Here is a 144,179-nt window from a genome sequence, read left to right as displayed (position 1 = left end):
TCATCAACAATTCATATATAGGTAAGTAGCTAAAGGTACACTCACATAATTGAAATCATGCATTAACCATAAAAAAAATCAAGATCATATCAAGTAAACTACATCATCAATCTACAGAATTAGAGGAATGTAGATCATCCTTAACAAAACTCCCTTTCATTGATTATCCATGATTTATACACATAATTCATCAATAATAGGAATGTAAGGCAGTAAATACAAGTATCTTTAAATAAATGAAATCCTATATTCATGCATTATATAGACGAGATTATAGTGAATAACAAGATTTAGCAATCAATAGGAACTAGAGATCAATTCTTCATTACTCAATCCATATTGGACCAACAAGACATAATTAATCATCACATGATATCATAGGCATTAGCTAACTATCAATTTTACATAATTGAATCACATAACAATCAAGCTAGAATCAAGATCACAAGATACTACACTATAGACTAGCCTTATTCAAACATTGAAACCTTCATCCTCATGGATCACTCATAAAAAATTCACCATAAATACACATACTAGGAAGTATATATAAGCATAATAACATCATTGAAACACAAATCGATTTACATAAGCTCAAAATCACAAAACCCACACATAATTAAATTGTGAGTTTGAAGAGATCATGGGTTCAACATACAATTGGATTTAAATTTATGTTAAAATCATCATATTAACATCAATTCATTATGAGGAGGCCTTTAAAAATGTTTTGATAAAGAACCCATGGCTAGATTGAAGAAGGAGAATTTTGATCATATTTTCTCTTTGAAAACATTGAGATGAACTCTCTTGATGAAAGATTAACTAGAGATGAAGGATCACCATGAATCATTGTAGAATAAAATAAATGAAAATTTATGACTAACCCATGAGAATACAAGATCCAAATTATTGTTGAGCTTCACCTCCAATTGAGGTTTCTAGAGAGAATATATTGGGAGAGCGAAGTCTACTTTGAATTCATTGATTGGGAATGGTGTTGTCACGTTTTTCATAAACATAATAAACCCTAAAACAACCAAATAAACAAACTAGGGTCAGTTTATCACGTGGGTTTAATTTCCCATTAACCCCCTGAATGAAACAATGTGCATGAAAATTGTTGCAGGCAGTATCGACAAGAGCAGTCGACAGGGCATTGTCTGGTCGACGATCCATCCTACTGCTCCATCATTTGAGACTACAACTCCTTCATGGATGGATAAGATCACACTTTTAAGCGTTGAGTAACGCCTCCCATCGACGGGGCTTTCATTGAGACACGGGGCGTCGATTGAGGGCTCTTCGATTGACACAGCCAAGGCAGTGTCTCGACAGCCTTTGGGTCCTCCTTGAGGCCTCTTAGGGCCCTTGAGGAGTCTTACCCAGACGTTTATGATGTAAATATAAACCTTAACATATCAAGGATCTTCTACATCAGTTCCACTCAAAACAAACACTCGTAACACGTCCAAACTTTCTAAGCCCACTCAAGACACACATGCATGTCTCAACGGCCAACTTTCGAACATCTTGGACTTTCTTGGAAGTTTAAACTTTAAACTTAATTAAATCAAACATACTGCATATAAACATCATTATTACTCATATAAGGACTTCATAAGCAAATAACACTTACATAAGCACATAAAAATATCTAAGGCCTCTTGGTGAAAAGTCATCGAATGTCTTGGTCGTCCCGTTAATTTTCAACTTTCAAATGACTTAAAATCACTCATGCATAATTTTAAACACTTAATTAACATTTTAACAAGCTTAAAGGCACATGTGAGGCTCTATAAACCCTAACTCATTTAGGGGTCTTACGGTGAGAGGAGGGAGGTAAAGGTTGAGGAGTTTATCAATCTCAAGCATGGAAATATGAGTGTCGAGGAATACTTATTAGTATTCTCTATGTTGTATATATATGCCCCATACTTAGTGTCTAACTCTGTGGATGATATGAGTAGGTTTGTGACCGGGGTTGCTGACCTAATTAATGAAGAATGTCGTACACCCATGCTCCATGATGATATGACCCTATCTAGACTCTTTATTTATGCTCAATCAATTAAGGAATCTAAACTGGGAAGGATTGCTAGAAACTTGAAAAGAAGTAGTTCAAATGATCAAAGTCAACTTAGGTTCAAGAAGAAGGTTTCAAGTCAAGATGAACCTAGGGGTGCTAATGTAAAACTAGAGAAAGGTAGTGGTTCTCAAGTTTGAAAGCCTACATGTGCTACTTATGGAAAAAGGAACTATAGGAAATGCCTATTGGGTACGGGAAGTTTTTTTGGATGTGGTAAATATGGACACAAAGTTAGAGATTGTCCTACTAGGATAGGTAGACCTAATATGGTGCCCCTCTAAGCATTATAATACATGGAACCTTCTAACTAAAGAGAAGGTTAAGAATGATCTATCCTTATAGACCTTCAGTGGCAGCCCTCGTGGACCCATTCATTGTAGGGGTATTATGAGATGGTAGGACAAAGAGATGGTACCTTCCCATATACATTAAGATGATTAAACTTACTCTATGAGAACAAAGGCTAGCACCGAGTTAATACTTTATGATTTGTAGGTCTACTTTAGAAGGAGACTAGAGTGCAATGTATCTCTACTTGAGAAGGAGACTAGAGTGTATAAAAGACCTTGATATTCCTTAACCATGTGCCTACATAGGATGTGTCCTAGTTCTAGCCTTGGAAATTAGAACACCCTCAATCGGAGTAGGGTAGACTCTGGATTCCATACCTTCCCAGTATGGTCTATGTCGATTATTGACTATTCTTATCATGTGGGATACATGTTAATGTCGTATAAGTACTAGGAAGTTTAGGTAGAGGAATGGGACGCTATCTAGACATTGCACGACTAGGCTTTTAAGATGTTAGTATGTGAGCCCCTAGGTCTTCTCCAAGAACATTATGTGAAAGTCCTTTATTGATGAATGTATCTTGAAGGGTCAAGTAAATATAATGACTTAAGTAAAGGTATTTCAATGAAAACAGTATCTATCTAGGATAGCTTTAAGGTTTGCGTAGGTAGACTTGAAGAGGGCGTACAGGCGGTCTCTTCTTGTCTTACTTAGGTAAATCTTTGGATAACCTATGCTAGGAGGGTTATATGATATATTGTTTGAAATGATATTGATGTTATATTATGAAATGTGACTATATGTGTTAATTTGAACTTGTAAGTGATATCTTATACTTATGTTATGAAGTTTTATTCAAAAAGACCATGTTTATACAAAAGTTCTTTTGTCATGATTGTATGCATTATGCCATACTTAGTACACGTGTTTGTACTAATTCCATACATTTTTCCTATCTCTAAAGGTGTAGGTTGCATTTGAGAGGAGTCTTGAAGTGAAAGCTTGGATTAGTGTTTGTTCAAGCAAAGAGTTGGTATATCCTCACTAGATTCGAGGACATCTTGATGTTCAGATTTTCTTATTGAAATTTATAATATACTTAGCTATTTTCCTATATGTTGAAGTATGGGTTGTGTCCCAATATGTTCGAATATCTAAGATGGCGACTTTGACACTTAGTCTTTCCTTGTGTTTTTCTATAAAAGAGATATTTTGAAGTATTACTCTTTCGTGTGAAAACTTTTGTTTCCGCACTACTTTTCATACATGTATGCATGAATAATGTCAAAGGTATTGTACAAGACCTTTGAGAGGTCAAGTACATAGTGTGATGATTTGAGAATGGCCTAACTTCTAAGGGGTGCTCTCGGGTCGTAACAAACTTGGTATATAGCATAAGATTATGAGGTAGTCTAAAGGATCCACAAGTCTCAAAAAGTGACGTCTAGTAAATTCTTGACCATTGGTGTGAGTCGCGACACATCTATGATCAGAAGCTATAGGACGATAGAGTTCCCTTCTTTTCTACTCCTATGTCGTGACATAGAGCAAAAAGTTATGAGTACTCTTTTCTAATGGTTTTACTTGTGCTATAGGAGATGAATATGAGTAGGAAACTGGCTAGGAGAGTTGAGGATAATGATGGTAATGAGGAGATTCCTCCTCAAGCTTAACAAGTTGACCAAGTTCCTTAAGGTGCTAGAGATGATCAAGTCCCTATTGTGGAAGGAGGTAATGAGACTCCAGTGGTTCCCCCGATAATGGATAATGGAGACACTAGAGAGGCTCTCCTTACTCTAGCCCTAGCTATGACTAAAGAAGTAAATTGAGACATTGGGCCTAGGGTGAATTCTTTGGTAAGTACTATGGCCTCAAAATTAAGGGACTTTGTGAGGATGAATCCTCCTATCTTTCTTCGTTCTAAGGCGGTAGAGAATCCCCAAGCCTTCTAGGATGAAGTGTATAAGATATTGCATGTTTAGGGGTTGACATCTAAGGAGAGGGTGGAGTTAGCTTCGTACCAATTGAAAGACGTTGCCCAAGTTTGGTTCACTTAATGTAAGGATAGTAGAATGGTTGAATCGGGTCCCTTAGAGTGGGTAGAGTTTAAGGAAGCAATCCTAGAAAGGTACTTTCCCCATGAGAAGAATGAGGTTAAGTTGACGAGTTTATAAACCTTAGGCAAAGTAACATGAGTGTTGAGGAGTATTCCTTAAAGGTTATCCTATTGTCTAAGTATTCTCCATCCTTGGTGTCTAACCCTAGGGATGAGATCAGTAGGTTCTTGACAAGTGTTTCGGATATTGTGAAGGAAAAGTGTCGTACAGCTATGATCCATGGTTACATGACTCTATCTAGGCTTATAGTGTATGCTCAATCCATTTAAGAGTCTAAACTTGGGAGGAGAAGTAGGAATGCTAAGAGGGGAAGAACGGAGGAGCAAGTTCAACCTAAGTTAAACAAGAGGGCTCCAATTCAAGATTGTTCTAGTGCTCATAATACTAACTATGAGAGAGGTGGTGGTTCCCAAGTGTTAAGTGTACTTGTGTTCTTGTGGGAAAAATCATTTAAGGAAGTGTATAGCCAGTACTAGTGGATGCTTTGTTTGTGGTAAGGATGATCACAAGGTAAGATATTGTCCTAATATTGCGGCTAGAGTAAAAGGCACCAAACAAGTTCTTTCTAATGCTTCGGATGGTGGTGCACCAAATAGGAATCATTTCTATGCTCTCCAAGCTAAGGAAACAAATTAAGGTGATGATGCCGGTAAGTTTTAGTTTCTCTTTTGGTTGTTATGGGTTCCTTCTAAGTGGGGGAGTATGGTGATAGTTGGGTTGTTAATTGTTGTCTCTTCTCTTCTATTATAATCAAGCTTGAGAGATAGAATGTCATAGTATCATCTTTAATTGTTGCATTGTGTTTAAGAGTCTTGTTGTAATTGAATTTCATTGATTCCTTGCATTATGCATTTCTTTAAGTTATGATTATGATTCCAAATTGATTTTATATGGTTATACATCTTATATTATCATGCTTTCATCATAATTGCTGGAAAGTTGCATTTTTTAAATCTTGAAGCATGTTCTCTGTAGTACCTGACAGCTTATTGTTAAATTTTTAAAATTTCACTAAATTGTCCTTTTGTGTAAAATTGTTGTAACATGTATATAATTTATGCATATGACCATGATAATGAATGGAGAAGGAGTTCCTCCTATTTGGAATGAAGAATGTGAGTCTTACTGCATGATGAGTTGTAGATGTAGTTTCTACCCTCTTGTTGTGTTCGAGTCTCTTGATTATGTGAACCTAATTGTTCTCATATATATGTGTATTTGATCATGACATGGTATGGTTATGTGCTTATAGTCCTGAGTTTCTTATCTCTAGAAAGTGCCTAAAATAGCAAGTGTCATTTGAGGACGGATGTTTCCAAGTGGGGGAGTATTATTACACCCTAAAAATGAGCTAGGTTGAACTAGAGCCTAAAACTTGTGTCATAATTTCTTAAAGTCATAAAATTGTTAAAAGTATTTATAGGAAGTATATAAATTTTGTTGATGTTTGAAGATCAAACGTCCAAGACGTTCGAAAACTAGTCGAAGTTGAACTAGTGTGTCGTAGTGTTCTGTCGTGAGATTTTGGGGGATGGTTTGGATGTGAAATTCAGTAACGAGGGTTCCTACGCGTAGCATGATATACAAAGTGTCAAAACTTCCAAGAATGACACCCAGGGGACCATCAAAAGGGTCCCCCAGGAGACCCAAACATGGGCCAACGATGCAGTCAAGAATTGGCATGCTGCTGCGCGTCACACAGCTGTCACGCAGTAGTCAAAATATTTTCCTTGCGATGCGGGGATGAACTGAAAAATTATGTCCAACAATTTTTTGAAAAATAAGATTTGGAAGTGCCTTTGGGATGCGCAGTAAAGTCCCAGATTTCGTTGCGTCGTTTTTAAGTCAAATTTGTCCAAAAAATGTTGGGGCCTTTTGGGTAATATAGGGGTGCATTATGGACAGTTATAGGACCTATTTAAAATTCTGAACTCACCAATCAAAACAAAAACCCTCAACTCAAAACAATACCTCTCCATTCACTCTATCCAGAATTCCATTGTTGAAGGTTTGAAGCTCCAAGGAAGATGATAGATTTCTCAAGTTTTTCTCCATAAATCTTGTGGGATTTTCATCACAATTAAGGTATGGTTATTCATGAATTCTCCAATTTTGTGATCCAGCCTTCAATTCTTGCAGTAAAGGTTTTAAAACATTGTATTATGATAGAATTGATATTAATTTGATGATTTTAGCCTAAAAACCCTATTAACCCATACAAACCATGCAATCCTAGTTTTGACTATTTTATGGATGAAGTGATCATGTTTCAATGCTTATGAATTCTAGTGTAGTTTTCTTTGGCCTATTCAATGATGTAAGAATTGTATTGGATTAATGCATAGGATGTATTAGATTTATAAATATACATTGAATTGATTTAGATACATTGAGTATTATTATTTTTGTATTGAATTGATGATTATGGCGATGGGTAAAGGCCTTTTGGTATTGTATTGGAAGATTTAGCTATGGATTGAAATGGTGAGAATGGATAGGTGGTACGCTGCCCTAATTATCTTTGTTTTATGTAATATAGGTCTCAAATTATGTAGTGATTGGTATGGTTCACTTATGGTGCCGGTGCTATGTTCTTTACATTTGAATTATGTGGCCTCGTAGGCACTACTCTATGAATTGTATTGAACATGGCCTTGTCGGCATTACTTTATGAATAGTGATATTATAACATGGCCTTGTCGGCATTACTTTATGAATAGTGATATTATAACATGGCCTTGTCGGCATTACTTTATGAATAGTGATATTATCATGTTAAGTCTTGATTATGATCAATGTGAAGGACTATTTGATAAATGTGTATGGTTGATATTGAACTCTTCTAACTAACGATATGTGATTATAATAGACTAGGGTGATGTCACTAGATGTGTTACTAATGTGTCTTTATAGGTTAACTTGATTATTCCTACATGATACTTGAACACTATTATATAGGTGATATGGAGATCATGTTTCTGTCTTGATAGGTAGAATATGTCCCTTCCATGATTCATGAAGAATATGAATGTGAACATCTTGACTTAGTAGGCTTATGTACCTTTGTCTTGTACGTGTATGAGTAAATGTTGAATGGAAGTCAAGGATCGACAGACCTAAGATGGTGCCCTTGTAAGCATGACTAATACATGGAACCTTCTAACCAAAGACAAGGTGAATAATGAGCTATCCTTGTAGACCTTGAGTGGCAGCCCTTGTGAACCAATTCTTTGTAGGGGTATTATGAGATGGTAGGACAAAGATATGGTACCTTGTCATATACCTTTAGATGATTGAACATACTCTATGACAACAAAGGCTAGCACCCAGTAAATATGTTATGGTTTGTAGATCTACTTTAGAAGGAGACTAGAGTGCAATGTATTTCTACTTGAGAAGGAGACTAGATTTCATTTGAGAGGAGTCTTGAAGTTGAATCTTGGATTAGTGTTCATTCAAGCAAAGAGTTGGTATATCCTCACTAGATTCGAGGACATCTTGATGTTTAGATTTCCTTATTGAAAGTATTGTAATAGACTTAGCTATTTTCCTATATGTTGAAGTATGGGTCATGTCCCAATATATTTGTATGTCTAAGAAGGCGATTTTGTGACTTAGCCTTTCATTATGTTTTTATATTAAAGAGATATTTTGAAGTATTACTATTTCATGTTAAAAGTTGTAATCCTCATTACTTTTCATATATTTATGCAATGAATGATTTCAAAGGAGTTGTACAAGACCTCTGAGAGGTCAAGTATGTCGTGTGACTATTCGAGAATGCCCTAACCTCTAGGGGGTGCTCTCGAATCGTAACATTTTCATATGCCCTTATGTGATTGAACTTACTCTATGAGAACATGGCTAGCATCGAGAGGATATGCTTGTGGTAGTATCTCTTCTTGAGTATGATACTAGAGTGAAATTAAGTCCTTTATATTCCTTAACCATGTGCCTACATGGGATGTGTCATAGTTCTACCCTTGACAAGTAGAACACCCTCCATCAAAGTAGGGTAGACTCCGGATTCCATGCCTAGCTAGTATGGTCTATGTGGATTAATGACTATTGTCATCATGTGGGATATATTCTTGTGTTGGAGAAGTTCTACAATGTTTAGGTAGTAGAATGGGACGCTATCTAGACATGGCGAGTAGACTTTGAAGATGTTAGGATGTAGATTTCCTACGTCTTATCGAAGACCATTATGTCAAGTCCTCTAAATGCTTAATTGAATCTTATTTGACTTAATGAATGATTATTTATGCTACTGTAAGTTGAAGAAAAGGATCCATATCCAAGGTAGCTTAGAGGGTTGCTTAGGTAGGCTTGGAGAGGGTGTATGTGCGGTTTATTCATGTCTTACTTAGGTGAATCTTGGAGTAACCATAGGTGGTGAGTTAATGTTGAAAGTGAATAATCTTATCTTAGGTATTCTTAAGGGTTATTTAGGTGTGCTTGAAGAGGGTGTATGGGTGGTCTCTTCTTATCTTACTTAAGTATGTCTTGAGATAACCATTGGTAGGAGGTGTATGCTTATATAATTAAACTGTTGTTAATACTATTATGTTGATTAGATGGAATATGTCTGATATGAGAATGATGTGTTGGAAGCGGATCTTATACTTATGTTACCAAGTATTCTTACAAAGAGCATAAAAGAGCATGTTTTATATAAATGTCTATTTAGCATGGTTTTATGCATATCATCGTACTTAGAGTATTCTAATGTACTAATTCCATATGTTGTTTTATCTAAAGGTGTAGGTGGAAATTTAGAGGAGTCATTTGAAGTGAAGCTTTGATATTAGCATCCTTTCAAGTAAGTTTTGGTATGTCCTCAATTATTTTGAGTACATAGCTATGTTTAGCTTTTCATTCAAAGACAGTGTAATAGACTTTGATATTTCTATTTTGTTGATGTACGGGCTGTGACCCAACATATTCATGAGTCTAAGATGACTACGATGAGACTTTGCATTTCTTATGATTTTCTATAAAATATATTTTTAAGATGATGTTGCTAAAATTTTAAATTCCGCACTACTTATATATAATACACACACACACACACACACATATATATATATATAAGCGCATGTTTAAGACCTCCAAGAGGTCGAATACGCCCTGTAACGAATTGAGGATGCCATTTCTTCTAGGGTATACTCTCAGGTCGTTACATTACCATTAACAATTATCAATGTTTTTATAGCCCCTAGGGGATACATACAAATCGGAACCTTCTGATATCATTAACTTGGTAGTGTCCTTCGGTTCTATTAAAAATGTTAGTCCTCATCATCAATATACCAATTGGATTCAGGAGATACCAATTAGACTTAACACTTACAACAAGCAACGCTTCGCGCGAAAGGAGTTAATGAATGAAATGACTTCCTAGAATGCTTCCTAGTCAACATTTTGTTGTTGTACAGGGAGACTAGTAACCTAGGCTTTGATACCAATTTATCACGACCTAACCTATAGGGCTATGCGGTCACTCACTCCAAAACCTAAGTAGGAGAACCCTCATAACCCAACAAATAGAAAACATGCAAAATTGTAAGAAAATGAAGGCAAGTCAAAGAAATTTAAGAAAATAGACATATTGTAGGGTAAATCTTCATTACGACATCTTATTCATGTACTAGTCAAAACATTTTTAGTAACTCAAAACCCCAATGATCTAGTTTAATAATAGGGGACAGCTCCCACCATGCGGGAAAAAAATCGATGTTGCTGGAGAATTTCTTCATCTTCACCTAACAAAAATGTCACAAATATTGCATCCAGACTGTCAAAATACATATCAAGAGTAGTATTAGTACAACCACACGTATTGGTAGGTATCATTGTTCAATTCGACACCCATCTTATAAGATATGAATAGAACAATAAAAGATCATGTCTGGACTTCTCGCTTGTCCACCCTCAGCCTTTACTTAGAACACCTTCCAATTACCACCTATATCTTTCTTACGGGATTACAACCTAAATATGCTAACCGCCTTGCATACTACAAGTAAAACTATCACCTTTAAGATTTTAAAAGATCATAACTTAAACATACTAACAACATTGTATACTAGGATTAACACTACCACACTTAAGATTCCAATAGATCACAACTTAAACATACTAACCACATTTTACACTACGAGTAACACTACCGCACTAAAGATTCTAATGGATCATAACTTAAACATACTAACCATTTTGTATACTACGAGTAACACTACTACACTTAGGATTCCAACAGTTCATAACTTAAACATACTAACCACATGTATACTACACACACCTCATGAAATTAAGCATATGATATTTCACAGTACACGTTTTATCACAAGTGGTTAGCCCTCTCATGGGACCCAAAGTCAAAATGTTAGCATACCGGAATGTGGCAACCGATCCAAATTAGAGTTTTGAAAAAATGTGGTAGTCGATCCCAAACAGTATGTTGAAACGTGGCAACCCAATCGAAGTTAGAGAGCCAGAACGTGGTAGAGGATCACAATCAGACATCACAATAGCACATCAAGATCACACATTAAAGTCATTATTTCATCATTTCGATATTCACATATCCCTTTTAAACATCTAAGACCATCGTTGCAACATGCATACATATACAAGTATCACAAAGAATCACAACGCATGTATATCACACAATCACAGAATCACAAATATCACCTAGTCACATAATTAATTACATATGGGTTCCCTCAATTTCTCCTTAATAAATTGCACAAGTCCAAATTCTAGTTATTCATTACATCGTTTCGTTACTAGTTTTCTTTACCGTGAATACAACTTTTTATCACTGTAACACTCCGAAAGTTTCATGACTTAAACTAGAGCCTCACCTACTACATAAGGGTTTAAATGAAGTTTCTAGACCTATAATAATTTAATAAAGGTTTTATAGGAGTAGTAGATCTTAAAGGTCAAGGGACGATCATGATGTCTTGAAACTAGTCCAAGTTGCGCTAGTAAACGTCCTTAGATCTTGTGAAGGTTTCGGAATATCATATGAAGTCTAAAATCTGTATAAAAAAAGACATTAGATATTTAAAATTATGTATATACGGTCGAAACGTCCAGGTCGACCCCCCAAGGATCGACCTAGGGGTCCATGAAGTGACCCCACCTTTGCCCAAGAAAGCTGCCCAAGGTAGCAGCCAATTGTCCTCAAAAGAAGTAGATCTGCATCGCGTACATGGTCCCCAAGGGCTAAATTTCATGTTCCAGGTCGTGGACACGTAGAGGTCTCCTCTATCTAGAAAATTAATGTAGAAAATTTTGCGGAAACTGCTCCGCGACATGGACTTATTTCCTAACAAAATATCCAAAATTTTGTAATTCAAGTTTGACTTCATTAAAATGTCAATTTAAGTGAGGGGTCTTTTTAGTTATTTTAGGGGAGATTTATATATTGATTTTCAATCCGTTTTACCTCATATTTACCCAATAAAATCAAAATCTAAATTCTCTCACCTCTTTCTACTTTCTCTCTCTATTCATCCTCCATTGAAGAACAAGGAAGCTTGAAGAAAAAGAAGACAAAGTTTCCAAGGTTACTACTAGTTTTATTATGGTTTGGGTTCTTAACTCTTGGGATTTCTTTCTCCAAAAGGTCCTTTCAAAATTGATTTCTATGTCACCCAATTCTTAGGGTTTTTCTCTACAAATGGGTTTTCTTCTAAACTTGAAATTGATTATTGATTATGACAAATTGTTATTACCTATAGCTAATTAAGATAGATTGTTGAGTAATTGATGTTGATTTATAGTGATTTCGTTTGATTCATTTCCTTCCCAATTCCCTGAATCTTGGATCTTGCTTGTGAATTGATAGAAATTGAAGAATGTATTAATTGTTAGACTTCTCTTAACTATTCTAATTCATTAATGGACTGCCTAGGGTGTTGGAATTGGATCTTTTCGAAGAACTCATGATGAACCCTTCTCCCCTAACCCTAGTTTATGAATTGAAGTTAAGTTGGATAATAATGATCTAATTGACTTAGTTCTTGTATAGATTACTATTGTATGATGTTATTAAGCCTATTTATGAGTGAACATGGTTTTTTGATGGTAAGACCATTGAAGAAGGCTTATAAAGGTGAATTGGTAAGACCTTTTGATCTTGAATCCTTTACTTCAATTGTGATGGCTTATACTTGATGATGTAGTTCAATTTAAACCGCACTATGTATATGTAAAAGTTTTAATTTTTCCATATTTTGACCTATAATATGTAATTTCGAATGCTACGGGCTAGTCTAAGTCCTCTTCGAGGATGACGTTGCAGGTTATGTCTTGGGGGTGCTACCCATATGTGACAAACTTGGTATTAGAGCATGAGGTTAAGAAATCTTAGGATCGATGTCTCACTAAACCATGTCCATATAGAATCTTATTCATAATTGTGAAGCGCACCACACTTATGAACAAGATACTGTGATTCTTAGGAAATTCTCATCTTCTTGGTATTCCTAGTTTGTGACTCTAGAGTCTTAAATCTATGTGTTCTTGTCACCTAGCCATCTGGATGTGGTTATAGGTATGATTACTAGAAGGGAATCTACAAGAAGGGTTGAGGAAGCGATTGCTAATGCAAGAGTTCCTCCGCAAGACAATCAAGTTCCTCCACTAGATCAAGTCAATCCTCCACCTATAACGGATGGAGGGATAAGGTCATATTTTCTCCATTTATACCAAGCTATGACTTCTCAAGAGAATGTTGCAACTTCTCAAATCCAAACTATGATGTCACAAGTGAATTAGGAAGTTGGACCTTGTCTGCCCCAACATGCTAGCACCATGTCTTCACATTTGAGAGACTTCACTAGGATGAATCCTCCTATGTTCTTTGGCTCTAAGGTTTATGAATACCCCCAAAACTTCCTTGATTAAGTTTATAAGATCTTATTTACTATGGGGGTAAGTTCTATAGAGAAGGCCGAGCTAGTCCCATATCAACTCATGTAGCTCAAACTTGGTAAACACAATGGAAGGATATTATGGCTTTGCGAGGTGGTCAGGTGACTTGAGAGATCTTCAAGAGGGATTTTCTTGATAGTTTCTTTCCTAGAGAGCAAAGGTAAGCTAAGGTAAAGAGTTCATCAACCTTCGTCAAGGAGGTATGAGTGTTAAAGAATACTCCTTGAAGTTCATCAAGTTATCCAAGTATGCTTCCTCTTTGGTTTCCAATGCTAGGGATGAAATGAGTCATTTTGTAATGGGCGTATTAAAAGAGGTTGAAGAGGAATGTCGTGTGGATATGCTTCCTGACAATATATATCTTTCTAAATTTATGGTTCATGCTCAACAAGTCGAAGAGAGTCAGCTAAGAATGAAAAATCTAAATGCTAAGAAGGAAAAATATTTTGAAGGTGATTCTTCTAAGTTCAAAAATATATTTTCTAACCATGTTCCCTCTAAGTTCCCCAAGGCTTGCAGTGATAGGGTGCCTAACCCAAGTCCCTAAAAAGTAAGAGGTACTAATTCACCATGTGAGAAACCAACTTCTGGAAAGTGTAGTAAGAAGCATAGAGGTGCAAGTCTTGTGGGATCGGATAATTGCTCTATTTGTGGCAACAATGACCACAAAGTAAGAGATTGTCCTAATGTGAAGGGTCAATAGATGATTAGTCGTCAAGCTCAATCAAGAGGTTTTAGCTCCGAAGCTCCAAAATGGAGCGACTTTTATGTACTCAAGTCAAGGAGTGAACAAGAGAGCTCTCCTGATGTGATGACCGGCATATTACAAGTCTTCTCTATTAATGTATATGCTTTACTTGATCCCGGTGCTACTTTGTCATTTATTACTCCTTTGGTAGCTAGAAAGTTTGATGTATTTCCTGATATCTTAAATGAACCTTATATGGTGTATACCCCAATGGGTGATTTGGTAGTTACAAAAAGGGTATATAGGAAGTGTCCTATATTTTGTCCAATAGAGTTACTCTTTTTGATTTGGTAGAACTTGAGATGTTTGATTTTGATGCTATTTTGGGAATGGATTTGTTGCATTCTTGTTTTGCTTCCATAGATTGTAAAATAAGGGTAAGCAAGTTCAATTTTCCAAATGAGCCCTTCGTAGAGTGGAATGAGGAAAATTCTATTCCTAAAAGTCGAATCATTTTGTGTCTTAAGTCTTGTAAGATGATAGTCAAGGGTTGTTGTCTATACCATGTTATAAGGGTCAAAGATTTAGAATCCGAGCTTTCTCCTATTGAGTTGGTCCTCGTAGTGAGAGAATTTCCAAAGGTCTTTCCTAATGATCTTCCCAAGATTCCTCCCAAACGGGAAATTCACTTTCGTATTGACTTATTACCTGATACAAATCCCATTTCAATTCTTCCTTATCAGATGTCTCCGGCCAAATGGAAAGAGTAGAAGGTTCAACTCAAACATTTACTAGACAAAGGCTTTATTCAACCTAGTATTTCTCCTTGGGGTGCGTCGGTGTTATTTGTGAAAAAGGAGGATGGTTCACTTAAGATGTGCATTGATTACCGTTAACTCAACAAAGTCACCATAAATAACAAGTATCCTCTCCGTAGGATTGATGATTTGTTTGATCAACTTTAAGGTACAAGTTACTTTTCAAAAATGAATTTGAGGTCGGGGTATAACCAACTTAGGGTGATAGGTAAAGACATTCCTAAAATGGATTTCCAAATTAGGTATGGTCACTATGAGTTCCGAGTCATGTCTCTAGGGTTGACTAATGCCTCGACAGCATTTATAGACCTAATGAATAGAGTGTTTCGAGATTACCTTGATTCTAATGTAATTGTCTTCATTAATGATATCTTCGTATATTCTAAGAGGGAGGATGAACATATGGGCCATTTGAGGGTTGTATTTCAACTCCTCAAGGAACAATAACTCTATGTTAAGAATAGTAAGTGTGATTTTTTTAAATTGGTTGCATTTCTTGGCCATATTATTCTCAAGTGAGGGTATATAGGACGATTCGAAGAAGACAGAAGCGGTTAGAAATTGGTCGAGACCTCTTACTCCCACCAACATAAGAAGTTTCTTGGGTTTAGCCGGGTACTATAGAAGGTTTCTGGACAGGTTTGCATCCATTGCTTCTCCTTTGACAACTTTTACCCAAAAGAAAGTTAAGTTTGAGTGGTCAGAGGCTTGTGAGAAAGGTTTCCAAGATTTGAAATATAATCTTACCTCCACTATGGTGTTGACCTTAATGGAAGGTACTAAAGGTTTTGTAGTGTATTTTGATGCTTCTCGAGTAGGTTTAGGGTATGTCCTTATGCAACAAGGCAAGGTGATAACTTATGCTTCTAAGAAACTCAAGGTGCATGAGAAGAACTATCCAACACATGACCTTAAATTAGCGGTCGTAGTGTTTGCTTTTAAAATATGACGGCATTACCTCTATAGTGTTCATGTTAATGTCTATACCGACCACAAGAGTCTTTATTATGTATTTACTCAAAAAGAGTTGAATCTCTGACAAAGAAGATGGTTGGAATTTTTGAAAGATTACGACATGAGTGTTCTATACCACCCCATCAAGGACAATGTGGTTGTGGATGCTCTAAGTCATATGACCATGGGTAGTGTGTCTCATATGGATGAAGCCAGGAAAGACCTAGTGAAGGATGTTCATAGGTTGGCTTGATTGGGTGTTCGGTTGGACGATTTTCTGAATGGTGTCCTTATGGTCCATCATAACTCTGAATCGTCCCTAGTGGTTCAGGTGAAGTCTAAGCAACACCTCGATCATTTGTTGATGGAGTTGAGGAAATTGGTTCTTGGTAAAATGAATGATTCATTCTCCCAGGGGATGTTCTTAAGTACCAAGGTAGCTTGTGTGTGCCCAATGTTGATGATTTGAGAAATCCAATTCTTGAAACGCCCATGGATCCCGTTACTCTATTCATTCGGGTGCCACTAAGAGTATGCAACAATCTACATTAATGAGATTGTGAGTCTTCATTGGATCCCTTTGTCCATCATTTCAGATAGAGGTGCTCAACTCACTTCTATTTTTGGAGGTCTTTTCAGAAGGGTTTATGTACTCAAGTGAAGCTTCGCACCGCTTTTCATCCCCAAATGAATGGTCAAACGGAGCGTACCAACAAATCTCTTGAGGATATACTTAGAGCTTGTGTTATTGACTTCAAGGAAAGTTGGGATGAAAACTTGCGTTTGATTGAATTGTCTTATAAAAATAGTTACCATTCGAGTATTATTATGGCACCTTTCGTGTAATACCTCTAAAATGAATTAGGTAAAACTAGAGCCTAACATGTTTGTCATGAGGTTATAAGGTCCAAAAATGGTTTATAATGTGGTAATGAGGCGGTATCTAAAGATTTAGGTGAATTGGAAGTCAAACATCGAGGGACGAACAAGACATTCGGCGACTAGTCACCTATATGCCTTATGTGTGTTTATGTCTTATGTGTGTGAATCATGATCTTATGGGGTCTTAGATGATTTATAATAGTGTTTATAAGCAGTTTGTTAAGTTTCATGAAGTTTGGAGGGCAAACGTCCATGACATTCGAAAGAATTGCCTTGAAATTACCTTGTGTGTCTTAGTATGTTTCGTCGAGTTTTATGTGTTCATTTTGGATGAAATTGATGTTGGAGGTCCTAAACTCGTATATGATCATATTCAAGTTAGAAAAGTGCGGGAAAAAGTCACCAAGGACCAACCAAGGGTCCTTGAGGATGGACCCAGCATGGAGCAAAAGGTTGCTAGACCAGCCCTAACGACGGAGGCAATCGATGGCCATTAGGCTGGTCGATGCCCCGCCTATAGAGGGAGTGGTTCAATATTTATCCAAGGGATATTTAGCTCCCAAAAGCATATCTCTGAAACAAACGCCAGACAGTTAGGATTGCCCGTCAATGGTCGAACGAGTCGTCGATGGTCAAGCGTCGATTGGGTCGGTAAACCTGTGCAACTTACTATTAAATGTAAGGGTGAATTGGTGAATTCACCCCCACATACAAATAATTGTGTAGGAAGTTTCCTAGTACAAATAATTCTGTAGGAAGTTTCCTAAGGGTATTCTATGTATTTTAAGAGGGTTTATAAGTTCTTAACACCTAGATGAATTCATTATTCTAAATCAAAACCCAAATTATTTAAGAAAATCTCTAGAACTCCATTGGATCCAAAACTCAAGATAGAGCTTGGATTTGAGATTGGTTGGTGACTCTTCATCAAATTTGTGGTCTAGCATCAATCAAGTTATGGTTCTTCATTTTTGATACTCTTTTCTTCATGGAACACAACTTCAAAGTGATTTCTACAGTCTTTCAATGATGAACTTGTCCAATTTTTATATCTAACCTTGGGTTCTTGCATAAAACATTTTTAATCATTATGTATTGATTGAGATGTTAATTTAATGGTTTTAACCTAAATTCTTTATGAACCATGTTATTCATGAACCCTAGTTTTTGACTACTTTGTTGGTGACTTGATTATGTTTTAATGTTATTGAATTCTTATGTACTTTGATTAGGGCTATTTACTTGTGATAGAATCATGTTATAATTGTTAATATTATGCCCTAAATTCATAAATCTATGTTGAATTATCTTTGGTTCATTGTCTATTGTAAGTATGGATTGAATTGGTGATTATGGCTATGGGTAAGGGCCTTTGAGTATCTGTTGGGTGATTTATCTATGGATTGAAGTGGTCAGAGTGGATTGGTTGAACGCTACCAAATTCTATTTATATTTTGTAGTTTAAGTCTAGAATTATGTTGTTATTGGTATGTTCCACTTATGGTGGCGGTGTTATGTGCTTTACTTGTGAATTATGTGGCCTCGTCGGTGTTACTTTATGAATTATGATGATCATAGACTTGTTGGCATTACTTGATGTATTGTGATGATTTTTTTTATTTGATTTATGTGAAGTATGATCATATCTATCTATTTCTGAGTAATAAGAAAGTATGTATTCTTCCATTAACATTAGGTGATCATGTTAGATTATGATTGTGTCCGTATTTGTATAGTCTTAGGGTTGATGCATGATTCTTCCTACTTGGTTATGTGAGTTTTTTTAGGGTTATATTGATGATATTATAGTAGCGAATATAGTGACCTATAGATGATGTTGGTATACCTATGTGTTTCTTGAATGGTATGCTATATGTGAAATATGTATGTGTCTTGTTTTGGTTGACTTGTGTCCCTTACTCGATATATGTATATTGTTAATATGAGTACTTGACTTAGGATGCTAAAGCTTCTTATTCTTGTATGTATGATTGACATGTGACCTTGAACATTTCTAAGAAGGTCCTTTACGTGGAACCTTCATCCTAGATAAAAGGTTAAGATATACTTGAAATTGAAAGTCATAATGGTATCCATCATGCATGAATGGTGGACTTAAGGATTGATTGGCTGGAACGACATGAAATCATCCTTAGGAAAGTCATTGAGCTATCCTCTTGACCATTGTAAGGAAACCCTAACGGACCTCTTTGGTAAGGTGTAATGTGATTGGGTTGTGAACTTTATATGGAACCTCTTCATGTACTCATTTATGTGAATTACTCTATGAGAAAAAAGGCTAGCATCGAGTGACTATGGTTTGGGGAGTAGTTCTAGTTAAGGATGAGACTAGAGTACAAAGAAACCCTTGATATTCTTGAACCATATGCCTACATGGGATGTGTCCAAGTTCTAGCATTGGCAAGTGGAACATCCTCATTCGGTGTAGGTTATAACTTTTGATTCCAAGCCTAGCTACCATGGTCTATGTCGTTTATTGACTATCCTAATCATATGGTATACCCACTAGTGTTAGAGAAGTTATATGAAGTTTAGGTGGTGGTATGGGACACTATCTAGACATTGCACGGTTAGGCTTTAAAGATGTTAGTGAGTCCCTAGGTCTTCTCTAAGACCATTACTTGAATATCCTTATATGTTAACTGTCACTTAAGTGAGAAGACTATTACTTGAATGCCCTTATATGTTGAATGTCTCTTGAATGAACTAATGAAGATAATGATTTAGTAAGAAAGCATGTTAAATGAATAAGTACTTACCTAGGGTAGTTTAAGGGTTGTCTAGTTAAGGTATGAAGGGGGCATAGGAATGGTCACTTCATGTATTACCTATCTATGTCTTAAGAGTGACTCCAGATAGGGAAAGTAAATTGGTAAATTAGACATAATCTAAACTTAGGAAGTCTTAAGCATTATTTAGGTAATCTTGGAGAGGGTGTATAGGCGTTCTCTTGAAAAAGACCTTCCTCGCGCACAGACAGACCATCTTTAGCGAAGTCCCTCCTTCCCAACCTCTCCTACAGCATCCATTTTGTCAAAGAAGGACGGAGCAGGCACACTGACTACTCTGATTGGGCGTGGACTGGGAAAAAGTAGCAGCTAAAGGAAAGCTAAAAGGTATTCTTTTGATAACCTTTGGGAAGAAGAATGTAATATTATATGTATGTTATCGTATAAAGTGAGAATGATATTATCCTAGGTACTCTAGAGGATCTCTTAAGCGTGTGTGAATGGATTGTATGGGTGGTCGCTTCAAAACTCACTCAAGTGAACCTTAGAGTCACCTTTCGTAATAGGATCTCATATTTATGTGTTTGGTGTATTGTAAGTGTATTTATGTAATTATAGCTGGTCTTAAGGATCATTTAGGTGTGCCTATATAGGGTGTATGGGCGGTCTCTCTTTGTCTTACTTAAGTGAGTCTTAGGATAGCTTTTAGTGAGAGGGTTGTATGCTAAATGGGTTCACTATAATGTTGGGCTTAGTTAACTGTAATATTTCTTAATGTTTGATAAAATGCTTATGTGATATCTTATATGTTTCTAAGGTGCTATATGTTGCTCTTATGCTTGTACCATGATGTTTTTAACCAACAAGAGCATATTTCTCATAAATGTTCATTCTCATGATTTATGTATTAAGTCATACTTGTTACATGTGTTTGTACTAATTCCATACATCTTGTTATATCTTAAGGTGTAGATGCAAGGTGAGAGGTATCGTGAAGCAAGCTTGGAATATAATTATGGTTCAAGCAAAGTTGAAGTATGTCCTCACTTGACTCGAGGGCATAATCATCTTCAGATTTCTTTTATTTAAAAAGTATTGTAATAGACTAAGTATTTATATATTTGTATTGTATGGGCCGTGTCCCAAGTATTCTTGAATTTAATATTGGCATATGTTGAAACTTAGTATTTTCTATGATTTTAATATGAAAGACGTTTTAAGATGTTTCATGCGAAAAGTTTTAATTCCGCACTACTTTTCAATACATGTATGTAATGAATGATGTCAAAGGTCTTGTATAAGACCTCCGAGAGGTCAAGTACGCCGTGCCACGACCTAAGAATACCCTAACTCCTAGGGTATACATGTGGGTTGTGATATTTCGAGGAACTCTATGGTAGAAAATGTAGATATCCGGTAGGGTGGTTTGAGGTCGGTGAGTCCTCACTCCTTGGTTCCGAACTAATCTATAAATCTTTGGATAAAATTAATATGATGAGGAATAGATTGAAAATGTCCTATGGTTCGAAAAAATCTTATCTCGACAATAGGAGGAGAGACCTTGAAATAGAAGTGGGTGATAAGGTGTATTTGAAGATATCACCTATGAAAGGGGTGATGAGTATTTGCAAGAAGGGAAAACTTAGTCCCGGTATGTGAATCCCTATGAAATGTTGCAACGGGTTGTCAAGGTTGCATATGAGTTGAAATTACCTATTAAACTAGCTTCGGTTCACTTGGTATTTCACGTATCCATGCTTCAAAAGTGTACTGAAGTACTATGACACCCCTAGTCCATTCTTACTATTGAAGGACTAGGTTTGGATGAGGGTCTCTCCTATAAAGAGGTACCAGTGGAAATCATTGATCGTCAAGTTAAGAAGTTGAGGAACAAAGAGGTGGCCTCCCTAAAAGTTCTATGGAGGAACCACCTAGTTGAGGGTGCAACATGAGAGGCCGAGGCCGACATGAAGTCCCACTATCCTCATCTTTTTCCAACATAAGGTTAGTATTTCCTCTTAATAATAAAAATAAAGAATAATGTGCATTTGCCTTGTCTTCTAAATAGGTGCATGTTATGGTAAAGGTTTGTACAAAAAATGAGTTTTCATGAAACGTTTTTTGTGTTAACTTGCACTTATATGTGAAATGTGAGTATATTTTGCCTCTTGAGATTTAATTGTTTTGTTGTTGTGTTGTGAAGAATGATAGCATGGTAACTCTTTTATGTATTTTAAGCTCATGTTAATAATGAGAAGATAGTTTCTCATTGCGTGTCATGAAATGTTGGTCTCTTATATGTTGCAATTGTTAATTAAGTTGCTATATGTAACGTTATGTTTATGTTTTAAATGGAGTTGTGAAATACTCCTATGAGATGTGACTCATGATGATTATATGTTGTTAATGGTTGGTCTTCTAGTATTGAGTCTATCATTTTTTCCTCTCAAAAAGATTGTAATGTCATTTGGGGGCTAATGTCCTAAGAGGGGGATAACGTAACACTTCAGAAGTTCCATGACTTAGAATAGAGCCTCCCCTATTATATAATGGTTAAAATGACATATCCCGAAGTATACTAATGTAATAAAGGTTATTTGGGAGTATTAGAGCATAAACGTCAAGGGACAGACATGAAGTTCGGAAACTAGTGCAAGTTGAATTGGTAAACGTCCTTAGGCCTTGTGAAAGTTTAGGAGTTTTATATGAAGTCTAAAACTTGTAAAAGAATTTAAAAAGGTAAAATTATTTATATATGATCAAAACGTCCAGGTCTAACCCCTGTAGAATCGCATTAGGGGTCAGCGAAGAGACCCCACCTTTAGCCAAGCAAGCTGCCCAAGGAGCAGCCAATTGGCCATACAAGAAATAGGTCCGCCTTGCGGACATGGTCCCCCAAGGACCAAAATTCTTGGTCCGCGTCGCGGATACGTAGAAGACTCCTCTAGAAATTTGATTTATAAAATCTTGCAGGAACATCTCCGCGATGCATACTTGTTTCCCGATGAAAATTTGAAATATGAAATTCAAGTTTGACTTCTTTAAAAGGTCAATATAAGTGAGGGGCCTTATGGGTATTTTATGGGAGGATTATATATTGATTTTTAATCAGTTTTACCTAACATTTACCCACTCAAATCAAATCCCCAAATCAAAACCCAAAAGCTCTCATCTCTCTCTACTTTCTCTCTTTACTCATCCTCCTTTGAAGAACAATGATGCTTGAAGAAGAAGACAAAGTCTCCAAGTTTCATACTCAATTTTTGTGGATAAAGTTTCATTATGGTATGGGTTCTTCACTATTAGAATTCCATTCCTCAAGAAGTCCTTTCAAAGTTGATTTCTAAGTCACCAGTAGGGACTTTCTGTACAAATGGGTTTTCTTCTAAAATTGAAATTGATGATTGATTATGAAAAATTGTGATCACCTATATCTAATTAAGTATATATTGTTGATTAATTTATGTTGATTAATGGTAATTTTGTTTGATTCATGTCCTCTCCCAAATTCCACAAAATCTTGGATTTTGCATGTGAACTAATGAAAATTGAAGAATGTACTGATTGTTAGACTTTTCATAACTATTCTAATTCATTCATGGACTCCCTAGGGTCATGTATTGTTCGTATTGGATATATTTCTTGAATAATTCATGATGAACCCTTCTCCCTAACCCTAGTTATGAATTGAAGTTTATTTGAATAGTCATGATACAATTGACTTAGTTCTTGTAAAGAATTCTATTATATGATGTTATTAAGCCTATTGATGGGTCAATATGGTTTGTTGATAGTAATACCATTAAATAAGGCCTATGAAGGTGAATTTTTAATACATTGTGATCTTGAATCCTTTACTTCTATTGTGATGGCTTATACTTGATGATGAAGTTCAACTGAAATATTAGATTTGATTAGATTAAGTAGGTGATGGTATGATGAATATAATTAAAATGTCTTGACTATATGAATTGTGAGATGATAATTAAGGTATGATGATATATGATTTATCGTGAATAACTTATGTGCCTTACCATGATATGACTATTCTATGTTGATCTCACAAATGAACGGTTGTTATGAAAGGACATTCTCATGTAATCCCTAATGAGCTAATGACTATGAATATACAAGGGGTTAGTCTCCAATGGCCTATACTAAGTTATGATCTTAATGGATGACTTAAAGATATTTCAAAAGGGACTTTAGCTTAGCACCAAGTGAAGTAGTAGCAATATGTGACCCTTCCCAAGTAGGGAAGGTAAGTTCACTATGTTCTCATAAGATAGAGATTGCAATGCCAATAGCATAAAGAGGGTCTCTAATATGTATCCTAGTTGTTGAACTATATTTCCCCATAGGAATACTAGCTAGTGGATACACCTAGAAAGCTATGTTTATGTTTTGGTTCTACCTTTGCAACTAGACCACCTTCTTTTGGTGTAGGGTTTCATGACACCGGATTCCACATTTAGCTCATGTCGTCGGTTAAGGAAATTATTCCCGAAAGTAAAATGAATGACTTAGGTAAATGACGATAGACATTTATTAGGATGACTTGAGGGGTTTACTTAGGATAGTAGGGGTATGACACTCTACCTAGACATTGCACTAGTTAACTCTAAAGGGAGTCCTAGGAGATGATCTTATGCATTATGATATCATGAAATGTTATGATGTTGACTTTGTATGATGATACACTTATATGATGTTGGCTATATTGATGAACATGATGTGGGTCTAAATTGTTATATGTAGTTATGACTACCTACGATGATATATGTTATATGAAGCAAAGCATTACATATGATATCCTAGCTTGTTTACTTGATTATGTGAGGTTATAGGGCTTCACATGAGCATTGCACTTGTTGGATTGGGATGGGTTTGTTGGTAAGGGTTTTGTATGTTATGTTGATATGAATTGTTGAACATGAAATATTGATGTTTTCTTTGGGTTTGAACATGTCTTATGTTATTGTGGTCCTTATATTGTATTTGCTCTCTTGTATGTGCATTTAATGCTTTCTAATGACTTAGCATGTTTTCTAAAGTAATAGTCCATTTTATGCATGCTTTCAAATTTTTATGTGCATTTACCCATACTTATTACAAGTGGTTGTACTAACCCGTATTTCTATTTTTTTTACAAATATGTATGTTCCAACCGTTGAATTCTAGGAGGCCGATTGAAGAAGACTTGGAATGTTTTTCTTCCAAATGTTGGTAGGTCCTCATGTTCTAGGATTATGCCTTTTCTAGCGTTGTAGTTGTATTGTCTAGTGACATTGTTCTTTCCTTTATTGTTTCATACATTGTTGTAAGCCTATATGGCACATTGAAGGTGTATTGGCTAAGTCCAGATATTGTACTCCTTTAGATAGTTTTATTTGACACGATCTTATTAGACTATCTTATGTGTATTGGTTATGTTGTGTCAAAGAGAATCCTAAGTGAACTTCCTATCTGAGGAGCCTATGTAAACTTCATATAAGTAGTATGTGAGAGGTCTATGTAAACATCACTATGTATATGTAAATGTTTTAATTTTTACGCATTTTTTACCTATGACATGTGATGAATGCTAAGGGCTAGTCTAAGCTCTCTTCAAGGACGATAAAGCTGGTTACGTCTAGGAGGTTCTACTCAAATGTGACAATCACAATTATACCATAGCTTAATCAAAAACCCATTTAAGAACACGAATAAGAACCTCGACCAATAACTATCTCAACACAACACTAACCACATAAGCATTTAATTACAGCAAATTTCAGTGGAATTACACGGCGCACAAAGGTTTAAACATACCTCATACTATTAAATTCATACCTGATACTATTAAATTCATATATTACATGGTAAGTATGGATTTATATCTACACAACATCAAAACCTGACCTACTTGGGCGCCAAATAATTTGTACGTAGTATTGATGTTGTTTCCAGCTTTACGGATTTGCTATGGTGAATCTTGTCATGATTTCGCAAGTTTCTATCATACCCATGCTAGAAAGCTCCCTCTCTTTCTTTACCAAATTGAAATAACTTGCTTGGTGTTTCTACGGTAATTTACGACTTATTAGGTTATTTTAGAAATATGAAAAAAAAGAATTTCTTGTAAACTCAGATTTTGCCTCGCCAGTACCGTTTGTAACACCTCTAAAACAACTTAGGTGAAACTAGAGTCTAATGCTTCTGTCATAATGTTTTGAAGTTCTAAAATGGGTTATAATGAGTTTAGGAGGTAATGGTAAATGTTCTATGTGTTTGGAGGTCAAACGTCCTTGACGTTCAAAACATTTGCCTTGAAATGACCTTATGTGTCTTAGTATGTTTTGTCGAGTCTTGCTTGTTCATTTTTGATGATATTGATGTGAGATGTCCTAAACTCGTATACAAGCATATTCAAGTTGGAAACGTCCAGGTAAAATTCTCCAAGCACCAACCAAGGGTCCTTGAGAAAGGACCCCTCTTTGTTGCCAAAACTGCCTAAGGCAATCCACCTACGGAGACAATCGACGCCCAGTAGGTTGGTCGATACCCTGTAGGTGGAGGGCATCGATGGGGAATTAGGCATGGTAGCTTGTCCTCCCAAAGTCCAGCATCTGACCCAAACCACGGACCAGCAGGATGGTCTGTTGGTTGGGTGACGCCCTGTCAATGGGCAAGTATAGGTGAGTCTGCAATTTCACCTGCTTCACTGTAAAGAAAAAGAACCCCACGTCCAAATAAATGTTTAGGAGGTTTCCTAATGGTATTTTGGGTATTATAAATAGTTTTATATGTCTTAAACAGCTAGATGAATTCATTATTCCAAATCAAAATCAAAATTCTCTAAGAAATTCTCTAGAACACTATTGGAGTCACAACTCAAGATAGAGCTTGGATTGAAGATTGGTTAGTGATTATTCACCAATTCTTCATCAAATTCGTACTCTATCATCAATTGAGGTATGACCTACATCCTTGAATCTCTTTTCCTCGAGGAGCCAAACTTCAAAGTCTTTCAACGATGAACTTGTCCAATTTTGTTATATATCCATGGGTTCTTAAATAAAATGTTTTCAATCATGTATTTTGATTGAATTGTTGTTAATTAGATTATTTTAACCTAAAATTCTATGAACCCATGTAATTCATGAAACACTAGAATTGACTACTTTGTGAGTGAATTGATTATGTCTTAATGCTATTGAATTCTTATGTAGTTTGATTAGGCCTATTGTATTATGATAGAATCATGCTAGAATTTTTAGTTTGATGACCTAATTTCATAAATTCAGGTTGTATTATCCTTGATTAATTACGTATTTTGATTATTGGGTGGAGTTGTCAACTATGGCCACTGATAAGGGCCTTGGTATATTGTGTTGGATGAATTGGCTATGGATTGAAGTTGTGATGTTGGATTTATGGTATCTTTATATAACTATATCTAAATTAGGTTGTATAGGCTTTAGATAGTGATGATGGTTTGTATAGTCCACTTATGGTGGCGGTGCTTATGTAATATACTTGTGACTAATGTGACCTCGACAACATTACTTCAAGTATTATAAACTTATCATGTTATGACTTGATTATGTGGATATTATTAATGTCATGATAACTTATGTGTTTATGTGGAGTCAATGCATGATTTCTTATAGTTGATGATGTATGTATCTAGTAGATTATGGTATAGTCATTATGTGGATTGCTTAATGCTGAAGTATGATGTTTCTTGATAGACTATATGATAATTGTAATAATTAAATTGATAATATTATAGTAGTGAATAGTAGGGTGGCCTATAGATGATGTTGGTTATGCTTATGTGCTCGTAGAATGATATGTTATATGTGAAATATGTGTGTGTCTTGTTTTGGTAGACTTGTGTCCCTTACTTGATATATGTACGATGTAAATATGAGTTATTGACTTGGTATGCTAAAGCTCCTTATTCTTATATGTGTGATTGACATGTGACCTTGAACATTGTTAACATGGTCCTTATGTGGAACCTTCAACCTAGTTAGAAGGTTATGATATCCTTGAAGTTGAAAGTCGTAATGGTATCTTACTTGTGTGAATGGCAGACTTAGGGTTGATTGGTTGGAACGGTATGAAATCATCCTTTAAAGTCATTGAGCTATCCTCTAGACCATTTTAGGCAACCTTAGTTTACCCTCTTTTGTAAGATATAATGTGGTTGGGTTGTGAACAAGATATGGAACCTCTTCATGTTCTCCTTTATTGAAATATTCTATGACAAAAAAGGCTAGCACCCAGTGAATATGGTTTGGAAGTATCTCTTGTTAAGGATGAGGCTAAAGTACAAAGAAACCCTTCATGTTCTGTAACATTGGAAGTAGCTCTTGTTAGGTAGTGAACTAGATATAGAACGCCATTTCGCACTCCGGTAGTGCCATATCTTTTAAGGTGTGATCTCGGGGTGTGAAAAAGTTGGTATTAGAGAATATGTTAGAAAGTAGTCCTAGGAATCAAAAAGTATCATAAAGCCACGTTTAGTAGAGTGTTCATCATCAATGTGTGTCGCAACACATCTATGAGCGAAAGGCTATAGGACGATAGAGTTTCACTTTCTTCATCAATCTTGTGTTGTTCCTATAGAGTTGAGGTTGTAAGTGTCTCTTCTCTTGTGTTTTTAAGAAGATAAATACCAGAAGGATAGCCTCTAAAAGGTTGGAAGATTGACGGGTGAATGAGGAAATTCCTTCTCATGTTTACCAAGTTCTTCAAGGTGCTCAAGGGGCTCAAGGTTCTAATGGTGTTCAAGTCCCTATTGGAGGTCAATGTAATTAGGTTCCGGTGGTTCCTCCGAAAATGACTAATGGGGAGGTCAGAGAGGCTTTACTTGCTTTAGCCCAAGCCATGACTACTCATGTGAATAGGGGTATTGAACCTAGAGTGAATGTTGTAGAGAGTACTATGACATCTATATTGAGAGATTTTGTAAGGATGAATCCTCCTATTTTTCTTGGCTCTAATGTTGGAGAGGATCCCAAATAATTTCTAGATGGTGTGTATAAGGTGTTGAGTGTCATGGGGGTGACTTCCTGGGAGAAGGAAGAGTTAGCTTCATATCGATTGGGGAGGTTGCTGAAATGTGGTACACTCAATCAAAAGATAATAGGTCAGTTGAGTCGGGTCCTATAGACTGAAAAGAGTTTGAGGAGTCTTTATTAGGAAATTACTTTTCCCATGAGAGGAGGGAGGTGAAGGTTAAAGAGTTCATTAATCTCAAGCAAGGTAATATGAGTGTTGGTAAGTATTCCTTGAAGTTCACTATATTGTCTAGGTATGCTTCATCATTGGTGTCTAACCCTTGGGATGAGATGAGTAGATTTGTGACCGGTGTTGCCGACCTTGTGAAAGAAGAGTGTCGTACGACCTATCCATGGTGACATGAACTTGGCTAGACTCATGGTGTATGCTCAACCCATGGAGGAGTCTACACTTAGCAGGATTGTTATAAACTTGAAGAGAAGTGAACCAAGTGAGCAAAAAAAAACTAGGTTCAAGAAGAGGGATGAAATTCAATATTAACCTATAGATCCTAAGGCCAAACTTGAGAAGGGTAGTGGTTCTCAAAATGGTAAGCCTACTTGTGCTACTTGTGGGAAGAAGCACTATGATAAATGTCTAGTTGGTACCAGGAATTGCTTTGGTTGTGGTGAGGATGTACATATGGTGAGAGATTGTCCTATGATTGTGTCTAGTGGAAAAAAAGGCAAACAAGTTCTTCCAACTGTTCCGCATGATGATGTCCCAAAGAAGATCACTTTTATGCACTCCGGGCTAGAGGATCAAAGTCGGACGATGAAGATGATGTTGGTAAGTTATAGCATCTTTATTTTAGTATTTATGAGTTTCTTTTAAGTAGGTGAGTATGGTGAGTAGTGGAGTATTGATTGATTTTCTCATTTCTTCTATTCAACTCAAGCTTGAAAGATAAAAAGTCATAGTAGCATGTTACATTGTTGCATTGTGTTTAGGAGTCTTATTGGAATTGAATTTCATTGATTTCTTGCATTGTGAATTTCATGAAGTTATTATAATGTGGTAAAATGACTTTATATGGTTATATCCCTTATATTATCATACTTTCATCATTAATTGTTTAAGAGTTGCATTTTAAAAATTTTGAAGGATGTTCACCCTAATGCTTGACTGCTTACTGTAAGATTTTTGAAAATTTGACTAAATTGTTCTTTTGTTGAAAATTGTTGTAGTATGTATATAATTGATGTATATGAGCATTATAATGAATGAATAAGGATTTCTTGCTATTTGAAATGAAGAACGTGAGTCTTATTGCATAATGAGTCATAGATTTGTTTCTATCCTCATAATGTGTTTTGAGTCTCTCAAAGTATGTGAAATTGGTGTTCTTCATTATTTTGTGTTGTGTAGGGTGCAGTATGGTTATATCGTGTTAGTCTTCAGTTTTTTATCTCTTGAAAGTGTTAAAAAGAAGCAAATGGCATTTGAGGACGAATGGTGTCCTAGTGGGGGAGATTGTAACACCTATGAAAAAACTTAGGTGAAACTAGATCCTAAAACTTGCGTATTAATGTTTTGAAGTCCTAAAATGGGTTATAATGAGGTTAGGAGGCAGTGGGTAAAGTTTTATGAAGTTTGGAAGTCAAACGTCCAAGAACGTCCATGACGTTCGAAAGGTTTGCTTTGGGACGACCTTGTGTGTCTTAGTATGTTTCATTGAGTCTTACGTGTTTGTTTTGGATGAAATTGATTTGAGAGGTCCTAAACTCACATACGATCATATTCAATTTGGAAACTTCCGGACAAAATTCCCCAAGGACCAACCATGGGTCCTTGAGAAAGGACCCATCTTGGTGGCCAAAACTACCTAAGGCAATCCCACCTACAAAGGCAATCGATGACCCGTAGTTGAAGGGAGTCGATGGGGACTTAGGTGTAGGATCTTGGCCTTCCAAAGTGTAACGACCCGTTTAGTCGTTTTGAGCAACAGACTTCAATTCTGGAAAAACTGGCAGAAGCGACGGACCCCACGACGGAACGTCATGGGCACGATGAACCGTCGAGGGGGTCTCGTCCCAAAATACTTAGAAAATCTGAAATTGGGTACTGAAAATCAACTCTCTGAACTTTGTGACGGAATGGCAGGACGGACCGTCATAGGTGTGACGGACCGTCAAAGACCCTTGGTGGAAAATTGGGTCTCTGAACTCTACGACGACCTGCAGGACGGACCGTCGCAGGCACGACGGCCCGTCACAGGTTGCGCAAATCCCAGGCAGAGTCGGATTTCTGGTGAAGTTTTAAGGGACGTTTTTGGACTATTCTTTCCTTAATTATAGACTTCGTGGGTTTATATTAATAACTCAAATTCTTGAGGGTTAAAAGAGGTAACCCTAAGTTAATTAGTGGGGTATTATTGCCATCTTTTATTCTTAATTATATACTAATTAGGGTAAAAGAAAGAGGGTTTGAATAACAAAATAGAAAGAACAAGAAGGGAGAGAGAGAAACGATCGAGAAGAGGAGGAAAACACCAAGCTTTGAGGATTAACTTGCTTGATTTCAATTCTTCGGTGGAGGTAGGTTATGGTTTTCATGCTTTCATAGTAAACTCTTAATAGAGAATGATATGTATTGGTAGCATTGTAAACCCTACTATATGCTTAATTGTATGTTTGCATGAATATGATTATGTGATTGTGATAAGATAAGCATGATCAAAAATATTGAATCCCAAATCTTGAAAAGAAGCTTTAATATACATTATTAATGATGATGCCTTGGTATAGAAGAAGGCTTGATGAATTAAAGTAATGGGATTGAGGATGCCTTGGTATAGAGAAGGCTTGATGATTTACAGAATGATATTAGTGGATCGGAGTGTCACGTTCCGACACATAGATTTAGTGGATCGGAGTGTCACGTTCCGACACATAGATTTAGTGGATCGGAGTGTCACGTTCCGACACATAGATTTAGTGGATCGGAGTGTCACGTTCCGACACATGTAGGGGATCGGAGTGTCACGTTCTGACACATGTAGGGGATCAGAGTGTCACGTTCCGACACATGTAGGGGATCGGAGTGTCACGTTCCGACACATGTAGGGGATCGGAGTGTCACGTTCCGACACATAGAATTAGGGGATCGGAGTGTCACGAACCGACACAAGAGGAAGAAAGATAATGAATCTTGAAAGATGTTAATATACTCAATCTAATGAACATGATTCCCAAATGAGTATGGTATTGGGGCTTGAGTCCTCATGTGTGAATTTGATGGTACTTATTGATGATTATAGTACTTGTTGTTGTTACATGTTGAGTTTTATAGTTGATTTATGATAATACTTGATATATACTGTTCCCTATTTTGAGTTGGTCGATGATATCTACTCAGTACCCGTGTTTGTACTGACCCCTACTTTTATTGTTTTCTTCTTGTTTAATTGTGGAATGCAGCAAACGTGCCGTCATCTTCGACTCAACAGTAATTCAAGCCAGTCTTCGTCACACCGGATCTTCAGGGTGAGCTAATACTTCTAGCATGGACTGGATCTCCTCCGTCACGTCTTGATGCCTTGAACCTCCGGCACGGACTAGCTTCTTATGTATTTTTAGCTTTTAGAATACTCTTAGTTTAGACATTTTCTTTTAGATGTTCTTGTGGTGATGACTTCCAGATTCTGGGGATAATGATAAGTTTTTGAGTTATAGAAGTTGATTATTGATTTTTAATGAGTTTAAGTCTTCCGCATTACTTTTTGTTGTTATTACATTGAAATGTTAAGGTTCGATTGGTTGGTTCGCTCACATAGGAGGGTAAGTGTGGGTGCCAGTCGCGGCTCAGATTTGGGTCGTGACACAAAGTCCAGCCTCTGACCGAAACCACGGACCAGCAAGACGGTCCGTTGGTTGGGTGACACCCCGTCGATAGGCAAGCGTAGGTGACTCTACAATTTTGCCAGCTTCACTGTAAAGTGTACTAATTCACTCAACATCCAAATAGATGTTAGGAGGTTTCCTAGGGGTATATTAGGTATTATAAATAGTTTTATATCTCTTAAATAACTAGATGAATTCATTATTTTAGATCAAAACCCAAATTCTATAAGAAATTCTCTAGAACTCCAATGGAGTCAAACTCAAGATAAAGCTTGGATTGAAGATTCATTGGGGATTCTTCATCAATTCTTCATCAAATTTGTGCTCTAGGATCAATTGAGGTATGACCTTCATCCTAGAATCTCTTTTTTTCAAGGAGCCATACTTCAAATATATTTCTAAAGTCTTTCAAAAATGAACTTGTCCAATTTTGTAATCTATCCATGGGTTCTTGAATAAAATGTGTTGAATCATTGCATATTGATTGAATTGATTTTGTTAGATTATTTTAACCTAAAAACTCTTTGAACCTATGTAATTCATGTAACCCTAGATTTGACTACTTTGTGGATGAATTGATTATGTCTTAATGCTATTGAATTCTTATGTAATTTTATTAGGTCTATTGAATTATGATAGATCATGCTAGAATTGTTAGTTGGCTGCCCTGATTTCACATATTCGTGTTTTATTTCCTTGATTCATTGTGTATTGTGATTAATGGGTTTAATTGTCAACAATGGCCATTGGCAATGGCCTTGGTATATTGTGTTGGATGAATTGGGTATGGATTGAAGTTGTGAGGTTGGATTCATGGTATGTTCATCTAAATTTCTATAAATTGTATAGTATAGGCTTTAGATAGTAATGATGTTTCGTAAGGTCCACTTATGGTGGCTATGCTTATATGTTATCACTAATGTGGCCTCGTAGGCATTACTTCATATAATATGATTTTATCATGTTATAAATTTATTATGTGGATATTATGAATATCATGATGACTTATGTGTATATCTGGAGTTAATGCATGAGTTCTTCTAGTTGATGATGTGTATCTCTAGTAGACTATGGTGTAGTTATAATATGGATTGCTTAATGTTGAAGTATGATGTTTCTTGATAGACTATATGATACTTGTAATACTTAAATTGATAATACTGTAGTAGTGAATGCGGTGACCTGTAGATGATGTTCGGTTATGCCTATGTGCTCGTAGAATGATATGCTATATGTGAAGTATTTGTGTGTCTTGTTTTGGTGAAATTGTGTCCCTTACTTGATACATGTACAATATGAATATGAGTTCTGGACATTTATCATGTAAGGGACACAAGTCTACTGTAATGTATATATAAATTAAGTATAATTTGTTATGTATCCTAAATGTTGTGGTTGGTGCTTAAATATGATGCTTATGCTTTAAATATGATGTTTTAATCAAAGAGAGTATATTTCTCATAAATGTTCGTTTTCATGATTTTATGCATTAAGTCATACTTAGTACATAAGTTTGTACTGATTTAATACATTTTGTTATATCTAAAGGTGTAGGTGAAATGTGAGAAGCGCTTGAAGCAAAGCTTGAAAACTAGGATTCTGTCCTCACTAGACTCAAGGGCATAACTATATTTAGATTTCTTTTAATTCAAAGTATTGTAATAGACTAAGTATTTCTATATTCGTATTGTATGGGTCGTGTCCCAAGTATTCTTTGAGTCTAAGATAGGCGTATGTTGAGACTTAGTATTTTCCTATGATTTTATTATGAAAGATGTTTTAAGATATTACGTGTGAAAAGTTTTAATTCCTCACTACTTTTCATACATGTATGCAATGAATAATGTCAAAAGAGCTTGTACAAGACCTCCAAGAGGTCAAGTACGTCATGTCGCACTCAGAAAGTGCCATATCTTCTAAGGTGTGCTCTCAGGGTGTGACACCATTGCAGCGGGGTAAGTTGCAACTGTAGTGGCACCTATCTTGCTATAGAGAGATAATTGCAAATTTTTCTCTTCTCCAATAACGACGGTTCGGGTCGTTACACTATGGACCGTCCTGGTCAGCCGTATAACCAAAATCCAAAAATTCAATCAATTCTCACAAGACAATTCTAGATTAGTTGATTTTTATATGTCCCATAGACCCCCTCCACAAAGCAAAAGTTTAACTCCAAAATTGCACGAAGTCTAGTTAATTTCGACGAGACTACCCTGCGATCTACAGAACCAACTACGAACCGTAAAAGTCTTCCCTAGGACTGATGTCTTAAATCAAATCTCTGAATACACCTAGAGTGCCATTAAGGGCTTGTCAAAAATCCTGTTCATTTGTTGCTCATACTTCAGAAAATTAATTTTTTAAAACTCAATTCATATTCTACGATTCCGTTCCTACTGTCCGTATGTGTGTCTGGTAGACCTCTATTTTAGAGTTAATGTGTGTTTTTTCTAAGTTTTATTATTTTCATAGTTTAAAGAGATTACTTAGTAGTATTGACTTGGGGATAAAACTTTATTCGTGTCTAGTAACCCTCGTAAGTAAATAATTTTAATTCTCGATAAAGTTTAACTCGTAAAAATTACACAACTTTTAAATTATTGTTGTGGTTGTATCAATTTATGGATATAATTTTGTATTTATTACTTAATAATTGAAATTTAAAATATTAATTTATCACAAGAAATTATAATTTACTTTTAAAAAAACAGTTAATTCCTTTTGAACTTCCTATAAAGTCAAAGAGAATGACATACGTGGGTCTTTTTTTATCGAAGGTGAAAGTGAATATTAGGGCATCTACCCTACACTCTATATTACTTTAGATTTCTCTATTTTTTCACACAATCAACTCCAACCCAATTTTCTATTTTACTCTTCAAAAAAGAATCTGTTTTTCTTTTCTCAATATTAATTATTATTTCTATATCATTCTTATTTTCTTATTTCAAAATATAAATTCTTTATTTCTTTTTCCCCAAAATTATTTTATTAATTTTCATGTAATATAATGTTTTATTTGTTTGTTTTTTTCATTTCATGTAAAATTACAATTTATTCTAAATTTTAAATAACATAAATTGCAAGAAAATACTATCAGATTAAACATCACTTCTTCAAAAATTTGTACTATCGCAATTTAGAAGAAGAATCTATTTCCCATATTTTTCTTTGTTGCCCTGTTGCTACTTATTTCTGGACTTCTCTCAATAGAAGTAATCATTTTGATCACCCCCAATGAATTCTTCATTTCTTGAAATCAAACCAAACTCTTGAAAACCATCAACTTAATTGGGAATGTTTTCTACCATTTGCCCTTAGGCATATTTGATTAAATCGAAATAAAAATGTTATCAATAACCGATCTTGACCCGTACCCATACCTAACCTTATGTATAGAGTCTTAGAATTTCTTCTCTCTACTAATCCTCGAAAGAAAGAAACTTCTAAGATTAATCTAAACGTTAAATGGTTTTCCCCCTCTGGTACTGGCCTGAAATTAAATATTGATGGCGCCTACAATTCTATTTCTCAAATCCATGGGATTGGTGGAGTCTTCAGAGACTCTTCTGAAAATTGGATTGTAGGGTTCTTTAAAAAAAAGCCAAAGGTATCAATCATTGTCATATGGAATAACAAGCCCTCTATGAAGATCTTGTGTGTGCTTTATCTAAAATCTCCATGTTTCAGAAATTGAAACAGATGCTACTAATATTATTAAAATGATAGATTACCCTTCTCCCATATACACTAATCTGATATTCCTTTTCAGATCTACTTTGAGGAATCTGGGGAAACCATGGATCCGACATAATTTTAGAGAAGGTAACAAAGTGGCTCACATGCTAGCAACTGAAGGATCTAAAAGAGCCACAATAAATGATATGGGTTTTTTGATGGACCCTCCATGGATTCTCAATATTCTACAGTATGACTCAATGAGAGGAACTAGTATTAAAAAATGTACTATCCTAACATGTAATAGTTTAGCTAAACTAGGCAATCTAAATATTTTGTTTACTAATGTTCTAGCCCAGCATAGGGCCTTAGCTGAGAATGCTCTCTCTAATACCCAGCATAGGGCCTTAGCTGAGAATGCTCTCTCTAATACCCAGCATGTTGTTGCTACTAGCTATGAGTTCGTTTTTCAAGAAGTAGCATCCAATGTTAATGTAATAGCTTAGGGTGTTTATAAATAAAATCTTGACTAACCAAAAAAAATGGACAAATTCAAATAAAAGTTTTACAATTGCGTAAACACTCAATTTTAAAAATTAAGTTGCTCCTATAAATTCTCTATTAATGCATCACAGAGTTTAAAATGAGCATTTTTTTCCATGTCTATCTAGAAGTTGTTTAAATTGGAGATTTTCATCTATCACCATTTCTGTCGTTAAAGTTGAAGCCTCTACGATATCTTGAATCAGTGCGTTAAGATCACGTTGATCCTTAATTATAAAGTTGTGAAGTATAATGTATGTATTCATTATATCATGTATCATTTTTTTTCTCAAAAAATGTGACGGTCCTGAAAAATTTTCAAAACGTGATTGCAAAACTCCGAATGCACGGTCAACATCTTTTCAGCATGATTCTTGTTTCATCGCGAATTAATTATTATGTTATATATTGTATTGCATTTTATCTTGCATTTAAATTATTATGTAATGGATTGTGTTTTTATCTTTTATTAAATTATCATACTATGTGTTGTACTTTTAAATTAAAATTTTCATCTTATTATTTTAATTTTGTGTATTCTTTATAGTGAAAATTAATAATAAAGTAAAATTATATCATCAATGAAAAATTAAAAAAAAATACTATTAATTCGAGATAAGGTAGTACATATTAAATAATATATTTTCAAAATTATTATATTACAATTTATGAAAAGTATAAATATTAGATATTTAATTAATTATATTATGTATAAAATATATAATAATTAGAAAGTAATATAAATAAGAATAAAATATTTCAAAAGTGAAATGTAGAATGTGAACTTAGAAATATAGATATAATGAACGGTAAAACAGAGGTTGACATAAGTCTTTAGTATTGGGTGTAGGTGACAATTATATGATTAATGATTAAGGATTGTAGAGTTACCCTCAAGTTTATAAGTTGACAGTTTGGTCCACTGAATTATATGAAGGGTAAAACGGTAATTTCACAATACCTAGTTTAACCAACTTTTGGTGGGAATTAAATGAGGGGTAAAATGGTAAATTGACTATACCAAACCTAATTTAACCAATTTTGGTGGGAAAATGTCGAGCCAAAAGAGGAAATAAAAGCTTTTTTACCGGCCTCCAGCCATCGTATTCGTCCTCTTCTTCTTCTTCTGCTCTCGTCTTTGCTTGCTTGCTTTCCTTTCTTCCTGCTCTCTTCATCTTCCTCTTCTTCTTCTTATTATTTTCCTATATTGGGGGTCTTCGTTGGTAGTGCTTGTGCTTTCTTCTTCTTGAATCAGTTTTTTACCTTATCTATAATTGGTGGACCATATTTCATTTTGTTCAATTGGAATTACTGCATAAGCATTATACACCATTGTTTCTGGTAGGTACAATTAATAGTTATTTAAAATCAACTCATTATCATCTGATCTTGGTACCTGCAATTTTTTCAATAATTTGCATTCGCTTTTTCAACATATTGTTATATATATTGCAACAGTTGACTATTATAACATATTATAGTCATATGTAGCAACATGTGATTTATTTTCACAACAAAATGTTATATGTAGCAACATATGACTTACATCTTGCAACAGTATAGTCATTTGTAGCAACATGTGATTTATTTTCACAACAGAACAGTCATATGTAGCAACATATGACTTACTTAATTTCGCAACAGAATAGTCATATGTTGCTACATATGATATAAATAAAAATTGTATCAACATGTGATTAATTGTTCACAACATAACAGTCATATATAGCAACATATGACTTACATCTCGCAAGAGAATGGTCATATGTTTCTACATATGATATAACTAAAAAAATGTAGCAACATGTGATTTATTTTTCACAACAGAACAATCATATGTAGCAACATATGATTCAAATATCACCACAAATAGTCATATGTTGCTACATATGCTTACTCTTCATAATTAGTAATTGTTTTTTCAATTATTTTCTTTAGGTACAATGTCATTATTTGTAGGGATTGATTGTCGTGTTAAATGGATCAAGAAGAAAAATTGATTCATATGGCGTTGTGAGGATAGTAAAAAATGAGGAGCCGGTTCAATAGGGATGTATGTCGAAAGAAACATTTTGTATGATGAGTTCTTCAATTTAGTCGTGCAAAAGTCTGGATACAATTGTAAATCGCAAGATCTTGTCATGAGTTACATTCCCCATTTTTTTCATAATGAGAAGGTTTTACCTTTTAGAATAATTGATCAATCTAGTTTGAGTGTTTATTTGGGAGGAATAGAGAAACCGTCAATATTAAGAGTCTACGTGGAAGAAAATCCTATCGAGGAGGATCATAACGTAGACCAAGGCCAACAAGATATGTTTAATGATGAATTTCATCCTGTGGACATGAATAATCCTGATGATGTGAAGGTGAAGGTGAAGCTAAGGCTGAAAGGTCGAACCTTGAGAGCAAGCTTCCTCCCACATCTATAGTTGGCAACAACAATCCATGTGCTTCTAAAACTTCACGTGCGAATAATGTTAGAGATGATGAAATGAAGGACATAAAAGAGACGGCGTGGAAATTCACCCGGTTCCAACTGAAGATTCTTGGATTGTCCCTTTGGATATCATACAGAGAGAAATACCTCCTCTATATGTTGATCCAAGTAAACCCGGAAGAAGGACATAAAAGAGACGGTGTAGAGTTGGTGAATCATTTCCGACAAGAAAAAATAAGTGTTCAGTATGTAGGAACTTTGGCCACAAAAACACTACATGACCAAATCGAAATGCCCATAAGAAGTGTTAAGTGTTATGTTGTTGAATTTTAATGAATGTTCTTTCTTATTTGAGGATTATCTCTGTTATATAATCTTATTTAGAAATGTCCCAATGCCTGATTTGTTGCTCTTCTTTGTTTCTGTGTCAACACATGTCAAATGTTGCTACAGGATATACTAGATGTGGTAACATATGCAACAAATGTTGCTACATGCGAATCATCTGTAGCATTATATACCATATGTTGTGATGGGCCTGTAGCAACATTTGATGCATATGTTTCCACATATAATATATCTAAAAGCACACTCCAACATAATCATTATTTAAAAGTATATGTTGCCACAAATTATTATATGTAGAAGCATATGACTCAAATTTTGCTACATATAATCATCTGTTTAGCAACATGACTCAAATGTTGTGACGGACAAATGTTGCGATATGCACATCAGCTGTAGCAATATTTGACTCAAATGTTGCAACATATTATCATTTGTAGCAACATATACTTTTAAATAATGATTAAGTGAGAGAATGCTTTTAGATATATTAGATGTGGCAACATATGCAACAAATGTTGCTACATATTATCATTTGTAGCAACATATACTTTTAAATAATGATTATGTGGGAGTGTGATTTTAGATATATTAGATGTGGCAACATATTCAATAAATGTTGCTATAGACGAATCACTTGTAGCAACATATGCCACATGTTGTAACGGATGAATGTTGCTGCGTATAATCATCTGTAGCAACATATGAATCAAATGTTGCTATATATAATCATCTGTAGCAATGTATACTTTAAAATAATGATTACGTGGGAGAGTGCTTTTAGATATATTAGATGTGGCAACATATGCAACAAATGTTGCTACATGCGAATCAGCTATAGCAACATATGACTCAAATGTAGCATATAATCACCTCTCGCAATATACTTTTAACTTAATAATTACGTGGGAGTGTGCTATTAGATAATACCTTTTGTTTAATAATTACGAATCTTCAGTTTACTCTGTTGAAACGTCATGTCTTGCAACATTTCAAAATTGTTGGCCTTTATAAGAACACAAGAAGGGAGAGATAAGTCAAAAGTTGTCTTCTCTTCTTCTCTTCTTCTTCATTCTCAAAAATTGCTTCAACTAGTTTAAACCTCTTGGAATCCCTCTGACTGAACTAGTAATTCTTATCGTTGAAAGGGTTGCTTCCTACTCTCTAGAAGATTTAGTTAGTGTTAATTATGTTCTAGGTTCCTCAATGAAGTTGGTAATTAGAGTTCTGTGTATCAGAAGATTACATTGGCCAGCTTTTCCACTGAACCTACATGGACGACGAATCAACATGCCGTGTCTTTTATGAATATTTACATAGCATCGGACAAGTTAGAAGCCTTATACAGAAAAGGCGTGGTAATTTTACTGTTTTTAGTTTTTTTTATCTTTGCATCAATTTATTTTGTGATCTTAATGTGTTGTTTCTTTTTATAGTTTGATTTTTTCAATCGTAATGATCCAACTACACTGAGAATGGTTTAAAAAGTAGCAAAAGGTGGCCACCGTGGTGCAATGTATGTGTTTGCCGTAATTTCAATCTTTGAATACGGTATTTCTATGAGATAAGGCTTGATGTACATTGCCAACATGAAAAAAACATGTCAGTAATAGTGAGAAGATGTCGACACCATTTGTGGTGCATTTTAAATCGCATGTGGGTGCAAGAACCTAATATTTTGGGTGTAAGACCCATTTGTTGCACTGTGCATCAACCCCAACAAAATGCCCGCAGGATTTCTTGGCCTAGAAGAAGTGATGATGAAGACGATATTCGTTGCGAATTGTGTATTGGTGATTTAGAACTAGATTACCTAGTTAGATTTCTTTTGCATACTACTGTGTGGGAATAATTTAATTTAATTTGTGTTGAAGACGATGTTGATTTTATTGTTTTTTATATTTATTTTGAAATTTTATATGTGGCAACATATTATATTACATATGGTGAAAAGATTTCCTTCACTTGTTTTATACTTATTTTAGAATTATGATATAACAAATTATGGTCGTACACCACACTCTCCATTGTTATACCTTATTATTATTGATTATTTATGTTCTAAATCACTAATATTTGGTTCAAATTTCCATTTTTTCTTTCCTAAATCGATCAAATCGTCTATTAGTGTCTCCTTGATTTTTCATCTGTAGCAACATATGCAATTTCTATTGTTAAATTCACAACATATAACCAAACTGCTGCAACATATAATTATAACAATTGACTCTTTTGGGGCTTAATTCAATTAAATTGTCACATAATTCGATATGTAACACCAATATATAGTCCTATAACATGTCTAAGTAACAAACTATGGTCGTTAACAACACTCTCCATTGGATTATAAAAATTACATTTATAAAGACAATCATCTCACTAGTTCATCATATATTGTCCTAGTAAATCCATATGATAGTTATATAATACCCTTCTTAATCGTTGTTCCTAATGTTATACCTTATTATTATTGATTATTTATGTTCTAAATCACTAAAATTTGGCTCAAACTTCCATTTTTCCTTTCCTAAATCTATCAAATCGTCTATTAGTGTCTCCTTGATTTTTTATCTATAGCAACATATGCAGTTTCAGTTGTTAAATTCGCAACATATAACCAAATTGTTGCAACATATAATTATAACAAAAGACTCTTTTGGGGATTAATTCAATTAAATTGTCACGTAATTCGATATGTAACACCAATATATAGTCCTACAATTTGTCTAAGTAACAAATTATGGTCGTTAACTACACTTTCCATTGGATTATAGCAATTATATTTATAAAGACAATCATCTCACTAGTTCATCATACATTGTCCTAGTAAATTCATATGATAGTTATAGAATACCTTTCTAAATCATTTGTCCAAATGTTATACTTTATTATTATTGATTATTTATGTTCTAAATCACTAAAATTTGGTTCAAATTTCTATTTTTCCTTTTCTAAATCGATTAAATCGTCTATTAGTGTCTCCTTGATTTTTCATCTTGTAGCAACATATGCAGTTTCTGTAGTTAAATTTGCAACATATAACCAAACAGTTGCAACATAATTATAACAAACGAATATTTTTTAAAAGTGGCCCAATGATAGGCAAAGCCCATTCTTTTTAACAAAAAGTAAAATAGGCCCAACCCATTCTAGAATACGTTTTCATTTTCATTTCAAGAATAGGGTTTTCAAAATTTTCATCTTTGCCGCTTCACTTTTGACACCTTTTTTCACTCTCTCCCTCTCTCTCCTGGGATGTCCTGATAGGACCTGTCATTTCACATTAAATGTAATGATCTTATTTGATTTTCTGTCAGTCACACTGTTCTATATTTGATTCACCTTTGGTTAAATCAAATTTAAGTACTCTCATGGTATGATGTCAAATGCTATACTAAGTCGAATTTGTGATGATGAAAATGATACTATGTTGAATGATAAAATGTATTGTAAACATGGATATCTACTTTCAATGCAAACTTCATGGGCAAAAGACAATCCCAGCCGCAGATTTTGGTCTTGTCCACGATATCATGTATGTATGTTTATTTCTAAAATATCTGGAGATTTCAAACCTATTTATTTATTTTTAATCAAAATTTATTTGTTTGTGGTATTTTAGAAGAATTCATGTAACTTCTTTAGATATAGGGATCATGAAGATGTTGATATTATCCATGTTCGTTATTGTCCGATTGGAGAACAAAATTAATGAGTTGGACACTGTGATGAGAGTCATATCAAAAGAAGTACCGAATGGGGGATGATGGAGAAGAAAAACACCAAATGTTGTAGCATTTGAAAGCTAATGTTGGTGTTCTTTGTTTTTTTTTCTTGTATTTTTAAGCATTACCAAGAAGAATTTTGTAGAGGATACAAAATTATTATGTAGTTTGTAAACCAATACAATTATCATAATTGTGGATTAAATAGACGTAATTTTGCACTCCTGATGAAATAACAAATTATTATGTAGTCGTGACAGACGAATGTTGTGATATACGTTTCAGCTGTAGCAACATATGACTCAAATGTTGCTACATATGATCATTCATAGCAACATATGATTCAAATGTTGCTACATATAATCAGCTATAGCAACATATGACTCAAATGTTGCTACATAAAATCATCTATAAAAACATATGACTCAAATGTTGCTACATAAAATCATCTGTAGAAACATATGAGTCAAATGTTGCTACATATAATCATATGTAGCAACATGTGTCATATGTTGTGACGGACGAATGTTCCTACATATAATCAGTTGTAGCAACATATGACTCAAATATTGGTACATAAAATCATCTGTAGAAACATATGACACAAATGTTGCTACATAAAATCATATGTAGAAATATATGACACAAATGTTGCTACATATAATCATCTGTAGGAACATATGACTCAAATGTTGCTACATAAAATTATCTGTAGAAACATATGAGTCAAATGTTGGTACAAATAATCATATGTAGCAACATATGCCACATGTTTTGATAGATGAATGTTGCTACATATAATCAGTTGTAGAAACATGTGACTCATATGTTACTACATATAATCAGTTGTAGCAACATATAACCAGTTGTAGCAACATATAACTCAAATGTTGCTACAGAAAATCATCTGTAGAAACATATGAGTCAAATGTTGCTACATATAATCATATGTAGCAACATATGCCACATGTTGTAACGGATGAATGTTGCGATATACGCATCAACTATACCAATATATGTAACCAATGTTGCTACAGGTGAATCATCTGTAGTGACATATGCCAAATGTTGTGACAGACAAATTGATAAAATAAACATTGTCTTTAATTACATTATCTTTAAGATAAAATAAAATAAGATAATTGATAAATTAAATATTGTCTTTAATTACTAGCATAATGCCAAGGCTTTAAGCTCTGAGATATTATCGCATAAGCCCAAATATATTGCATCCGTTCAATTAGATTGTCACATAACAGTGAACTGGGTGGATGCAATTCTGTTCGACTAATCAAATGCTCAATGAATGCAATGGAATATGACCCGCACGCCGATCCACTTGCATTTTGTACCATTGGTTCTATTCTACCATTAAATTCCCATGGTTGAGTGAGAAACTTCTTTGGCAAATGATTCATTATTCATCTTTACTTCAGCAATTTAGGCAGCAATTCGAAGACAGCTTGTATGAGTGTGAAAAACTTGTCATGTTCTGTAACCACCAGGTTGCAGTCATAAACATTGATCAATCCCTCGTGCAAGAGAATCTCGAGAGTCATGAAATGGTTACCCGACGTGTTCATGACTGTCAAAATCCTTTTGCATCAATCCAATCCATGCCTCCAAGAGTTGGCCTAATACCCCTGACATAGTCAATCATATCATCATCCCATACAAAGTCATCTAGTAACTGACTCATGCTTTTTCCACCTGACATTGTTGCCTCATTGCTTATTTGATTATATCTATGTAGGAAGTTTGTATAGAAGTTGAGATCAAAGATTCTATCTCTTGGATCATAGTAGTCTGGGTATTTCTATTGCCTCTGACGCATGAGGTTAAGGATTTCGTCAATATACTAAAATAAAAAATAATATTAAATAGCTAGGAAGAGTAGTCACTGAAAAGACATAAAAAAAGTTAATAAATATAAAAAGTAGGATTACCCAGTCTTCCCACCAAACTGTTAGGCTTGTCATGTTTCTGAAATCTTGACAGGTAAAAACATGCATGCCGTATTCCATGTGGATATCCTTTACACCGGTCACCTTAATTACTGATTCTTTTTCAGCTACAGAAAAATGCCTATAAATATTCAACTTTTTATAATCCATCATCACTTCCTCCATTACGGCCCTTGGAATTTCTCCAAACATCTTCCTCTTCAAATTTTGCATTTCCTTGACAAACGATTCTTTTCTCCGCTTGGCCTTTGTAGTATAAGCATGTCTCACATTCTTTGATTCAATGCCCTTCACACCCCCTCTTATTTTTTAATTTATTAACAGTTTCACTCAATTTTGGTAGATACATGATAGATTCTTCATCATGTTTCTTACACTTTTCACAGAGAAAGCCACAACATCGTCTACAAGAAGTAGCCCCTTCGTGTTGTCCTACAACAGCAGCAGCAGCAGCACCAACACCAGCACCATTATCAACACCAACACCAACACCAGCACCATCCTTAGCAACAGTACCATCAAAAACAACTAATTCATTAATGACTTTATTAAGAACTCTCTCTCTTTTGATGGTTGTTGCTCCATCCAACACCATTTTAACTCTATGTACAACAGGAACAAAATTGGTTTCAACCAACCCTAGAGTTATTAGATATGACATTTGCAATTTCTCTTTTAATAGGGTAATCCATGGATAGACAACCTAAAATTGTAAAAATAAGTCATCAGTAAGAAATATCTGTTGCTACAGATGAATTGTTTATCGCAACATGTGTCACAAATGTTCCTAAAGATGATACATCTATAGCAACATGTGTCACATGTTGGAACACATTACTCGTCTGTAGCAACATTTGTGTCACATGTCGCAACATGCGAGTCATCTGTAGCAACATTTGTGGCACATGTCGCAACACATGATTTGTCTGTAGCAACATTTGTGTCACATGTAGCAACAGATGAATCATCTGTAGCAACATGTGACACAAATGTAGCAACATATGCCTATATACTAATAATAACTTACTGCATCAAAAGGAGGGTTAAAAAGATTCTGTAATATGCCCTTCTTTGGTATTTTTTGTTCTTGCCATCAACCATTTCATCATCCTTGGGGATAATCTCTCTTTTTCTGCAATTACTTAATGGGTCAAATAAGGAATGACTTCAAATGTCAGGCCTGTAAAAAAGGATAACTTGTCAATAATCAAATGTTGAATTATTACTTAATATAATATAAAAAGATTAAAAACATTCAGCTTTACCATGAAAGCCCATGGAAACCCAAACAAGTTACTGGTCTTTTCTCCTAAAGGACTCAAAAAAATGACCAAAATAGTTATTTCTGAAAAAATCTTCCAATTGATTTCTTTGAGGATATCTCTGAATTTGATGAAAGGTCTTCCCAGGACTGACTTAATAATGTTGTCACCATTAGTATCAGGCTGCAGCTGCACAGGGAAAGTGTCTGCATTGATGATTTTAATCCCATCCTCACCACTAGCATTGAACTCTTCATGAAGTTCTTGTTCTTCTTCATGAACTTCATTTATTTTTTCTTGTTGTGCCACAACTTCTACTTCTGTATTTTCCCCTTCTTCTTCCTGAGCTTTATTTATTTTCCCTTGTTTCTCAACCTCTTCTTGTTTTCCATCTTCTTCCTCCACTACTTGTCTTTGTTCATATTCCTTTTGACAAAATTCTACTTCTGCTTGAGAAGAAGAAACAACTTTAGTTTCAAGATTTTCTAAAAGTGTAGTATTTTCGTTCCTCTTCCTACCAATTTTAGAACTAGCCTTCTTCTGGATCTTTGTTTGGTCAGATGTATCAGTATCAAGTTTTCTTTTGACAAGAGTCATTATATTTGTATCTGCAACCACAAGTTAGAGCAGGGTAATAAGGATATAAGCAAGCAAATGTATTTCAAACCCTAATTAAATATTACCTGATAAGTTATATATCAACGATAAAGTACAAATTATGAGGACAACACAACACCGACTTTGTTGTAGAAGATAATCTGTGAGAGAAGTAAGAGAACGAGAAGTGTAATGTACTGGTAAAGGGAGAGGAGAGAAGAAACCTGAAATTAATATTAGTATAAAATATAAATAAATCTTGGAATATGAAATGACACATTTATAGAAGAGAGGAGAGAGGAGGAGAGAGGGGAGAGGAAAATGAAAATTAAAGTCGTTTATTTTTTTTTAATTAGGACAATTCAAACTGTGATATATGTTGCCACATATATATTATATGTTGCTACATATATACGATCTGTTGCCACATATAATCTTGTCGTGTTTATTACTACAGGAATTACATATGTTGCGACGCATATACTATCTGTTGCTACAGATGATTCGCTCTGTTGAGACATATAATTTTGATCCTTTCCATCATAGTTGACATTTGTTTAAACAAAATCGAAATAGTCATTAAAAATATTTTAATATATAACCACCTATCTAATTATTGGTTGTAAACACAACATTTTCATCGATCTTAGCTTTTTTTAGTTCTACGCATCTCTGCGTCTTCATTGTCACTAACATAACCATTTTGAGCCTTTACAATTCCATAATTCCATAGGAGTGAAGAATATCTCAAGCGAAGGGTGTCAGCACTAATTCCACATGATGGTACTTGTAATCCATCACTCAAATACTCAGTGTATGCAGCAACAAAAATTTCACAATCTCTGCATGGTATATCATCAATCAGAAAATATAATAACATCACATTTCGATAGTCATAATGCAAAATAATATTGTGATACTTATAAACTACTTCATTCTTGTTGGGCAATACCAGTAACATGGCTGACTTCGAATGAGTGAGATTTGTTCTTTTCTTGGTAACATTTAAGAACAGACCAGTTGATTCGCTCATTTTCCTCAAAAAATTCACTCAACTCAAGTACTTTGGCAACATTGTAGCCATCTTTTGAATCTCGGAGGATAGCTTTCTATTAGACCTATTTGAGTACATGGAATCATACACTTTTATGCACCGTTCCTTCAATGCAACGACTGCCAAAATCCAATGGAATTTCACATTATTATTTATAGGGACATAAACATCATCCGTCAAGTGTCAAGGCATTCCAGAAGGTATAACATACTCTTTCATTATGCCAATGATTTTATCCTCATATTCACTAGAATTGTCAATGTATATTTTGAACAAACAACTAGTGGTGGTATATTGATATTTAGAATGAATCTGTTGCTTCGACTTCTTACGCAAATAGTAAAATATGACATCAACATACTGCATACTTAGATGAAATAAGTGTATCAATTTAATTGTATATATTAATGTACTAAACAATACATATAAAAGTGGACATGAATTTACCTCATCATTCCAGCACCTATTGGGTTGAGACATTATGTAGAACCAGTCCTTATTCATTGGAAATGCAACTACTAAATCAAGTTGGCCAAATTCAAGTTTTGAGCTGTTGGTTAAGTAGTGATCCTCCTTGTTTCCTTTGCAATTGTGTAATCATTATAAATCATTATCTATTGGACAACAAGAAGAAATTCTAATAATAGTTGAACGACCTTACTTTACTTATTTTTTTGCATGATGCTTCTAAAGACCCTCGTTTATCCATTGCGAGAAAGATGGCATTTGCTCAGTTGGACCCTCGCTGTCAATGTTAAAACCTTTAAATGGATATTGTCGCTTCACATCACAACTGACAACTTCGACTTTCTTCCCTTTCTTTTTCCCTTTCACTTTTTCTTTCTGCTTCACCTTCTCCTTCTCCTTCTCTTTCTTCTTCTCCATATCCTTTGCCTTCTTTTTCTTCTCCTTCTCCTGTTTTGCCTTCTTCTCCTTCTCCTTCTCTTCTTCTTCTTCTTCTCCTTCTCCTTCTCCTTCTCCTTCTCCTGTTCTGCCTTCTTCTCCTTCTCCTTCTCTTCATTTGCCTTCTTCTCCTTCTCCTTCTCCTCCTTTGCCTTCTTTTCCTTCTCCTCCTTTGCATTCTTCTCCTTTTCCTTCTCCTCCTTCTCCTCCTTTGCCTTCTTCTCCTTTTCTTTCTTCTCAATAATCATCAAAATTGTTTGAGAAATAGATTTTTTCAACCTTCTACATCTCAGAGGTTGTGAAGTCTTCTTGGATCTTTGCACATCAATATTATGAGACATTTCCTGAAAAATATCAGAGAGTTTTTTTTAACACGACTAATACAATAATCATGTTGCTGCTCATATTCTTCGCATAGACAAAAAAAGGATTTCATGAGATTCTTGTATAATTTCATCTACAAGGTAAATAAAAAAATATTGAGATTTTACAATTCATTATAAAATAATAATAGTTGTATGTTGCAATCGATAGATAGTCCGTTGCAATAAATTAACATTATGTTGCACATATGTACCTGCTGTTGCGCAACATATACATCTTATGTAGCGACCGATGCATCATATGTTGACACATATGTACAGATTATTGCAACATTTGAATCATATGTGGCAACAAATGACCAACATATCACTAAAATGTGGCAACATACGTTATATATATTTTGGACGCCTGAACAACACTATATTTCTAAAATCATATCAACAAAATGGCCAAACAAAAGAATAACAACAACAAAAGAAAATGACTTTTCACTGAATGATAACATTACAGATACATTTCCTCAAAATAAGCATTTTTTGAGTTGACTGATTTTCTTTCATAAATGATAAATAATACACCATTATGTCGATTATTCAGTTTTTAGACCTACAAAACATTTTGTTGTTCAATAATCCAAGAAAAATACTTCAAAAATTGTAAGTATTTCAAAAAATAACTTATCCATTTCTAGTCAATTACGATTATAGATTAGAAAGATGAGAGAGTAATGGAGGATTGGAGAGGAAGAGTAACGACTGCAGAGGAAGAGTAACGACGGATTTCTAAGTTTCTAAGGAAGAAGATGAAGAAAAGAAGAGAAAAAAGAGAGGAGGGAAGATGAATTTTTTTCTTTTTAAATAATTTGATTTGAATTATAAAAATATTTTTTTTATATATTTTATAAAAGATTAAAAAGTAGGGAAAATACCCAAGTACCCCTCAACCTATGCCCGAAATCTTAGAGACACACTTATACTATATTAAGGTCCTGTTACCCCCTGAACTTATTTTATATGTAATTTTCTACCCCTTTTTAGCCTACGTGACACTAGTTCGAAAAAAAGTCAATCATCATTGGGCCCACAAGATAGTGCCACGTAAGCTAAAAAGGGGTAAAAAATTATTAATAAAATAAGTTCAGGGGTAATAGGACGTTAGTATAGTATAAGTGTGTCTCTGAGATTTCGGCACATTATTCCTAAAAAGTATTAAAAATTAGTTAATTACATTTTAAATAGAATTTGACCGTTTATTGACCAATCTGTCGCCAAAAACATAAACGAGCTTATTTGACACCTTTGGCTTAATTTTCTCATCTTACTCACTACACATCCAAAAGAGTAGCACACATGTCAACCACAACGCCGCCGTCACCGCCACAGCGTCTGGCTGCACTTCCTTGCCATACCTCAAACAAATTGCGTAATTATACACCCATCCAATCCTTCAACCGTAAGGATTTTTCCATTCGATGTGAATTCGAGAATAGTCAAAGGTGGACGGTTGGTTGTGTTTCGGGCACTGATCCAATTCATATTATTCTAAAACCTCCTTCCATTCCAATGACTTCAGCTGCTGTTTTAGGTTCATCTGGGAAGAATTCTAAGAGAGTTTGCTTATTCTATTGCAATGAAATGAAGGACCTTGCGGAGAGAATCGCTTCCCAATCCGACGCCATTGAGCTTCGTAACATCACTTGGAGGTATGATTTTCCCCTAACTACTTTCCTTTGGAATTTAATTTAGTTTTTTTAGGCTTGAAATTGTTGGAAATCAATTATTTCTCCTTCCTATCAAATATCTGACATTCTCATTTTATATAATGTTACAAATTTGTAGAATTTAAAATATAGTTTCATTTAGCAAATTTATGTAGTAATATCATGTTTTTTTTCATTCAATTTTGATTGAGTGCTGAGTTTTGCATATATTTGGACTTGTATAATTAATTAGTGATTGTGGAAGATACATTGAATATGCAATTCGTTTGCTGAGAAATAAAAATGATCCATGTATGAAAGTTTCATAAATAGAACACCATATCAAAATATAAAATTTAATGGCATTGATCATATGTGATGTTTCACGATAGAAAGTGTTTAGGATGGAGAGACTAACACTTGAAGAACAAGAATAAATAAAGGGAAACAATCTCGTTGAATTAGTTGAGATGCGTGTAAGCTGGCTCAGACACCACAATTATCAAATAAAAAGTGGTGGTGGGTGGGGGATCTCACCAGCATTTATTAAGGGATCTATACTTGACCAGAACTTTTAACTGTTTGGCTAATTTGTTTTTCCAATGCAGGCTATACAAATACAAAGTATACAATTGCGTCAATTTTAGTGTCACATTAAATGGGGGCAAAGGAAGTACAAAATTTGTCCTGATTACTATGTCTGTGAGGATAGTTTTTGATAATTGGAATTTTGCCTGCTTATTATGATATTAGAGTTTCACTCTTAGCAATTTACTAATATGCTTGTCAACATAGTTTTGAACTAAAAGTTCTATTGGATATATTTCTTTATCTGGACTTGGATACAGATCAAAATGAGGGTAGAATTAATTGGATTTTCTGATCTCTATCGCTGCATTGTTGGGGAGACAAACTATTTCAGTAGCAGTAACTCAAGCACTGTCTGTTGTAGAGTTTTTTCTGCAAAGTTGATTTGGTATTCAATAATTCAGGACTTTTGATCTTTACCTTATCCCAAAATAAAATTCAGGACTTTTGAAGATGGATTCCCCAACTTATTCATATCTAACGCTCATGGCATCCGTGGACAGCATGTAGCTTTCCTTGCTTCTTTTAATTCTCCTGGAGTAATTTTTGAGCAATTATCCGTCATTTATGCATTGCCAAAGCTCTTTGTTTCCTCATTCACACTTGTTCTTCCATTTTTCCCGACGGGCACATCTGAGCGTATGGAGGATGAAGGTGATGTTGCCACAGCTTTTACACTTGCCAGGATTTTGTCGAACACCCCAGTTCCTCGAGGAGGACCAACTAGTTTAGTTATATTTGATATCCATGCATTGCAGGTGTACACCAAATTCGAGTCTCCGCAAAAAAAGTGATGTTTTTTCGTGCTGGTCATCTTCTAGCTTATATGTCATCCTGTTGTTAAGCTGATGACACTTGTTTATATCACTTCTCTGATTACAGGAGAGATTCTACTTCGGAGACAATATACTACCATGCTTTGAGAGCGGGATCCCATTGCTTCTAAATAGGCTACAACAACTCCCTGACTCTGACAATGTAAGTTTCTTTTGTGTTCTCAAAGGCTAATTAAAGGCGCACTTAATCCCTGAAGCTTAGAAATGACCAGGGAGGCTCTTCGACTTGCTTAAGTTATGCTTCAATGTGGTCAAAGAACTAAAGCATGCACACTCATTGCTATGAATTCTATCTTGATTGAGCAGTGCTAAACAACAAATATAATTGGCAAATCAGTGCATTAGTTGTTAGGAAACTACTATGAATAAATTTGTTATGTTTTTCTTGATTTATATAAATATATATATTTCCTTCATTACACCTATTTTTTTGGAAATCCCACACTTAAATTGTGCTTTGCGCTTAAAGCTAGAATAGACCTGGAGCGCTTTTTGAGTTTTTCACTTCTGACAACACTGAATTTCTTCTCCTCTCTTTTTATCCTGGTATGAAGCAGAACATAAATGAATTAATCTTATGTTTGACATCTGTTGTGGGAATAACATTATTTTGCATTTTAATTTCCTTGTTTTCTTTACATAATCTGCTATTGAGGAACTCCAATAAACTAACATGTTGATAAAAAATTATAACATATAAAAGCTGAAGGGATCATGAGGATATTGATTGAGCAGTAAACAACAAATATAATCAGCAAATCAGTGCATTAGTTGTTAGGAAACTACTATGAATGAATTTGTTATGTTTTTCTTGAATTATATAAATATATGTATTTCCTTCATTACACCTATTTTTTCGGAAATCCCACACTTAAATTGTGCTTTGCGCTTAAAGCTAGAATAGACCTGGAGCGCTTTTTTGAGTTTTTCACTTCTGACAACACTGAATTTATTCTCCTCTCTTTTTATCCTGGTATGAAGCAGAACATAAACGATTAATCTTATGTTTGACATTTTTGCATTTTGATTTCTTTGTTTTCTTTATATAATCTGCTATTGAGGAACTCCAATAAACTAACATGTTTTCTTTACATAATCTGCTATTGAGGAACTCCAATAAACTAACATGTTGATGAATATTATAACATATAAAAGCTGAAGGGATCATGAGGATATTGAAACAAATATCCTTCTCATCTCATTAAGCTAAATGCTTCTATCCCTTCAGTTCAAACTCTGATGGGTAATCTGGGTAGATTTAACTCGCATTCTTTGATAAAGATGATTGTTACTAGAATCAAAGCATCTAATCTGGCAGAGTTGGTTACCTCAAGGCTCAAGCTTAAAACTGTTTATTTTCCTTTTTGATAATGATGGTGTATGGGCCGGTTTGGCCACAACTCAACTAATCCACCGGAAACCTGGTACTACCTCCCTCTAGTGTAGATACTGGTATCTTTGTCCATCAAATCTTAGGACATATGGAATGATACCTACTGTTGTTCCTTTTTTGGGATTTCAACCTTGCTCTCCCATTGTCATTTGAGCTTGATTGCCTTTGGGACACACCTATTGGTTTTTTAGGCTTCTTAAGAACTGTTCTAGTTTCGGTTTCCAGTTCAGATTTCTCAAACTGTTAGCTCTCAATCAGATATCATGTTATGATTCAGCAGTTCAGTATTCAAGCATGAATTTTTTTGAAGTATGAGTCCATCATATGATGTTAATGTAACAAATTCCTTTGAGAGGCTTTTCCTTTTTCATGAAGACGCAAAAAGAAATATAATGATCTTGGTCCTAAAGCTCTTAATTCACATAATGTTAGAATATGAATAGGTTTATACAATCCTATTAGAATAGGAATAGGTTTATACAATCCTATTTAGAAAAGGAATAGGAATACAAATAGGAATAGGAATAGTAAATAGTATCCTACTTGGTAAAAGATTATATTCTAGTGTCTATAAATAGGATCTCAATGTAATAACATAGACACCAACAACAATTCAACAATATTCTTTTCCTATATTTTAACGATCTTGGTACAAAATCAAAGAGCTTCCGCTGCCCGCAGGCGGCTTTTACTCATATATGCCACCCGGTTGGCCAACAATTATGTTAGCAAAAGTTGGGTCACCGTGCCATCATTACGGTGACTACTTTTTCATATTTAATTTGTGTAGCACCGTGCCATCCTTTTGGTGACTAACTTTTTTTTTTTCATATCTTATTTGCGTAGCACCGTGCTTCTCTCCGGAATACTTTTCTTATTTAATTTGGATAAAATGATCAAATGAGCCCCTAATCTATTACCGGATTTTCAATTACACACTTATACTTTACGAGGGTTCTATTACCCTGACTGATTTAAAAAATAAATTATTACCTCCCTAAAAAGTCACAACCACATTTGTGTTGATAAGTGCAATCCACGCGTTTGACACGTGTAACTTTTTTTTTTAATCTTTTTGTCCTTTTTAACTGATTATTTAATTCTTTTTTCTTTTTCCTTTTATTTCTTTCACTTCCTCTTCTTGTTCTTTCTCTTCCATCCTTCAATTCCATCTTACCATAAAGCCACAAGCAGAAAGCTTGAGAAGTGAAAAAAATTATGGTGGTAATTAGATGAATGACAAACCTCCGCGTCATTTTTGCAAGAGCAAGGGTTCAATAAGAGGAATGACCTAAAAAAAATTATTGGTCAAAATCTTTTTGGAAGAGGATGTTTTGAGAATTTTTTAAGAAGATCCCTAACATTATTAAGTTGTTTGGATGAATTTTGTTAACTGAAAAAAACTGTTACAATAGCTTCAAAATGATAATTCAATGGTGTTTTAATGGCTAAGTTGATTTTGAAAATGGAGGTAAAGTAATTTACTTAATAATTACCCTTCGGGGTGGCCCAGTGGTTTAAGCTTGGGACTTCCATGTTGGAGGTCTCAAATTCGAAATCGGGCCAGCGAAAGCAAGGGGTTTGCGTTCTGGGTCGAGCTCGTCGCACCAGGCTTGCCTAGTGCGGGTTACCTCTCCTATGTGGTTTGCGAGTTATTGCATAGGAGCGGGGTTTTACCCTGTGCGCACCCAAAAGGGTAGCGGCTGCGGGTTTCCCTTGTCGTCAAAAAAAATTTACTTAACAATTTTTTATTGTGTGGAGAGTAGGTAAGAGGTTTCTATCTAGAATTATAATATGTTAATAGATATTGTAATTGATGATGTTTCCTGATCATGATGGTGAAATTTGATGGCTACCATGGATGCTGTAATAAGTTCTTAAGAAAAAGAAGAAAAGAGATGAGATAAAACAAATAAAGAAAAAAAATAAAAATGAAAGGAATATTAAAAATAAAGTTTTAATATTTATATTTGATCTTCACTCTCTCAAAGGGAGTGAAATACACTTACTTTGCCACATAAGCATTTAGGGAGGTAATAATTTCAATTTTAAATAATTCACGGGGTTATAGGACTCCCGTAAAGTAAAAGTGTATAGTTGGAAATTCGGTAATAGGTAGGTCTCATTTGACAATTTTCTCTTTAATTTGCGTAGTACCATGGGTTGTTTTTCCGAACTACTTTCTCATATCTGAGTTGCATAGCACCGTGTGTCTTTTTAGTGACTCCTTAGATTTGATTTGCATAGTTCCATTCGTCTTTCGATGACTTTTCAAATTTGATTTGCGTAGGGTGTGCCATCATTCCAATCCTACCTATATAATTTCTCCTTTTTATTAAGTTTGTGCCATCATTCCGACCCTACCCATATCGTTTCTCTTTTTCAATGGGATCGTTCCATCAATTTGAACTATCTTATATAATTTCTATTCTCTAGTTGGGAGGTGATATCATTCCGACTCTACCTATATAATTTTATTTCTTTGATTATGATCACTTTCAGCCATTAAATCTAATACTCCGATATATGAGCATGTTCCAACCAATTTTTCGGTGACTTGTTTAATATCGACTCATCTATTGATTCCAACATGATCCATATACATTATATTAGATTTTGAGCACCTTGTTGCTCGAGGGAATTTAGTAGCCTTTTACGTCGATTATTTGAGTTACTCTATGGTCTGAAGTAGTCTTTGCAAGTTTGGTTTGGGAAGTTCAACACTAGAATATTATCTCTGTGTTTACCGACATTATGCATCGAATCCAGTATTTAATAAGAAGACAAGCACATTGAGATTGATTGTCAATTTTGTGAAGTCGACTGATCAAATTGCAAATATCTCACCAAGGCACTCATTGGTACTCGTATTGATTAAATATGTAACAAGCTAGGTACATGAATTGTGTGCACTAGGTTGAGGGGGAGCGTTAGAATATGAATAAGCTTATACAATTCTATTAGAATAGAAATAGCTTTATACATTCCTATTTAGAATAAGAATAGGAATACAAATAGGAATAGGAATAGTAAATAGTATCCTACTTGGTAAATGATTGTATTCTAGTGTCTATAAATAGGATTTCAAATGTAATAATGTAGACCAACAACAATTCAACAATATTCTTTTTCTCACACATAACAGATGTGCTTATGACATTGGAGGAGGCTGTGCTTTCACTTACTGGTTATATGGATGAACTAATGGAAGTGGTCAATAGTAAAATAATTTTTGTGCTGATAATTAACCTCTATTGTTTCTCTTCATCAAAAAAATTGAAATGTAATTTCTCTCTCTGTAGATATCTATAGCTTTTCCTGATGATGGTGCATGGAAACGTTTTCACAAGCAGCTTCAGCATTTTCCTATGGTATTCCTTCAAAACTAATTTGGTGCTCTAAAAAACTCCGTCAGCATGATGATTAGACATTTGCATTCATGCTTTTATGCGCTTACACATTCTAACGAGGGATCAAATAATATTTACCTTCCATGGTCTCATATTTCAAGTTTTTTCCTTCTGCACTTGTAATTTACTGATTGCAAGTAGCACTATTGACCATTATATTGCAATGAGGTACTAATGTCCAAAACTGGAAGCCCTAAACTACTTAAAATAAGTTCAAATTGTATTGGACAAATTGAAAATAGGAGTATTGTCTTTTAAATATGTGCTGGAGTACCTGTGCCTAAAGTTGGAGTCCATAAACCACATAAATAAGTGCATAGTGACTAACATTATAAAATGGTCCCTCACTTTCCCCTCACAAAGCAAAATAAATAGAAGATGCAACAACTACAACATACCCAATGTAATCCCACAAGAGGGGTCTAGGGAGGTTAGTGTGCAGGGTCAACTCAACCATTAGACTACTAAATCAATGACTTGGGGCCCCAATTTTTCCCATATATATATACACAAATATATGTATATGTATACACACACACACAGACATATATATATATATGTGTGTGTGTGTGTACATATACATACACATATATTTGTGTGTGTATATATATACATATATATATATTTGTGTGTGTGTGTGTGTATATATATATATATATATAGAGAGAGAGAGAGAGAGAGAGAGAGAGAAATTATATTTTCTATTGAAAAGATTCTTTTCAAATTGAATAGTACATGGATATTTTTTTCTAATGTACTATTAAATTTGAAAAGAATATATTGGGTAGAAAATATAACATAGGGGTCGTTGTAATAATTGAGGAATGAAATAGTCTTAGGTAATTGTAGTATCCTTTCGTACGTGGCTACCTATTTTATTCCCTCATTTATATTCTGATGCCACATGAACCCATATTTGTTCCCTTGGCGGCTCAAACTCACGACCAATGCCAATTCTGCCGGAGCTATTCTATAAGTAGGAATACAAATAGGTTGCGTATCTGGGAGAAGGTCAATACCGAACTTTATTTCCCTTTAGGGAGGAATACCGGGTAAGTCATCTGGATACACTTCCATAAACTCATTTACAACGGGGACCGGCTCAACTATAGGGCTTTCGGAATTTGCATTCCTCACCCAACCTAATTACTGAATATTTAGAAGTCTCCCAAACGATTAAATCTTCTGCTTAATGCAAAATCTATTGTTGCAACATTTCAAAAAGATCAAATTTGTTTTTTGCTGTCTTCTTCAAATTCAAACATTGCAACAAGTATCATTTTACTGAAGCAACACAACACTATTTTGATATCATTAAATCTACTTATTAAATTCGGCATAATACTATTTTGATATATTTATATCAACTTATCAAATTTTTGGTCAGGTTTTATTATTCTTATTACTTTTAATTTGCATTGTTTACATTCTTACTTCATAAGGTCTATGTACATCCTATCATCTGCAAACCTCACTTGTAGGATTATATCGATTACACTAGGTATGTTATTGTTATCCAATTTATACATGTCTAGAAAGAAAAAAAATCAACGGCTCTTTATAAAGTTTGGCTTTTGGCCCCCAATCGCGTTGAGACGGCTCTAGTAGTATGTAAGGAGACCATACCCCTACCTTGGGAGGTAGAGAGGCAAGTTGATTAAGGCATGTCTGTATTGATTTTGGCAACAACACCATGCTATTGATCCTGAGATTAAGGCATGATTGCTTAATGCTTTATGTTTGGTGAGGGGTTAGAGAAGGAGAGAAGTGGATCATGCTAAGTTATGAACTTCTGAAAGTGCCCGAGCTTACGAAGTATACTTCCTTCTTTCTCTTGATTACAAAGCACCACAATCTAAAACTGTCAAAAGAATTTGAACATGATTGTTGCAACTGTTCATTTCTTAATTTAAGATGTCATCACATGAGGTGTGCATGTCTGTATTGATAGTGACGACAACACCATGCTATTTTGGGTGTTTGTTTTCTAGACTTGGCAGATCTGGGAGACACCATCATCTTTTTGTTTGTTGAATTAAGTCTATTTCCTTATAATTAAGTCCTTAAATAATCAAACTGCTGAATTTTTTTTATCATTTCATTAAAAGTCTACATCTTGTTTTTCAATTTGCTTTATATCTGAAACCATGTTAGTGATGCTCATTGACATGGCTTATATTGATTATCAGATTGTCTGTGCTAAAGTTAGGGAAGGTGATCAACGAATTGTACGGATTAAGGAGGGAGACCCTGCAGGACGTCATGTTGTGATAGTGGATGATCTTGTACAATCAGGTGGCACCCTAACAGAATGCCAGGTGAGAAAGCATTTGGACATAAACTGAGTGATATCTGATAAAAGAAGAAGTGATATTTGAAGTTCAGTTGAAAAAAAGGTTTTTGAAAGTTGAAGTTATGTTTGGACATGTAGAAAAATGTGGAAGTTTTGTAAGGGAAATTTTTTACATGAAAAACTTTTTCTCAAGTTTGGAGTGAAAAACTGACGCAATTTATAACCAATCAGGCCCCTAGTAGCGTTGTCTGCTACTCTACATTCTACATCTGGACAAATCTACTTATCTCACATTAGTATTATTTGCTCATTTAGCTATAAATTAATGACCTAGTCTGTCTTGGAAAAAGAAAAGGAGAAGTGTTAACTTTCCATATGGTCTAATACTCCAAAATAGAAGTTCTGGTACTCTTGCAACTCATATCCATTGTGACTAATTTGAATTACTTGTCAGAAATTGGTGAAGAAACTATTATGTATGATATTTCGTTTTGCACATAATCTCTGATAAGTGAAAAGCTTGCCTCATTTAGGAAGTTGATAACTATATTGTTTTGGACCCTTCAAAATCATGTCAATCGTTTTGATACGATTTGGATGTGGGATTAACACCCAATCTGGTCAACTTGCTTTTGAATAGTTTATCAACTAGCCCTAGGATTATGGAACAAAGGATTTTATCTCAGACTAGACCAATGTATTGATGGCGATACGATGTGATAAAATGCAAGAGAAATTAAGTCAAGAAATAGGTTACTTGTCTTAACGGGCAAAGTGAGCGTCCCTTTTTTGAATTCAGGAATTTAGAATCAATCAAATCTACGAATAACCGCGTAATAGCCAACCACTCTACCACTGAGGTACCAAGGAACACCAGGAGATCCAATGATACAGAGTTTAATCCCCCTTCTCAACCCATAATCAATATGAGCTTGAAGCCTCCTTCGTAACTCCTGGAAATTCTTCCTGATTCCCTTGCATGATTTAGTGGACTTACCTTGGGTGCTTTGACTATATATGTATTTTTTTGAAACGGGTAACTTGTATTCCTCAACATTAAGGGCTATGCTGGCCACCTCCTGAAAGTGTTAACAAAGTAGAGAGGAAAAAAAGAAGAAAAAAGAAACACCAATACTTACAAAGAACCTACGAAATCAACTAATTGGATTTCCTCTTCTATATTATGTTCTTTATACCAAAAACCTAAGGAAGTAATTCTTCCCATTTAATCTTCTGCATTGAGCATTCTTTTCCATAAAAATCCTCTCATTCCTTTCCTTCCAAATATTCCACTAGATACAAGCAGGTGTCCTCCACCACTTCTTTTGACTCTTGCTAACCCAACAACTCAATAAATCTGTTGTGTGTTCAGGCATACACCAGTTTAGGCTAGCTAAATTGAGGAATAAATCCTATACTTGTGTTGTTACTTTGCAATGCCAGTGCCTCTTTGCATAGTAACCATCTAAAGTATCACGCCCCGAGCTACCCCCGAGATGCGGACACGAAACTTAGAACCACAGGTGATCCCAAGCTAACCTTGCTGGCATGATCATGAGCATACTAAAGATAATAAGCTGATGCAGAAGCTAAATCATAATTAAATTTAAAAAGATGGGGAATACCCATATTTTATAACTGAGATATTTGAAACAATGAGTTTAATACAAAGGAAATATTAACTCAATACTAAGCTGAATCTAACTATGTTTGAAATAAACCTCTAAATTTGATTAGAAATACTGAGACAAGCCCCAGCTAAATCTAGCAAAAACTAAAACTAAAGAGACTAAAGACTGAAATGAAACTCATAATTGTTGTCCTAGGAGAATGAGGACTCACCACTGAATCTGCTGAACTGGAGAACGAAAAATCGATCTATGCGTGATCTGGATGCTGAGAACCTGAACCTACATCACGAGATGATGTAGCGCACGTATGCGTCACTAGTTGAAAGGTACTAAGCATGTAGGATAAAGTAAAGCTGAAATAAAACATAACTGAACAAGCATAAAAGCAAGTATAATAATCTGACCATCATATACTGAATTTCTGAGCTAACTGAATGCAATGACCAATTTATAACATGCTGAAACTGAATATTGAGTATATTGATAAATGGTCAATGGAGAGAGTCTGACTGATATGTGGGAGCTACTAATAACCGATAATAAAACCACATGAGCTAAATGTGGAGTCCGATGTATACGCCCCATTGAGAGGACCCAATATACCCTGCCAAAGGTATAAATGCATGCTGGCGGGTGATCACTAAACTGATTGCCCACAGAGGGGACTTACAACCTACTTCGCTAGTAGTTCTGCGACTATAGGGTACGCTAAACCCTAGTCCAACTCGGTATTATGCTATTCCCAATGAATTTTGTAAATTAAATGATTATGTCTGAGTTTATGTAAATACTTGATAGCTCGAAACTGAACATGCAAACTGAGAATGCCATAATTAATCCGGTAATTATGCATTTATAACTGAGGCATGTATATCTAAAGTGTCTGAATTCTGAAATATCTGAGCTAGCATGTGTAATTCAAGAACTTATAGAAATACATAGCTAGGGTTCTGAAATTCATGCGATAATCTGAGTAATAACATGATAATCTGATTTGGAACATATATTTAACTAAATCATGAAGTTCTATCAAAGTTCTAGAAACCCTAGGTTTAATAATAATAAGAGAATCAAGAATCTGACTAAAAATTAGAGACCCAATGGGTGAAAGGAACCCACTAGTGAAATCTCACATATCTGGTGATGAAATCCACGGAAAAATAGTTAAGTTTTGTGGCTAGAACTGCTGGACACTTGTTTCGTTCTTGAAGTAGGGTTCTCGAATTTTTTCTCCTTTCTTGCTTCTAGTTTTCTAACTTTTGATTTAATACATAGATGTGTTTTAATTATGTTTCTAGGCTTAAACTGACTAAAATATGATGATTTAGGGTCAAAACGACGTAACTTAGGGTTTAAACGGAGTGGGAAAGGTCCAAAAGACCCCTGGGAAGGTTGCTGTTTGACCAAACGAAGGCCAGGCCTGACGGTCCGTTGTTTGCCCTACGCCCCGTCGTTGGGGCCTTTTCGACAAGCCTTTACTAAAATGGGCATAACTTTTTACTCGAATGTCTGATTTTAGCAAGGTTTGTAACTATGGAAGGCTAATTCAATTATCTATATGTGGGTAGGTTATGAGACATCTAATTCATCTTGTGCTAAGAGTTTAGACCATTTGAAGTTGACCCAACTGCATTTCCCCTTAGCTGTCTGCAAATTTTCCACCTACGGTCAGACCTACGGTCTACGGACTGTAGGTCCACCTACGGACCGTGCTGGTCATCCGTAGCTCTTGTCAGAGAGTGGGTGAATGGGGGTCTCGATCGACGGTCACGGACTACGGACCGTCGTCTAAAATATGGATCGTCGGTCCGTCCATCGATGAATACTTAGCCAATTTTTTCCCGGCTGAATTTTTGGAAGTTTCTGATCCCATCGATGTTTGTGCAGGACGGATCGTGGTTGAGACTACGGTCCATAGATGCCACCGTTGGTAGCACCTACAGATTTTTCTGATAAACGAATTTTTGGTCTGTTTTGGCTACGGGGTGTTACATTATCTCCCCCTTGGGAACATTCGTCCTCGAATGAAGACTAAACTAGCTGAAATAGAGAGAGAGAGAGCTGCAAACCCCACTACTAAACACTGAGAACCGAGTTTCTGACTAAATTGAGTTCTGAGTACATGCAATTACGCTGAAAATGCAAGTACAAACTGAGGGAACATGATTCTAAAACTGAATTTTTGCATGAATTACTACAAAACTGAAGAGGAACTATTACCTAAAGCTGGAATGGAATCGGAAGGAAAGAGGCTAGGATACTTGGCTTTCATGGCTGCTTCTGCTTCCCAAGTAGCTCCCTCTACGGACTGACTCCTCCACAAAACCTTGACTGAAGTAACTTCTTTATTTCTCAATCTTCTAACCTGACGGTCAAGAATCTTAACTGGTACATTCTCATAAGAAAGACTATCATTCACCGCCACACTCTCTAATGGCACTATAGAGGCTGGATCACCCATACACTCCTTCAAGAGTGAGATGTGGAAGACCGGATGCACTGCTGCTAATTCTGCTGGAAACTCTAACTCATATGTCACCTTGCCAACCCTTTTTAAGATCTTGTAAGGGCCGACGTATCTAGGACCGAGCTTCCCTTTCTTTCCAAATCTCATCACCGCTTTCATAGGTGAGACCTTCAGAAAAACCCAATCATCAACTTGGAACTCTAGATTCCTTCTTCTTACATCTGCATAAGATTTCTGACGACTTTGGGCTGTCTTAAGTCTATCTCTAATAAGTCTCACTCTCTCCATAGCATCAAGGACTGAATCTGGCCCTATTAAAGTTGTTTCACCTACTTCAAACTAACAAACAAGAGATCTACATCTACGCCCATATAAAGCCTCATAAGGGGCCATCTGAATGCTGGAATGATAGCTATTATTGTAGGCAAACTCAACAAGAAGAAGGTGATAATCCCAACTACCTTTGAAATCGATCACACAAGCTCTCAAAATATCCTCTATGGTCTGAATTGTACGCTCTGCCTACCCATCCGTATGTGGATGAAGTGTTGTACTAAGATTAAATTGATTACTAAGACCTTTCTGAAATGACTTCCAGAAATGGGAGGTAAACTGAGGACTTCTATATGAGATGATAGACAAAGGAACCCCATGTAACCTCACAATCTCATTAATGTAAATCCTTGCATAGTCTTCTGCCGAATATGTATTCTTGACCGCCAAGAAGCTAGAAGACTTAGTCATCCTATCAACTATCACCCAAATGGAGTCATTTTGTCTGCGAGTACGCGGTAATCCTGTGATGAAGTCCATATTGATCACATCCACTTCCAAGTAGGAATATCGATCTCTTGAATCATACTCCCTTGTTTTTGATGTTCTACCTTGACTTTCTAGTAATTGGGGCACTTACTCACAAAGTATGCTATATCCCCTTCTTCATGTCATTCCACCAATAGACTTCCCGCAGATCGCGGTACATCTTAGTGGAACCTGGATGAATAGAGTACTGAGAGTTATGGTCTTCTGCAAGAATATGCTGTCTCAACTTGCCCAAATCAGGAACACACAAACTACTCTGGTAGCGAAGTACACCATCTCCCCCTTGAGAGAAAACCTCCACTCTCTGATTATGGACTGCATTCTTAAGTTCAAGCAAAATTGGGTCACTGTGTTGCTTTTCCTTAACCTCCACTACCAAAGAAGATTCTTCCCTATTCTGAACTATTACACCACTATCTAATATGCTCATAAGGCGAATTCCCAAGAGAGCAAGCCTGTGAACATCCTTCACTAGCTCCTTCCGTTCTCCCTCAACATGGGCTACACTACCCATATATAATCTACTAAGAGCATCTTCTACTACATTCGCCTTACTAGAATGATAATGCACACTCATATTATAATCCTTAAGAAATTCAAGCCATCTTTTCTGGCGAAGATTCAACTCTTTCTGGGTGAACACATACAGAAGGCTCTTATGGTTAGTGAACACATCTACGTAAACACCATACAAGTAGTGTCTAAAATATTAAGTGCAAACACCATTGTTACAAGCTCGAGGTTATGAGTTGAATAGTTCTTCTCATGAACCTTAAGTTGTCTATAGGCATAAAGCTATCACCTTACATCGCTGCATCAACACACAACCTAGGCCAACTCTGGATGCAACACAATAAATCACATAACTATTTGAACCCTCTGGTAGACACAAGACAGGAGCTGTAGTCAATCATGTTTTCAATTCTGCAAAGTTTTTATCACAATCATCTGACCATTGAAACATGACCATCTTCTGAATCAACCTAGTCAATGGTGATATGGATGAAAATCCTTCCATAAACTTTCTGTAATAACCTGCTAGACCTAAGAAACTTCTGATTTCTATAGCAGAGGTAGGTCTTGGGCATTTTTTCACTGCTTCTATCTTCTGTGAATCTACTCGGATCCCTTCGCTAGATACAATGTGACCAAGGAAAACAACAGATTGCAACCAAAACTCATATTTGCTGAACTTAGAGAATAACTGGCGATCCTTGAGAGTCTGCAGAACAACTCTCAAATGACATGCATGTTCTTCCTCACTTCTAGTGTAAATGAGGAAATCATCAATAAAGATGTTTACGAACAAGTCCAAGTACTGTTTGAACACTCTGTTCATCAAATCCATGAAAGCTGCAGCAGCATTGGTTAGTCCAATTGACATAACTACTAATTCATAATGACCATACCGTGTTCTGAAGGCTGTTTTCTGAATGTCACTATCTCTGACTCTGAGCTGATGATAACCCGATCTGAGGTCTATCTTTGAGAAATGACTAGCACCCTGAAGTTGGTCAAACTAGTCATCAATTCTGCAGATGGGATACTTATTCTTGATTGTCTTGTTCAACTGTCTATAGTCAATGCACATTCTGAGAGAACCATCTTTCTTCTTTACGAACAATACTGGTGCACCCCATGGTGAAATACTAGGTCTGATGAAACCCTTATTTAGAAGGTCTTTCAACTGCTCTTTCAATTCCTTAAGCTCTACTGGAGTCATTTGTAAGGAGGAATAGAAATAGGCTGGATATCTGGAAAAAGATCAATTCCAAAGTTGATTTCCCTTTCGGGAGGGACTTCGAGAAGATCTTCTGAAAATACTTTTGGAAATTCACAGATTACTGGAACTGACTCAAGAATTGGGGTTTCAAGGCTAAAATCCTTAACCCGAACTAGATGATAGAGATAACCCTTAGATATCATCATTCTGGCCTTAAGGTTAGAAAAATCGACCCATAGGCGTTAAGCTACTACCCTTCCATTCTAGGATTTGTTCGTTTGGAAACTGAAAACAAACAATCCTAATTCTGCATTCAACTGAGGTATAACGTGAGTGTAACCAATCCATGCTTAGAATGACATCGTAGTCTACCATTTCTAACTCTACTAAATCTGCTGAGGTGACTTTCTGAGAGACTGTGACGGGGCAATTTTCTATATACCCGTCTAAGCTATAATTTGGTCACCGACTGGAGTAGAGACTGAGAAAGGTTCTGAGAGAGTTTTTGGATTGACATTGAATTGGACTGTTATGTAAAGAGCACTGTTGTGAAAAGCGTGCTTCAAAGCAAGGCGGCCCTTGTGCGCTTCTTTATCTTGAGGCGAGGCATTTGAAAAAAGCTCTCGCTTCAGATGAAGAAGCGAGAAGCGACCCTAAGGCAAAAGCGCAATAAAACGCGCTTTTTATAAAAAAGCGACAATTAGTTTTTTTTTAAATTAGTTTTTTATAAAAAAATTAGGTTTTTTTTTAAAAATAATCTGAAATATACAATATGGTTTCTTTCTCTCCTCACGACTCTTCTTTCCCTTCTTTCTCTCCTCACGATCGTGATTGAGGCTGCCTTTCTCTTCAACCTCGACCGCGACTGCAGGTAACCTTTTGTTCATTTCTTTTTTAGCCAATGTTTATTAGTTCACCTCTATGAGTTTCTTTTCTCCTTAAATATACAATCTTCGCCTGTGCTTCATCTCTTTTTCTCTCTGAGTTTCGACTATTCTAGTTTTTTCTTCTTCTCCTCTTCTTTTCTTCATCTGCTGCAATCTGCTTAGTTTCTAATTACTGACTGCTGCCTCCTCTGTTTTTTTTTCAGTTCTTGTTGTTTTTTTCGTTTATATTTTGTGATCAGTATGTATGCTAGCAACTTTTTTTGTTATTTTTTGACACTTCCTTTTTGTTTGTAGTATTTAGTGAACTTGTATTTTCTCATTCAAGATGTCACAAAAGAGGGATCCGGCTTGGGCATATGGAACTCCTATGGGTAACACAAAAGTCAAATATATCTTTTGTGATGTGACATACAATGGCGGAATCTTTCATCACAAAAGGCATCTCATGGGTGGCTATAGAGATGTAAAAGTATGTCCGGAAGTCCCGAATAAAGTGAGGGAAGAGATCAAAGAATATATGTTCAAGAAAAATGAGTTTAAAACTCAGATAAACCATGAAGCATCCATGGTTAATCTTGTTGATGATGATGAAATGGATGATGATGAATTTGAAGTGAATATGCCAATGCCAATGCGGCCTCCCTCAAAGCAACAAAGGATGCCTTCAGTAGTGGGAGTGGGTCTTCCATCAATAGCACCGTCAAGGGTCCTTTTAATCTCTATTTCTCGCAAAAATCAAACGAAAAGAGAAAAGTTGAACCTTTTGACTTAATCTTCTAGAAAGATTTTGAGGGATCGTGCTGTATCTGCTTTTGCTAGGTGGATGTATGATGTAGGACCTCCTTTCAATTGTGTTAACTACACAGATAGTTTTGGTGAATTCATTGAGACAGTCGGCCAATATGGCCCTGGAATGAAGCCTCCCACCTATCATGAGGTAAGAGTTCCTTTTCTAAAAAAGGAGGTGGAGAGGACAAACAAGATAGTAGAAGAACATAAGGTTTAATGGAAAACGTATGGTTGTTCCATTATGATGGATAAATGGACAACAAGGAATGGAAAAATGGTCATTAATGTTTTGGTGAACTCTCCAAGTGGGAGTGTATTTCTTGAATCTTATGATGCTAGTAACTCTTCTACCGACTCTAATAAGATGTTTAATTTGTCTGAGAAGACTATCATGAAGGTAGGGCAGGAAAATGTGGTGCAAGTTGTGACTGATAGTGCAATTGAGAACAAAAAAGCAGGTAACATGTTAAAGGGAAAAGTTCCCACATATTTTCTAGACTCCTTGTGCTGTTCACTGTATTAACTTGATTTTGGTGATATTTTCAAAGAAGCCCCGTATTCTACAAGTGAACTTCAGTCTTGATATTTAATTTGCTTTTTTAAACTTCATGTTAGATTTCTTTACATTTTAACTATCATTTTCTTGACAGTTTTTGGCAAGGCTGTTAGGATACATGCTTATATCAATCAAAGGGCAAAGAAATTTGGTAAAATCTGCCAAGACAAGATTTGCAACAGCTTTTTTGACTTTGTATAGTTTTTATAAGCAAAAGAAAAAATTTGAGAAATTTGTTTATGTCAACTGAATGGAATGAGAGTATTTATTCAAAGGAACCTCTTGGTAAAGAAGTTGCGAGACATATTATTAGTCCATTTTTGTAGAATGATGTTGTTCAAGCACTTCGAGTTGGTGGTCCTTTAATTCATGTACTTCGTATGGTAGATGGGGAGAAAAAACCACCAACGGGTTACATTTATGAAGCCATGGATAGGGCCAAAGAAAGTATTGAAAAGGCATTCAATTAGGATACAAGGAAATATCAAAGTGTTTTTGAAATCATTGATGCAAGGTGGACAAATCAACTTCATCAGCCTTAGCATGCAGCGGGACACATTTTGAACCTAGTGCTCTATTATAAAAATAATGACATGAAGACTTTAACAGAAGAAGTGTGGCAGGGATATCATAAATGCGTTGAGAGGATGATCCCATATAAAACTTTGCAAGACAAAATAGGGGAGGATCTTGGTGTGTACATGAAAGCGGATGGCCTACTTGGAATTGAATCAGCCATTAGAGCTAGAACCTTGAGATCACCAGGTGAGAATTTCATCTTTTAATTGTTTACAACTTCAACTTTTAAGTTATTACACATCTTTTAAAATAACTCTTCTACAGTTGAATGATGGATGCAATATGGTCATAATGTCCCAAACTTGCAACAATATGCTATAAGAGTACAAAGTTTAACTTGTAGCGCATCCGGTTGTGAGAGAAATTGGAGTGTGTATGAACATGTGAGAAACTACATTACATTAATACATTATTACTAATTTAATTGTTATCTTAATCATCCCAAGTCCTCCTATAAATTACTTTCTACTATGTGCAGATTCATAGTAAAAAGAGAAATAGGCTGGAGTTGACACGCCTCAATGATCTAATAGAACATTGGCGCGTCGTTACAAGGTCGTAATACCATTAATCCAATTTTGTTGGATAGTATTGATGAGGCAAATGAATGATTTAACTAGAGCACCACAAGATCACCAAGATGAAGTGTACGAAGGAGAAAGTCTCACTTATGGTGATGTTTCTGTGGCAAGTGGTATTGAGGAGAATATTTATAGTTTTAGGGGGAGTACAGTAAGGGGCAAGGAAAGAGAAGTTGGAGGTTCTAGTTCAAGTCGAAACCTTGTTGATGAGCCTTCTGATGATGAAGAAGATGATGACCAAGTAGAACCCTTGGTTATGGCACTTGAAGAGTTTGAGGATCTTGTTGAAGAATAGGAGTTTGAATCTTTGTGATTTAATTATGTTTTTGATTTTTTGCTTTATATGTTATGACTTATGAGTATCATTGACTATGTAATTTCTTTCAATCTAAGACTACATTATCTCTATTTGGTTATTTAATTTTTTTTTATTTTTATACTAAATGTCGTTTTTTTAAAAAAGCGCCCGCTTCACTTCACGCTTCTATGAAGCAACCCCTTGTCGCTTTTTTCCGCTTCTCGCTTCCCAAAACACTGGTAAAGAGTTACAAAAGACAAAGTCATGTCTGTTGTCTTTCCACCTAGTGAACCATATGTGAGTCACATCCTTGAGTTGGCAGGATGCTAATCTCACCTATCACTACCAGTTACTGACATCACACCAAATATATATTTGACCTCATCAATGAACTTCTGTGGGTCCTTACCAACTTGCGACCCTAAAAACTTATGCGGATTCATCCTAACAAAATCACAAACTCTGGCTGCCACTAATCAGTCATATTAGTAGGAACTATAACCTTCTGATTGTTCCATGTTCTCATACTTTGAGCCAAAAGCTGAATTGGCGTTATGAAACTCTGCATTTGAACTTCCTAATTTGGTATTTGAGGAACTGCGTAAGCATAGCGTGCATTAGCATTCCATGCCTAAGCTCTACAAGAAAGCATGATCTTAAGACTCAACGTCGAGTTAGAATGGAATTAGATCATATCTTACGCACGATAAGTAACAAAACAAGAAGGTGAAGTTTTTCCTAGAACACTTCATAGCCTCCCTCTCATTAGATGTGGTGCACTTCACACCCATGAAAAAGACTACTTAGTGCGGCTTTTCAGACATCCTCGGACACATAAATCTAGTGCTCTGATACCAAGTTTTGTCACGCCCCAAGCTTCCCCCGAGACGCGGACATGAAACTTAGAACCACAAGTGATCAAGGCTAACCCTGCTGGCCTAATCATGAGCATACTAAAGATAATAAGCTGATGCGGAAGCTAAATCATAATTAAATCTGAAAAGATGGGGATACCCATATTTTATTACTGAGATATTTGAAACAATGAGTTTAATACAAAGGAAATATTAACTCAATACAAAGCTGAATCTAACTATGTCTGAAATAAGCTTCTAAATTGGACTAGAAATACTGGGACAAGCCCCAGCTAAATCTAGCAAAAACTGAAACTAAAGTGACTAAAGACTGAAATGAAACTCATAATTGTTGTCCTCGGAGAATGAGGACTCACCACTGAATCTACTGAACTGGAGATCGGAAAATCGATCTATGCGTGATCTGGATGCTGAGAACCTGAACCTACATCAAGAGAAAATGTAGAGCATGTATGCGTCAGTACTTGAAAGGTACTGAGCATATAGGATAGAGTAAAACTGAAATAAAACATAACTGAACAAGCATAAAAGCAAGAATAATAATCTGACACATAATATACTGAATTTCTGAACTAACTGAATGCAATGACTAATTTATAACATGCTGAAACTGAATACTGAGTATACTGATAATGGTCAATGTAGAGAGTCTGACTGATCTGTGGGAGCTACTAATAACCGATAATAAAACCACATGAGCTAAATGTGGAATCTGATGTATACGCCCCATCGAAGGACCCAATATACCCTGCCAAAGGTATAAAGACATGTTGTCGTGATCACTAAACTGATTTCCCACAGAGGAGACTTACAACCTACTTGGCTAGTAGTTTTGCGACTATTGGGTACGCTAAACCCTAGTCCAACTCGTATTATGGCATTCCCAAAGAATTTTGTAAATTAACTGATTATGTCTGAGTTTCTGTAAATACTTGATTCCTCGAAATTGGACATGCAACTGCATTTCCCCTTAACTGTCTGCAAATTTTCCACCTACGGTCAGATCTACAGACCGTAGGTCCACCTACGGACCGTGCTGGTCATCCGTAGCTCTTGTCAGAGTGTGGGTGAATGGGGGTCTCGATTGACTGTCATGGACTATGGACCGTCGTCTAGCCTATGGACCGTCGGTCCGTCCGTCGATCAAGACTTAGCCAATTTTTTCCCGGCTGAATTTTTGGAAGTTGCTGATCCCATCGACGTTTGTGCAGGACTGACCGTTGTTCAGGCTACGGTCTGTCGATGCCACCGTTGGTAGCACCTGCAAATTTTTCTGAAAAACTAATTTTTGGTTTGTTTTGGCTACGGGGTGTTACATAGAGGCTATGTTGATGCCCCTTTTTTTTAATGCTTCATGCGTCAAACAGGCTCTCCTAGCTGCCATCCAGACAAAACACTTCACTTTAGCGGGAGCCACACTCTTCCAAACAGCACTCCATGGCCCTGGTTTTCTTCCTACAGTTACTGATAGACCCCATTTGTACAATCTGTTGACAGAGAATCTTCCATTTGGGTGTTGTCCCCATATAGACCGTGTTTCCAAATATGTGCCTGGAAAGCCTTTAATCATATTCGGTAGTTCAATTACCCCTTCTATCTCCCAGTATTTAACAACCTTCTAAATACCAATTTCCACCCTTGTTGAGACCACATCTCACTGATTTTGCTATCCGGATGCTTACTAATAGAATAAAGTCCAGGAAACAAACTTTGAAGAGATCCTTGACCAAACCAGTCTTCTTTACAGAATAAAACCTTATCCCCCTCCCAACTTTAACTTTTGTATTAACTTCTAGGATCGGCCAAAAGCTTCTGATAGTCCTCCAAACTCCCCCTCCACAAGTGGTTGTTACTTCATCCGAACACAATTCCCCTTCTTGGCCGAATTTGTGTTGTATAACCTCTTTCCATAGTGCATGTTCCTCTTTGTTGTACCTCCATAGCTACTTGCTTAGCAGACTTTTGTTATGTAACATGAGCTTCCTTACTCCTAGACCCCATAATTCCTCCCTAGTTGAACTTCTGCCCATTTTACTAAATTGAAACTGTTCTCAATTTTATTTCCTTGCCGGAGGAAATTCGTTCTCAAAGCATCTAGAATTTTGACCACCTCACCAGGTATAGGGAAAAGGGATATCACATTAGTTGGTCAGGAATATAGCACGACTCTACCTGCCAATGAAAGGTATTGAGACTTCCAAAGTGCCAACTTCCTCTCAGTCTTCTCAATAATTCCATCGCAAATAGTAATAGCTTTATGGTTTGCCCCTAATGGCATGCCTAGATAAACTGTTGGTAGCTTCTCTACCTTGCAGCTCAAAATGTTGCTAGTGTTTGAATCTATTGAACTTCTTTTACAGGAAGGATACTGTTTTTTCTCCAGTTAACCTTGAGTCCAGAAACTACCAGGATCACTCTTAAATAGCATAATTGTTCCTGGTTTGTTTCACAAAACACTATTGTATCATCAGCATACAATAAAAGTGTCAACTCCATACTGTCATTTGCCCTGTTTGTTATATTGAAGCCTCTGATCCAATTATTTTTGCAACGCTTTTCTCATTAAAATGTCAAATCCCTCCACAGCTATAATAATAAAAAGAAATGGAAAGAAAGATCTTTGAATATTAAAACTATTTTTTAAAAATGCTCCCAGGCGCATTTACCAATGACACTATCTCTCCTATTTTCTAGGATTGCAGAACCTCCCTTTTCGGGTAGACTAGCTGGAAATTGACCCCTTCCATTCAAACAACTCAGTTCTTACATCCCGTGATTACTGTTTTACAAAAATCATCTCCCGTCTTTAGAAATTATGGGGGATAATACAATATATTTCAACCAAGGTATTAAATCATATGACATCACCAGATGGAGTTCAAACAATGTTTCATGGTATGACTGAGTGGATAGAAGCAGAAAAATGATGAGGAGAGTTACGCTTAGTGAAAAGGTGCTAGAATGGATTTGTTTCCTTCTCAGAGAAGCATCATCACACCAAAAAAACCAGGTGAGAAGGTGGAGATTCAAAGATCAGGTGGCAGAATTCTTTGGTACGAGGAACCATAACTGTCATGGGAGATATATGAGTATTCTCTCACTGCAAGGAGAGGGCAAAACAGTTATTATTGTACCTGAGTCAGACATAAATGCTGGATGGAAAAGTGTGGCATTTAAGATTCGAAGTTTCATTTATTGCTCACCACAAAAGGAGAAGACACAAAGCAGGACACATGACTCTAAGATGCCATATGCAAAGCAGTTACAAACAGTAAATGGCAAAGTAACAGCCCTGATATGGTCACAACCAAAGGCCGACTGGAACCAACTGAAGCCAAAATCAACGATCAAGGAGTACTGGGAAGATGTATCTTTGGGTATTTTGACAAGGAGAAAGCTGAAAATCCCACCCTGTCTGAGGTTAGACGTTGGTCTTCGACGGTATGGAAAAAGGCTTTTGGGATCAATATTTATGAGATGCTGGACAATTGTTATCTCTTCGAGTTCCCAAACAGATACATGTCAGAACAAGTTCTCCAGGGAAAATTATGTAGAAGAGAAGCATACTCTAGTTAGAGTGGTGGAACCCTACTGCAGGATGCGTACCTATCTCTTACAAACTCAAATCCACTTGGATTAGGGCTATGGGTATTCCAATGCATCTTTGGACGGAAGAGACTTTCCACGAAATCGGAGAACTCTGTGGAGGGTGGCTGGCGACGGAGGAGGAAACAAAGCTAAGAAACCACCTCAAATGGGCTAGGATCGAGACACAAGGGGATGATCGAAGCATGACGATGGAAGTCACCATTACCAGAGAAGGAATTAACTTCATCATCCCGATATGGGTGGAAAGGAGAACTCGATTTGAGTTGCCGCCGGAGAGAATTGGAACAATTGCCAGAGAAGATGACGGGTGTCAAATGAAGATCCAGCGGATAATAGAGCCTTCATCCTCTATATCTGCGAATCCAGAACATGATGGTGATGGAACAGGGGAGAAACACGTGGGGGACAACTGGAGAATTTTTTGAATTGACTGAAATAGCACGTGATGGGCATGTGAACAATTTAAAAAATGAATGGGCCTGAAACCTAATGCGCTGGACCATGCAAATATTATTGCTAACAATTTTAACCAACAATCCAAGGACAATCTCTTCCAGAAGGTCATAGTGGATGAAAGCTGCACTTTCACCCTTGAAGAACAACTAGAAATGGACTGTGCGTAGCACGCAAGGAAGTAGCTGAAGATAAAGAACATGGGAAAATTGTTACAGGTGATTTTAAAACAAGTTAGGAGATAATAGGGTTGTAAAATTCTGGGGAATTATGGGATGTGCTCTCGAACCCTTTTGTACACAACATCAAGGAGCTCTTATTGAAACGGAGAGGAAGGCCACAACCTGGATTCATCACAACTTACTGAAACTCCATAAGATGTTTGGAGTGGATTTCCAGGGGGATGGAAGAGGAAGCACTTGAACTCCTAAAGCAGGTGGATGCAAGCAGGCAAGTAAGAAAAATGGAGAGGTCAATAGAAGTTAAGAGAACAAAACAGAAAGGAGCACAAGAATCAAAGAGTCTGATATACTTTGATGTTAAATTCAAAACCAATGGAGACAGAGGGAAGGGGAAGGGGAGCTCAGAGAATACTCCATGAAGATCAAATTAATCTCATGGATTGTTAGGGGGTTGAAGGATCAGGGTAAGAGAATGTTGGTACAAACTATTATTCAGGATTGGAAAGCAGACTATGTCTGCCTCCAGGAGAAAAAACATGAAGACGCTGAACAAGAATTAATCAAACAAATTTGGACAGGGTGATGGATTAAATATGCATGTCTGGAGGCCAGTGGAACCAGAGGTGGAATCCTAATACTATGGGACTCTAGAATTTGGGAAGAGGTAACTTTACAAGTTGGAGCATATACTATGTCTTGCAAGTTTAGGGCTCGTTTAAGTAATTTTGAATATCATATTACTAGTTTATATGCTCCCAACAGTCAAATGGAGAGGAGGCTAGTATGGGAGGAATTGGCTGATGTAAGAGGATTGATGGATGGACCATGGGCCATCTGTGGTGACTTCAATATTTGTAGATTTCCCTCCGAAAAAGGGGATTGTAGCAAGAGAAATTCAGCAATGAGAGAGTTCTCAGATTACATTGAAGACATGGACCTCGTTTATCCTCAACTAGGTGGTGGAAGATACACTTGGTACAAAGGTGATAACCATACCACTGATTCAAGAATTGACAGGATTCAAGAATTGACAGCATTCTTGTCTCCATAGAATGGAATAATCTTTTCAATAGCCTAAAGTAGACTACTTTGCAAAGTGTGATTTCGGATCATGTTCCTATTGCACTATTCTGTGGACACTCAGAGCCATCCAAATCCTATTTTAAGTTTGAAAATTGGTGGCTAAACCAAGAAGGGTTTGTTGAAAGAATCAAAGACTGGTGGAATGCTTTTGAATTCTATGGAAGCCTGATTACATCTTAGCATGTAAACTCACAACTCTCAAAGGGAAATTGAAAGAATATAGCAGAAATGAATTATGAAATCTGAATTTGCAAAAGAACAACCTTCTCATTCAGATGGCTGAGCTGGATTCACATCAAAACAGTAGAGCAGTGGAGGAAATAGCCAAAAAAAGCAACACTTTTCATGGACAACGAGGGGTGCTTAAAGAATGAGGAAGTGGTCTGGAGGGATGGAGGCAGAGATCAAGAGCTCTATTGCTCAAGTAAGGGGATAGGAATACAAAGTTTTTCTCATCAAACTGTGAATGCCCACAAGAGATATAACCACATTGATCAGCTCAAAGTGCAGGAGAGACCATATCTGAGCCAACTAAAACCAAGGAAGAAATCATTTCCTTCTACAAGAAGTTATATACAGAACCCAAAGAGTGGAGTCCTTCTGGAAATATTGGCAATCACCATACCATTACATCGAATGAGAATGAAGTATTGCAGGCTGCTTTTGAGGAGCAGGAAGTTTTTGAGTGTCTAAAGATGTGTGCTGTAGACAAAGCCCCTGGCTCTAATGGTTACACAATGGGGTTTTATCTAAAATGATAGGACATCATTAAACAAGACATTATGGGGGCATTCCATAATTTCCACTCAACTGGGATGTTTGGAAAAAGCTATAATGCAACTTACATAGCACTGTTTCCTAAAAAAACAGGGGCAAAGGAACTTAAAGAATTCAGACCCATCAACTTACTTGTAAGCTTTTATAAGATGATTTCCAAGGTACTGACAGAGAGACTCAAGAGAATTGTGGATAAATTGGTAGACAAGTAACAAATGGCTTTTATCAAAGGCAGACAGATAAAAGAGCAGTGCTCATAGCTAATGATGCAATTGACTCCAGAGTGACCCAGAAACAACATTATGCAAACTTAGTATTGAGAAAGCATATGAGCATGCGAACTGGGATTTCATTTATGTATGTTGAGTCAAATGGGTTTTGGTGGGAGGTGGACCAGCTGGATCAAGTTCTGCATCGCAACTGTGAAGTTCTCAATACTCATTAATGGGTCACTTGAAGGATTCTTCAATGCACATAGAGGGATCGAGCAAGGGGATTCCCTTTCCTGTTCATCATAGCCATGGAGCGATTCAACAACATGCTGAATATAGCTATGATTAGGGGGACAAATGATTGGATTGGACCGGATTTGGATGGATTGGATATGATTGAGAAAAGATGGTTTGAATTACAACACATCCAATTATAATATTGGCAAAATATTGATTTGGTCAAATATGGTTTGACAAAATGGTTCCAGCCCATTTTAAAAAAATGGTTTTTTTTTAAAAAAAAAATTTACCCTTCCCCACAGGCACCCCCACTACCCAGAGCGACCCCCCACCTTCCACCAACCTACCCAATATGTTTTTTCAAAAAAATATTACTCTCTCCCGTCGGAACCCCCTGCTCCCCCCTTCCACCAACCAACCCCTAAAATTTTTTTGTTTTCCAACAAAAAAAAAGAAGCTTTCAAAAATAAAATAAAATTTACTCCACTCCCACCTTCCACCAACCTACGCCTATTTTTTTTTTTGTTTTTCAAAAAAAAAAAAATTACCTCCTCTCCCCCCCCCCCCCCCCCCCACCTAATATTTTAGTTTTCCAAAAATAAAACAAAAACTGTTTCATTTCTCACTTATATGGGATGAATATGGATTGTCATGTTAACCCATTTTGTTCATATTTTATGAGCTTAAATAGGTTGACCATATTAACCCATTTAAGAAAAGGAAAGAAAATATGAGTGATCCATTTAATTTACTGTGGATAAAATGGTTTCATTTTACTTATATGGGCTGAAATTGCCACCCTAGCTAAGATAACAAGAAGAATTCAGGGATTTGTTCAGGGATTTGAAGTTAGTAAGGTTGATGGAAAGAAACATTTTAGAGATCACACATTTGCAGTATACTGATGATACAATAATTCTTTGTGGGGCTGAGGAGGAGCAACTCTTGATAATAAGTCTTACATTTGTGTACTTTGAAGCCATTTCTGGACTCCATATAAATTGGAACAAAAGCCACTTGTATCCAATTATTGTAGTTCTAGAAATGGATCACTTTTCTCAAATCCTAGGAGATGCTATAGGCACTTTGTCATCAATATACTTGGGCATGACTCTGGCGGCTCAGTATAGGTCCATAGATATTTGGATTTTGAGTTCTGGAGAAATGGGAAAAGAAATTAACCAGATAGAGACCACAATATCTATCATTGTGAGGTAGACTAACTTTGATTAACTCAGTGTTAGATGCCCTCCCTACGTATATGTTATCTCTCTTCCATATACCCTAGTCAGTAGTTTAAAGGTTGGATAGAATCAAGAGAAACTTTTTGTGGCAAGGCAATAAAGAAAGGAAGGGTTTTCATTTGGTCAAATGGAAGAACATAATGGGAAGTAAAGAACAAGGTGGAGTAGGTATCAAGAACCTCAAGTACCAAAGCAAAGCACTCAAGGTCAAGTGGCTATGGAGGTACCATCAGAAGGACCAAGCCCTTTGGTACAGGGTAATCATGAGCAAGTATGAGCAACTGAATACATGGGTAACTACAGAGGTCAACACCCCCTATGGTATTAGCCTCTGGAAAATCATTAGAATATTCTGGTAGTTTCTCAGTAATATTAACTGTCAAAGTTCCAAATGGTAGAAAAATGAGTTTTTGATAATGGGTGGGTAGTGTGATCCTTAAAGATCTCTTTCCTGACATCTTTGTTTTGGCTCACCAAGAGAAAACTGTTGCTGAAATATGGTCTCCACAAGGATGGAATATGATCTTTAGAAGAATCTTGTTTGACTGGGAAATTCCCATAATGATTGAACTTTTCAAATTACTGGAGAGTTTCCAAGGAATCCAACCAGGTAAAGACTATTTATGGTGGCATGGGCACAACAAAGGAATCTACAGGGTGAAGGACGGATGTAAACAAACAAGTCTTAGGGAGAATCAAGACTTCAAATGGCCTTGGAAGAGAATCTTGAGAGCTAAAGTGCCACAAAAAGTGTAATGCTTCACCTGGCTGCTAACCAATGAAGCAGTTCTGACATTGGACAATGTGGCGAAGAGAGGTATATCTCTATTCAACAGATGCTCCTTATGTGGTAAGGATACAGAGACAGTAAAACACCTTTTTGAGTAGAACACCTTTTTCTACATTGCAATTTCACTGACCAACTGTGGCATATTTTCCTTAATCTCATAGGCATTTCCTGGAGTATGCCTAGTAGGATTGATGAGACTCTTTTTAGTTTGGAGGAGTTGGGGCTACAAACAGAGAAAGATGGAGGATGTTCCCTGCTTGTATATGGTGGACTATATGGAGTGAGAGAAATGATAGATGTTTTGAAAATAGAGACAACCTGCAGGAAGTCAAGGTTAATGTATTTTGTTGTTCTGTTTTGGTGTACAATGTCTACTCCAATGAGACTGAATCAACCATAGAGGTTTAGGGTCCATCTAGTTCTTGGTTTAGCGTTGGAAAGCCTTTAATCTTTTTCTTCTTTTTGTAAATATGGTTTTTCAGTAGGTAGTACTGACTGAAATACAAATATTACTAGCGTCAAAGAAAAAGGAGGAATGGAGATAGAGGGCCCCCCTGTCTAAGTCCTCTTTCTGCAGGAAAAAAAACTAAGGGTTCTCCATTAGCAAGGATGGAGAACCTGGTGGTTTTAATACAAATGTGTATCCAACCGAGCCATCTATTTCCAAACCCCATTTGTCATTGAGTGTTGATCAGGAACTTCCAATTTAAATGGTCACAGGCTTTCTCAATATCCAACTTGCACATAACCCCCGGTTCGTCTCTAATTCTAGTTTCAATACACTCACTAGCAATTAAAGCGGCATCCATTATCTGTCTGCCTTTAATGAAGGCCATCCGGTGTTTGTTCAGAAGCTTGCTTATCACTCTCTTTAATCTTTCTGCTAGAACCTTGGCTATGATTTTGTACAACCCTGTGATCAAACTAATTGGTCTAAAATCTCCCAGATCATTTGCCCCCACCTTCGTTGGAATCAAAGCTACAAATGTATCATTATAACTTTATTCAAATTTCTGGTGAGTGGAAATTGTGGAAGGTTAACATTAAGTCCTCCTTTCTAGTTTCCCAGAGAGTTTGAAAATAAATCATTGTGTAACCATCCGGACCAGCTGCACACATTTTGATCCCTTCTAACACCTCTTCCTCTTCAAGCCTTCTTGTAAGCCATTGTTGCTCCTCCACAGTAATAGTTTGAACATCAAAAATATTCAAATCTGGCGCAACTTTCAGATTCTTTGTAAAGATTTTAATAGAAATCAGTAATGGACCTCTTAATCTCCATAGAATCAGAGGACATTACCCCATCGATCATCAAAGAATCTATAGTGTTGATTCTCTTACGCGCAGTGGCCATTCTGGGGAAATACTTTGTGTTCTTGTCACCCTCTTTGATCCACTGAAGTCTGGGTGTCTGTATCCAATGGATTTCTTCATTTCTAGCCGTTACTTCATACTTCATGGCCCATTGTACTTCCATCATTAACTCATTATCAGTAAGAGGTCTGTCCTCTTGTATGATTTCCGAACTTCCAATTTGCTCCAGAAGTTGATCCTTTCAAGCCCTCCAGTTACCTTTATCCTCGTTGCCCCATTCTTTGAGTTTTACTTTGAAAAGACTCAATTTTGTTTCTAACTTAAAGTCTGCTCTTCCTGTCACATTAAAAGAATTCCACCAGTCTTGTACTTTGGATTTGCACCCCTCCACATTCAGCCACCATTTCTCAGACTTCAAAATGGATCCTTGAAGACCTCATCCCCACATGACAACAAAATTGGATTATGGTCAGAACCCAAACTAGGCAAGGAACTCTGTCTGATTCATCCCAAGGAAATGAATACATGAATCTGTCAATCCTTGATGCATTTCTATGACATGAAATATTGTTTGTTGGGTATTTGATTCAATATGAGGGTTTGCCATCTCTCTCTCTCTCTATATATATATGTATATATAGCAGCATATCATATCATATCATATTATATTATAAGTGGGAAGATTCAAAGCTCAAATTAAATTACCATTTTACCCTTATATTAAAATAATTTAAACAAATATTATAAACTATAATTAAAAATTTAATAAATAACTCATTTAGATTGGTGTATGAATCAAATTCACATTAATAATTAATTACTCTATTGTGAAAATCAGGAATATTTGAAAAGTTTTTCCATTAAATAAATTTGATATGGACTAAAACCATTGAACTAATTTAATGCAAATTAATTATCTACTCAAAGGTCATCATAGCTACTTCTATAAATTACCTAGCATGATCTTCATGTAAATGACAAGAAGAGGATGAGAGATTATCATGCAAAAAAGAACTTTGCAAATCATTTTGTATGTGAAGTAATTATATTTTGTTTTTATCCGCCCCTTTTTGTCCGTCCTAAGTATATTTCCTTTTTATATTTGTTGATGTACTTTCTTATGATTTTGTTTTTTTATTAGAATATTTTGTGTCCTACAAGAAGAAAATAGTAATATACAATTCATGTTCTACTATGTATCTTAATTACTGATGAAATTCATATTTATGAAAGATTAATCAGTTTATTTGACATGCTTATTTGGCTCTCGATAGAGTGTTCTACTTTAGTATAAATATATTTTTGAAATTATTATTTATGAGTAGTGAGAATAATGACTAAATGAGAAATCATATATATATATGAACTAAAATAAAATGGCCCACCTAATTGGAGATAAAGAATGGATCATACTCTATATAGTATATATGTGATTTTGAGGTTGTATTTTTATTTAAACTTTTCGTTTATATGTATAATTTATTGATCTTATTAGTCTATTATATGTTTGTTGGAACATTCATTCCTCAAATTGATCATATATCTAGAATAAGTCATTTTGAAAAGTTTATATTGTTCAATTTATATTAATTATTCAAAGAGTAATGTTATGAAAAAAAGAGTATTATTCTTTTCTCTCCATAAATCATGTGTACAGTACTTTTTAAGGTTAAAAAGAAGACGTATATGTGTAATAATGATAAAAATAATTGACATATTAATCATGGTTATTGCTTCAAGTGTGTTTCGTAATATACCAAGTGTTTTTATCATAAGTTTGCATATGTACTACATTGACGAAATCTTTTAGCATTTATAAATTTTATGTATCAAACGTCTATCTACTCTCATAATAAGCTATTTATTGTCGATGTAAAATTTTAACTATAGTTGGAAAATTGTCAAACTCCCATCTATAGATTATTGATTGGCGCTGGACCCATAAATAGTTAGTAGTAATTATTTTCCAAACTAGAATGTCTACTTTTGACTTAGAGATATTATTTTATTTATGATAATGTGATATTCTTCTGCCAAATTATTGAATGTTAATTATTTTTCATACACATAAGTTTTTAAAATTAAAAGCTCAATGTGAAGAGTCATTCTCCACTATTTATGTAAAAACACTTTGAGAATTAAATTTTTAATATGCTTTTTACGAACCAATTACTAAGATTGATATTATCATAGGAAGGAAATTACACTATTCAAAATGAGAAGAAAAGAGAATGAGAGAAGGATAACAAAAAAATAACTAGATATATCATCTATTTAATGTTCTTCACATTATATTTGTTATTACTTAGCGAATAAAAGATAAATGGTTAAACTACTATTTTTAATTTAAGCATCTTTTTAATTACTTAACCTTTTTAGTATATAAAAATTTAATAATAATAATAAGGGACAAACGTGCAAGGCACGTTCTCAGAATCTAGTATATATATACACACATACACATATATATAGGAGAACCTTTTACTATTTCTACAATCCTTTTTAGTAAAAGATGGCTTAAGTAACAATAAAAGGAGGAAAGTAGTACCACAAATAATGAACTTACTAGTTCCTTTTTCTAATCTATGAAGTAGGACGAGTGTCCTACCTAATTCAATATAACATTTGTTGGTCGTATCCCAGCACTATGTCGGAACTCAGATCCATACCACCTCATCCTAAAATTTATTTGATGAGGAATCTGGTCTCTAGATCCACAACCATGTTGGGTACCTACATCCAAGTCCAAGCAACATAGGTTGATAGTAGTGAATGAAGAAAGAAGAATTGACAAATTGCAGACTATTTCTTGGATCCCTGAGTTTAAGGTAATGTGCTTCATAGTTGTTAGCTAAGTTGCTCGGACTCTTCATTTTTGCAGGCGAACCCGTCTCGACACGACTCTGGTGCGGGTGCGGGTGCGGGGTGCGTGTCGGATTCGGTCAATCGAATCCGGACGCTTTGACCGCAGCCGAGAAAAGATTGGGGAAGAAAAAATCAATTTCCGACGACTTAAAGAGTACAAAGCTTGAAAAAAGTACATAGAAGAGAGAAGAGAAAATTATTTTTATGGCGACAACGCCGGCAAGTCGCCGGCGACATCGCCGGCGAAAGAGAAAAAGAGTTGACAGTTGAGAAGAGAGAAGAAGAAGAGTTGAGAAGAGGAAGAAGAAGAGTTGAGAAGAGAGATGTACTTTTATTGAAAGTTTCAAAAGCCCTTTTTTTAGGACCAACTTTTTTCTTGGAAGTTGGAAAAAGTTTAAATATTAATTTTTTTTTACTATTGACTTGTTATTTGGAGTGTGGAAGAGCCACATATAAAATCAATACAACTTTTATTTTATTTACTCCATTTTAAAGTTAATAAAATCAATACAGCTTTTATTTTATTTTAAGGAAAGTTGAGGATATAAATCATGTAACAAGAAACCATTGTTACAGCTTTTAGCCGTATCCCCGCACCCGTATCCATACTCGGATTCGCACCCACGAATCTTAAAATTTGGATTTCGCCGAATCCGACTCTCGGATTCGCATCCGTCTCGGATACCCGCACCCGAGTCCGAGCAACTTAGGTTGTTAGTAATGTATGCCCTAAAGCTGTAGGAAGTATCTATCATAAAGGTAGTAGTTTAGATTTCTTTTCCTGTGTTGGAGGATTGCCTTCTCATTGAGAAAATGAAATGTGGAGAGGATCATAGTAGCATGCATATTTCTTTAATGCAGGGAAGAAATATGAAAATGCGGCCATGTTGTATTGAATCAACAATGCTTGAAAATTGATTCACTTCTTCCCTCTTTTCTTATTTGATGTAACAAAACTAGTCTCTGCTTTTTGCAGAAAGTGTTGGCTAAACATGGAGCTCAAAAGATAAGTGCTTATGTAACCCACGGAATATTTCCAAACAGATCATGGCAGCGTTTTAGTCATGACAAAGGAGGTAGGCGTTTGTTCTCTGATTCTTGTATTAGTAAGCAAAAATTTCCTTGTTTAAGATTCGTCGTGGCAAATAACAATATTGTCTGAAGATCCCTTTTAATCATTTAGATGTCAGTCATTACGTTTGGTTATTTTTTAGGCCTAGATCTTAATTATTCAGATCTTAACTATTTAGTGTGTTATTTTAAAATGTTACAACCACTTAATGGGTCTATCAAAAAACAACATATCTACCTTCACAAGGTAGGAGTAAGGCTGCATACACAACCCTCTCCAATTCCATCTGTGGGACAACATCGAGAATAGTGTTGTTGTTACCGCTTAATGGGTCTGAATAGATTTAAATGATTAAGATCTGTAACAAAGTCTTAATATCATTAAGATGATGTCTTTTTAAGGTTCTGTATAAAGTTGGCAATTCACTGCTGTTTTTCGCCCATTGTTGCTGCCCACAATTATCAACTACCTCCTCCCACCACTCATATATACTATTTTCAGTCATGACCATCATCGTTGTCCGTCGCTACAATCCGTCACCAACACTCCTAACAACCATTTACAGTCACCATCACCCATCATTATAGTAACAATATTATTATTGACAATCACCATCAGTCTCCACTATATATTATCATCATCTGCCGTCATCATTCACAAGCACCATTAGCTATTACTATCATTAACCGCAATTATAAGTCGTCAGTATCATAAACCACTATTTTCAGAAATCATCACCATATCTACTAGACTACTAAACTCACAAACACCACCATTAGCCTAACATTATTCCCAATCGTCACCCACACCACCACCAAGTGCCATACAACTATTTAAGCATATTTTATGGAAATAATATTACATTAACATAATATTTTATTGAATTTATATTTATTAATTTTTAAATAAGGATACTTTTACTGAAATGAACAGTCTTGATTATTTGGTAATCAAATCTTAATACAACATTTTTATATTCAGATTTAGACGTTTTAATCAACTAGTCTTTGCTCACGTGCAACGCACGTGTACCCTATTAATTAATATTTCGTTTTTTTTAAATGACACAAGTAGAAAATATATAAATGAGGCATAAAGTAGATTTTTTAGAAAAATAATCATAAACTTGAAACAATGAAGGGTGACTATGTATACTTCAAATTTTGTTAATTAATTGAAACGTCAAGTAATACTACCATATTATCAAATATAGATATGAGAACCATATATTTATTCACTGGTCATTTGTATTACATACACTTGTATTATATATATGCATGACTTTTCAATTTAATTGGTACCATAAAAGTGAGGTTCAACCATATTATTTTAATTGTTACCATAAAAGTGGCATTACTACGATGACTTTCTGAAAGTTAATGTCTCTATGATCCTATACTATGTGTTGACAGTAATAACTACATTTCTTAAAGGATGAAAAAGTTCGTCAAAGAACCAACAAAAATTGAAATCCCAAGATAAAAAAATAGAAAACTATCACATAACGTATAAAATTGAGCAATACCTCGAGAATACATTTCAAAATTACTAAAAATAGTCAAAAAATAAATATAAAGAAACATTCAATGATACAACATATGAACAAGACCACACAAAAATAAAATAATAACTGTGTAAACCTCTTCTAGTCTAGATTGAAACCATAATGAGGCTAAGCATATCAAATACCATAAAACCAATAAAAAAGTTGATATTCAAAGAATACATCAAAATCTAATATTAAGAAAGAAGAATCAAAAGCAAATAACACTAAAAAAATCACACAAAATTAACAAATTGTATTACAGATTCTTAGCACAATTTGATGAAAACAAGATCAAAAACTTAAAGAAAACATATTAAAATACAATAAACAAAATCAAGATTAAATAAATAAAATAATAAAAAAGAAAAAACATAAAGATTTAATATGAATGAAATTACCTTTAGTGTCTATACTACTTCTTGTATATCTTTTCTCTATTAACAACAAAAGGTGATAAAGAAATAATTACTGACACAGTCCCAAGCCAAAATTAAATTGATTTTGATAAAGAAGAATTGATATGCACATTTATTAAGAAAAATACAACTTTTGGTCTTTCCTCTTCTTGTAACTATTTCCCAAAAGAATTTGAACCATTGTGTCTAGAGGCATGAATTTAAATAAAAAAATATTATCTAATATTAAATTAATTATATATTAATATTTATTTAGTTTAGAGATAAAATAAGGGCAAAATAGTAATTCAACTTTTAAGTTGAGAGCTTCATGCTTATAATAATACTAGTTTCTGAGGACGTGCTTCGCACGTTGTTCCATGTGAATTTTTATAGATACGTTAGAATGACTAAAATTTCATGAAAATATATATGTAAATTGTAATGAATAATAAAATGTAACAATTTCAAAATAAGAATAAAGACTTACACAATAAAACATTCATAGAAAACTAAATTAAGAAGTCTAATGGAGAAAAAAAAAGACAAACAGAAACAGATTTAAGAAAAAATATAATGTAGACATTATTCTTATAAGACTGGTGTATGTATAGATGAAAAAATAAGTACAAAATTAGTACATAACTCGCTGAGTTCTTATTGACTCTTTCCATATCCTATCAAAATTCAAGAGGCTTCTTCATCTACTATAACTATGAAATGAAAATGATAGTCTAATAATCTTGGTAGGAGTTTCATGAGATGAAGAAGTTGAATTTATATAAATAGAATAGAAGGAATATCAAAAGAAATCTTAAAGTTTTAGCTTAAATATTTGAAGGTTATGAATATGAAAAGATGAGAGTTATGAATATCAAGAGTTAAAAGTTGAATAAGTAATTAACAAATGGAATAAAAATGATAGTCTAATAATCTTGGTAGGAGTTTCATGAGATAAAGAAGTTGAATTTATATAGATAGAATATAAGGAATATCAAAAGAAATCTTAAAGTTTTAGTTTAAATATTTGGAGGTTATTAATATGAAAAAATGAGAGTTATGAATATTTAGAGTATAAAAGTTGAATAAGTAATTAACAAATAATAATAAATAAATGAAGAATATGAAAAAGAAAATTAAAATTAGCAAACCATGTAGAAAGAACAACTAAAGTTCTTATCACGTAATAAGCGTTAAAAAAATTTAAATTTGTGAAGATAGAGTCATTGTTTAATAATAGTCAAGAGGACAGTATCAATGTGTGTCTCCATTTTGCAAATTGTCGAGACCATTTTTTTTAAAAATTATAATTATTATATACATATAGATTATAAATGATAAATATTATTTAATTAGATATTTAATTAGAAATTAATCTTAAGAAGTCTAAAAGTCATTAATATTTTAATTAAATTTATACAATCAAATATTTAAATATTTTATAACAATTTGATTTATAGAAGGGGTAAAATCGTAATTCAACTTTTAACTTTTTTTGTTCATGCTTTTAGTAATATATGATATGATAATGAAAACAAATGAGGCCTAAGACTGGCATCGTGTTTGAGAACTATTTTGATTTGTTAAAACTTTCATAAATCTTCTAACAAGTTTTTCCCTAAATAATGAACTATCATGCTTTAATGTGCTTCTTTTTAAAAAAATTCTCTACTATTCCTTTGACAGAACAGTGCTCTTTTTTTTTAAAACGTGCACATTCCCTGCTATGCGTTTTAATGAAAAGTTCCCTCATAAAATTTTAGACTGGACAAATATTGCACTAATCAAATTTTGCTATTTGGCAACTTAAAGAGTAGATATTGGTGCAAGCAATACAACAGATTTAAGCACCAAGTGTTTCTGCAGCATGATCTTTCTTCTGTTTGGTTGAAATTTTCGTTGTTTCGAAAACCAATATTAAAACTATACTACCATATCTCATATCTGAAAGTTTTGTTTCTCAATGAATTGCACAGTTCCACTTTGTGAATGTCTGTTTTGGGTTTTGTTTGAATTTCATCAGGTGATTTCATTCCTATCTACCTTTTAACTTGTTCAGGTAGTCCTGAGAATGGAATGACTTACTTCTGGATCACAGATTCATGCCCTCAAACTGTGAAGGAGGTGAAAGACAAAAAACCATTTGAGGTTCTGAGCCTTGCCGCTCCCATAGCAGCTGCACTTCAGATTTAATTGCAGATTCTGTATATTGCCTGCAATGTCTTTGGATTCAAAATCTATAGAGAAAGCTAGAGAAGCCAGAGCTTCCTGCTAGCATTATTGAGATGAGTATATTGATGTCGATAGTATTTTCTTCAACTCTATTTACCTGACAGACTTTGATGCCAGTATAATGAAGATGTTCACTGCTCTCTCAATCGAATCATCGTTTGAAGATTTCCCTTAAAATGATTTACATCAATAATTTGATCCTTTATTTCCCATAAAATGCTGCATCATAGACTGGATCTATAATTGAATTTGGATGATTCTATCATTTAAATTTCAATACATATATGCTGAGATCCAGTTCCATTATTCTCTGGTTTGCATGAGTTATTTGATGTACAATATTTTTTTTTGGTTAACTGGATAAATATTATTAGCAAGTAAGCTAAAGTATCATTACAAAATAAGGGGATAGCATTATTCCCTGTATATATTGTAGCATTGATTGCTATCAAGTTACTATTATGAGTCGGAATTTCCCTTGGATAAGTAGATCTACTCGAATCACATCTAAACAGTCGCTTAAAATGATTCACAATTCCAAAACATTGAATTTATTATTCATATTATATTATAAGTGGGAAGTCCTTTAGCTCAAAGTTGAATTACGAATTTGTCCTTTGCTTGAACATTATTTGAATATATATAACTTTATATGAAAATAAAAGCATAATATTTTCAATTTTAATGGCTTGAAAAATAAATTCACACTTCAATTACAATAATTAGGATAATTGAAAAGACAACAGTTAAACTTACAATTAAATAACCATGAATAGGGTAAACGAAAAGGCAATTGAAAGTAATGAATCTTTTTTCCAAGTGAATAATGACTTTCTTCAGGTAAATAAAGAAACTATGTTTATCTTTAAGTAAATCATTTCATTTTCATATACATTTCAAAAGGTATGGAAGATATAGGAACACTATTTTAATTAAGAAATCGAAGACTTTAAGACAATCATGAAGAACATATGAAGTGTGGTGTCTGCAGCGATATCTCGACAGCGACAACGGTGAGAAACTAATTTTTGTGTTCCTAGAAATCTCATAGTCCTCCAGCATCTCTTGCCCTTCATCATTTTTCTTTTTTGAAACTGGAAGGTTTCAAATTTTTAACACTATTTCTTTGTTGTTGTTTTCTTCTAACCTCCCCCCCCCCCCCCCCCCCCCTCTTATTGTAGAATATGCCTCTTCTTATATTTATATGTGATGCAATTTGAAGTGTTCTTGAAATGTATATTGATTTATCCGAGTATTTCTATAACACAGTTTCAATCAGAATATTCACTGACTTTTTTCCTTTCTCTATTTTATTAGTCTTTATTTGTTCCTTTTTACTTTTTTTTCTTAGATTATTTTTCATTTTTAAAAGGTTAAATTTCAACAATAAATATGATAAAAGTATATAATTTACACGTAATAGTAAAATAATTTTACCTTTAAGAATCACACATGACATTTTTCGCAGCTATAATTTTTTTATGCAATATATTTATTCTCTTATTTCACATATAGGCTTTTAAATTGTATACATCATCATTTCTCTTACAAGAGTCTTTCCTTTTCCTATTTAATTTTTGGGTGATTGAAGATTAAGATCTTAGTTAGAGAACATATTTTAATCTAAGTATGTCTTAGATATTATTTTCTCTCAAGTTTGAATTTGTAGTATTTTTTCCTTCAAATTATATATGACTCATTACAAGCATGTTTATATTGTTATTATTGGTTCGTATGTTTTTTTATTTTGTTAATTTATTTTCTGTTAATTAAAAATTAAATTTGAAAACTAAAAGATATTAATTGTTTTTACTATTTGAATAGAGTGATGATTTTTTCATGAATACTGAAACATTATATCATCAAAAATATATTTCATGTAAATACAATATAATATACTCATATATAGACCCATGGACTTATCACAAGTAATTGCATCCTCAAGATAATCTTATCGTATTGTCCTTAATCTTCGATGTTTATGTTCTTTATTGAAAATGCAAAATGTGTAATTGAAAATTATATTTCTAATAAGTTTGTATCACGCCTTTGTTATTTCATTTAAGGCATTAGATACATTTTTTTATTATTTTTCTATCATGAATTCATAGACATATTTTATAGTCATGATTCACATATTTCTGGTTTGATAGAGAATACACCATTCTATTTTATGATTTATTTTAATGAATAAAAAATAAATAGTAAAATTAATATTGTTAATTTCAATATCTATACCTTATAACTTACTTCTAAATAAATAAAAAAATTGTAATGATAGTAAGGGACAAACGTGCAACGCACGTTATCAGAAACTAGTTTTAAAAAAATGAGGAGGAGGGGAAGAGGGGAGGCAGGGAGGAGGGGGAGGATAAGGGGGAGGAGGGGAAAGAAGGAGGAGGAGGAGGGGGGGGAGGCGGATGAGGTGAGGGAGGGGGAGGGGGGGGGGGGGAGGAGGAGGAGATAAGGGAGGAGAAGGAGGAGAGGGAGGGAAAGGGGAAGGAGGAGGATAATAATGAAATAATTTAGGACAAATTATGCAAAATATCAGTCCATGCAAAGTACCACGAATTTGACATTTGGAAAATATTGTCCCATAAAGCTTAAATATGGGATAAGTGTTTCCCAGATACTAGTGACTACTATAATATTGGGATGGTTGGAAACATTAGCCCAAGAGCATGATAACCGGGTGAAGAAGGATTGTGCGACCAGGGTGCTTATAGATCTCTTACTGGATGTCCTCCCTAGGTTTGGGTGCATCATACTATTAACATTCTCAAGTATTAAAGAAATCACCCCACGAGTCTAGACTCAAATCCTAGGCATGTGACATTACTCAAGTACGGTTAAAAACAACCGTTTTCTTAGTGTATAGAGTAAGTTTTTTTTTTTGTGGTAGTACCATAAGTTTGCATCTCATTCTTTCGCTTGTGATACATTATCTCTCGATTAAGCACTGATAATAGGAATATTTTCTTGTTTAAGCAACCAACAACACGACCCACTGACTACAACTTTGTCGATCCCATAAATTGTGCTAGTTGTAGAATGAGAAGAGATAGATGGTAGATGAATGGTATCGTAACAAGTAACCACCTTCATAAGCAGTGTTCATAATGAAGCCAATACACCACTTAGTCATGTATCGATTGGAAAAATTTGGTTGCAACAGGAATTCTAGGGAAGTAGGTTCAGACAAGTGCACAAACCTGTAGACCCATCCAAAGAGGAAATCCTCAGTTTTATTCTAGAAATTTAATCTCAAATGAACCAAATTCTATGGGCTCATCTATCATTAGGGTTGTGGGCATATTTATGCACCCAAGCATCACATTAGTTTTACCCTTATTTCAGCTAAATTTTGAGGATAAAGCCACGTATATCTACTACATATATATAAGTGAGAATAAGTAGGCAGGTCATGGTCAACATGCCTGCCTGTCATCAAGGGTATATTCATCATTTACGTGTGCTTCTCCTCCAATCTGCCACATTAGCAGCTTGATGTTCTTCTGCCGTTTCAGCTTTAGAACGATTTCTTCTTTCTAAATTCTTGAATTTCTTCTTTCAATTTCCGATCTTCCCTTTCTAATCTAGCTTACTGTTGGAGCTTTCTATTTCTGATTTGTAATTTGTGAGTTCTCTTTTCTCTTTCTCTGTTCGATATTACTTCTCCTTCATATTAATATTCTACTTTTTTCTCTATACTAATTGATGAATTTTGCGTTTCTAATGGGTTCATAAATATTTTGGATATATAGTTTTGACCGTATCTAAAGGAAGTCATCAAAAAAAATTATCATATTCGCACTATCCACTTCTTTCTTTGTTCAAATTTATTTTGTCGGTGCGCGCATGATTGTGCAAATTCGCACTATCCACTTCTTTCTTTGTTTTTCTTCGTACTGTCAACCAACTTGAAAAAGTTGTGACTGCTTTAAAAGTAGGAATTGAGGTTTCTCTATATAGGAGCTATGTATTCTTAATAGAGCTGATACTATATTACTCAATTTTGCGAAGAAAGTTTAACCTACACTTAAAACCAAAAAGAAAAGTTCAACACTTAAATTGAATTGGAAGATGTGGTAATAAGTGAAACTTTTTGTGGTTAGTTTTGCTGTCAAATTTCTACTCTTTTAACAGAAAAACTGTCTACTTGAGCACATCTTCTTTTCGATAAGAACACGTTAGCAACTACAATATATCGAGGAGGACATGTTCATTGAATTTTAACTTGTTTGGTGACATAGCAACAAAAAAGGAGTAGTAGTAATAAATGACTATTCAATTTTGTGTAAATAATTGCTAAGATGCCTACTTCGTCTTTTCTCGTTGTTGTCTTCAATTGACTAATACTACTTCAATGTCCAAACCTCAAAGATCAAACCGTGCAGATAGCATTGTTCCTATCAAATGCTATTTGTTTTGACAAATCCAATACATACTCAATGACATTTTTATAGATCATAGACCTTTGGATATACTGAGTTGGTTTAATTATAAAATTTAATACTACTTTGTACAATGACAACTGCTGTTCTTTACCAGTTTAAAATAGATGTGCACATTGAACTTGCAGAGCAAATGAATTCTAAATAAAAGAAGGATGATCCCCCCCCCCCCCCCCCCGCCTAAAACAAAAAGGTTTATCGAGATGAAGCTTAGACGACGTGAAATATATATACTACTTTTTTTCAGAAAAAAAGAGACACAATTGCTATAATGTCGAACAAACAAGTAACTGCGGCTTGTCATTTGCTCATCAGTGCGCTGCAAATGTACAACGTTGCGGTTCGTCTTGGGTTCACCGACAAATTAAAGTTCTAGCACAAGAAAATAAATTAAATATTGGGCCCGTGCACAACACGGGCAACTCCTCTCTAGTTCATGTATAATTATTGTGGTAACCTAATTATATATGTAATTAGATTATTTTAGATTAAAACACAACAAGAATCAATCCAAAAGAGTAAAACATATCACCCAGACATAACTGTAACCAACACAAGATTAATAGAGTTTTCCACATTCATGTTGAAGTCAAGAATTTTACGAAATCGCAAAAAAAAAAACTCGTTTTTACAAAATGTTTTTTTTCTACTAGTCAGATTCAAATACACAAGCGCTACCTCATTTGACATATCTGAAACCATTGAGCTATAACAACTTGTTTAGTTAAAGGGTGTCTAAAATATATTATTTGATCACTTTGTATATCATTTTCTAATGTATTCGATGCCTTTTCCCCCAATGAACGGTGTCCAATTGGACACGCCGAGAACAAAGTAGATCGACCACTACCCATGATGTGGGGCAAGCATCCTGCATTGGCCCCCGGTCCACACATGTTGTTATAATTCAAAGGATATAAAAAAGAGCATGTCTTGATGATGAAACTCTTAACACAAAACTCAAGCTTAATGATTGACTAAGCGGCGTGAACCTCATGTCTCACAGTGGAGGTCGCTCGGGCACTAGTTGTTCAGCAAAAGTTTTTTACAAGTCAAGATCGAGTCCAACTAGGATTGTATTATTCGGTATTTTTCAACACTATAAATAGACCACATAAAGAACTTTTATAAGGTTATAATAATGACCAAAGTTTACGAATTATTACCAAGTTCTTTAATTATTTATTTTTGAAGACATTGATAAAATCTACCTTACTACTCTCCTACTTGTTTCTTTTGCAGGAGATTAATTCAAGGGTTATACTCGCAATATTTTTTTTATCTCAACAATTACTTATATTCTTCACAACTAGTTATGAGTAGCTATATATCATAACTATGGTTATGTGATCTAGAATAGGGATAGTGATAATGAGTTCTTCACATTTAAGTCTTTGTAGTCTTTCGTAAACATTGTCTTTTTAATGGATAAAAACATTAGCAACTTGTTTGTATTTAAGACTTGCTTGAACAAAGAAGTTAATATTAGGAAAAAGAATCACAAACAGAAATTTGAGGCTATCAACCACTGCCTAATATCTTTAGATAAAGATAGAGAAGTTAACTAGAAACCTACGATTATAACCAAATTAATACACACCCAAGTTTCGAAAGGACTTAAGGTGGAATTCTTATAATTAGGCTGAGAGACTTTAGAAGCCATATAGATTCATCATTTTCGACAGTGGACACACAAAAAATGAGTTGATATTAAAGTATTTGTTTGAGTTATTATATCTAGGGAACGACATATCTAGTTCATCTTTAACTATTGAATCCAAAATCATGGAGCAAAACAAGTTCAACGATATTCCTTTGAAACCTTTATTCCAAATATTGATCACAAGACTAAATTCTTGCAATAAATTGTGATTCCTTGACACACTATCTATGAGATTCAAACCCAACTTACTTTGATTTTATATTTGATAATGACCCCTTTATACTAATTGAGGGTAAAATTTGGGCAATATCAACTTTTGGATCTGTTGTCAAAAAGTGTGGTTAAGATATTACTATTTCAATAAAAATTCACGTTTGTTGCATTACAACCTCAATGCATACCCAATACTCAGAGTCAGGGATCTCCCTTGATTCTCTTTAATCAAAAAATTGAATATACTTTGAGGCACCTTATGCTAAACGTGGCATTGGACAGTGAGGTTGATAAGATGGATGCAACAACTGTTGCTACACAAGTTGGCCTTGTTGTGGCCATTCAACCTCCACTATTGTCTAGTACAGATTTTAACATAATCACTATGATGTTGTATATTTTGGTCATGAAATCTAGATTACAAAAATCCGAACAAACCTCAAAAGGACTTTGTCAGGTTTTGTCTGGTGTACAACAGCCGTGGCATCTCTCAAGAAGGAATAAGGTTGAGGTTATTTTCATTCTCCCTAATAGGTGAAGCAACTTTACGGTTGGGAGAACTATCAAAGGCATCTATATTGACTTGGGGAGGACTTACAACAAAATTATTGGAGAGATTCTTTCCTCCAAGTAGACGTATACATATATAAACGAGATTAGGAACTCAGACAACTACCGAGTGAACACTACACAAGGCCTAGTTACACTCTAAAAAATGTGGCTTAGTGTCCTAATCACAAAGTACCAAATGAGGTGTTACTAGAAAGCTTCTATAGGTCCTTGTATGCGGTCAACAAATCCATTGCAAAAAAATATGGTGAAAAGTTTTGGAGAATTCGTATAATGATGTAAAAACACTTCTAGATCAGATGACATGGACGAAAATGGTCTAATACGCTAGAGATAATAACGTAGTGTCATTGCATTGGACAGAAAATAGTCAAAAGTAGAGACGTTGAGAGAATAAGCTTGAGACGAGAAAACAACGCACTTGATGATGAAAATCAAGGTGCTAACTAAACACATATGGTATTGGAACCCAAAAAGTAAATGTCGAGGGATCCAATTATCAATTTAAAATAAATAACGGAAGTTACTATCCATATAAAGATGAGGTTGATTATGTGAGTAACCAGCAGGGGGAGTTCCCATCCGAACTACCAGGGTTCTATCAGGGACATTAGTAGCGAGGTCAACAGAATCAAGATTGGAACAAAGAGATGAACTAATGAGGTGCAGGTTGGAAAAATCTAGGGTAACTAGGACCAAGGCTTCAACGTTGGAAGCACAATTTATATGTTTATCCTAGAGGTGGTTAACAAAAATTTGAACAAGCATGAGTGAGTGACCCAATGAGCTCGAAAATAGAGGACATGCATCCCCACGTGCTAAAGAAAGTTTAATCTATCAATGCTGGTATGTAACAACTACATAGTGACCTTGAAAACATAGGTTATGTTGTGAAATCACATTCCACCTCAATCAAACAAATAGAAGCATAGTTGAGCCAGATGTCGACTTCGCGCAGTCAAAGGCAAAAGCCACTCTTAAAAGTGACTAAATAATGAGCTCGAAGTTTGAATGTGGTGATATAAACCATTTTATAGTAGTTACAACTCAGAGTAGTCGGATGTATGATGATACACCATACGAAAAACAAATTTTGTAGACCCTAAAAGAGATGGAGAGGAGAAGAATAAGATAGAATCAACTACTCCTTTAGAACCTTATATTACTTATTGTGAAGATAAGAGAATTAAAACTCATGAAGAGAAAAAATAGTTGGTTTTAAATGAAATGAGTAAAGAGGAAGGCAGTACAAATAAACAATTTTTAATTCAAAATTGCTCACCTCCCTTTCTGCAGAGATAGTAGAAGAGCAAAAATGATGTTAGTTTAGAAATTTCTTTGATATCTTGAAACAGTTGCAAATAAATATACCATTGACTGACACACTGAGAAACATGCCAAGATATGTTAAATACCTTAAAGATGTTGTGAAATGCAAGAGATATTTGGGAGACATTGAAATGATTTCAGTTAATGAGTAGTTCAATTTTTGGTTATTGAGTAAGCTTCCAAAAAGCTAGAGATCCTGGGAGATTCACCCTCCCAATACAAATTGGTGAAATTAATCATGAATAAGCACTATGTGACTTGGGGGAAAGTATTAATTTAATACCCCTATATATGTTTGAGGCAATTTGAATAGGAAAACCACATCCAAGCAATACAATTTTGTTATTGGCTGATTGAGTATATGTTGCTTTGGCTGGGTGATTGAAGATGCTCTCCTCATACTGAGTAAAATTTTTATTCTTGTCGATTTCATAACCTTTGATTTGGAAGTAGATGTAAGGATGTCAATCATATTAGGACATCCATTTTTTTTCAACTAAGGAATCCATTATTGATGTGTGAGCAAGAAAGATGAAGATAAATGTCCACAATAAGGAGATGACTTCAATGTGTCAAACCTTTCTCCAGTTCATCACACTTCACTAATTTATGCAAGATCACAAAGGTAAATAAAAATGAGAGTGTGGGGTGTAGAACAACGAGCCTAATGAATGCAAGACTTTTGGACCCGAACATGAGTTGGAAAGAAACTAAGATTAAATGAAATTAGTAAAAGTTGAGAGATATGGAACTCCTAAAGAAAAAAGAATAAACAACACAAAATGACTTCCAAGAGTAGGAAACATATGATAAGGTTTTAATTAATGACTTTCATCATGGTACGATGTTAAATAAAGTGCTACTACAAAGTCACCCTTGATTATAATAGTCTAGAATATAAAAATAATAAATTACAAAATTATGTGTCATGCCATGACCAAAACTAAGACGCTTGTGAGAGACAATCCACCTTACTAACAATTCTTGGGGTATTTTGTAGGTTCTAGACAATAAAGGAATTGAGAAACACAGGTTGAAGCATAAATATGCTTAGAAAAAATCTAGCAGCTGACTGAGGTTGCCCCAGCCACACACCCATAGTTCGCACGTTGGGCATCTTGGCATAGATCTTGTCCTATTCACTGAGATCTGCTATGTGACTATGGGAAACCATTAAAAGGTGGTCATCATATACTAGAAGAACTTTGATTTAATAATCAAGATGCTCTTCATATTGACTCACATGGTGTACCATGAAAGGGCTAACAAATTGAGGTTGACTGCCATTTCATTCGTGAGAAGATTCAAGATTACTTGAAATTCACTAGTTATATGAAGATAGGAGAACAACTAGTTGTTTTGTTCACAAAGGCTTTGAATGGAGCTCGATTTTATTATTTATTTAGAAAGATGATCATGATCAATATCTATGTTCCAATATGAAAGGGAGTGTTAAAAAATATCGTAGGATATTGAAAATATATTCTCTTACCTTATATAGATAACAAAATCACATACAGATGTGTAGTATATTTACTTAGTTTTGATAGAATCTCTTGTGATTGTACATATACATGTTGTATTCATTTAAAATTTATTAAATATAAATTAATAAAATGATTTGGATTATATTAAATTCATAAATATATTAGTCCAAATAAATACAATAGATTAATATACTTGGGATAATTATTTAAGTACAATAAATATGAATTAAATTTAATTGATTTGGGCTACAATAGATGAGATCAATTTCACCTCATCCTAGATGCCCATTTTTCGGTGCCACATGGACAATGGTGTGGCATGCCAAGTCAAACAAGAAGCCAATATGTATTGTCCCTAAAATGAGATAGGTGAAAATAGAGACAAACATGGGTATCATGATGGTTTACAGTCTTAAAATTGTTAAAATGGTGTTTAGAGGCAGTATATAAAGTTTGAAAGTGTTTGGAGGTCAAACATCCAAGATGTCTGGAAACTAGTCAAAGTTGAACTAGTGTGTCGTAGTATTTTGTACTGATGTTCTGGGGATGTTTTGTGGGTCAAATTGATTACCGATGGTTCCTACACATGTAATGACATGTAAAGTGTCAAAACGTCCGAGAACGACGCCCCGGGGACCAGCCTAAGGGTCCCCGAGGAGGACCCAATCTTGACAAATGCAAGCTGCCGTGCCAGCCAAGATGTGGCAGTGGTTGTGCATTACACAACACTAAATGTGAAAAAATCTTGCCCTGCGATGCAGCACTATCACGAAGCATTTCATAACCAAGATTTGAAAATGCCTCCGCGAGGCGTAGTAAACTCCCATTTTCGGTTGCGTCATTTTTAAGTCAAATTTGAATTGGTTAAATTGTCCAATAAGTGCAGGGGTATTTTGGGGATAGTTTATTGTCAATTATTGAGTCTTTTAAACCCTAAATTCATCAATCAAAGCTAAACCCTCAACTCAAAACAAAACCACTCCATTCCTTTCTCTATAGGCTCCATAAATGAAGGTTTGAAGTTCTAAGGAAGATGAAATATTTCCAAGCCTTTTGTCCATCAATTTTGTGGGTTAATATTCTATATTAAGGTATGGTGCTTCATCCTTGAATCCTTTTCTATTCAAGGAGACAATTCAAATGATTTCAAAGATGATCAAAACATGAATTCTCCTATTTTCAACTTCTAGCCATAGGTTTTGCATTAAACAATTTGAAACAATGATTTATGATATAATTAATGTCAATTGAATGATTTTATATTAAAATTCCAATGAACCCATGAAAATCATCAACTCCTATTTTATCTCTAATATGGGTGATTTGATCATGATTTTATAGTATTCGATTGTTATGTAAATTGTTATGGGCTATTGTATATGTACGAATTATGTTAGAATTGTTTATAGGTTTCCTTATTTGGATGATTTTTATATAGTATCTTGATAGATCAATTGTATAGTTTGATTATTGGATTGAATTGGTGACTATGATTATTGGTAAGAGCTTTGGTGTATTGTATTATTTAAATGCATATGGATTGGAGTTGTTAAGATTGAATTGGTTGTATGTTGACCTAACCCTTACTATATTGTGTAGTATAGGTGTTTCAATTAGATGTTTGGTATGGTCCACTTATGGTGGCGATGACTATAGGTTATACTTGTAAATAAATGTGGCCTCGCTGGCATTACTTTATGAATTATATTGAACATGGCCTTGTCGACATTAATTTATGTATTATGATATTGTCATGTTATATGTATTTGATATGTGATCATTGTGAAGGTCGATATGAGTTATGTGCATCCATGAAGTTAAGTATGTGTTTTTCTAATTGGATGTGATCACGATAGGCTATAGTGATTCCTTATATGTTTATACTTGATGTTGAAGTGTCATTCTTCCTAGTTGACTATATTAACATTATGATGCGTTATGTTGATAATTTAATATATGTGTGAAGGGTGACTAACTAGTATACTAAGTTGTAACTATGTGCTTCTTGAAAGAACTATGTGATAATGTAATGGGTGTGCGGGTCTTTTTAGGTAGACTATGTCCCTCTACTTGATGCATCCTAAATGTATGAATATGAACATCTTGACTTAGTGGAATTATACACCATTGTCTTAGATGTCTATGGATGAATGTATAATGAAAGTCCAAGATCGTAGACCTAAGATGGTGCCCTTCTAAGCATGACTAATCTGTGGAACCTTTTATATAGAAATAAGGTTAAGAATGAGCTATCCTTATAGACAATTAAGTGTTAACCCTAGTGGACCCATCTTTCGTAGGTGCATTATGACTATGTAATGACTAAGAGATGGTACCTTTTCATACACCCCTTTTTATTGAACTTACTTTATGAGAACAAAGGCTAACACCGAGTGAATATAGTATGGGTTGTAGCTCTACTTGAGAAGGAGACTAGACTGCAATGTAGTTCTACTTGAGGAGAAGAATAGAGTGCATAAAAGCTCATGATATTCCTTAACTATGTGCCTACATGGGTTGTGTCCTAGTTCTACCCTTGGCAAGAAGAACACCCTCCAGTGGGGTAGGGTAGACTATGGATTCCATGCCTAGCTAGTATGGTCTATGTTGGTTATTGTGTTTTTTCATCGTATGGAATACATTCTAGTACTCGATAAGTTCTACAACATTTAGGTAGTGGAATAAGACGTTATCTAGACATAGCACGAGTAGGATTTGATGGTTCTAGAGTGTAGGTTCCCTAGGTCGTTCTAAGACCCTTATGTGAAGCCCTTGATGAATGAAATGTCTTTTGAATTGACTTAATGAATGATTATAACGTTAGATATTGTATGTGACTAGAATGTAATCTATCGATGGTAGCTTTGAGGGTTCCTTAGGTAAGATTGAAGAGGGTGTATGGGCGGTCTCTTTTTGTCCTACTTAGGCAAAGCTTGGAGTAACCTTAGGTGGTTAGTAAATGAATTATAAATGTAACAATCTTATATTAGGTAGTCTTATGGATTGTTCAGGTAGGGCGTGAAGAGGGTGTATGAGCGGTCTCTTCTTGTCTTACTTATGTAAGACCCCAAAATGAGTTAGGGTATCTAGATCCTAACATGTTCATCTTAAGGTTCTAAGGTAATAAAATTACATAATATTGTTTAGAGGCATTTTGTAAAGTTTGAAGTGATTTGGAAGTCTAACGTCAAGCGACGACCAAAACGTTCGATGACTAGTCACCTATATGTCTCATGTGTCCATGCGTGTTTATGTACTGTGTTTCATGATATTAAGAAGTGTTAAAATGATTTATAATGATAGTTAAATATGTTATATGTAGTTTCAAGAAGTTTGGAGGTCAAACGACCAAGAACGATCAAGGCATTCAAAAATAGCCCTTAAGGCACTCAATGTGTGTCTTGATGGGGCCTAGCCTGTTTGGATGAGTTGTAGATGTTTGATTTGGATGAAACTTATGTGTAATGTCTACAACTTATTAAGTGTTTTATTTACGTTGGAAACGTCCGGGTATAAATTCTAAAGGGCCGCGCAAAAGTCCCTGCAAAAAGGACCCAAGGCTGGTCGAGACACTGCCTTGGCAGTGTCAATCGACGGACCAAACGATGGCCACTTGGTCGAAAGACAGCCCGTTGTTGAGGTATAATAGATTTTTACTAGCTTGGGAAGTTATCAACCCAAAATTTGGCTAAGGACCAGTCGACAGAAGCCAAAGGACGACCCGTAGACTGACCTATGGCCAGTCGATTGCTCTGTCGATGGTGGTTTGTCAACTGCTTCCTGCGTCTGTTTCATTAAAGGGGTTAATGGAAAATTCACCCAAGATAACAACCTGATTCTAATAGGTTTATTTAGAACTTTTAGTTGTATATAATGTAGTAAAAACGTGATCAACCCCACTCCAAATACAATTCACCAAATTAGACTTTTCCCTCTTAAAATATTCTCTCTAGAACCTCCATTGTTGGTGAAGCTCAAGAACAGCTTGGAAATTGAATTTCCATGGATGAATTATCAAGTTTTAGAGATTTTAATGTAGATTAATATATGGTGATCCTTCATCTCTAGTTATCCTTCCATATAGAGAGTTAATCTCAAAGTTTCCAAAGAGAAAAATATGATCAAGTTCTTCTTCTTCATTCTAGCCATGGGTTCTTTCTTAAATTGATTTCAAAATCATAGTATAAATATATTGATGATTATATACTTATCCTATTGCATGAGGAACCCATGCATCTTTCACAAACTCGATTTTAGCCTATGTATGGCTTTATGATCTTGATCTTATGCATGTCAATTTGTAATTCAATTATGTTAATATGCTTATGTATACTTTATAGTATGTATATTGATGGTGAATCATTGATGAATTATCCATGTGAATCCATGTATGAAGATTTGAACAAAACTAGCCTATGTTCTATGAGTTCACTGTACGTTTTGATTCATGGTAATTGTTAGGAGATTTAGATTCTTAAAGATCACTGTATATACTGTCTTAATTGGATATTATGGATGAACCGTAAATAAGGGATTTCATAATTGATGAATGTTGGTTAGCCTATGATTCTTATACTTCTTATAGATGTCTTAAATAACATGTTCACTGTAATCTAAAAGTTTATAGCAATGATAGTAGGATTTCGTGTAGATTATATTGTCATTTTCTACTACCTTATATTGATGATAGTAATGTATTGTGGGTATGAATTCTTGATGATCAAAGAAAATGAATCTTGGCATGAATTGATAAGGGTTTTTCTAGCCTACAATTTGAATATTGTAATGAACATTATGTGATCTTAATTCTAGGGTGTATGAAGCTTTATTTAGATTTGATTTATATATATTTGGATACTGACCTAAATGTATATTTTTGGTACATCATGAATGATGAACTAAACTAGGGAGGTTAGTGGATGACCTAGGACTCTCTAGTTCCTAGTGCATGTGAGATGTCTTGTATTATGTTATAGTGTGATTTTGTAGCAACTTGTACATGGTTTATTTTATGACTAAAGTACATATAGATACTTCCTTATATATGAATTGGTGATAAATAAGGTGCATTGATCAATGATGATCAAAGGATGAGAAATTGGTAAGAATGCTTATCTCCTCTACTCTTCTACTTCTATATTTCTTTATAGTAATGTTGATGAAGCCTTGTATGTCATTGTGTGGTATGGTCCACTTATGGTGGAGGTGTTTACTTTATTGTCATTATATATGTGTTTACCATGGCCTTGAAAGCAAATTGATGAATATATAAACATGTGCCTATGATGATACTATGTGAAGATTATGCCTACTTTCCTATTCTAGTTGTGATTTAGGTTGTATGGCTATTGTGTAAGCATGTGTATATCCATTTCAGGGTTAAGTATAGGTGCTTCCATTGATGAGTAAAATGGTTAATAATCCCTTAACTATGTACCCCTGTGTGAATTCATGAATAGCATAAGTTAGGAGTCTTAATTGTAATATGAAGTTGGCTTGTCTCCAATGCTATTGTGTGTTATGTGGTTTATGCTTGAAAGAGTATTATGGTCTACGAGGGTGGATGCCTCAATATGTTGTTGATATCCATTACGTGATCATGTTGACCAATGTACACACAAACTAACTTTTCATGCATGTTACAAGTAGTATAGGCCATGGTGTCTAAATGAAAGGTAGTTTTCATATTCACTAGTGTCTACTACTATGCATGTTAAAATGATGTTTATTAAAGCATGATATGTGTTTTAGCTAGGATGACTTTATAGGTGTACTAGTATGGGTAAGGGTATGAGACTTTGCGTGCATTGCACATGTGAACCTTGATAGGATAGTTCTAGGTTTAGTTTCTATATGTATGAATATGTATGTATGAACATGTGTGCCTTAATGTGTTATGTGAAAGGTTTCCTCATATGTATGTACACACACACACACACATGTATTAAGACCTAGTCAAGAGAGGGTCCATTAATGGTGTATTTATGTGTACCCTAAACTAGATTATGCTTTACATATGCTATGTTCATGTGAAGGGATTCTTTACCTAATTTAGGTTGATGAACTTCCATCTATGACCTATAGGTTAAGTATATAAGGGGATGACTCTCCTAAACCTATGTTTTATAAATTAAAAATATAATAAAGGTTTTCAATGAAGGGAACTTAGCTTAGCACCGAGTGAACTTGAATATTAGTGTGTGTCCCTTCCTATGGTAGGAAGGTAGGTCACCATAAATCTCATGAGGTGGATAACCACAATGCCTCAATGGGCATAAATAGCGTTTCCATAATTGATTAACTACAATACCTAATCTTCGCATAAAGAGGGTTTTCACAGGTGCCTCCAAGTTCCATAACTATGTTGCCACCCCCTTAATGGCCTATTATCCCTCCATTGGACATACAAGGTTTTGGCCACATCTTTGAGTTGGTAAGTGGCTAACTCGGCCTTATCACTAGTAGACAACCCCATAGCATAGAGGATCTTGTATATTTCATCAATGAACTCTTGGGGGTCCTTGGACTCATAGAAAGTAAGAGGACTTATCCTAGTGAAATCCCTTAGATGGGAGGCCATGATAGAAACTTGTTGGTGTGCTCGAGGTAAAACCTCGTGATTAGTTTGGGTCATCATGACTTGGGCTTGAGAAGTGACGGCTTGTGCTTGGGTAGTAATGGAGTGGGACATTTGAAAAAGAGCAGACCTTATGGCCCAATCCGTCAAAGGAGGAGGATTGACTGGGGCTTGGTCATTATTTACATCTTCCTCAAGAGGAGGAACTTGATCACCACGGGAAGGAACTCCCACATTGGCAATATCTTCTTCAAGTGTTTGTGCCACATTTCTTTGAGTATTCATTGACTATTATCACAAAAAGAGGATTAGAGGTAAAAACACATAGAGCTAACAATCCAAAGGCACGATATTGGACTTCCAAGAAAGTGAGAGTTTCCTACATCATATAGATTACTACTCATAAGTGTGGCGCACTTCACTATTATGAACATGAACCTACATGCACGTGGTTGAGAGAGACATCGACTCAAAGATATTTAACCTCATGTTATGATACCAAGTTTGTAACATCAAGGAATACCCCGTAGATGTAATCAACGTCGTCGTTCTCTTTGAGGACTAAGATTAGCCTCTTAGCTTACATCATTACATTCATAGGTCAAATTTAGCAGAAAATTTAAAACTTTTCATTACTTCTACTCGGAGGTATACATAGACCACTAAATACACATAGTGTATATATATATATATATATATATATCGAGTATGCATAGACCCTTATTATAGGAAGATTATGTAGTCTTCTACTTTTATTGCACATAGATATATGGAATATAACATAGTCTCAAAATAGTCGTCTCATGTCATAACCATCTAACAAGAGTATATCAAATTGGTCCTAGTCCATACATCAATACAATAAGAGCACATATAGGTCATACAATTATTAGTACTCAAATGAAAGGAAAGAAACATAAGAGTAGTCTTAAAATAAAAATAACTTTGTAGTTTGATATTGGCATTGCCCTCGGAATGTTAGGACCTACCCAACTTGGATGATCAAAAATTCCAAGTTTTATTCAAAGTTGTCTCCAAAACCCTTTCAACGACTTAAACCTAAAATGTTGGGAAATAAGAAGAAATGGGGTTTTTACACCACTTGTACTAAGTATGAGACCATATGCATACATATCACAAAAACATGCTAAAATAGGACATTTCATTAAAATACAATTTACTTTGAAAACCTTTATGCACATTCAACAAGACCATACCAAATCAATAAGACATAGTCATTAAGTCATAGAAATGTACATCACAAGACCAACAACATCAAAAGTTGTCAAGTCAACATGCATATTATGTAACTGTATACATAATCAAGTAACTCTATCATCAAATCATAAATAACCACAAGCATGAGTAAGAGTTTATTATAATATAACCAAAGCAAGACAATTATCCATGAGCCCTTATCAAGTCAACAATTGCAATGACCAAGTAAAGCCCATAAGCTTACTCAATCAAGTAAACCCAATAAGAATCATGACTAACATCCTACTTCATATAGCATAACATTTAAGAGTTCATATCATCATACTTTAACAATTTAGAACAACACAGATTTATAAGTGACACCAATCAACATATAGTATCAACAATATTAAAGTTCATTATATACTTATCATGCACCATTATAAGCATATATATACATAGTAACAACCTCCTAAAGTTCCCTTCACGAAAAAAATAGTGCAAGGAATAGGTAGAGTCCCATACCCTACCTAAGTTAAGTCAACCTCTCAAGTCACCTAGTAGGTTTTTACTTTATTACTTTATTTTAGTTTAGGGAACAATTGCCTTAAACGACGTAGACCACAAGTGCTAAATGCGAAATCCGGTGTTGTGAAACCTTACAACGAAGGAAGGTTGTCTACCAGCCAAAGTAAAACCAAACGTAAACGTATCTAGCTAGTCTTCCTATGGGGGAAACATAGTTTAAGAACTAAGAGATAGTTATAATCCCTCTACATACCACTTGGAAATTGGGGCCTCCTCTCATGGGAATCCATTGGATGAATATACCTTATCGGGAAGTCAACACCAAATGTGGAACTATAGGGTGAATCTTCCTCTATGGAAAGACATCACCTCCAATTGTCAAGTTCACTCGGTGCTAAGCTAATTCCCTTTTTGAAATGTCTTTATTGTCTTTATTAATCATCAAAGCTTGTTGTAGGTCATAGGGTATAACCCATGTATATTCATCATCATTGTAGCCCTATAAAAATTTCTTGAGTGTTGTCCTTTCATTACAATTCATATCAGTAAGGTTAGCACATTAATATTTTCATATCATGAAAAGGCACATTGGTAAATCATTCACCATCCTTATAACATTTACACCTTATATAACACCTCATAAACCATAGTCAAGACATTTCAATTCAACATCATGAATTAATCATAATTAATGACAATTTGAAGTAAAGGATTGGGATCATAAGACTTACCAAGTCTCCTTCATAATTCATCATCAAGGTCTTACCATCAACCCTTAATTCAACCAAATTAGGGTATAACATCATTATAATTCAATGGTCAACATGATAACATTGCTAAAAGAATCACTAAATCACAATTCGATAATAGTTCATAGCTTAAGACAAGATACTTAGGTCAAACTAATGACATATTTCATAACCTATATCAGTTCTCAAGAACTAGCATGAAGGACTATAAATCACCTTAATTCATTCATTATTAGTATAAAAACATCATATAGTAGTAATTCAACTAATTACCAAGTCAATTGAACCAATATAATATAATTCATATCAAAATCATAACCTAAGGATAAGGGTTAAATATCATCTTGTACAAACTAGACCAAACCATTAGATATATCATAATTAATTTAGAATACATGTTAATATATTCATAATATCAAAAAGAATCATAAAAAAATCAATTCATAACATAATTTTGAGATTGGAAAAGACCCACTTGAAAACCCAATTTTGTAAATCAATTTGATGGAACCCTTTGAGGAAAGAGGCATCAAAGGTGAAAGAGATCCCATACCTTACTAATTGATGAATATTTAAGGTTAAACTTGACTTTTTGAATCCATTAAACCCTTACCTAGCTTGGTAATCAATGGAGTTCTTCACTATAAAAAGAAAGGAAAGAAAAGGAAGAGAGTTTTGTTTTGTGAGTTATGAGAGATTATATTAGTTTAGTGGGGTTGGTGTCACGACCCAGCCCGGTGGGCCGTGACTAGTGCCCGTTTTGGACACCCACATACAAACCTGCTAAGTATAACCAACTAAAACTAAGACAATATGGAATTTAATCAAATCAAGCCAACCCCAACGTCATATATATATATATATATAAAGAGGACCTGTCTCATAAGGAGTCATAACCATTCAAACATAATAGCATACGTGAGCTGACAAGGCCGCCACTATTCAAAGCATAATAACATACGCAAGCCGACAAGGGTGCCACTACACAATACACAATGATGTACGCAGCCGACAAGGCTGCCCCTGTACAAGCGGACATCCCAAACAAACCATGTCCAGACCATTATCCAAAACATATATATACAACCCACATAATGTCCACAGACCTCTAAGAGTACAGTAGTGAAACTCGATGGGACAGGGCCCCGCCATACCCATAGACGAGCAAAAGACTACACAAAAAGTTATGTACCAAAACGACTGGGCTCCGGAACAGTGGAGCTCTCCCAATCAGCAGAGTAGATATCCTAGGCGGGAGGATCACCGAACTGTGCGTCTACACCTGCGGGCATGAAACGCAACCCCCCGAGGAAAGGGGGGTCAGTACGGACAATGTACTGAGTATGTAAAGCATAAGTTAAAGATGACAGGATACTAATATGGCAAGTCAAAACAAAATATCGCTACATATATACCCTTTGAAGTAAAAATCATGCATATATTTAACATATAAGGTGCCCAGCTTCCCTAGTAAGGGGCTCGACAAAATAATCATCACGTCATCTCCGTCATCATCATCATCATGACCATCCTCATCACCAATTTTATATATAATATACATACCCGGCCCTCTAGTGAGGAACTCGGTGACATATGTAAGAAACTCCGCACGAACATTACCCGGCCCAGGACTCGGTGAAATGATAAATGACTCTATGCACGAGCAGAATATTATTAGCAACCATATGCAATTAAAATCATTTCTTATAACTCAATAGATAATCAACGTGAACCAGCAAGGAGTATTACCAAAGATTAATGTTTTATCAAGATTATGAACCTTTAATACGATATGGAAACGTAAAATCTCAATGACTCTAAGAAGCACTACCATAGATATGAGAGATCATCATAGCCTTAGACATAGTCGATATATAGAGGAATAATTGTGGAAGCAAGAATATAAGTCACCTAGACGCTCTAGAGGTAAGTATCAAACCTGTCCGTTAGTCGCTTATTTTTAAAAGTCATGCCAAACAAAGAAAGAAGGGACAACATTACATACCGTATAATCGGGCCACACATCCAATATTTACTGCTCAAGCTATTAATCTATAACAAGAAACAATCGTGCCGCAATTGGATAAACATTGCGCTTTACTTTCTTGTAAGCTAGCTAATAATCTAACGAAAATTCGGCAGCACTTCCCCTATTTTCCTTACTTCGTCCCAATATGACAACAACCCAAATTATCCACAGCAATACCAATAACACATATAACCCAACGAATCATATTAAACAGCCCCCTCCCCAAAACAGTTCCGTCTCGACAACCATATCAGCGAAGCAACGATACACCGAGCGATAACTCGTTTTATAATTTGCAACACATATAACTTATCGTATTCATCCTTTGGAGTATATATTCATAATCACATGTAAAATATACATAATGCCAAAATAGAATTTTCCCGCAGTTTGCTGTAATCAAAACAGCCCAAGCACCAACATGACACCACTAATAATCCGATTATGGTTTCCGTTCATACTTAGTACATTCAATAACTAAAACAAACTTCCTAAGCTACTGGTCACGCCCCCTTCTTAACATTAATAGATAATTAACAAAGGTATTCTAAATAATTAACACACCAAACAAGGAGATTACTAACCAAATTATTTGCAGCTGCTGGCCAAGAGTTGCAAGGTTGGTTTCTCCATTTCCATGGCTGCCTAAAACAAGTGGTGAAGAAGGAGATGATATGCAGCAATGCATTTCACCACTTTATTTAGCATAGAGTGGATTTCTCCACCTCATTTAATAGTATGAAGTGGAGGCAGCCCCCTCTACACCTGTCCACTAAGGCCAGCTCATAATCTGATCTTTTTAATTTTTTGCCTTGAGTGGTGGGGCCCACTGGATTAAATTAATCCTAATCATCCACTAATTAATCCCTCACTTAAAGTTAATGGCACTTAAATTAGCCAAATCATACTCAATATCACATTTGGAATTAACATCCTTGCCTAATATTTCTTTAATCACTTGGAACTTAAAATAAAATCTCATTCCCTGGACTTACATCTACTAGATCATGATGCGCACTACGTATATAAAAAAAATACGAGGCATAACATCCTTCACCCCTTAGGAACATTCATCCTTGAATGTTAAGTTAGCGTCTTACAAAAAACAAATTCCAGCGAGGTCTCTCTAAAAGTTATACCTATCAACCTACATTCCATAACTTACAGATGCCTCACAACTACATAATCTCATTATCTATCAATATAGTAAAGCTAGGTATTGAATTACCTGCAGGTACGGGGAACAAGTAAGGATACTTATTCTTCATTTCGTCTTCCGCTTCCCAAGTCATCTCCTCCCTATTGTTATTTTTCCACAACACTTTGACGGAAGCCACATTCTTCGTACGAAACCTTCTAACCTGGCGATCAAGTATAGCTACAGTTTTCTCCTTATATGAAAACTCCTCTGTTACCTGAACATCATCTACGGGGAATACTCTAGAAGGATCACCAATACATTTACGTAACATCGATACATGGAAGACTGGATGTACCGCCTCCAAATCAGATGGTAGATCCAACTCATAGGCAACCTTGCCTATCCTACGAACAATCTGATAAGGCCCAATGTATCTCGAACTGAGCTTCCCCTTCCTGCTGAATCTCATCACATCCCTCATGGGTGATACCTTCAGGAATACCCAGTCACCAATCTGAAACTCCAAATCTCGACGCCGATTATCTGCATATGATCTGTCAACTCTGGGCTGCTAATAACCTTTCTTGAATAAGCTTCACCTTATCAACAGCTTGCTGAATCACATCCGGGCCTATTAACTTAGTCTCGCCAACATCAAACCAACCAATAGGTGATCTGCACTTCCTCCCATATAAGGCCTCGTACGGTGCCATCTGGATACTAGAATGGTAGCTATTGTTATAGGCAAACTCAATGAGCGGCAAGTGGTCATCCCAGCTACCTTTGAAGTCAATAATACATGCCCGCTACATATCTTCTAGTGTCTGAATAGTACGCTCAGCCTGCCCATCAGTCTGAGGGTGAAATGCTGTGCTAAGGTTCACCTGTGTCCCCAATCCCTTTTGAAACAATCTCCAAAAGTTGGCTGTAAATTGAGCTCCTCTGTCTGATATAATGGACGTGGGAACCCCATGAAGTCTCACTATCTCCCTGGCCTCGCATAATCTTCAGCCGAATAAGTAGTCCTGACTGGAAGAAAATGGGCCGATTTCGTCAGCCTATCTACAATAACCCATATAGAGTCATACTTCCGTTGAGTGCGAGGTAAGCCTGTAATGAAGTCCATATTAATCATCTCCCATTTCCAAGTCGGGATCTCTATCTCCTGTAATAATCCACTAGGCTTTTGATGTTCGATCTTGACTTGTTGACAAATCGGGCATTGAGCAACAAACTCCGCTATGTCCTTTTTCATGCCATCCCACCAATATAAGCATCTGAGGTCATGATACATTTTTGTTGACCCTGGGTGAATAGAATAACGGGCAGAGTGTGCCTCTCCCATAACCTGCCGTCGTAGCCCCGCAGTATCGGGTACACACAATCTGCCTTCATATCGTAACACTCCGTCAGGTGTAACCTTAAATGGGGTCTTTTCTTTTTGAAAAGCTGCATCTCTATACTGTGCCAGAATAGGGTCCTTGTATTGGTGTCTCTTTAACTCATCTATGATTGAGGACTCAGCAACCTCTCGAATAGAAACTCCACTATCTTCTGAATTAGCTAGACGGACTATCTTCTGAATTAGCTAGACGGACTCCAAGGCTGGATAGCCGCTGAATCTTTCAAACCATATCCCTCCTTTCTAGTTGTACATCTCTCAAGCTACCCATGGACTTACGGCTAAGAGCATCTGCTACAACATTCGCTTTCCCTGGATGATATAAAATATCAACATCATAATCCTTTAGCAACTCTAACCACCGCCTCTATCGTAAGTTCAGCTCCTTCTGTTTAAACATATATTGGAGACTCTTATGATCTGTATAGATGTCCACATGGACACCATATAAATAATGCCTCCATATCTTCAAGGCATGAATCACGACCGCTAACTCCAGATCGTGAGTAGGATAGTTCTTTTCATGCTTCCTAAGCTGTCGGGAGGCATAGGCTATAACTTTGCCATGCTGCATCAGTACACATCCTAGCCCAACACCCAAAGCATCACAATAAATAACATAGTCGTCTGGTCCCTGCGGAAGAGTTAGGACTGGAGCTGTAGTCAATTTGTCTTTCAATAGCTGGAAGCTTCGCTCACAAGCATCAGTCCACTGGAACTTGGCTGCCTTTTGAGTTAGCCTTGTCAAAGGCGCTGAAATTGAGGCAAACTTTTTGTACAAATCTCCTGTAATATCCTGCTAACCCCAGAAAGCTGCGTACCTCAGTAGGTGTCGTAGATCTGGGCCAAGTCTTTACCGCCTCAATCTTCTGCGTGTCTACCCGAATACCATCAGCTCCAATAATATGCCCCAAGAATGCCACTGAAGTCAACCAGAACTCGCACTTTGAAAATTTAGCATACAACTTCTGGTGCTGAAGCACCCTAAGTACTGTCCTTAAATGGTCTGCATGCTCCTCTTCTGCACGTGAATAGATCAGAATATCGTCTATAAATACAATAACAAACATATCAAGAAATGGTTTAAATAATCGATTCATTAAATCCATGAACACCGCTGGAGCATTAGTCAGCCCAAAAGACAACACTCTGAACTCATAATGCCCATATCGGGTCCGGAATGCCGTCTTTGGAATATCTGTCTCCCTTACCCGCACCTGATGATAACCTGACCACAAGTCCATCTTTGAAAAACACTTTGCACCCTGCAATTGGTCAAATAGATCGTCAATCCTTGGGAGGGGATACCTGTTCTTTATTGTTACTTTGTTCAGCTCCCTATAACAATGCACATCCGCAGCGACCCATCCTTCTTCCTCACAAACAGTACCGGTGCTCCCCAAGGTGACGTACTAGGCCTGATGAAGCCCTTTTCTAGCAAATACCTCAATTGCTCTTTCAATTCTTTCAACTCAGCAGGTGCCATTCTATAAGGAGGTATAGATATAGACTGGATATCTGGCAGTACATCTATAGTAAACTCTATCTCCCGTTCTAGAGGAAGGCCTGGAAGTTCCTCGGGGAATACATCGAGAAATTCATTAACTACCGGGACTGATTGAAGAGTCGGTGCCTCTGCCTTTATGTCATGCACCCGAATTAGATGGTAATTATAGCCTTTTCTAACCATCTTCCCGGGCTTGAGGTATGAAATGAACTTACCTTTTGGTGATACTGTACTTCCCTTCCACTCTATAATCGGTTCCCCTGGAAATTGAAATCAAACTATCTTTCCTCTGCAATCAACATTAGCATAATAAGCATCCAACCAATCCATGCCCATGATAATATCAAACTCAATCATATTTAACTTTATTAGATCTGCTACGGTACGATGACTATATATAACTAGTGAACAATTCCTATATACTCGCGTAGCTATGACAAAATCTCCTACAGGTGTAGCTACCTCAAATGGTTCTATCAACTCAGACTCTATTCCGATCCTACTAGCAAAAAAGGGAGATATATATGATAAGGTGGAACCTGGGTCTATCAATTCATACACACTTCGGGAGGATAGTGATAATATACCTGTGATCACATTAGGTGACGCCTCCTGATCTTGCCTATTAGTCAAAGCATATATACGGTTCGAGGGACCGCCAGAACTTGAAGCTCCACCACGTCCTCTACCACGGCCTGTTGCCGCCTGAATACCCTGCCCCGTAGGGCGCATAGCCACAGAAGAAGATGAACCAGCAACGGACCCTATAGGCTGTGCCATACCACCTACACTACCTCTAAGGTGACACTCCCTCATAGTATGGCCCTGACGGCCGCAAGAAAAACACACACCCTGTAGCCCAACGACATTCCCTAGGATGGGACTTACCACAGCGAGAACACCGAGGCAAAGGTGGCCTCGGCTTGCTCAAACCCCTGCCCATCTGTGACCCTGACACCCTAGAGCTCTGACCAGCTTCCGAATATCCCATGCGATCGAACCCCCTACCCATGAAATGTGTAGGTGCACTCTGTGCTGGCTGGAAAGATAACATGCTGCTGAGACTGCCCGCTTCGAAACTCGTCAGGATAACCTGCTGATCTAGCCCTCTTATGCTGGCCTCTATTATAATCTCTATCTGGCTGACGTCCCTGGTGTCGATCCTCTACCCCTATGCATATGCCTGCACCCGAGCAATGTCCATACCTGGCTGAAGAGTCACTGCCATACAACCGTCAATCAGATAACGATCCAATCCCATCACATAACGATGTACCCTGTCTTCCATATCAACCACAATAGTTGGCACATGTCTAGCCAATGAATCAAACTCGAGGCTATACTCTCGAACGCTCCTGCCATTTTGCTTCAAACGCAAGAATCTATAGACTCTAGCTCGCTTCATCTCTGGAGGCAGGAAGTGGCCCTGGAAAGCCTCCTCAAATTCATCCCATAACGCTGGAGGAGCACCCTCACCCCTAGATAACTCCCAAGACTCATACAAATTAATAGCTACATCCCGCAAACGATACGTAGACAACTCAACAGACTCGGTCTCCGAAGCCTTGATTATCATCAATGTACGCTACATCTGACGAATAAACTCTTGCGGATCATCTTGGGGCCTTGACCAAAAGAACTCTGGAGGATTACAACTTAAAAGGTCACGAGCCCTTAAGCTATCAGATCTGTCCGCATGATCAACTCCTAGTCCATGCCTGCGAGCCTGATCTGCAACTAATCTAGTCAGCAATTGAAATGGATCTCTCATGGCTCTATCCTCCGCCCCTGACTGAGGAGCTGGAGGTTCAGGTGTTAGGGCCTCGGGGGCTGGTGGTGTCCCCCGAACTGGAGCTGCTGCTGCTCTAAGCTCCTCTGGTGGTGGCGGTGTAGCAGAGCTCTCCGACTGGAGCATAATACCAGGCATAGACTGGGCACGGGCCCTAGTAACTGTCCGAGTCTGACTAGTACCTTCTGGTACTGATTTGCCCTTCTTGGCGGCTGTCGCTTTCTTTGGAGGCATAGCTGAAAACACATGGATTCGTTAGAGAGGGATTATCCTGTTAATATAGCTCTATCGCACGATCTAGAATAAGAAGAAAGAATGACATCCTAAATGTCCTGTAGCTTCCTGTTTATAGATGTGGTGCACAACACACCGATAAACAAGACTCTACTAGACACGGTTTATAGACACTTCCGAGGAAGAACCGCTCTGATACCACTCTTTGTCAAGACCTAGCCCGGTGGGCCGTGACTAGTGCCTGTTTTGGACACCCACATACAAACCTGCTAAGTATAACCAACTGAAACTAAGACAATATGGAATTTAATCAAATCAAGCCAACCCCAACGTCATATATATATAAAGAGGACCTGTCTCATAAGGAGTCATAACCATTCAACCATAATAGCATACGCGAGCCGACAAGGCTGCCACTATTCAAAGCATAATAACATACGCAAGCCGACAAGGGTGTTACTACACAATACACAATGATGTAAGCAGCCGACAAGGCTGCCCCTGTACAAGCGGACATCCCAAACAAACCATGTCCAGACCATTATCCAAAACATATATATACAACCCACATAATGTCCACAGACCTCTAAGAGTACAGTAGTGAAACTCGATGGGACAGGGCCCGGCCACACCCATAGACGAGCAAAAGACTACACAAAAAGTTATGTACCAAAACGACTGGGCTCCGGAACAGTGGAACTCTCCCAATCAGCAGAGTAGATATCCTAGGCGGGAGGATCACCGAACTGTGCGTCTACACTTGCGGGCATGAAACGCAGCCCCTCGAGGAAAGGGGGGTCAGTACGGACAATGTACTGAGTATGTAAAGCATAAGGTAAAGATGACAGGATACCAATATGGCAAGTCGAAACAAAATATCGCTACACATATACCCTTTGAAGTAAAAGTCATGCATATATTTAACATATAAGGTGCCCAGCTTCCCTAGTAAGGGGCTCGGCAAAATAATCATCACGTCATCTCCGTTATCATCATCATCATGACCATCCTCATCACCAATTTTATATATAATATACATACCCGTCCCTCTAGTGAGGAACTCGGTGACATATGCAAGAAACTCCGCACGAACATTACCCGGCCCGGGACTCGGTGAAATGATAAATGACTCTATGCACGAGCAGAATATTATGAGCAACCATATGCAATTAAAATCATTTCTTATAACTTAATTAAACAATCAACGTGAACCAGCAAGGAGTATTACCAAAGATTAATGTTTTATCAAGATTATGAACCTTTAATACGATATGGAAACGTAAAATCTCAATGACTCTAAGAAGCACTACCATAGATATGAGAGATCATCATAGCCTTAGACATAGCCGATATATAGAGGAATAATTGTGGAAGCAAGAATATACGTCACCTAGACGCTCTAGAGGTAAGTATCAAACCTGTCCGTTAGTCGCTTATTTTTAAAAGTCATGCCAAACAAAGAAAGAAGGGACATCGTTACATACCGTATAATCGGGCCACACATCCAATATTTACTGCTCAAGCTATTAATCTATAACAAGAAACAATCGTGCCGCAATTGGATAAACATCGCGCTTTACTTTCTTGTAAGCTAGCTAATAATCTAACGAAAATTCGGCAGCACTTCCCCTATTTTCCTTACTTCGTCCCAATATGAAAACAACCCAAATTATCCACAACAATACCAATAACACATATAACCCAACGAATCATATTAAACAGCCCCCTCCCCAAAACAGTTCCGTCTCGGCAACCATAGCAGCAAAGCAACGACACACCAAGCGATAACTCGTTTTATAATTCGCAACACATCTACCTTATCGTATTCATCCTTTGGAGTATATATTCATAATCACATTTAACATATACATAATGCCAAAACAGAATTTTCCCGCAGTTTGCTTTAATCAAAATAGCCCAAGCACCGACACGACACCATTAATAATCCGATTATGGTTTCCGTTCATACTTAGCACATTCAATAACTAAAACAAACTTCCTAAGCTACTGGTCAAACCCCCTTCTTAACATTAATGGATAATTAACAAAGGTATTCTAAATAATTAACACACCAAACAAGGAGATTACTAACCAAATTATTTGCAGCTGCTGGCTAAGAGTTGCAGGGTTGGTTTCTCCATTTCCATGGCTGCCTAAAACAAGTGGTGAAGAAGGAGATGATATGCAGCAATGCATTTCACCACTTTATTTAGCATAGAGTGGATTTCTCCACCTCATTTAATAGTATGAAGTGGAGGCAGCCCCCCTCTACACCTGTCCACTAAGTCCAGCACATAATCTGATCTTTTTAATTTTTTGCCTTGAGTGGTGGGGCCCACTGGATTAAATTAATCCTAATCAACCACTAATTAATCCCTCACTTAAAGTTTATAGAACTTACATTAGCCAAATCATACTCAATATTACATTTGGAATTAACATCCTTGCCTGATATTTCTTTAATCACTTGGAACTTAAAATAAAATCTCATTCCCCGTACTTACGTCTACTAGATCATGATGCGCACTACGTATATAAAAAAAATACGAGGCATAACAGTTGGGATCTTTATATGGGGCGTTAATTAACTTTTTAGTCTTACGTTAATCCCAAACTAACGACCCAAACCCTTAATTAATTAATTGGAACCAACTTATAACATGCAGAAAAGTCAGGTACTCACACATGAGACCTCGACCAACGGCCTGTCTGTGAGTAGACGACTCCTACCCCAACTGTGCTGCACATCCGTAGGTAAGTTCAGATACTGTGCAAAAGATTCCTTTCAAGGATCTGTCTATGTGTTGGTCGACAGATGGCATCGATGCCCCATCGATCCACACATTCTCCGTCGTTTCCCTTTGTAGGTGCACACTGCCCAGACAGTTTTTGACCTCAAAATGCAAGGGTCCTCCTCAAGGTCTCTTGTTTGGTTCTTTGGGATTCGTAACAAAAACTTTCGACCATGAATCAATGTAAACACATTTTAGACACCCTTCACCAATTTTCATCATTTTCCAAGTTGTAAGAGCTAGTCAAATAGGCTAAGGCACGCTATTACCTCATTGAACTAGTTTTCAGACGTCATGGATGCTCTCGGACATTTTGGTTTCTAGACTTCCTAAATGACTTATATTCATAAAAATGGACCTTAAAATAGTGTCTTCACCTTATGACACTTATGTTAGGCTCTAGAACATGTCTTGGCTTTTTGAAGTGTTACAGATAGACTCCAGATTCCATGCCTAGCTAGTAGGTCTATGTCAGTTATTGCCTATTCTCATCATGTGGGATACATTATAGTATTTCATAAGTTCTACAATGTTTAGGTAGTATAATGGGACACTATATAGTCATGGTACAAGTAGGCTTTGATGGTGCTAGAGTGTAGGTTCCCTTATGTCTTTCTAAGACCTTTCTGTGAAGTCCTTAATAAATGAAATGTCTTCTAAATTGAATGAAGGAATGATTTTGACTTTAGATAATGTATGTGACTAGAATTTCCTCTATCTATGGTATATTTGAGGGCTGCTTAGGTAATCTTGAATAGGGTGTATGGCCGGTCACTTTTTGTCCTACTTAGGAAAATGTTGGAGTAACCATAGGTGGTGAGCAAATGAATTATAAATGGAACAATATTATCTTAGTTAGTATTATGGATTGTTTAGGTAGGCTTGAAGAGGGTGTATGGGCGGTCTCTTCTTGTCTTACTTAAGTAAGTCTTAGGATAACCTTTGGTGGGAGGTGTATACGTTTATATTGTTTGAAGTGATGTGGATGTTATAGTGTAGAATATGACTAGTATGTATATATGTTGACTTGTAAGTGACTTTTATACTTGTATTATGATATTTTCTCAAAAGAGCGTGATTCATACAAATGTTCGTTTAGCATGATTTATTGCATATCACCTACTTAGTACATACGATGTGCTAATTCCATATGTTGTTTACTTCTAAAGGTGTAGGTAGCATTTGAGAGGAGTTGGTTGAAGTGAAGATTGGATACTAGCACTCATTCAAGCAAAAGTTGTGGTATGTTCTTAATTGATTTGAGGACATCAATATGTTTAAATATTCTAGTTAAATACTTTGTAATATATTTTGTCAATTCATATTCGATTGTAGAATGGGTTGTGACCCAAAGATGTTCATGAGTCTAAGTTGGCTACTTCGAGACTTAGCGTTTATATTGTTTTCTGTAAATGAGATTTTTAGATATATTGTGAAAAATCTTAATACCACACTGCTTTTTTTATATATGTTATGCAATGAACGGTATCTAAGGGCTTGTACAAGACCTCTGAGAGGTCGAGTACGCCGTGTATCGACCTAAGAGTGCCATAACTTCTAGGGTGTACTGGCGGGTCGTTACATAATAGGATCATGACATGTGCCAAAGATGATAAACCCTCTTCATAAAGCCTATATGGCATGTCACTTGAATTTGATTGGCCAAAGCAAATCCTGTTCTAATCGCAACTCCTCTATTCCAAAACTATAAATAGGGGTCATCATAATTCATAAACAGACTGAAAATTCTAAATAAAAAGAAACTATAAAATTCGTGGTACAAATGCCATAAAGCATGTAAGTTCTAGAACGATTAAGATAAAGACCATTTGATTCAAGAACAAGCTTTGAAGACCTTTATTTCTAGTAAAAGATGAGATCAAGATAAAGTTCAAGTTCATCAGAGACTCAAGAACAAGGTTTAAATCCCTTGAATTTGCATTTGAAAAGGTGAATTCAAATGAATCATAGAGATTGTAACACTCACACTTTGAAATAATAAATAGGTTTGTCATGAATTTTTTGTGTTCTTTATTATTGTTTTTATGATGCGAATTTTATTGTCTACAAATTCTAGCATACCCACTAGGTCAATCTCTACATCTAATCTCAAACTTTTTAAGCATGAAATAATATCGATATGACTAACTTATGAAGAACAACTCTTAATTAACTGCCTCTAAGGACACTAGCTTCAAGTTCTCTACTAAAGTTGAAGGCATTTTGGGTGTTACCTTTGGAAGTTTCAAAGCTGTTACGAGAAGCTAGACTGCTACACTAGGACAAAAACGCTTCAAGTGTCATCCACATCAATTCCTATTTTGGATCTTTGACTCCAAAAGGAGCAAGTTCCTCCGCCAAATGCTTTAAACGGAGGAAACGCTATTGCTTAAAATATCAAGATGACATTGGCTCCAATTGAGAGATCTGGTTCAAAGAACTCTAACACAAGGGAGAACTATGATTCAACTAAATAATCATATCCATATGCATAATGTAACGTGAATTCATTAAGATTAACTTAAGCAAAAATCTATGATACTCTCCTACATATCCAATGGTCATGCAAACAATGGTGACTAATGATTTCTCTCTTGAGGAACAACTCGCAAATCTGACAAACTTGGTTTAAGGATTAACAAACAATGTACAACAACAAAACTCTAGAATCTATAAATTGATGGTTCAAATTGAAGGACATTTAGATGGAGAATAAATTCAAGCGCTCGGAAAATATGTCAAAGTTTAAGATATTGGAGATCATGCGAAGAAAACATCATTTATTAATGAGATGCTAGTTTCTTCTAAAGGAATAATCCCACTCGATCGCTTGAAGGAGTTTATTGAAGAATCCATCAAAGATAGTATGAAGTCTCCACCAAGTCTTCTCATATGCATCCTAAGCCATACATTACAAGAAATGATAACTTCAAAATGTCTACTGGTTTAACCTCCCGAATTTCAACAATTTGAGGGTGGAGGTAATCCAAAGCAACATGTTGCACACTTTGTGGAGACATGTAAAATTCTGGAACATATGGTGACCATCTTGTCAAGCAGTTTGTGCAATTTATCAAAGGAAATGCCTTTGGTTGGTACACAGATCTTGAGTCCAATTCCATTTATAGTTGCGAGAAACTAGAGAACGAGTTTTTCAATTGATACGATAGCACAGGTGTAATATAATCATGGTAGAAGTTACGAATACTTCATAGGAAGGATGAACAAGGGACATACTTCATAAATAGATGGAGAAATACAAGCCTAAATTGCAAGTATACGCTTATGTAGCTTCTGCAATAGAAATATGTATCCAAGGAATGCATTGGAAGCTAATATAAATCTTTCAAGGAATAAAACAAAAATCCATCGAAGATCTAGCTACTCACGCTCATGATGTGGAGTTGAGCATGTCCTCTGCTTGAAAGGATATGGCGTTCGTCCATGATTCTTGCGAAGGAAGGGACAAGTAGGAACTCAAGAGATGGAGAAAAGTTGTGCCCTTAAATAACAACAAAGAATCCATGAATGTTAATGTGTCGCCTATGAAAATACCATGAATGAGGGCATGAAGCAAAATGTTAGAATGACTGTCCAAGCACATTCAAATCAAAAGTCTCCACTAAGGGAGATGCATGGGAAAAAATATCTCTTCTTGGCGATGTTTCTGACATTTTTGATGAGTTGGTCGACTTAAAATCCATTGACTTGCTAGAGATGAAGCGAGAAATGTTGATGACCCAAATTATTGCAAGTATCATAGACTTGTGAGTTATACTCTTTAAAAATATTTTTCCTTCAAGGATAGAGATGTGTTTGGTTCTCGAAAAGAAAATTATCCTTGATGATGAGAAGGTTAATTCTAAATAAATATCTATCACAGTTGGCTCGCTTGACTTGATCCAAATATATATCTCTGAAAAGCATGAAGAGCCCTTATTAGAATAAGATGAATCTCAAGATGATATAGATGGTGACGAATGTTGTATTTTTGTGATTAGGCGAAGACTCATTAAGTCAACCTTACGAAAAGAATAATCCGAAAAACAGACTAGAGTAAAAATGGTGAGGAAATTAGAGAAGCAAAAATAAATCCAACACCCAAAGAGGGCAAATATAGAAGTGCATCACTATCAAAAATCCTTGCATCTTGTGATTCTAGAGGAATTATTACTAAGTTTGTTCCACATAGATCTACTAATACAATGCCGAGGAATCATATTTAAATTCTTATAAAGCAGAAACAATGAAGGTGCCTCTTACTGACAAAGAAGGATCAACGAGTGAATCTTCACCAAAAGTATCTCCTTGTGACGATGAAAAGGCAATAGGTGAAATCTCGTCAATGATGTCTCCCCCATCTTCTGAAAAACCTACTAAACCTTCTTCCCAAAAAGTACATGCATGTGATATAAATATCATATTTACAGATAATGATATTCTATTTGGTGAAATTATACATGTCAATCGTCCTTTGTATATCGTGGGTCATGTGCTAGAGAAGATGATAAATAGAATCTTAATAGACGAAGGATCTAGAGTCAACATTCTGCCTATACACACACTGAAGGAACTCGTCATTATGTCTGGAGTACATAGTGAAGGCCATCTGTATATTCAATGATTTATTCAAGGGGGCAGAGGTCCATACACTCTATTAGATTACAGATTAACATGAAAGATTCACGATGAAATGCATGGATGCATGTGATCGGCGCAAAGACATAATATGATATATTACTTGGAAGGCCATGGGTACAGGAGAATAGAATTTTCTTATCTTCTTATTATAAATGTTTCAAGTGTCTTCAAGGTGGAGTAGAAACAAAGATAGTTGAAGATGATAATATTTTCATCGAATTTGAGGCATACTTCGCCGATGAAAAATTCTATTTGAAAAGTTATGTAGTTAAAGGTGCCAAATCTAATGATGTCAAACCAATCATGTCTGACAAGATCATAAGAAAAAGAGCCGATATGGCGGTCGGAAAGGTAAAAGTTGACATTAAATAACTTTGTCGCATTCTTAATAAAGGGAAGATCATGTCTTCGAATAGCAAGCTAACATCTAGGACTTTGCTATTTTCCAAAAGAACTGAAGAAAGAAGGACGAGAATAATCTAACCTTGAGGAAAATATATTAAGAGGGCTAAATCTTCCTATCACATGAATTGATCCAATAAACTTGTCTTCAAAGCTATGAGAAAAGTTAATTGCACAAAATCAAGTTTGAGATGTGACACTGATATACCGTGGTTTCATGGTATTATTAATATATTTTCCTTAAAGTTTAGTGTGTACAAAAGCCTTTTTGTGCTAATTTTTATGTAAGTTTCTCTTTATTTGTAGGAAATCTGTCCAAAGATGAATGCGGAGATTTTGAGCGAAGAAATGCAGAAGAGACCACCTACGGAGCTTGTGACGGTCCGTCGTGATTGTGATGGTCCGTAGGTGGTAGCATAGTGCAGCTGCTGAAGAAAGATGGGGATGTCTGACCAAGTGTGGGGTTACGGTGTCCATGACAGTCCGTCCTGCAGGTTCGTCATGAAGTTCAGAGAAGTAATCCCAGTACCCATATTCATAGAGTTTAAGTGTTTTGGAACGAACATCCTCGACGGACAGTTGTGCCTATGACGGTCCGTCTTACTTGCTGTCGAGAGTAATGAAGAGAGTAGCAGAAGAAATTGCACAAGTATGGGATGATGGAGTCCATCACGGTCCGTCGTGACAACGATGATCCGTCGCAAGGTTTGTCGACCCAGCCGCGTTTTGACTGATTTCCAGCAAATAGAGTCCTTGTTTAATTATGTTTTTATTTTCTATAAATAGTTTGAAAAACCTCATATTTGAGGTTAGACGCTGGATCATTATTAGACTCTGGATCATTATTGGACTCTGTGTATTAGTGTTAGACTCTTGATTAATTTGTAGACTCTTTGAGAGATTATTGATTATCTTGAGACTTTTATCATTGATTGTGGGTGATTTTTGCTGATTAATCAAGTGAACTTTGGGATTTTACTCTTTCTCATTGAAGTAAGTACATGAATTCTTATCTAATATATTTGAATATTTTGATTATGACTATGAGTAACTAAACTCCATAACTAGGGTTGTGGGAACCATAGGCAAATAATGAGATAAAACCTAACTAAAATCACAATTCTAGAATATTGTCTTGCATGTATAAATAATTCTTTCGCTTAGAAGTCTTTTTAATGGATGGCCAACGTTAGAACTCGCCTTAATGCTACTTGCCGGACCAAGGAGGTAGATAATAGGAAAATAATTATCAACATAGATTTAGTGTATACTATCTAATAGGCTAGTATTGATTAGTACGAGGTAATAACTTAGTCAAATATCGAATACGATGCTTAATATGAGGTAAAGATAAGGGTTAGGATAGCAACACACGTAGCCAGACCAAGGTGCGGAGTGAGATTTTCTATATGCCAGACCAAAGATTTAAAAATACATAACTTATCACTTTGCATGCAAGATACTAGGAAAGAATTATTATAGTAAGAATTATCAAGTTATGAACCTGTGGGGAACACGTAAGCCCTAGTTACTTTGATTATTTGATTAATCTCCAACATTCAAAGCTGTTAAGTGTCTCTTTCAGTTCATTAGTTTTTTTGCATTCATTTAGAAATAGAAACCCCCCTTTTTATTGTTTTTGCTTTCCAAGGAAGTAATTGACCGAACAATAGTAATAATAGGTTAAAGTTAAGTCTAAACTATTTTCCTCGTGGGAACGATCCCAACCTCACTAGTTGGGTTATTTACTTGACACACCTGCTTTACTTCTTATTTGAGAAGTAAGTTTGAGCGTATGAAATTTTGGCGCCGCTGCCGGGGAATATAGCTTTTAGATTAACTTGAACTTATTACTATAGTTTAGTTGATATTTTCTTGATTTTACTTTGTTTATTTGTTTTTGATTTTTTTCAGAACTATCCTCCTTGTATGCCAAATACACGAACAGGAAGAGATCCCTTGTTTCCCTACGATCACGAATTAGAGTGTACACTACGCAATATGAATCGAAACTTGGGAATAAATGATGATGACCCAAACTAGAACATCCCTGCTCCGGTTGATGTTTATGGTCAGTTGTAACCTGATGCTCCGGGTGAACACCAACAGAGGGGACAAAATCCCATTCCACGGCCCCAAGCATACTACAGAGGCTATGATAACATAGCAGACTCCGATGGGCCACTTGTCTTACCTCCTCTACCCACAGGCACCACCTTTGTGGTAACTAGTAGCCTGATGCAAATGCTCACTGCCAGAGGTTTGTTTCCAGGGCTACCTTCTGAGGATCCACATGCCCATATAGCTAAGGTAAGGGTAGTGTGTAAAAGTTGTGTAGGGAGGCCTTATTTGGATTTAGATGTAACAGGGCTCAGAGTGTTTCCTCTCTCACTGACGGGAGAGGCTGCTATATGGTTCACTGAGCTCCCATACAACTCAATGTTCACTTGGAACCAACTAAGGGATGTTTTCTTAGCACGCTACTATCCGGTCTCCAAGAAACTAAACCATAAAGACAGAGTGAATAACTTTGTGGCACTACCAGGAGAGTCAGTTAGTAGTTCTTGGGATAGATTCACCTCGTTCTTGAGAAGTGTCCCAAATCACCGTATAGATGATGAATCACTGAAGGAATACTTCTATCGGGGACAGGATGATAATAATAAAGCCGTGTTGGACACTATAGCAAGTGCATCTTATGGGGAATGTCCTTATGCTGAGATTGTCGAAAAATTAGAGAAGATATCCCGGAATAATAAAGCTTGGAGTACTAGGAAGTCTAATAAAGGGAGAAACACCTTCACAGTACAGTCCACTCACAACCCAGCCACAAATGAGATTCGCGAAGAGATGGCTCAGATGAGAACTGAGCTTGGGTTGGTACTAAAACATGTCACTAGGTTGCAAAAAAGATAAATGCAGTCAACTACTTGTTTTGGGGTTAGATTCTCTTATGTTAGACTCTTGGATATTAGACTTTGTGATTGTTATAATTTTGGAGAATCTTTAGTCCTCAATTAATTTCAGTGATTGATACACTTTTTCTGGAATTGATTGTTGGTGCGTTTGTTGCTTAATCAAGTGAAAATCTGGATTTTATTTTTTTCTCATTTAATTAAGTGCATGAATTCTTATATTACATATATGAATATTGTGATTATGACTATGGGTAACTAAACTCCATAACTAGGGTTGTGGGAATCATGGGTGAATAATAAGGTAAAATCTAACTAAAATTACAATTCTAGAATAGTGTCTTGCATGTAGCCTACGGCAATCCGTCGAGCTTATGGCGGCCCGAAGGTGACATCGTATTGAAGCTGATGAAGGAAGTTGGGGAAGTCTGACCTAAGTGTGGGATTATGAAGTTCATGATGGACATTCATATCTATGACGGTCCATCGTACTGGTTCTTCGTGATGATCAGAGAAGTATTCCCAGTACCCTAATTCCAAGAAGTTTAAGTGTTATAGAACGGAGACCCTCAACGGACCGTGGTGCTTGAAATGGTCCGTCATACCTGTTCGTCGAGGGTAGTGAAGAAAATAGGAGAATGATTTGTTAAAGTATAGGATGACGGAGTCCATGACGGCCCTTCATGACCACGACGGCCTGTCACGAGGTCCATCGACTCGGACGCGTTTTGACAGATTTTCAGCAATTAGAGTTCTTCTTTTATTAGTTTTTTTGTTTTTTATAAATAGTTTAAAAAAACACATTGTATCCATAGTTGAATATGAACAAAGAAGTACATATAGCATCATAATAGTTCATGAGATCCAAAATATCCTTATGGAAGACCATCACACAGTCTACCAATTCTTAACAACTAGGTGTATAGAAAACATTGACAAAGTCAGAAGGGGGAACACTCCTATTGCCGAAACATTCATCAAGATGAGAAGATCTTAACGGTACTACATCATGCTAAATTGCGGATTTCTATAAGAAACTTTCATACGAGTAGCCAGACTCGAGAATTTAATCATGACATCTTCGATATCCTTTTTTTTACCATTCATTAAGGAGAAGAGATTAATCAGATATCCCACTAACAAGGGAGAAGACGCTGATAGAAAAAGGTTGAACCTCCAAAAGTAGGACTTTGGCATTCTAATTTTGTTGGTCACCCACTATTTCAAGAAGAGGGTGTATCGTATCTTGATCGCAGAAGTGCATCACATTGCAGTATCAAAGCCATATTGCTCTATCTAAAATTTTAAAGATTAATTAAAAAAATTGATTCGTTAGAACACATCCAATGAAAGGTGTTAATCCCAATTTTGTGGTTGTCGGAAGGTTGATTTCAAATACAAAACAAAACGAGTACAAATGCAATCTAATCATTGTTTTTGTATATGATGTATCTATATTATTTTTCCTTCCAAAGACACAAACCTCTTGTGATTTCGTTAATCCTACGTCGAGATATAATTTTCTCATGAAGTTGCACAAAGCCGGTGCAATCACTTCATCAGAACTTTAAGATGATTTCAAAAAATTACCTGAGCAAATTTGGGATTGTTATTTTCATGTATGTTGTAGTTCTACGACTCTAGTTTTTTAAAAATCACATGGGCCGTGATTTAAATATCCTTACGACGAAATATGATTTTTCTACCACAGTCGCATTGAGCAGAAGAAAAATTGACAAAGATCTGAGTTGGGAAAAGGACTTACTGAAGAGAGAGGAACTCAATCTAACTTGGTGAACATGCTTAATGCATTTTTGAGCTTTGGCTTCTATCTACCAACAAGGTTTCTAATTTCATTGGGACATACAAGCAATTGGAGGCCTTCATGTACAAGGGTACTATTTAAAAAATGGATCCGTTAGCGAAAAGTGATCTCCAGGAGGTGTCTATCCATGATTGGAGACATCCGTTCTATATTATACTCTATATGCCAGAAACACCTAATCATGGATGGATACCTCATGGGTATCACCTTTCTCTAATATATAGAAGGTCGAAAACAAATATAGACAACTGTTGGGAAGAAGAAATTCTTCATGAGTATCAATCTACATCAATTCTTTCGCTGAGGAAATGACTTTGTTATAAACTATTCTTGTACAGGAAGACCTCCGGTTGCTTGTAAATCCAAAAGTGATATGGACATCTCTGCAATGAAGGTAGAAAGTGTATTGGTAAATGGACTCCAAAACTAACAAAAAACATGAAGCACAATGTCGTCATAGTCGTATATGAACTAAGAAGTACATATATATATATATATATATATAATATCATAAACCCTGATGAGATTCAAAATCTTTCTATAGCGGGGCAGCACGTCATTTACCTATTCTTGAGACACCTTGTGATGAAATTACCCATATATATGCTTCACCATATGGTGTTTGGAAAACCAATGCATTATCCAGTCAAACGAAAAGTAGTTAGGATTATCATTGGAATCGTCTAAAAAGAAAGGCACAAGAGTTAGATGATGCTTGCAGTATCAACTTTTGGGATACAATTGTCATTCATAATATTGAATTTGTGGATGAGGAATCAAAGTTGACATCATAGTCGGAATTAGCAAAAAGAAAAGTCTTCTCTTTTTTTTCTTGTTAATACTATTTAAAAGAATGATAACCTTGAAACAAGCCTGTGTTCTTAGTTTTTACTTTAAATAAAAATAAATGGGCTTAATTGTGTAATAGTATCGTAATGCAAGTTGTATCAACATGTCATTTGATAAATACTTATGTGTGTTGTGATGCCATGTGTGGTGAGTTATTGTTAGTTCGTGCTTCAATTGATATCTAGAACTTGCTTAGTGTTTGTTGAATGAGTAGTTGTTATGACTTAGGTAATGTGATTGAGGCATTTCTTTTTAAAAAGCCAATTCTTGACTCTAATTGAATGCCTACCATTGAAATTACCCCTAGAGAAGCCCCATTGAGACTTTAGCCCTGTTGGTTCATAAGCCACATGAATAGTCGAAACCTCTTCGCTTGTTACCAAAGTCTTTTGATCCCAATGAAATTCTTAAGCACTATGTTAAGAAGAAGGGTTGAAAATGTTTGTTGATATGAGAAAGGATGAAATGCTAATTATGTGGAAACGAAAAGAATAGGTAAAACTCTGTTTTGGCCCTGATCCTTAATGACATTGTGCACCTCAACACAATTTAGGGTGCCTATTTTATAAATATGCTCTAAACATTGGCCTTGGTATTAACTAGGATATTGTGTACCTCACTCAGACCTTAAAATCTTGAGTTCAAGGGTGGCTAGTGAGTAGGATGTTTGTTGGCAAAGTAATGACATGTGCAGTAGGGAGTTGTAGTAACTAAAATTATCCTAAACCCTTCCTTACCCTAAGCTTGCATTTCAATGAAATAGAAGTCCTCTTGATTCCTTGAGAAATATATTGTGAAAGTGAAAATACACTATGGGCAAACTTATGGCATGTAAGGGAAGTAAGAACTTCATTTGTGAGAGTGAGTGCATTGTTTGAAAAATAGGCCTTGTTGTTAATGTGATTGTTTGAGTGAAAAGATATACAAAACACAAATAAGTGAGGGCATTCGTGGCATATGTTTGGATTCTATAATTGGTGTGTGTTATATGAGTTTGTGTTAGCCCGGAAAAATAATAAAAGAGTCATCTTTGAGCACGTGTGTTGTAACTTGGTGTAAATGTTTTGAAATGTTGCATGCATTATGAAATACAAAATAATGACTAAAAATGTTTGGTTGGTTTTAAGGTGCTGATAAGTCTAAGGTATATGAAAAAAAGAATTTATAGCCTAAAGATTGTTTGAGGACTAACAAAGGATTACGTGTGGGGTGGTGATCTTAGACATATTCATATGCCTAAATTGTGACAATTGCCCTGTTTTTTTATTGAATTAAATAATGATCTTTAGTTATTAGCTTAATATTTGTGTAACTTGTGATGAATGTGCACTAAAATATGCAATTGGTTGTTCCATAAACTTTCAAGGAAATTCGAGTTGATTCAGAAAAGAAGAAAACAAAAAAAAGGAAAAATGGCAAAGGCAAAGAGTCACAGTGGCTGGTGCACTGTAAGGCGCAAGGCCCCCAAAACTTCAGAGGCCTTGGCTAGGCACTCTGTAAGACCCGACGCGCCACAAGTTGAAATTCAGAGGCTCCTCCCTAACGCACTACTAGGTGTTGTGTGCCAACACCAAGAATTCAGAGGGCTAGACCTGGGGCGACGAGAGGCGCGAAGCCCCACCCCTGTTCTGACTTCTCCAGTGAAAATTATATTAAATAGGATTCTTAAGTGAAGTAAAATTTTCCTCTTATCTTCCCAACTCTTATAAAAATCCTCCTAGGACTAATTTGAAGGTAGTTCGACATTATTTTGGTGTACAAGAGAAAATATCATCGTTTGTAATATGTTTCAATATTCTAACTCTTCAATTTTCATGAAATCGCATGAACAATTGTATTTTGTGGTTTTCTAATAATATGAGTGGCTAACGCACTAGTTCTTGTGAACACCTAATTTTTTGACGTGTTACTTTATATATATATATATATATATATATGTATTATATAAGATTATTTTTCTTATTAATGAATTTTATTTGTTTTATGTTATTTTTATTTAGTAATTTTTTACTTCAAAATGTTTGAATTTTGTGTCAATGAACTAATTTTTCTTTTGGGTTTGTATGATTAAAATCTAATGAATTCTACTCGATGGGACTATTTTTTTTTAAAAAAAATCAAATGATTTATTGTCTTTTATTAAATTAATGAATTAAAGAAAGTGGGAGCCCCTAAAAGGGCAGTGAAGTCACTTTCAATAGTCTTCTCATAGAAAAGGAAAAGAAAAAATAAAAAGAAGATTTCTCATTGGTTCTTTTGGGTGGCTCATTGGGGAGAACAAGAGTCCTTATTGAAAAAAAATAATTTCATTGGGAAAAAAAAGGCTCAAGCATGCATTGGGTGTTCAGTTTTCAAGAAAAGAACATTATTTCATTTTTTAATCTCTTTAAACACTTCTCTTCTTTAATTTGGGGGGTGGGGATGGGAGGGGGGATTACGAAACACAAAAAATATATATCGAGAAAAAAAAGAACAAAATTGCACGAGAGAGAACATAAGAAAAACTTCCTCATCTTAAAAAAAATATTTTATCTCTGGTGGTCTTTGGAATCAAACAAGTTTGCGTCCACATTTTTGTTTGTTATAACTTTAGGTGTTTCTTTTACTGTAGCAACCCTAAGGATGGATATGCTAAGTAATGCTTAATGTTTCTAGAATGCCTACAATTAGACAGGGTTCACACGGGTTGATGCGCGTAGAACCAGACCTCTAAACCCTCACAACAGCCAAGTCAACTAACTTGGGGAGTTAGTTGAGCTAGGAAAGGTTGGGTCCATCCATGTAGGGCTCCCGAATATGATGATTTACCTAGATGAGTCTTTACCAAACTTAAAAAGGGAAAATCTTAAGTTTGGAAGGTCTAGGGGTAAAATGGTCTTTTTCCAGTCTTAGGGAAGTATCGTAATTACCCTAAATATATAATTAATCATTTAATTAATAAGGTGGAGGGTATTTTGGGGAGAGAGGGTAGAAAATTGGCTCTTAGAGTGAAGTCTTGCTCCCCCCCCGGTTCGAACCTAGGTGGAAGCAATGAATTAAATTTGTTATTTAACTTAAGTTGGTAAATAAATGTAATTAATTAATATTATTATTTATTAGCTGATTTAAATAAAAGGGAAATCAGATTTTTTATCATTTAATAAAAAAATTTATTTGACTAAGTCCAAAAGTAGACTTCTAAGCCTAATAAAACTCTCACTGTCTCACGTCTATCTCCTCAACATTCACGATCATTCTCTCTTCCCATTCATATTTCTCTTTGCCAAACAACATTCAAGAACTGAAAATTTACCAAGGTTCTTCACACTTGAAGACGCACACGAGAATATAAGAAAAATAAATGTTAATCAATCACGTATGCGAAGAAAAGGTTTTCTGTCGAGTGGGGTGTTGAACTTTTGGTGTTGGACGTGTGTTTGGAAAAGTTTTTGGGCAGAAATTTGAGGTTAGAACATAAAAAAGGTATGGGTTCTCTTCTCTCTTGGTCCGTTTCCCAAGAGACCCCTAAGGTTCAGTATATTCAATCTGAAAACTAGGGTTGTTACCCGTTACATGTCCCAGTCACTAGCTCCCAATGATTCGTAGGTTTGATATGTTTGGTGGTAGATATTAGGCGTGTGTTGTGTTTTTGTGATGGATATGTTCATGTATGTGTGTTTGAAATCGTATGAAGGATCAGCTATATGATCCGAAACTATGTATACGTTTGTTTAATGTGAACCATGATTATGTGCCTCGGGTTTAAGGCACTAAAATATGATGTTAGTTCTTTGTATTTCATGTACACATGTTTATGTAAATCGTGATGTACATAAGTTTTCTAAAGATGCTGATTTCAGTGCAATTCTTTATCGAATGAAATCTTGAAAATGCACCTAAAGAACTCTCTAAAAACTAATTAAAACGTTTAAACAATTAATGTTAAAGAAGTTAGAAAATAGGCTGCAAAAATTTCCAGCATCTTGTTAATGAGTTTCGGCCAAACTAAAGACATTTTCATGCTATGAAAAAATGAATAAAAATATGTAAGATCACTGGGGATTGAACCCATGACCTTCCCATGTTAAAAATCAATGAAATAAGATGAGAAAAAGGGAATGTGACATATGGGATTCGATCACATGACCTTGGCTGGAAAATGAATTATGAAAAATAAGAAATGAGAGGAGAGGGATTCGAACCCACTACCTCTCAGTCAATTTAAGAAAATAAAAAGAAAAATATAGGGTGAGGCACGTGGAGTTGAACCTACGACCTCTAGGAAGAACCAAGGGAAATTACGGAGAAGAAAGTTAAGTGGGGCTATGGGGGTTCGAACCCACATCCCCTTGGCCAAAGGAGAAAAATTAAAAGAATTGGAAACTAAAAGTAAATGAGGTTGTGGGGGTTTGATCCGACATCCTCTCAGTCCCATTGAGCAAAAATGAAGAGAAAAATTAGGGGAAGAATAAAATAAAGGCGTTGGGGCTCGATCATGGGTCCCCAAGCCGCATGGATCAAATTAAAACAAATTATAAAATGTAAGTGTTGTCCGAGGTATTCGAAAGCGGGTTCCCTTGTCCAAATCCCGTATTGATACATAAGTCATACGTGAATTAAAGATTCAAGAATAATGTTGCCTACTTAGATTGAAATTGAGATCTTGGAATACATACAAGATGCATAAGTCTTGTACCACATAATCTTAGGAAGATATAAATCTCTTAAACGAACTATGAATGAAGCCTCATGGCTTGTATGTATAGACCCATAAGTGTAGCATATGTTTTAAAATAAGTGAATCTAAGATGTATGCAATACAATGATGAAATGAACGATGAAATGATGAAATGAATAATGAAATGATGAAATTAAGATGAAATGATTAAATGAACAATGAGATGTTGAAATGAACATTGAAATAATGAAACCCTAGAAGGGTTAAGTAAGAGTGTGAAACACATTAAATGGCCAAGTGCATTGGCATATGATGAAATGAACATTCAATTAAAAAGGGGTGAGTAATTATGAAGAGAAAATGTGCTAATGTTATGTAAAATATGAGTGCAATATCAAATGAGCCTGAGTAAATGTTACAAAAATGTACTCACCTATGAGAGTGTAAAGTTAATGAAGAGACCAGTGATATACCGTGGTTTCACGATATTTTTAATGCTTTTTCCTTAAGTTAAGTGTGTGTCCAAAAGTATTTTTGTATTGATTTTTATGTAAGTTTCTCTTTATTTGCAGGAAATCAATCTAAAGATGAACGTGAAAGTTTTTGAGCAAGAAGTGCAAAAAATTACCACCTACGGTTGGCGCCAAGGTCAAGGGAACCAAGGTCGGAACTATGGTATCTCGTGAGGGCCATTATGTCCGAGATGGAAACTACAACCACGACAATAACTTCAACAGGGGTAACTACGGTAATAGAAATGATAGGAATGAGCCCTATGTCTCTCCTCAAAATCGTGAAGTTACTCCAAGGGATTGCGGAGATAGTATGGCACGAATTGAGGATATGTTGCACAAAATGATGAGGAGGTTCTATGCTAGTGATGAGCACATTAAAGAGTTAAGGTGTGATTTAGCTAGTATGGGGCAAAAAGTTGATACACATGCAATATCGATTAAACAGATCGAATTGCAAATGGCCCAATTATCTGCGACAGTGAACACACGGCAACCGGGCACTCTTCCTAGAAACACTGTCCAAAATCCATAAAATGATGCGCACTGTATGGCAATCACTACTCGGGGTGGGAAGCAAACCATTGACCCACCTATGCCGTCTAATGAGGAAAATGTGAGAAAGGATGATGATAAGGTGGTAAATGGTAGTGTTGAGGAGGAAGAGAGCAATGGAAAAGATGCAGAAGTCCCTTTGAAGGTAATTCCCATGCCTAGACCACCACCACCCTTCCCTCAAAGATTAGTGAAAAAGACCGAGGATGGTAAATATCGGTGTTTTATAACAATGCTGAAGCAGCTCTCTATCAATGTCCCTTTGGTAGAAGATCTAGAACAAATGCCCGGTTATGTAGAGTTTATGAAAAATATGGTCACAAAGAAAAGATCGGTCACTGTGATGCGGCTAATTATGGCTGATCGGACAGTGAAAAAGCCTATAGGGATACTCCATGATGTGCTTGTAAAAGTGGAGTCATTCATCTTTTCGGCTGATTTTGTTATTTTTGATTGTGAAGTCAATTTTGAAGTGCCTATTATTCTTGGGAGGTCATTCCTTGCTACAGGTAGAGCCTTAGTTGATATGGAAAAGGGACAGATGAAATTTCGGTTGAACAATGAAGAAGTGACCTTCAACATTTGTAGGACCATGAGGCAGAGTGGCGAGCTCCAATCTGCATCTTCCATATCCCACAAAGAAAAGATGATGAAGGAAAATGAACAAAAAATTGCAAAACAAGAGTTTATGGTTGCTTTTAGACAGTTCTGGGTCGCCTTGTTTTCTGGGAAAACTCAAGTTCAAATGGACTGGCCCTTACTTGATTACCCAAGTATTCCCTCATGGAGCAGTTGAGTTGAAAGCCAAGGAGGGAGTGCAATTTAAGGTGAATAGAGAATGAATAAAACTCTATTTTGGGCATAAATCATCGGGGAATGAAGTGATAGAGGCATACCATCTTGATGAAGTCTGAGTAATCAAGTATCCCTAGTCATGCCGCGACATTAAATCAGGCGCTTGTTGGGAGGAAACCCAATACTTATAGTCTTTTTAGTAATGGTAGAATTTTTCTACTAATGGGTTTTTAAATTTGCAGGCACATCACCAGGAAATTTTGCTGAAAATTACTCTGCAACAGTCACTAACGGATACAATGACGGACCGTTGCACCTGCGACAGACCGTTGCACCTACGACGGACCGTCGTATGCATCCGTCGTGCCAGGTACGTCTTTTTGTTATTTTCAAACTAGGGCACACACGACGGAACCAACGACGGATCATCACAATTGAGATGGACTGTCATCGGGGAATCGTTGCGTCATTAATAAGGCGTACCTGACCCGACCCGGTTGGATTTTTTTTAAAAATGTCACCATTTAAACTCCCCAACCCCTTATTTCACCCCATTCCTTAACTATTCCTCCTATTTCCCTCCTTTTTCAACTTCCACAATCTCTCCCTCTATCAACCGGTCATTGTTCCCCCAAAATCCTCCAAAGCCCTAAAAGTTATCATCTACTAGTTGGAGGTACTGCTGTGGGTGTCTTCGCAGTCACCAAGTACTTTTCTATCATGTTTTTCTCCAATTCTTAAGGTATGTCTCTCTAATTTCTACTCATTTATCTTGCATTTTTGTTTATTAATTAGTATTAGCTTAGTTGTTCGTGATATGTTCGTTTCTTTTATATAAGATTCTGTCTAACCTAGGTTAAAAATGTTTGAAATTACCGTGTTTACAACCCTAGACATAGGTTCTTTTGCATTGCTAGTTTCCTAGGTATTTGGGTTCGACAAATGTAGGTCCAAAACACTACAAGTTCGATTTGGATTCATCGGGGATGAATGAGGTACCCCAGTTCTGTCACTGATCTACAAAACGAGACCCTGATGATGGACCATCGTACTCACGACGGTCCGTCGTAGGGTCCTTTCAAAAAGCCCTAACACCCCACTGTCTAGTTTTTTCTAAGTGTCCTCCAACAGACATATGCGACGGACCGTCGTCTTTACGACGGTCCGTTCTGCACAACCGTTCTGGTTGTCAGAGACCGTATTCCTGAGGGTCTCTCACTTTTTCCATGTGTCCTTCAACAGACACATGTGACGGACCGTCATCTTTATGACGGTCCATCTTGCACAACCATTTTGGTTGTTAGAGACCTCGTTTTAAGTGTCTCTCTCCATTTTTCTAAGTGTCCTCAAACGAACGAGTACAACGGACCGTCATACCCACGACGGTCTATCCTGCATGACCATTATAACAGTCAGAGTCCCCTCTCCTAAGGGTCTCCATATTTTTCAAATGTCCTCTGACGGACACCTACGATGGACCGTCGTACCTGTGACGGTCTATCCTGCACATACCGTCCTACTAGTCAGAAACTCTCCTTCAGGGTTCTCCATATATACATAGTCTAAGTAAGACACGACGGACCCCATGACGGTGTGTCATAATCACGACGTGCCGTCACCAGGCCCGTCGTGTGTCACTGTTACTATAGAAATGTCATATTATTTTAATTTTTTTTGTGTTGTTTTGCTTGTCTTGTTTGCCACTATTCGTACTAATATTGATCCTTTACAGGTACTATCTACTATGGCACCCAAGCAAAATCGAATCTATGCATGCGGGCGATCGAAGTTTGTCGCCCCTTCTGCCCGCATGGTCATTGGCTCTAATAATGAGCGTGACCCCGAGTATGTGCCCCCAGGTACTTCCACCCCTTCCCATGCTTCATGTGCCACCAGAGCAACACCCAACAAGGTGGCGTCCAACTTAGTCACTGCCTCCTAGTCTGATGAGGAGCTCACACTGACCGGCACACCTTCTAGGTCAGCCACAAATGAAGAAGGAGCGTCTGGCTCCTTAGGAGTTTCTTGGTCGGAGGAAGCCTCCGGCTCTGCTGAGGTTCCCGCACCCGCCACCGCTGCAACGTCAGCCTCGTCTGATGAGGCTGGCAGTTCGGAATCCACACCAGGATCACCAGCTCATGCCCTCACCCCGGCTACTGACCAGCCCAACCGGTGGTTTGTCGACGGGCAATTTCAAGTCTACTCCGACTCCAATTTCTTGAACGACAAAGGAGTTGTGACTCGAACACTCACATTGGAACGGCGGGTGCTTACAAGGAGTCTCCCGACGATGATTGAGATCCACAATATCTTCACCAGTCATCGCCTGGAGTGGACAGCACGTCTGTTGGGACGTTATAGTGAAGAAATGGTCCGAGAGTTCTAGCATCCTACGTAGCGACACTCCGATCACAGATTGATAGGCGGGCTGCCCCCGTCAAACAGGCCCCACTAGAGCAGGTCCTAGTACAGGGCGTTCAGGTCGACATTTCCCTGCCTGCCATCCACTGGTTTCTATACGGCGAGGGTGTTGATGCTACTCGGACCCCTCTCAATGCCGAGTTTGACTACCGATGGCAGCTTATTAAAGATGGTACGTTCCTGCGCGATCCATCGCTGAGAGATACCACCAAGATGTGGATGGCCCTGCACCTGTCAGTTGATGGAGAGGGTGCCGACTGGGTGACCGGGCCAAAGGGGTCATCAAGAAGGCTCACCTAAATTTCACGGCGAAGTTCTTGTGGCTAATTGTCCGCCATTGCCTTTCCCCCACAGCCGCTGATAATATCGTTATATGGGATCGAGCAGTATTTATGGCGGCGATGATAGCCAGGTTCAAGGTAGATTTCGCGTGGCTTCTACAGGCAGTCATGCACTAGAGGGCTTTCAAGGTCACAACTACTTACCCTTTCCTGTGCATGATCTTTTCTCTCTACAGGTCCGCAGGTGTGCCTATATGGCACGTAGATTAGCTCAAGACCCCTATGGGCACTGTTGATGTCAGCCTCATCAGAGACGAGGCCAATGATTTGGCTCTACGCAGAAGGCCCCGTCTAGAGCTGCCCCACTTGCTGACGATTTTGCTGATACGATAGCCCAGGCCCGCACGGCTACGCAGGCGGCATCCACTAACACTAGCCCAGTCGAGTCTATCTCGAGTAGTAGCATTGCCCCGAGATCCTCTCGCTTGGTAGGATCCAAAAATTAGAGGCACAAATGGCTACTCTTCTGCATCATATCCAGCCGTGGAGTCAGAGGTCTATTACCGAGGCAGAAGAGTGCCTGGAGCGGAAAATGGTCCAGTATACAGAGCAGAAGATCACTGAGGTTCACCAGCGCTCGGACGCCTCCGGTGGATGTGTCGACTCTTCAGGCAGTGGTCAACAGTCTTCGCGCAGATATCGACACGATCTTAGAGTCTATGGTGTCAGTGTCCGAGGCCCCTTCTGTCGAGCCTACTGAAGACACAGTGTTGGCGGCCATATTCGCCACCTCAGAAATACCACCACCTCGCCCTCAAGAGCATGCCAAGAGGCGTAATGTTCGAGCAGAGGACGAGGTGCGAGCATGAAAGAAGGAGCGCCGTGAGATAGAGGCTGCGAGGAGAGCCTCACTTGCTGAGGAGGTGGCGCACCAGATAAGAGCAGGAGAGTTAGCGGCTGGGGCATCTAGCTCCCGAATGGTGGAGATAGCAGGAGGCACTGCTGATAGTGCGGTTGTTGCTGAGGACACCACTGAGGGTGTCGAGATTGCAGAGGACGTGGGTTCCGGGGAACCGGACCCACTAGCTTGCTGATCGACGGCGCTTTGTGCCACAGGTTTGCTTCACCTACAACTCTAGTATTTAAATTTTTTATGCATTGGAGACAACTGCATGTTTTTTTGTTGGGGGTGGGGTAAATGGAAAGTGAGTGCTAGGTTGAAGTCTGAGTAGCCCAATTCACTATCCTCTTTTGGGGTTTTCTTGCTTGTGTTCTTTTTCCCCAAAAGACTTATTGCTTTTTCTGTTGAACCGGCATGTCTATATCTTTTATACACAGTATTATTCTGGAGCATGATGGCTAAAATGATATCATAATAAATTGGAAAATGATGCACGACTAGGCATAGTAACTGATAAATGTGTGGTTCTAAGCATGACATAGAGGTACACAATTCCATTACCCTAAGTCTAAAATTTGAACTAGGTGCCTGATAATCTGGTATAGTGATGAGATGTCAAGTGAGTGTGAGGAAGATTTCAATAGTCCACTATTTGTACTGAGCTAGAACTTGCCTTGTTAGTCCTGCTAAAAGTAAGCTGTAATAGGAAAGTATCATAGGCCCTTATTCAATATAGCCCATTTTTAGCCTAAATAAAAGAAAACCAAATGAAATTTATCCTTCTATGATCCAAATGATCTGAGCTTAAATTAGACCTCTCTTTTTCACCCCAACTGATCTTTTCTGGGAACAATGTGTTGGCCCTGGTCCATCCTTGGACATGTGCACCTCAGCTTATGCCAAAAGCATAAGTTGAGGGTGGCTAATGCAGTAAAAATCCTTCTTTATGGCCCTGACCCAACTTTGGGTATTGTGTACTTTGACTCATGGCAAAGCCATGAGTTGAGGGTGGCTACTATGAGGAATGCTCTGGAAAGTGGGGTTGAAAAAACAAAGAGAGAGAAAGAACAAAAGTAAAGTGACTCAAGAATTAGTTGAAAGAAAAATAAAGAAAAAGAAGACTATACAAGAAATACAAGTAAGAAAAGAAGAGAGTTACTTACACAAATGAAGAAAGAAGAGAAAATAGCAAGGTGAAAGAATATGAGAAACTGGGCGAGATAAAATGATAGAAGGTGGTAGGTTTAGCCTATATTTCAAGGAAGGCAAAAAGTCACCAAAGTATACCTAAATATACCCTACCTGACCCTGAGCCTATGTTACAAGCTAAGAAAGTCCTATCGCGATCCTAAGGGTTGTATAGCGAACTTAAGGCAGTGAAAATAAGGGCAAGCTTATGGCAATAGGCATGAATGAGTGTGACTTTAATCCGAGAGCGAGCGTTGAAAAGTAATCCTTATACTCAAACTGAAATCATTGTGTGAAAAATGAGGATTTTGTTTTATAGTGAGGACACTAGTTGCAATATCGGAATTGTTAGCACCTCGGTGAGAAATTGAAGAGGATAGGTGTTAGTGCATGGTGAGTCTGTGTCATGTTCTGATCCCACATAATTCAAGCCTAATAGTGATAGCATGCATATATATGATTAGATTAATTAGGATTGATAGCAAAATGATTGCAAATGATAAAACATGGATACTATTGTACAAAGATTTTGTATTGAGTCATAGTGTGTCGCTTGAGGACAAACAACGAATTTATGTTGAGGGTGTTGATATACCGTGGTTTCATAGTATTATTAATACTTTTTCCTTAAAGTTTAGTGTGTCCAATAGACTTTTTGTGCTAATTTTTATATAAGTTTCTCTTTATTTTGCAAGAAATCTGTCCAAAGATGAATGCGGAGATTTTGAGCAATGAAATGCAGAAGAGACCACCTACGAAGCTTGTGACGGTCCTTCGTGATTGTGACGGTCCGTAGGTGGCAGCATAGTGCAGCTGCTGAAGGAAGATGGGGAAGTCTGACCAAGTGTGGGGTTACGGAGTCCATGGCGGTCCGTCGTGTCTATGATGGTCTGTCCTGCAGGTTCGTCATGAAGTTCATAGAAGTAATCCAGTACCCATATTTCAAGAGTTTAAGTGTTTTAGAACGAAGACCCTCGACGGACCGTTGTGCCTATGACGGTCCGTCATACTTGCTGTCGAGGGTAATGAAGAGAGCAGCAGAAGAAATTGCACAAGTATGGGACGACGGAGTCCATGACCGTCCGTCGTGACCACGAAGATCTGTCGCGAGGTCCGTCGACCCAGCCGCGTTTTGACAGATTTCCAGCAAATAGAGTCCTTGTTTAATAAGGTTTTTATTTTCTATATATAGTTCGAAAAACCTCGTTTTTGAGGTTAGACAATAGATCATTGTTAGACTCTAGATCATTATTAGACTTTTTGTATTGGTGTTAGACTCTTGATTAAATTGTAGACTCTTTGAGAGATTATTGATTATCTTGAGACTTTTATAATTGATTGTGGGTGATTTTTGCTGATTAATCAAGTGAACTTTTGGATTTTACTCTTTCTCATTGAAGTAAGTACATGAATTCATATCTAATATATTTGAATATTGTGATTATTACTATGAGTAACTAAACTCCATAACTAGGGTTGTGGGAACCATAGGAAAATAATGAGATAAAACCTAACTAAAATAACAATTCTAGAATATTGTCTTGCATGTATTAATAATTATTTCGCTTAGAAGTATTTTTAACGGATGGCCAACATTAGACCTCACCTTAATGCTACTTGCCAGACCAAGGAGGTAGATGATAGGAAAATTATTATCAACATAGATTTAGTGTGTACTATCTAGTAGGCTAGTATTGATTGGAACGAGGTAATAACTTAGTCAAATATCAAATACGATGCTTAATATGAGGTAAAGATAAGGGTTAGCATAGCAACACACGTAGCCGGACCAAGGTGCGGAGTGAGATTTTCTAGATGTCGGACCAAGGATTTAGAAATACTTAACTTATCACTTTGCATGCACGATACTAGGAAAGAATTTTTATAGTTAGAATTATCAAGTTTTGAACCTATGGGGAACACGTAACCCTAGTTACTTTGGTTAATTGATTAAACTCCAACATTCAAAGCTGTTAAGTGTCTCTTTCAATTTCGTTACTCTTTCAATTTCGTTTGTTATTTTCATCCATTTAGAAATAGAAACCCCCCTTTTATTGTTTTTTATTTCCAAGGAAGACATTGACCGAACAATAGTAATAATAGGTTAAAGTTAAGTCTAAACTATTTTCCTCATGGGAACGATCCCAACCTCACTAGTTGGGTTATTTACTTAACACGACCGCTTTACTTCTTATTTGAGAAGTAAGTTTGAGCGTATCAAACACTCCCTACAAAACGCACAAGAGAAGGTTTTGATCCCAATGCTTACAAGTTATTTGTAAAGGTTGGATGCAACCCTAATGAGTCATTTATGTTAGGGAAAGTTCCATTAGAAGATACAACTAGGCAAGCACGTGAAGGCCTAGGCTAGACAACCGCCACCGATTCTCATTTCCATAAAAAACATGCAATAGACACATAACTTTTGAAGATGAGATCACTACTCCCAATAAAAATCCTTCCGTATTTGATTGACTTGCAAAATTGACTGCAAGAACTTTTGTGTTTGAATAGTTAGGTCCATTGAAGAAAAATAAAAGGAATATGAGAAATTATTTAAAGTTACAACGCCTAATTTAAATTTATTCAAAATAATTTCAAAAGTTTGATTCCTTCTATATAAGGAAAAGAATGAAACTTGTGGTTTCATGTAAAGAGGAACTCGGCAAAGGCTCACACTTTGGTTTACACCAAGGAGCACGAGTAAGATGAAGAAAGCGTAGGCTCTTAATAACATGTTACAATCCAGAACGAGCATGATGCTTTCCCTCAAATGAATATTGAGAAATATAAATAATATATTTTCTCGTTTTGTGATATATTTATCAATAACAATGATCATTTAGAAGAGCAATATGCTAGAGATGCTCCATCGAAACTTGAAGAATGACTAAACACCACAATAGATCCTGTGAAGGAAGTTAAACTTGACATTATTAAAGTCCCAAGGCCAACTTACTTCAGTAAATTTCTAGTTTTTAATGAAAAAATAGCTTATATATATATACTCATAAAATATAGGTATTTATTTGCTTGGAGTTTTAAAGAGATGCCCGAATTGAATCTTAAACTAGCGGTCCATCTATTAGCAGACAACTATGGTTCTCCTCTTATTAAGAAAGCTTAATGATGTTTTAGGTTCCGTTGACAGAACATGAAGTTAACAAACTCATTAAGGAAAACTCTATTCATAAGGTAAAATATCCTACATGGATTTCAAGTATTGTTCCCGTGAGGAAGAAGAATAGTAAGATTCGAGCTTCTGTTGACTTTAGAGATCTCAATAATACATGCCCTAAATATGAGTTTCCTCTCACTATTCCAGAGTTGATTATTGATGCCACCATTGGTTACGAGGTGATGTCTTTTATAGAAAGTTCTTCTTGCTATAACCAAATCTGCATGTAACTAAAGGTTAAATAGCTCACCGCATTTTGCACACATAATGGTGTGTTTATTTTTACAAAAAGTGATGCCATATGTCTTAAAAAGAATGTTTGTGCCACACATGAAAGGGCTATGAAAAATATATTTGATGATTTGCTCCATTATAATGTTGAATCCTATGTTGATGACTTGGTGGTAAAGTAAAGAAAGAGAAGTTATCATTTGAATGACTTAAGAATGGTGTTTGAGATGATCCAAAGATATAATGTATGGATGAATATATTGAAATATGCCTTCAGAGTTACTTTTTGCAAGTTCCCTAGCTTTATTGTGAGACATTAAGGAACGGAAATTGATCAACTGAAAGTTTATGCAATATCGAAGATGCCAGAGCATCGAAATATTAATAAGTTAAAAAGTGTCATGACTGGGAAGAACCCCTTAGACGTAACCAAAGTCGGCGTCCTTGAAGAGGACTTAGA

General features: G+C 36.1%; 1 protein-coding gene across 5 annotated transcripts; it reads left to right on the top strand.

Moving 5' to 3' along the window:
* Window positions 1–50,529: 50,529 nt before the first annotated feature.
* LOC101259040 (ribose-phosphate pyrophosphokinase 4) lies at window positions 50,530–89,013 on the top strand. 5 transcript variants are annotated; one of them, XR_011220588.1, is made up of 9 exons: window positions 50,530–50,968; window positions 51,996–52,311; window positions 52,436–52,531; window positions 57,085–57,153; window positions 59,382–59,510; window positions 67,310–68,262; window positions 68,455–69,125; window positions 84,439–84,538; window positions 88,535–89,013. XR_011220588.1 is itself a non-coding variant. In XM_004237293.5 (7 exons), the coding sequence occupies exons 1-7, from the start codon at window positions 50,616–50,618 to the stop codon at window positions 88,666–88,668; spliced, it is 1,197 nt and encodes a 398-aa protein (XP_004237341.1). In that variant the 5' UTR covers window positions 50,530–50,615; the 3' UTR covers window positions 88,669–89,013. The 5 variants fall into 5 exon arrangements, 2 of the variants coding, with proteins under 2 accessions (XP_004237341.1, XP_010319672.1); XR_011220589.1 differs by lacking the exons at window positions 84,439–84,538; window positions 88,535–89,013 and adding exons at window positions 69,204–69,322; window positions 69,418–69,928; XR_741050.4 differs by lacking the exons at window positions 67,310–68,262; window positions 84,439–84,538; window positions 88,535–89,013 and adding exons at window positions 69,204–69,322; window positions 69,418–69,928.
* The last annotated feature ends 55,166 nt before the right edge of the window (window positions 89,014–144,179 follow it).

Source organism: Solanum lycopersicum, chromosome 4, assembly GCF_036512215.1.
Source record: "Solanum lycopersicum chromosome 4, SLM_r2.1".
NCBI classification, from domain to species: domain Eukaryota; kingdom Viridiplantae; phylum Streptophyta; class Magnoliopsida; order Solanales; family Solanaceae; genus Solanum; species Solanum lycopersicum.
Note: the sequence above shows the minus strand (reverse complement) of the source record. Positions and strands in the feature narration are given on the sequence as shown.

Bases quoted from the DNA above. Each gene is read 5' to 3' on its own strand.
- LOC101259040 (XM_004237293.5), top strand. From the start codon at position 50,616: ATGTCAACCACAACGCCGCCGTCACCGCCACAGCGTCTGGCTGCACTT. The intron at 50,969-51,995 runs GTATGATTTTCC...AATAAAATTCAG, and splicing joins CTTCGTAACATCACTTGGAG to GACTTTTGAAGATGGATTCC. The intron at 59,511-84,438 runs GTGAGAAAGCAT...TGCTTTTTGCAG, and splicing joins GCACCCTAACAGAATGCCAG to AAAGTGTTGGCTAAACATGG.